The sequence below is a fragment of the Microtus oregoni genome, unplaced genomic scaffold (assembly GCF_018167655.1).
Source record: "Microtus oregoni isolate MIOR12 unplaced genomic scaffold, Mior012 000176F_ref0000478, whole genome shotgun sequence".
Classification (NCBI taxonomy): domain Eukaryota; kingdom Metazoa; phylum Chordata; class Mammalia; order Rodentia; family Cricetidae; genus Microtus; species Microtus oregoni.
This window is the reverse complement of record NW_024544833.1, coordinates 1,515-145,693: the sequence shown is the minus strand read 5'-3', so window position 1 is coordinate 145,693 and position 144,179 is coordinate 1,515. Positions and strand designations below refer to the sequence as shown.

At 46.2% G+C, this 144,179-nt stretch overlaps 1 protein-coding gene across 6 annotated transcripts; it reads right to left on the bottom strand.

The window, feature by feature from the left end:
• Positions 1-53,387: 53,387 nt before the first annotated feature.
• On the bottom strand, positions 53,388-138,473 carry LOC121445340 (fibroblast growth factor 1). Of its 6 annotated transcripts, XM_041647426.1 has the most exons (5): positions 138,345-138,473; positions 137,826-137,979; positions 71,136-71,338; positions 59,953-60,056; positions 53,388-55,664 (listed from the first exon to the last, which is right to left on the bottom strand). In XM_041647426.1, the coding sequence occupies exons 3-5, from the start codon at positions 71,302-71,304 to the stop codon at positions 55,470-55,472; spliced, it is 468 nt and encodes a 155-aa protein (XP_041503360.1). In that variant the 5' UTR covers positions 71,305-71,338; positions 137,826-137,979; positions 138,345-138,473; the 3' UTR covers positions 53,388-55,469. The 6 variants fall into 6 exon arrangements, with proteins under 6 accessions (XP_041503360.1, XP_041503359.1, XP_041503362.1 ...); XM_041647425.1 differs by lacking the exon at positions 138,345-138,473 and having other exon boundaries at positions 137,826-138,202; XM_041647428.1 differs by lacking the exons at positions 137,826-137,979; positions 138,345-138,473 and adding an exon at positions 105,309-105,409.
• Positions 138,474-144,179: the final 5,706 nt, after the last annotated feature.

The following is a 144,179-nucleotide window of genomic DNA, read 5'->3' as shown; positions in this document are numbered from 1 at the left end:
CCAGGTGTCTGTCTCCTTCCACCTTCTTTCCTCCTCTATCTCTGCTTGGAATTCCCACCTTGCTCTATTCTGCCCTGTCATAGGCTGAAGTAGCTTCTTTATTAGCCAATTGTAATAAAACATAGTCACAGCTTACAGAGGGGAATCTCACATTACCCTGTAGTCTGCCAATCACTACAAAAGTGAATTTATTCACAAAGAGACCAAATACAAGGAAATGGAAAACCCAGTTCTCAAATCTACCTTCCCAAGATTAGGACTGTGGGTTATTTATGGGTAACCTACAGTGTGAGGAAAGGTGACAGGAGGTAAGAAAAAGTGGAGTCACTGATGGACCACACATATGCCATCAAATTTTATGACTCTTCTAGGACCCATGTTCAGAAATCAGTGGCATTGGCGCATTCTGAGGGTAGACTTTGGTCCTTTGACATAAGAAGGCCACCCCACTGGACACTTTCAGAGTTGCTTTGAGTTAACGAATTCCTGAAAAACAGTTCAGGAAAACATTACCATCATGACCATCTGCAGGGATGTTGTGGGCAGCAGAGTAATGGAGTCCATTGCTTTCAGCTTCGTGATCTCTACACTTGCTGATAAACGTAAGTGATGCTAGAGGGCTTCGTTAGCATCTCCCTTCATCCCTCGTGTCTTCCTAGTGGGAGATGTTGCTAACTAACCCATGGCGGAGCTTAGGGTCACTGATTAGATGCCACATGTGTACTGATGTGGTACACTAGGATGTAAAAGCAGACAAGTCTACGAGGACACTCTCCGAAGCCACCAGCCTATAATTTTCCACAATTGCAGCGCTGAAGAGAAAAACAGATAGGAAAAGGTTACAGGGTCTGCATTCATGTTCTAGAATTAATGATGTAGAATGTAGATGAAAAGAAACTAGGTGTCATGACAGCTAAATGTAGCGTGTGGCCCTTCATTAGATCCTGATTCAAACAAACAAACACAAACACAGGCTATAGAGCAATCCAAATGTCTATCAAGCAATAAACTGATAAAATGGGACATATCCATGACTATTTAGTGAGAAGTAGGAATGAAGGATTCCTACTGGGCTGGGGATCTAGGTTAGTTGATGAACAGCTTGCTTAGGATGTACAAAACCATGAATTCCATCCCTGTACTATATAAAACCAGGCAGGGAGGTGCATGCTCGTCAAGCCAGCACTTGGGAGGTAGAGGCAGAAGAATCACCCAGCACTAGGAGGGTAGAAACAGAAGGATCCTGGGGGCTCACTGTCTAGCAAGCCTAGGAAATAGCAAGCACCAGGTTCAGGGAGAGACTTTGTCTCAAAAAATAAGGTAGAAGCTGGAAACATGGCTTAGGCAGCCAGGTGCCTTCCTTGAAATCATGAGGACCTGAGTTCCCCGACACATAAAACCACCCACAACTCTGGTGGAGTGGGAAGGGAAACAGGCGAGTCCCCAGACTGACGGTTAGCCCTTCTAGCCAACCAGCGAATGCTGTTTAGCGAGAGACCTTGTTTTAAAAAGATAAGGTGGAGAGTTATTGAGTAGTTGACAGGTGTCAAGCTCTGGCCTTCACATGCACACATACTCACTCCCACCTTATGCACATGCGCACACATATGCACAAATCAAAATTAACATTTAAAAGGGGGGAACGATCAAGGAAGACACTTGAAGTTGACTTCTGGCCTCCACTTGGGCACTCATGGGTGAAGCACACCTGCACACACGTGCATAAATGTGTCTACCACACACATGCAAATATACAAATCCCTAGGAACGATGTTCATTGAGATGACCGTTGAAGAAATTTGAGTGAATTGTGTATTAATTTCTTTCCATCCATATTAAATTTTGTACTGATACTTCATTTGCATTTTAATAAATAAAGCTTGCGAGATCAGAGAGTAAAACAGCCGCCCTGGTCAACCTTACAGACCAGGCAGTGGTGGCACACACCTTTAATCCCAGTAGCCACACTAGTTTGTCATAGAAACTGGGCAGTAGTGGTGCACGCCTTTAATCCTAGCTCTAGAGAGGAATATAAAATGGGAGGAAACAGCTCTCAGGCTCAGGCTCAGGCTCATTCTGGGGATTCCTGGAGGCTGGATCGCCATTTTGAACTAAGTAGAGTTAAGAGCCAATGAATGGCTGTTTTGCTTTTCTGACCTTCAGATTGAATCCCAGTTTCTGTCTCTGGGTTTTTATTAATTGTGCTAAATTTACCTTGGATTTGATAATGGTACTGTGGAACTATTTAGAGATTATTTAAGGAAGTATTTAGGGAGAAAGTGATATCATATTTATATTAATTTCAAGTGGATTGGAACAAATATATTAGGGGCAGGCAAATTTGAAAATATTTTGATAACTGACTCATTGTGTTATTCTTTTAATTCTTTTTATACCTTGATTTACCTTAAAACAGGAATACTGGGGTGTGAGACCACTTATTGAGTACCTATTACAAAGCTTATGGGAGACACTAAATTCCTGTGTATTGTCACAGAGAAGCCAGGAACATTGAAGCCCCAACCATCTCCCTTCTGAGGGACTCAAAATGGAGAGTCGATGGTCCGTTTTCCATCTGTAATTCGCTTGGTCCCACCAGCAACAGAGAGGGAAAGAGTCAGGCTGTCCATGAAGTTCTGCTGTGTCTTATGCTGCAAAGTAAAATGGTTGCTCCAGGCTCATGGGTGACTTCATAGCATCGACTGGGTGACACAATTTCCCAGTAGTGGAATGCTTGCCTAGCATGCATGAGACCTTAGGTTCAATCTGCAGCACCCCAACCAACCAGCGAAACCTCACAGAGTGCTAATACTGACTTCATTCGTGAACTCAAGGCTGATGAGTTGGTTGGGGTGATGGCATAGGAAGAGACAGATGGGCATGAGTGTCTTACAGGCATGGAGGAACCCAAATGGTCAAGGCTTGAAACTCAAGGCTTAGCAGATGAACACATACACAAGAATGAGGGAAGCCAATGCCCAAGCCCCACTTTAGTAAACTGGAACCATGGGACATCTTTATCCAGGTGCTTTTGGCTAGTGGGTAGAAAAAAAGGTGACATATTCTGTCTTCCAGCTCCTCACATTAGCACTGCATACACTTCAGGGACCTGTCACTTGCCTGGCTCCCCGCCCCCCCCCCTTGTCCCTCCCTCCCTCCCTTCTTTCTTGGAATGAATTTCACCCATATGCTAGGAGAAAGCATTCTAGGATTCAACCAACTGGTGTTTACCTTTTAGAGGGGGATTCCAGGGTCTGGGCTTGGAGCAGTGGTAGTGGCTGTTGAAGGTTGTAAAGCAGCAAGAACATAATGGGGTTTTGAGAAGCTAAGTAGGGAAAGCAGAGAAGATTGGATTTCTGGTTCACCCCTGACCACGGGCGCCTTCTGTTTTTAAAATAGATGAGCTTCATCCTTCCCAGAGCAGGGGCCAAAGATGGGAACTCAGAATGAGACGTCCCAACTGGGGAAATGAAGCTGCAAGAGCTCAATGCTGAAAAATACCAACTGTTTCTTTTTTTAAGTTAATATTCCAAATTTCTTATGAAAGTCAACTTAAGACATCCAGGACACAGGAAACAAGGCAAGAGGCCACAGCCAGCTGCCTCAGAGGACTCGGGACACTTTCTTAATAACATCCAGATGGTTCCACAGAAATTGTTAACATCTTGGGGGGGAAAAATCAGCTGCAGAAGAAATGAGATTCAAGTGGTTTAGGAAGGCCAGCCTGGGGGAGAGTCCCCAAGGATGGAGAGCACTTCTGAAATATAACCCACAGTGGTGGGATCACTGCTCCCTATAGCAGGGAGGTGAGGAGGGTGCAGGCACAGCCGACTAGTCCTAGAGCCTTCTGGCTGGGAAGGGTGGCCCAATGGTCTGGCCTTCTGCTCAAGTTCCATTCACTAGTTGGTGTTTGCGGTGACTCTAGGCTCCATTACAGTTAGTGGTCTTGCTTTAGAGAGAACTACTTATTCCCAGTCTGCTGTCTCTGCGAGGTGCCATGGGCTCAGAGCTCAGAGTCAATTAGTTTTAAGCATGTATGGCCATATTTCATCTTAGAAAAAAACCATTACAAATATGGGGTATTTATAAATATAATGTATTTGGGAAATGATATATTTTCCACTGTATGAAAATAAACTAGCAGCTTTTAAATTAGTCAATGTCTCGATGCCAACAATGGCTAGCATTGTTTTTACTCAAATAGTTCCTAAGTTTATTGTTCATTAAAGCTTTATTGCATTTGAAAACAATCTGCACCTTAAATTTTCTCATTTCCCAAGGATTGCTTAGACATCCGTTCCGTGGAGCCAAATAAATTTGGAGGGGAGAATTTAAAAATTCTTCTGGGCTGGGATGTAGTTCAGTGGTGGAGAGCTTCCTAGAATTTGTGAAAACCCAGGGTCTATCTTTAGCACCTCACGCTATAGTTACAAATACAATCCTTCCATTATTTTGTTGGAGAAAACAGAGGATCTCTACAAGGAATGTATGAGTTTTGTAAATGTTTGCATTAAGTGGAGAAGAGCTGGGAGCCCCGGGAGGGAAGGAGGATATGGCGGCGGTCTCACCACAGTCCTGAATTTCTGTGGTGTGTCTCTTCTCCTCCTCCTGCCTTCCCACAGGAAGAGGAAATGACTTGCTTGTGGAATGTAACTGTGTGCACGCAATTCCCTTTGTTCCAACCAAAAATGGAGGCGAGGGAAGTTGGATCCACGGACTCAGAGCTTTGTCAGCCTTCAGCAACCCTAGGATTGTGTCATTCCCTGATGACATGTGAGAGCCCCGGTCTCCTACCCTGTTGTTCCCGCCTTCACAGACTCATACCCTCTGTCTGACTGTGACAGCAGATTAGGGTCTCTGAGGGTGAGCCGGTGTCCTGCCTTGCCGTTTCCAGGAAGCATGCAGAGGCGGAGGAGGAGCAGAAAGGATGTGCACATCTTGGAAGTTTTAGGCTGCAGGACCTGGACTTCGAAAAAAATTGATGTGTAAGGGGTCAGGGAGGACACCTAATGCAGGAACCAGAATTCTGTCCAGTGAGCAGGAGTGTCTGCCCTGGCGGATTCTTAGCCAGGTAAAGTCACCAGGAGCCATTCCTTTCTTTTGGGAGAATATGGACATTTAAGCTTTGGATTTTTGAGATTCTGCTGAGCGATGCTGGTGGAATGCAGTGACTTTTTCCTTCCTTCCCAAACTGAAATCTGGGGAATTACTATTCCAAATGGACACAGAGTCCTGCCAAGTGTATAGGAAACTGGAATGACAGTGTGGGTTCCCACCACGAGGAACAGCAGAAGCTGAGTCCCCTGCGATTTCCAAGCACATCTATTTTTATTCTAAGGGGCTCTGTGTTTTCATTCAGCTTTGTGAGCCAAGGAATCCACATGGAATAGTCAGCGATTCCAACATAACGAAAGCATGCTACTTGTCAGTGGTTCCCCGAGAGCCACAGGCACAGGCACAGGTCAGAAGGAGTCACAGACATTTGATTGTGAAGACCCTGTGAGAATTCATCTGCTCATGTCTAATGGCTGCCTCCTGGACACATAACAGAGGAAACTGCCAATCATTAAGTCTTTGTGCAGCAGACAGTCCCTTCCCACCCTGGTATCGCTGCACCCTGGTCCTGGGAAGTAAATCTAAGGCTGCATGCGTGCCGCGCAAGGGCTCTACAGTTGAGCTTCGCTCTCTGTCCCGGATATTATTTTTGATGTATAGCTCATCATTTAGGGCTGGAAATGGCTCATTTGGTAAAGTGCTTGCCACACAGAAGGTCTATAGTCAGTCCCCAGAACCAGTGTAAAAGCCTGGGTATGACTATGCACATTTATAATTCCAGTGCTGGAGAGGTAGAGGCGGAAGGCCCAGGGGGTTGCCGGCCAGCCAATCTAGCAGGATCTGTGAACTCCAGGTTTAGTCGGAGACTGTCTCAGAGAATAAGGTGGAGACCGATAGAGGAAGACACGGGACACCCACTTCTGGCATACACATGCACACACAAAAAGTGGAGCCTGTCATTTACTATGACATAAGTTAGCTGTTCTCTGATACATAGCTTGCATTACTATATAAAAGTCCAAATATATGTTTTTGATATTGAGTTCAGGTGGGATGGGAAGGGCCAGAGACTCAAAAGCCTCTATGAACAAAGCAGGTGGGTGTTCATTAGGCTTTCTTGAAAATACATGTTCTTAGTAACTCTTTGAAATTATCCTGTTTGTTTGTTTATTTATCTATTTATTCATTGTAGGACTTCTGCTTCCTCCTTTAATGCCCCCCCCCCCCTTGGTGACCATTTGTCTTGATTCTGTATCTCCAGAACTGGAACGGTGCCTGAGATGCAGTAGATACTTAATGCATCTACTAATGTTTCTAATTAAGTAGATGCTTAATTAATAACTTTCTTTCTATGTTCATCCAACAAACAAGGGGTTTGCTCCCTTTCCTTCTTTCTCTTTCTTGCCATCTTCTCTTAACCCTCAGTGCTGGGAATCAAACCTAGGGCTATATGCGTGTCAAGCAAGCATGCTCCGCCACTGAACTATATCCCCGGACCTTAGGTTTCTGAGACACAGTCTCCGGGTGGAGAGATGGCTCAGAGGTTAAGAACACTGACTGCTCTTCCAGGGGTTCTGAGTTCAATCCCCAGCAACCACATGATGGCTCACAACCATCTGAAATGCGATCTGGTGCCCTCTCTGGGTGCACAAGCCTATATGCAGGCAGAACACTGAGACACCGTCTCCACGTGTAGCTCAGGCTAGTATGTAACAACTGTGTAGGCCAGACAGGGCTCAAACTCCCGATCCCCCCTGTGCACATCCGAATCCCTTTCACCCACAGTTCTTTTTCATCCCTTAACATATTTTTTTAGAGTTATATTTATTTACTTGGGGTATGGCATTCCTGCCGTGGTGCACCTGTGAGAGTCTGTTCTCTCCTATCCTGTGGATCCCAGGGATCAAACTCAGGTCATCAGGTTTGGTGGAAAGCACTTTTACGCCCTCAGCCATCTTGCCAGCCCCACAACTGTTTTTCAGAAGGCCAGTTATGAAAAAAGACATCACACATATTCTCATAGGTGACTTGGTTTTCTGTCATTGTTGCTGTTTGTTTTGCCTTAAGCTGCATATTAGCTGGGCCACACACGACATTATTCATTTTTAAAAATATTTGCTCACTCTGTACCAGGCGCGGTTCTCAAGTGAAAAAAAATGGTGTATCCATGGATCTTACATTCCAGCGGCGAGGGCCAGACTGGAGAAAGGAAATGTACTCTCTACCAAGTGGGGTAGAGTCCTAGGAAGGAAAGCAGGGTGAAGGGCACAGGAGTCTGCTGAAGGGAATCTGGGAAGAACATCAGTGTGTGTGGGGGGGGGGGGGGGCTGTCCTTACAAGGCTGCAGACAGGGGCATAACTCAGTACACAGCCTCGGACACACTGCCTAGTAGTTGGCCCTGGAAAGAAGGTAGAGGTGAAGCCAGGAAGCAGGAGGGTTGTAGGAGGCTGATCAGAGAGCTGGGTCAAGTAAGGCATGATGCTTTGACTTTTACTCTTTGTGAAATGAGGTCCTTGAGGTCCGTAGAGCCAGGGCCCCTGGTGAGGACCATTTTAATAATTTTTATTTTGTGTGCATTGGTATTTTTGCCTGCATGTGTGTCTGTATGAGGGTGTCGAATCCCCCTAGAACTGGAGTTACAGACAGTCGTGAGCTTCCATGGAGTGCTAGAAACTGAATCCAGGTCCTCTGGAAGAGCAGCCAGTGCTCTGAACTAATGAGCCATCCCACCAGTCCCTGAGGATCATTTTAAAAGCTTGCGTAGTAATTCAGGGCTAGTGGCAGAGTCTAGAAGCGACTTTGTAGTCAGGGCCAGTAGGAAGTGTGGGAGGACTGAAGTGGGATGTGAGGTCAGAGGGCCCTTAGACACCCTAGCCATTTAGTGAGACGGAGAGAATGGTGGGAAGAGAAGCCTTGTGGAAAAGGTATAAGAAGAATGGATGTTGGGGTGTGTTGAAACTTTGTCGATGCTCTGGGAAGAGGCCACCTAGGCCAATACATAGATGAGGATGAAGGACCAACTTGTGACCTTCTCTGGCAAGGATAACCACAGCACTCGCCAAGGTCCAAGAGGCTAGGGCCAGGTGGGGTCAATGTCAAGTGATGTAGACGCTGGAGCTGAGTGACCATGGAGCCTCCAGCCGAAAGCAATGAGTGCTGTGTGGTTCCCAGAGAGATCTGCCAGCAAGCTCGGAGAGCCCACCTCTGAGTCATCTGCAAGGGCCTTGTTTTGTCTATTGACTTCCTGTTAATGTTTTTTATTTTCGTTATTTCTTGCCCTCTGTTATGTATTGATCGAAGAACCATAAAGTCACTTTTTTTTTTCTTTTAAACAAGACAAGAGATGACAGCATGAAGGTTTAACTTCAGAGTTTAAGCATTTAGCTTTTTGCTACTGACTGGGGGCCTATAGGCAGGGAAGCATAAAATAACCCCCTCCTCCATATGCCTATGGGAGAGCCCTCAATGTCTCTGAAGGCTGTCAGAAAATGCTAGCCTCGGCCTGGGCAGACAGGCCCAAGTCCCCTCTGCTGAGACACTGTAAGCATCGATCTGGTGATGCTGAAGGCTGGTTGCAGCTGGACTTGGGCAGCGAGTCACTGTCTGCGGGGAGTAGAGTGTCAGTGCTTCCTAACCGTGGGGAATTCTGCAGCCCCAGTTCCTTCATGACTGTTAACTCTTCCGTGCCAGTCCCTAGGGACCCAGTATAATCAGTTGGCAAATTCCTCTTGCAAGGAACCTAAATCTGAAGCCCCACGGGCTTTTCCCATAGCATAAATAGCATGCTATTCCCGTGCATATTGTCTCATTCGCAGGAAATAGTGTGTGAATGACATCACAGACCAGTTTTACTGTATCCCATTGACGTTTATTATGGAACCATTGTGGGAATGGCATGGTTCCTGTCCCACATAGTTAGTATATCCTACCTATTATGTTCAGGATTCTAGAGCCAATGTCAGCGTGGGAAGAGCACAGGGAAAAATTCCAGGATGTTGCACTGTCTTCAATGTCAGTGTTTTAGCAAAACTTGTCTCTAAATAATTCCTGGGCTCATTGACATCTATGACAAAGCAGGATGCTCTTCCGACCTGTGCCGTCTGCAGAGGTGGTGGGGTGACAAGCTAATCTTTAGAGAGCTGGTTGGTGGGGAAGAGAACAGGATCTGTAAGATCCGTGTTATAGAGAACCGGTGTCCTCTACCTTTGGCGGAGCAATACCAGGACTTCCATGCTAATCCGGTCCTGCAGCCACCTGGCTTTAAGTCGCACTTCTCAGCTTCTCCAGCAGCTAGGTAGGCTGAAGCTGGTTTCTGACCCATGAGAGTAGATGAATTTGCCTAGTAGCAGCCCCTTCTGAAGAGACCTTGGGTGTGTGCTTTACTCTTCCTCTGTCCTGATGTCTGAAACACAGACACTTTTTCAGTTGAACTTAGGAATGATGGAGTACCCAGAGATTGGGCGAAGTCGTCATCCCAACTGTTACCAAGGCTTTCCTGCGAGGGGGAAAAGGAACATTTATTTATTCATTTTGCTTCATTTGAGGGTTGCAGATCTTCACAGATGACCCTAATCTTAGCTAACTCAGCGGGCTAACTTCCCCTTGAGGGCATACAGTGCTGTGTTCCATGGTGTCGTTCTCAGCTACTGGGAGCATTGTACCCACCCCTACCCACAAGCCCTAGAACTTCTAGTTGCCCCAAGATCCTGCAGCTTCTTCCAGGAAGTCTGTTCTAGTCTCTGTCAGGTGAAGGGTGTTTGAATGGTTAGTGTGACCTGAGCCCACAAGTTCCCTCTACGATGCCAGGAACTTGTCCCTGTACACACCACTGTCCTCTGTGTTTCTGTCTCTTGGAAGCTAGACAAAACCAGACAAGGATGAACAAATGCAACAGAGTCTCTTCTTGGCAGCTGAGGGAGGTGCCTTCCACTCCTTGAGGCTGCTTCGTGTTATTACAGAAGTAGAACGGGTAGAAGATTCCAGCAGTGCAGATTCCAGCTTTCAGGGTGTCTGCTGGAAAAATCTTCATGTGTGTAAAGCCCCTTTTTCAAAACACACTCTGTTTATATAACATTCATCATCTATGGAAAATCTCAATTATATCATATAAATGAGAGTATGCTGCATATTATAATGTCTTTTGTTGGGTGTGTACGGCTCAATGATAGAGCCCTTGCCTAGCATGTATGTACAAGACTGTGTGTTTGATCTCTAGCACCACAAATACATATTTTACATTTTGCTTTGAGACAAGGGCTTGCTTCGACCTTGGAACTCACTATATAGACCAGGCAGGCCCCGAACTTTCAATGGCCTTCCTTCGACCTCTAGTTTTGGGATTACGGGTGTATACCACCACACTCCATTGCTTTTTAATTTTAATTATAATTGTAGCGATCTTCTAAAATAATATAAATGTGCCGACTACACTACTATGTGAATCTACAGTATTCCACTGTGTAGTAGGTGCATCAACATTTATTTAGCCACTTTCCCATGAGCAGACATTTGCTGGCAGTTTTGTTGCTAGAAGCATTGCTGCAGCAGATCCGTCTTACACTCAAGGCGGCTGCCAGGGCACGTGTAGGAGGCGCACCCAGAGCTGCATTTGGTGTATATGAACATCGAACCATGTAAGTAGTCCCTTCTGCATTTACTCCTCGGGCAGCACAGCCCACTCTACTTTTAGCTCAGATTCCCAAGTGGACCACAGCTAGGCATTCTCTTTGCTTCTTGCTCACACCTCTTAGGTTATTTCAGTTTCTGTTCAGAAAGAGCAGGACACGTGACCTTTCGAAAGACAAATGAGAAGGAGGTGGATACTCAGCTTGGGGGTGGGGGTGTTCTACGTTGTGTGTGCACTATGGGCAGAACTTCCCTCTTATTGTTACAAAGACAGTCATGATTATTGCCAACTAAGGTATGGACAGAAAGTAAATACTCTTGAGGAGTGAGGGGAGTCGCTGAGGCTCTTTGGGGAAGAAGCATCAGGAATGTCACAAAGAGAGGACAGACCACTGTTCTAGACATACCACTGAGTCTAGGGAGGGTGTCAGGCTTGGAGAAAGTAAGAAGTTAGGATTTAGGTGAGACCTGTGCTCTCTACCCCTAGCTCTGAATTTTTGGAAAACAACAACAACAGAACAGCCGCAGGGCATGCCACGGGAGAGGTATAGGTGAAAGAGGGTTTCCCACACCATCGCCAAAGTCCAGCAATGCTGTGTCAACAAGGAAGGGAGCAAGAATCCTCATCTGAAGTCTGCTTTTGTGTCCTCTCCGCATCTGTTCTGCCATTCTCATGCTCCTTAGACTCCTGCCTGCTGCCCATCTAGATGAGAAGCGGAGCCCTTTGTACCAGAGGAGGTTTATGCAAGAGGCCTGTTGTCAGCAGTGCTGCAAGGGCTGTCCGGGAGCCCTGGCTCCAGCCTCCTTCAGGTGACAGACCCTGCCAGGCTTTCCTGGAGCATCTGTCTTGGAAGGAGGTAGCACCCTCTCCTGGGCTCAATCCAAATGTTTTTCTGCGTGTCCTGAAGCCATCTAGGATAACTGCCAGCATTTGTCTTTCTCCAGCAAGCCCTGCCCCATCACTGCCCCCTTCTGGCCCCTTGTGTATTTTATTGAATGCCTCACTGGATTGTTGGTGAATTCAGTCAACATGGGAGACTAATGAAGATCTCTATGGAATCAAGAACTTATTTGAATCCTGTGTTGAAGACACAGGGTAGGGCTGTGATTATTAAAAAACAAGAAAACCTTATGATCAAGGTAGTAGGAAACATGAAGAATGAATGCTCTATTGTATATGAAATATTGTTTTGAAGAACTGTTGTCAATGTGGGGACTGATTGAGATCTCCGTATTTGGCAAAGATGCCAGGTGGCACAGAGGTGTACACATTACCTAGAAGTCTTTTCATGTAGCCACAGACATTGGAAAGGAGTTGCCTAAGGAATAAGTGTGTCCTCACTCCCGAGAAGTCTCTGGAAAGAAACGTATTAGAATTTTTTTTTTTTTTTTTATGGAACCAGTTAACGGAAACTCCACAGGTTTGGTCTTTCGGATTTCTTCCCATCTTCAGCCATCTCCTGTGCTCTTCACCCGCCAGGCATTTGTTTCTCAATGACATTTATGAAAAGGAGGACTCTTGATGGCTCCTCATCAGTTCTACTCACTACTCCAGTTTCTGTTTCATCAAAATGTTTCCTGTCAAGGCACACAGACACCCGCTATATTTAACCCTATCTGTTTCTAACGACTCTGTGCATGCTTGTTCGTTTGTAAGTGAATAATTGTGTTCAAGATGGTTGCTCACATTTTAGTATAATAACAATAAAAAAAATCAATAACAGCTGTCACTCAATCTTTACCCCAAACTAAACACATAGTAACTATATATTATTCTGATAGATAGATGAATAGTCTGAATATCTATCTTTGTTGTTCTGAGTTTTCTAGATGTGGAAATAAGGTCCGATGGTGTCAAGGAACACCCCAACTACAAAGATAGAATCTGAGCTTGGAATTCTAGCTCTGGAGGTCTCGTGTACATTGCTTGTCTTAGTCAAGAGTCTATAGTAAATGTGCAGTAACTCAGTGGCTAAGGAGATCACCTACGCTTATAAAAATCTAACAGAAAGCATTATGTTAGCAGATGGAGCTCCTTGAATGAGAGTCAAGTGAGCTGGAGGCATGGTAGTCGGGGTAGGTGGAAGCCCTGTGCTCTCTTCCTCTTGGGAGAACTCCATTAAGGGAAAAGGACTTGAAATCAGGTGTGCTGATTTCTGCCAGCAAAGCAGGGCTACCTGGATGGATGCTCCTGCCATGTAGGCAGGGCACTAAAGTCTGGGCCACACTGTCATTTGCTCCTCGTGACAGCCCCTCCTTACAGAGTTGCCTCAGAATGGTGAAGTGACTTGTCAAAGTCTCACAGGTAGTGCTCACCAGAGGCCGGACACTGGAGCACCTCTGCGGCCTTCAGATTCTCTTATGGGCCTCTGAACACTCCTGCCATACAGAGGATCTCCCTGGCTAGGGTGGGAGGCAAGAGGAAGGGCAGGATCTCATTAGGACTGGGTCAAATGTGTAGCTGGGAATACTCCTGGTCCTGAAGATTTGAGAGAATGTGTCTGCCTGAAGCAAACCCAAAAGAAGTCATGCCAAGGTCCAGGAGAGACTTGCAGGTGGATCTGAACATAAACCTGCATCTCACATTCCCCAGTGAGCTTCAGGAGCAGGGGTGGATCTTGTAGGGCTCACAGACAAGGTGAAGAAGCTCCTGGTGTGGGATAACAGGCTGCTTAGCCTTTCCCTTCAGATCCAGACAAAAGGACCCCGGGAAGGTGAAGCTTTGGAAACAACGTCTTGGTTCTAATTCTTGCGCTGCCATCTTTGGCCACTCACCTGTCTGGGCCTGGGCATACTGAAGAGTTTTGCAGGTGAGCACCTGGCTGGGTCAGCAAGGGTGGGGGTGGGGTGCTATGGTATGGTATGCTGGACCAGGGCTGTGAGGAGTGGGGAGTTTTTATAAAGGCTCTGGGGAATCACTTCCTGCAGCACGTGAGCATAAAATCCACAGTCCCAAACTGAACCCAAAAGTGGAGGGACAAACACCTGGCACCAAATAGAATTTCCTCTCGCAGATCATTGCTGCCCGAGGCAGCCACTAATTTCCAGAGCCCTTCTCCTCCACTGACACGTAATTGTCAGATTGTTTTATGAGCACAGCTTCCTGCCCCCTTCCGGCCTGCGTCCAAATGTGTTCCTCCCTTCTCCTCACCCTTAATCACGGCTTTCCTGCCCGCAGCCCCAGGCTGACGATTTCCTAAATCACTCGCAATAGGCTTCCAGCGCCCCGGGTGGGCTCCGGCTGCCAACATCCTGACCCCCAGGTCCCTGCATCTGTTTGATGCCCCCTTCCCCCATCCCTGCTCCTGTTGCACCTAAGGTCAGGGAGAGAGTGGGACAAGAGTTCGAGGTTCCAGTACACCTTCCATGCCCAAACCCGGCCGGTTCCAATATAGTCCTTCATAAAAGCCAGCTCTCAAATTTTCCTCCCAGAGACTCGTAATTTTGTTGGCTATCTCTCCTCTCTCCCTCTCTCTCCTTCAAAAGTGCATTCTCAGGAGGAAGTGCTAAATTCTAACATTTTGAGTTTAATTTTCCCCATTTGAGGAATTTCCGAGGAAGCAGCCTGTGGCTTTTTATACTTTAACTATACTTTTTTATTACTGAAGAAATTCACAATCACAGTAAAAATTTCAAACAAGATCGTTTCCAGATGGAAACCACAGTAACAACATTTTGTGTATTTTTCCAGGAAGACCCTGTGAGCAGGCCGGCATACCGCTGTAGCTTTTTTTCTTTCTTTTGACTGGATCTCCATATGTAGACAAGGCTGATCTCCCACTCACAGAGATCCACCTGCCTCCACCTCCCAAGTGCCTTTTAAAGGCCTGTTCCACCAAGCCCCTCCCCCTTTTTCTTATACAAACAGAAGCATCTTTCTATGCACCTTTTTCTATAGCTTGCTGTTTTTCGCTTGGCACATTGGAGAAGTTGCCCTTCCAACGCATTTAGGTTTATGTGAAAGTCAGTCTTTACTATTTTATTGTGACTATGCTAATATATTTAATCAACCCGCTATTAATAAAATTTGAACGTTTACTTTGCTTTATTGCAAACAGTACTCATAGTATCCGACGTTTATGTGTAAATCCTGTGTTTTTATGATAGCTTGCCTTCTGAGATTAAGGCAACTGGACAGTCACAGTTTTGAGAGACAACAAATAGTGCCGGGGAAAGACTATTCCACCTCAGACTTCAGCAGGGCCGCTGGCCCCATCACAAACACAGGCCCCAACAAACCTCGGATCCTACCAGCTTCGTGGCAACTTTAATATTTAAATTAATATTTCCCTAAGGTGGGCTTCCAATCTTGTCTCTCTTCCCTCCTTTTTGGGGGGTGGGGGCAGTAATAGAGTACCACCTGCCTCAGGTTCCAACCTTCCTAAACAATAATGACTTTTTTTTCTCTAAGCATTCCCTGTAAGTAAGTTTGGTCATTTTTAAAGCTATTATTTTTGTCTACATTTTACTGATTTGAAAATTTCTCTGTCTGTAGAAAGAAAAAGAAGCACTATCATCGCTTCTGAACTAGAGCCATTGTTTTTTGTAAATTGTTTTTTCAATAACAATTGGAACATTGAGCCTAGGGAAGCAGGTTAGCTGTGGAGCACTGTCACGCGTGTGTCTAAGGCTCTGGGTTTGCTCCCCAGTACCACTAAAACAAGCAAACATCAATTTTCTATTGAAGTAACTTAATTCCTTTTTCTGATGCTAGGAAGAGCAAATTCAAGACCTCATGAATGCCAGTCAAACACTGTACCCCTGCAGTGCCCCCACTGCAGCCACGGCCCCCACTATACCCACTGCCCCAGTACCCCTACTGTCCCCAGTGCTCCCACTGCTCCCTGCCCCCATTGTGCCCACTGCTCCCAGTGCCCACTGCCCCCACTGCCCCAGTGTCCCCTCTACCCCCACTGCGCCCACTTTCTACTTTCAAGTATGCTTACATTCCCTTCTATGAGCTAAGTTTTTCTTTTAATCATTCATTATTTTTTTTAACATTTAATTCCTGAATTTGTCTGGGCATGGGGGGATACATCTATAATCCCAGCACTTGAGAGGGACATACAGGAAGATTACGAGTTTGAGACCAGTCCATCCTCCATGGTGAGCTCCAGGCCTGGCTGGTCTACATAGTGAGACCCTGCCTCAAAAGTTCTAAATAAGTCATAATCATTATTGCTGTTACTATTTGGTGAGCCTGAGTCTTAGTGTAGTTCTGATTGACCTGGAGCTTGCTATGTAGTCCACTGTGTTCTTGTGCTGGCATTGAAGGTATTTACCACCAAACCTGAAAATAAACACATTTTTAAAGGAAAAATAAATCACACGGTGGAAGTAAAACTTTATGTCCTGTGTTTTTAATCAGTTGCTCATGTAGTATTCATTAACTATCATGCATTCTAAGTACTTCTAGAAATAAAATGTCTTAATATAAGAAAAACACTTCTTATATTCATAAGTAAAGCTTTCCTAATGTATAAGGCTCTTTAGAGAAGAAAAATTCACCCCTTAGCTGACTTAAAGATGCCAGAGTCATCATTCAGAAAGAACTAGTAAATTGCTAGCTTTTGACTATTTGTAAAATGAAGGGCTCATAAGATAGGCTCCTAGAGATCATGCTTTTCATTCATTCATTCATTCATTCATTCATCAAGCTCATGATCCTACATGTCAGAGCCTCTGGGGTCATGTACCTATAATTTTGCCCTCTGAAAGAATACAATATCATAGCGAACTGTCAGCTCATTCATTGTGTGTGCGTATGTGCAGCCATTAAAATCCTGGGGGTTGCTAGGGCTTTGGAAATCTATGGAAAGAAGAATCTAATTGAGTCTTTCAAAGAAAGTTGTTTGTTAGCCTGGGCATTGTGGTGCCCACCTTTAATTCCAGCTATTAGAAGGCAGAGGCAGCCTGATTTCTGTGAGTTCATGGTTAGTCTGGCCTATTTAGTCAGTGCCTAGCCAGCTAGGGTACGCAGTAGAGCCGTCTCAAAAGAAAAGAAAAAGAGAAACTTGTTGATGGATAGTTGATAGTTGGAATGCAGCATAAAAACCAATATGGGTGGAATCTCAGGACATGAGGAATGTATGCTTTGTGTTCCTTTGTCCAAGACTCAAAGTTCTTCCTGAGAAGTCCCCAGCCGCATGGCACGTAGATTCCCAGATCTTCAATAAAATGAGTGTGGTAACTCACTCCCTTGGCTGGCAGATCTGGGATATATAAGAAAGCAGGCTGAGCAAGCCAGCGTGAGCAAGCCAGTAAGCAGCATCCCTCCATGGCTTCCTGCCTTAGCTTTCCTGCATGATGGACTGTAACCTAGAAGATGAAATAACCCCTTCCTTACCCAAATTTGTTTTGGTCAGTGTTTTATCATAGCATAGAGAGAAGCGAACTAGAAGAGGGCCTATCCTCACAACCTGGTTTGAACCTCTTTAAAGGTCCTGAGACCAAATACAGTCACAGTCTCCACTCTTAGAGGGAGAGCCTTGCCTAGAGCAGAGACCCAGCCTAGTTTCGTCACTGAGTCCTGAGCTCATGTTTTTCAGATCAGCAGGGCCTTGGGAAGAAGCGTTTGTGTTCGTGGCTGCCTTTCAGCCACCAGGAATGATGATGCTCAGATTGCCCTGGTTATCTTATGATCTGAAGCAAGTCTCTAACAGTAGAAGAAGCCTATTTATGCCAAGCACAATTCCCCCCATAGCCTTCAATAAGGGGATGAGCTGTTTCATGAATCCTGAAACCCTCCAACTTCAGACTTCTTGTAAAGAATACTGTCTTGGGGTTGGAGAAATTGCTCAGCAGTTAAGAGCACTGACTGCTTCTCTAGAGGACCTGGATTCAATTCCCAGCATCCATATTGCTCACAACTGTCTGTAACTCCAGTTCCTGGGGATTCAATGCCTTTTTCTGGTCTCCTGGGACACCAAGCACACATGTGGTATAAAGACACACATGCAGGCAAACACTCATACATGTAAAATAAAAATAAGTTAATAAAAATAGACAAATATCTTGGGCTGATGATCTAGCTTCGCATCTGGCTTAGTAATAAAGGCAACCCGAGTTCAATCCCTGGGACCTACACGGTAGAAGGAAAATCCACAGGTTACCTTCTGACTTCTACATAGGCTCAATGGTACACATGTGTGCATGTGCACACCCAAAATAAATATTTTAAAGAATTTTAAAGGAATAAATGTTTTGGGTTGGGACTCTAGCTCAATAGTGAAATACTTGCCTTCCATGTGTGAGACTTTGAGTTGGATATCCAGACACACACACACACACACACACACACACACGACACAGACACAGGGTCAGGGGGACACTTGTTAAAAATAATCCTTAAAAAGAGCCTCTCTATCAGCACAAAGAACTTCAGTCAAACCAGATTAGACCCAATCAAAAATGTCCATGTTTAATAAATGCCACACTTCTGGGTGGACAGGGACAGCAAGGTGGGGAGAGGAGCCCATGCAAACCCCAGAGACCAAGTGTTCCTTTTCCCAGCATGAGCCTAAATACCCTGTGGGAGTGGTCCTGACCCTCCCTGGAGAGGGGTCAGTGCTTAGCAGGCTGGGAATTGGAGTACAAGCACTTGGCAGACTGGGAGTTGGAGTCCAGACCAATGCAACCCCAGACCAGGGGCTGGGGTAATGCTCCCAACTTAATATTACACTTGTCTTTATAAATATAATGCTATTTTCGTAGTTGTTATGACAGTGTTTGTAGCAGTTTGCGGTTGTTACTTGCAGCTGAGAACATTTCTAGCCACTATGGAACCTCATTATTCTCTGAGCGAAACTGACTCTCAGAGAACCTGGCTAGTCTGTCTCATGTTAATTCTTTAGAGACATGGATTATACGTGACGTCTTGAGTACTGAAACTTCAGGTATAAACTACCATGCCCAGTTTATATGATCCAGGGCCAGGTGCATGTTAGGACCATACTCTCCTAACTCAGCCCAACTCTTGTGAACTCTAAGACATTGGGGATGAGGATGGCTCGGCATTTAAGAGCCTAGACCGTTCTTGTAGAGGACTTGAGTTCTGATTCTCAGCACCCACCTAGGGTGGCTCACAAATGTCTGGAGCTCCAGCTCCAGGGTGATCCCTGACCCCTCACCCTGTTGCTACCTCCACACTTAATAAAGATACCAGGATGCCACCAAAACCTTTCTGACCTCCATAGCCTGCTAGGGATCCTGAGCCTAGACCCCATCTTCCACCCTCCTGAATCCTTTTAACCTTTGCTGGGGAAGCTTCAGGGCTTCTCTGCCTGCTATGTGGAGCTCGATTTTCAGGTTTCATGTCTTTTTTTTTTTTCTTCCTGTAATTACTCTAAAAAGTCCCAGAAACAGCCACAGTTTCTACAATGGAAGATTGGATGAGAGAAACAGTATTTTTTTTTCCTCCGAGTGAACTAGAGACTGGGTATACCAAAAGGGTTTGATTTTCTCTATTGTTTCTTTGTGATCAAGGATTGCTTTTATCATTTAAAACCATGAGAAAGGATGTAGGAGCAACACTCATCTCTCAGCCTCCTAAATGAGAGACCTCACAGCTTCACTCCTTCCTCAGATGTTGTTGCATCCACTTGGGCTACCTTCCAAGGAAACCTTTTCCACCTTGCAAATGGGAGAAATGGTTTTCAAAAGGAGACTGGAGAGGGGGCAGCTGCTACTGCAACCAGATAAGGAACGCTGTTTGGAGTTATTCTTTTCAAGTCTGGATCCTTCTGACCCTACCAGCTGTGTGACCTCGGGCCAGTTGTCTCGCCCCTTTCTGCTTCCTTTCCTCTTCCAAGAGAAGCTGGCTGAACCTGGTCATGCTCTACACTTGTCATGAGACTTCAGCACTCCCGGTGGGCCAGTGCTCAGAGTCACGTGTTGCACGTCAGAACAGCCAGGGTGCTCAGTATCTCCTGCTGCTGTAATTGGGTTTCACGCTGCTCTGTGCCATGCTGGATTCCAGTTCTTTCGGAGCCACAGTTCTAACGCTTCTTCTTTTGCCATAGTTTTAGGATTAAAGAAAAACTGCAAAAAAAAAAAAAATGTTGCAGGGGGATTTTGCCGTTGGTTGATATTTGAAGCAGGATTTCAAGTATCCCGGGATGGCCTTGAACTCTTTATGAAGCTGAGGGTAACCTAGAACTTCTGATCCTTTTGCTTCTGCCTCTTGAGTGCTGGAATAGCAGGCATGTACCTCCACACCTTGTTTATGTGTTGCTAAGGATCAAATCCAGGGTTCATGTATGCTAAGCAGGGGCTGCACCAACTGGGCCACATCTCCCTCTTTTTCAGAACGACTTAGCATCCCATTCATCCAAACTCTACTGTTAACATCTTTACATTACGAAGGCACATTCATTAAGCTAAGAAGCAGGCTCCAGAATCTGGCCCAGGGAACCAACTTACCTTTCAGGTTTCCCAGACTGCTCTGCTCTGGGAACAGGTCAGTCTTCTCTTGTTTTCCATGACCTTAGCATCGTAAGCTCTGGGATCCCTAAAGAAAGTAGAGAATCCAGGCTGGTTCCATAGTTCAGAGCTTTTCTGTTCCAGAGACTTCTGAGCCTGAAAACTAACAGAGCAAGCAGCAAAGTATGTTGAGCGTCTTCTGTAGCTCTGTGTCGTGTGTACCAGCTGCCTGCTGTGTCCTAACAGTAATGTAAAGCTGAGAGGGAGCAGGTGTCCTCTCTTCTGAGGGAGGAGGAGCCTCTCAGATGAATCTATTTGCAGACAAAACTTGTCAATGGGGGATAGAATAGGAATATGAGTAGAGAATGGACGGTCCTAGGGGGAATCTTGTTTGGACTACTCCTGGACATGGGGGGTTTTGCTTCTTGTCTAGAGGACATCGCAAGCTCTCCCCCATCAACTTCCATCTCGATGGTTTTCTTGGTCCCTATTGGGTAGCCCCTCAAGTGCCAGGGCAGGGAATACATCTCTGAATGAAGAAGAAAGTCTCTCATAAGACAGATGCACAGCTGTACATGTGAATACCTTCCAGGGCTTTAGACTTTTCCATTCATGGTCAAGTTCAGACCGCCTCAAAGGGAAGGACATCTGAGGCTCGTTAAACCCAGATTTACATTCTTCCTTAACAAATCACAGTCCTTTAGAAAGTTTGTTTATTTAACATAAAGTGCAATTTATAAAATACAGCTTAGCCTCTAGATTGCAGGAGTTTATGTGACTTTGTGTCCCGCTTTCTGGAGTAGGATAAACAAACAAGGAAATGGTGAAGCCTATGGAGAGGTTTCCCGCCTTCTCATGGATGCCTTGCCGTTGTTTGCAATGTTGTTGGGTGAAACTCACATGTAGGAAGGGGGAAAAAAAGATAGTTTCCTTTAACATAATTGTTTATGTTTCTGGAAGTTGATTAGTTTTGGAAAAATAGAAATTCCACCTTAACGTTCTGTAGTAACTTTATTTTTTTCCACCCTAAGTCGAGAAACTGATTTTATGACCCACGGTAAACAGCCTGCGGAAGAACTGTGGATTGGTGGTGCTTCAGATGCTAAAGCTGTCTCTTGTGCATAGGGGACATGGTGGCATGGTGGCACATGGGGATGTGGAGAAGTGTCCCCAAAAGGCTCATACATTTGAGCACTTGGTTTCCAGCTGGTGGCGCTCTCTCTGGCGGTTGCTGGAAGAAGTGGTCGCTAAGGACAGGCTTTAGCCTGCCCGCCCCCCTCGCACTGGTATGTAAGCTGCGCCCACTGCCGTGCACGACCATCCAAGGTTTGAACTCATGTGTCCAGTGGTTTGGGAATAGTGGAAACTACCCAGCTCCTATTTCTGAGGTGAAGGTTGGAGAAGGAGAACTGTCTTGTAAAGCCATGCAGCCGAGTGTTCCGGGAGCTACACTGGGATGGTTCTCGGAGTGAGCCGACTTGGCAGACAGGTATGCAGAGCTAATGCCAGGGGCCTAGTGCAAACATGATCAGCCTGGGGGTAGGGCCTGGCATTGACTGGTACCCCTCAACCCTCAGCCCAAGGTGCCAAAGAGACGCCTAACAGCGGGCCCCACCTTTCAACTTCCTTCCCAGGAGACTGGCAGTCTTCCTCTCGGGCCTGCTCTCGCTAGTGTCTTTCATCGCGATTCAACCATCCATCACGTCAGCGTACTATCTGTGAGGGCCGTCGGAAAGGCACCACTTTCGGAGTCTATGCCAAAGGAGAGCCGCTGGCTCGACTTCCTTCCCTGCTTGCCGTCGTTCCTTCCCCTAAATGAGCCTGTTTAATGAGTCAAGGATATTCCATTAACCAAGTGAGTGCGACTGCCAACAGAAATATTCCAAAGCAAACACACGAAAACATATCTACTTCTCACTGCTTGGACGGGCAGCTTCCCTTTTAAAATCGTGGTTCCCAGTCGCTCTCCCCTCGGGTTGCAGAGCATTAGAACAAACTTCCCTGGAGCCCACGCTCAGTCACAGCTCCATCTTTTTTTTTTTTTTTTTTTTTTTTTTGCCAGCTCTTTATATCCATCTCCCCCACCCCCATGTCTGTTCACAGCCTAAGGCACTGCATGGGAAGAAGCTGAACAGTTAAACACACTAACACTTTGGAGCCATTGGCTTGCAAACATAAACTCAGCATTCAAGTCTAACAGCAAAGCGATTTATTTTAAACTGTGACCTAGCGTTTCTCCCATCCCTTCATGTGTTCATGTGACAAATCTCTGTCAAGTGAGGTTGCACAGTCAATAAAATGCCAACATCTCCACATGACTGATATCAACCTCTTTTTCTCCTTTGGCAAGTGGTGAGCCCTCTTGGTTGAAGGCAGACGGACAGCTGGCCTGATCTGCCTCACAGACCCACCTCAGGTGCCTGGTGGACCAAACTCCTCTTTTTGGAGCCTCAGGAGAAGGAACCTCTCCCAGCCTCATCCAGGTTGCTGGCAGAATACAAGCCCAAGTGGTTATAGGACTCAAGTCCCTATTCCTTGCTGCCTGTCATCTGAGAACTCCACTTAGCTTCTAGAAGCTTCCAAGAGTTAGCCTTGCCAAGAAAAAAGAAAAGAAAATGTTACTCAGACTTGAAAAAGGTCTCTTAAGCAAAAAATACAAAATTGGAAAAAGAAAGCATATTTAACAAATGGTGCTGGCATAACTGGATATCAACATGTAGAAGAATGAAAGCAGATCCATATCTATCACCATGGACAAAACTCAAGTCCAAAGGGATCAAAAACCTCAACATAAAACCAACCACACTGAACCTCATAGAAGAGAAAATGGGAAGTACGCTGGAATGCATTGGCACAGGAGAACACTTCCTAAACATAACCCCAGTAGCACAGACACTGAGAGAAAAATTAATAAACGGGACCTCCTGAAACTGAAAAGCTTCTGTAAAGCAAAGGACACGGTCAGCAAGACAAAATGGCAACCTACAGAATGGGAAAAGTCTTCACTAACCCCAATCAGACAGAGGTCTGGTCTCCAGAATATACAAAGAACTCAAGAAACTGGTCATCAAAAGAACAAATAATCCAATAAAAATGGGGTACAGACTTAAACAGAGAACTCTCAACAGATGAATCTAAAATATTAAGGAAAATATTCAACATCCTTAGTCATCAGAGAAATGCAAATCAAAACAACTCTGAGATTCCATCTTACACCTGTCAGGATGGCCAAGATCAAAAACACTGATGACAACTTATGTTGGAGAGGATGTGAGCTAAAGGGAACAGTCCTCCATTGCTGGTGAGAGTGGAAACTGGTACAGCCGCTTTGGAAATCAGTATGGTGAATTCTAAGAAAATTAGGAAATAACCTACCTTGGGATCCAGCAATACCACTTTTGGTATTACAAGGATATATACTCAACTATGTTTGTAGCAGCATTGTTTGTCATAGCCAGAACCTGGAAATGACCTAGATGCCCCTCGACCAAAAAATGGATAAAGAAGATGTACATTTACTCAACAGAGTACTACACAGCAGAAAAGAAATAGCATCTTGAAATTTGTGGGCAAGTAGATGGATTTAGAAAATATCATATTGAGTGAGGTAACCCAGATCCAGAGAGACAAATATAATATGTACTCACTCATAAGTGGCTTTTAGACATAAAGCAAAGAAAAACCAACCTACAATTTACAATCCCAGAGAACCCAGACAACAATGAGGACTCTAAGAGAGACATACATGGATCTAATCTACATGGGAAGTAGAAAAAGACAAGCTCTCCTGAGTAAATTGGGAGTGTGGGGATTGTGAGAGAGGGTAGAAGGGGAGGGGAGAGGAAGGGAGGGGAGCAGTGAAAAAGAATAGCTCAATAAAAACAATAAAAAAAAGAAAAAAATAGAAAAGGTCTCTTTACTTTGTAAAGTCTAAGTTCTTAGGGGCCATCAAGAGACATTATGCTTGTGGAGTGTGTTTGTTTACACTTTTATATGTGGGTGTACTTGTGTGTACAGACGTGTGTGTGTATCTATCTGTCTGTCTGTCTGCCTACCTATCTATCTATCTATCTATCTATCGACCAGATGTTGCTATCAAGTCTTCTTGACCTCCAGTAAGAAGAGATATGTCACCGAAGCTGGAGCTCCCCAGTCTTCGGCTAGGCTGGTTGTCCTGAAAACTCAAAAAATCCTTGTGTTCCCTCCCCAACTCCTGACCCCAGCTCGACTTAACAGGTGCACACCCCTGTACCTGGTTGTTTTATGTAGGTCCTAAGGCTCTGAACTCAGGTCCTCGTGCTGTGGGACAGGCCCCTTTACCCTTCACCCATTAAGTCGTCTTCTCAGTTTCATGCCTGTGGATTTTTGATGTAATGCCCCTTCCGGGTAGTTATTGGGTATATAAAAGTTCTCATGGTTTAGTTGATTATTTTATGCTGTTCATACCTTTCTTATGTGGCCACGTCAGAGAATCCTGGTGTTGGGAAGTTTTTGCTTTAGTGGTCAGATCTCTTCAAGATAATTGCATTGAATATTATAGTATTTTTAAATGCCAGGCCCCCATAACACAAGCTTGGCTTCTAAGGGTTTTTGTTGTTGTTTTGGTTTGGTTTTTGATGGTGCTGAAGAGCAAGCCTACAGCCTCATACATTTTAGGCAGGCGCGCCACCACTGTGTTAGGAACCCAGCCCTTAATTCAAGAGTTTTAATATAAATTTTTAGGCAGTTTACATGTAATCAACAGCATCTATGCTTAGTTCCATTTTGATGGCTTTGAAAAGGGTAAGCCTCTGTGGAATCACTGTGGTCAGTGACACTTCCCACTCACGGTCCCGGTCACTCTCGCCCCTTGTTCCTCTTCCCACCTCAGGCACTGTTGGTTTTGCTAACTGTCACTTGATTCGTCATCTCCGGGGCTGCGTGGACACAGAGCCACACATTTCTATTTTTCCACATATATTTTAAAATCCAATTTCTTTGGCTTAGTGTAGTATTAATATTTTTGTGTTTTGTGAATGCTGTTATGGATATTGGTATTTTGTTCTTTGTTATTGCTGGATAGTTTTCTATTAGGTGAATATACCATGATGATCTTTTTTTATATATTGTTAGAATAAAGTTGCTAATATTTAATCAAGTTTTTTTTTGCATCTACATTCATGAACAATATCAGTCCATAGTTTTTCTCTCTTTTAGCTTTCTTTTTTTCTAAATTTGCTCTTTATTTTTATTTTGTGTGCTTCTGTGTGTCTGTGAACGGGTACCCTCAAATGGCAGAAGAAAGCCTCAGGATTTCTGGAACTGGAGTTAACAGATGGTTGTGGGCTGCCTGGTATGGGTGATGTACTTGAGCTCAGATCCTCCTCAAGAGTAACAAGTTCCTTTTAACTACTGAGCCATCTCTTCAGCCCCCAGGTTCCATTTCTTTGTTGTTTGTTTGTTTTTAGAAACAGGGTTTCTCTGTTTAACTTTGGAGCCTGTCCTGGAACTAGCTCTGTAGACCAGGCTGGTCTCGAACTCACAGAGATCCGCCTGCCTCTACCTCCTGAGTGCTGGGATTAAAGGCGTGCACTACCCGGCCTCCAGGTTTCATTTCTTACAATGCTTTGTTTCCATGGGATACCAGAGTGCTACAGGCCACATGAGTGGCGTGGAGAAGTGTTGGGGGTATTTATTGCTATTTGTGGGTGGTTTTTCTTGGCTGCCTGTTGGGCATTTCTGCCCCAGAGGACCAGTGATGTCTTTCCCGGAGCTTTTCTACAGGCCCAGGGACTGTGTAGAAGCCCCTGGCGTTACTCTGAAAGTTTTGTGGCTTCACAGTTATTCTCCATTCCTGCTCAGCACATGGTGTGCCAACAGGGCACAGATGTTCAGACACTATACACGGAAACTCCTAAGCCTTGACCTTGTAAAGAATTCCAGCCACCCTATTGAATCTGGCTGCTTCTGCTTCTTCCCAAAGCAGTGGCCTCAGCCACCAAAAATGCAGGTTCTTTCTAAGAGCAGAAATGGGGAGAGGGAGTAAGTGGCGAGAGAAGGAGGCTGCTCAGCCCTCCAGAAAACAAATTAGGCTTTGCCTGAGTGGAATGGGGTGAGGGGCACACCTTAATTTCCCGGGGGGAAGTCCCTGAAAGAAAAAAAATGAAAGAAAAATGTGAATTCCTCCTTAAAGTTGACTGGTAAAACAAACCAAAGAAAATTTAGTTGTACACACAAATTTCTAGAAAAGGAATCTTGCACATCATATAATGCTCCCCTCAACCATTTATCGTGCACAAAAATAAATGCTGTCTCTCTTTCCCATCCCATAGAGTTAGCCAAGATATTTGAAAACCACTGTTTCATGAGGTCTGGGGGCCTCCAAGGAAATCAAATTCCTGTGGATCAAGGCTGATTCTCTGTTCTTCTGACTTGGCGTGCAGATCAGGATCTTGGAGGTCTGAGCTAGCAAAGTCAGGACAAAGAGCACATTATGCTGACTTCCAGGCCAGAACTGGAGCTGCATGGTGATAGAGACACAGCTTGTTGGTGTTTGGGCTAAACATTGGGAGAAAAATCGTCAACACCTGGAGTGGCATTTCAAATGTATTTTAATAAATAAAGACTGCCTGAAAATCTGAGAGTAAACCAATCCCACTGGTCAGCCTGATAGACCAGATTATGGTAACACACACCTTTATTCCCAGTAGCCACAATAACACACACCTTTAATCCCAGTGGTGCATACCTTTAATCCCAGTTCTAGAGAGGAATATAAAATGGGGCTAGACAGCTCTCACGCTTTCTCCTGAGATTCCAGGAGGCAGGATCGCCATTTCAGACCGAGGTGGAGGTTAAGAGCCGGTGGCTGGCTGTTTTGCTTTTCGGATCTTCCGATTGAACCCCAATTTCTGACCCTGAGTTTTCATTTAATCGTGCTTCAATTGCCATCAGTAAATGTGCTCTAATTCTTACTGTGTTAAGTGAGTGTGTATGTGTGTTCACATACAATTATAATGGCTGCTTGATGAAGGCATTAGCAGATCGACAGTGCAAAACACATTTTTGAGATCCTCACAGTGACCTCCAAAGGGGCTGGAACAAGTTGACAAAGGAGTGGCCATTTGTGGAAGCCTAAGAACGTCAGCCCTACACATCTGCAACTTTATTGTAAACCAGTCATGCAGCTTAGACCGGGAAGCCAAAGCAGGTAGGAGGGTTCTGACACAGAGGTTTCATTTGTTAGCAGAGTTGGAATTTGACTCGAACACATAAGACTTGAATAAAGCAGCTGCCGATGGTGCCAGAACCAAGATGGTCTGGGGACACCCAGCAGTACAGACCCAAGGAGGAACATCCTTTCAGACAGGAGCAATCATTTTGTGATGATGGTCCTTCCCCTATACTTTTTGGATGTTTTTTTTCTGAAAACTGTAAACAAAGGACTGGAGGTGTGGCTTATTGGTGAGGAGCTTGCCTAGCATGCTCGGGGCTCTGGGTTTGATGTCTTTCCCAGTGTGGAAGGAGGAGGGGAAAAAAGGAAACTATAAATGTGTTTCCTCATTCATAAGAGAAACGTTAAGGAGGCTGATGATTGCATTATGTCTAGATTTCAGGGCCTAAATAAGAGCGTGAGGAAATGGCTGTTCCTTATTTTGTTTGCTTGTTTTATAATCCTCTATAAAATTTCCAGGAGGTCTGAGCCATTATCACTGGCTTCAGCTGGAGGTGGTGGAAGACTCAGATGGCTGAATATCCGTTTCTCCAAGAAGACTGTTGTCTAAAAACGTCTTGAGTATTTTTTGTTTAAGACAGGATCTCACTATGTAGCTCTGGCTATCCTAGAATTCACTATGTAGACCAGGTTGGCCTCAAACTTACAGGGACCTGCCTGCCTGTGCCTCCCAAGTACTGGGATTAAAGGCATACACCACCACACCCAGCAATGGAATATTTTTTAATGTAGTGATTTATTAATTTGAGAATTTCATACAATACATTTTGATTATATTCATCCTCAACCCTTGCCCCAATTCTTCCCAGATCTACTCCCACTTCCTATCTCCTTCCAACTTTGTATCTGTTTTTCTTTTTTCTCTGTCTGTCTGTCGAACCCATGGAGTCCAGTTTGCACTGCCTACATCCTGATAGTGTGTGGAGCCACCCGTCGATTGGGTCATGGTCCATCTGCCAGAGGTGAGCCATTAAAGAGAACTGATGGCCTGGAGAGATGGCTTAGCAGTTAAGGACACAGACTGCTCTTCCAGAGAACCTGGGTTCAATTCCCAGCACCCACATGGCAGCTCACAACTGTCTATAACTCTAGGATCCAATACCCTCACACAGGCAAAACACCAATAAAATAAAAATAAATAAATTTAAAGAAAATTGAGTCTTCTTCCTCCAGAATCCATTGGCTGTCAGTAGCTTCGAGCTTCTCCCCTCTTAGTGCTGGATTTTTGACTGACTTGATCCTGTGCAGGTCTTCGGCAGGCAGCCACAGCTGCTGTCAGCTCCCCAGTCTCCTCTCCTCGTTTACTTTTAATGGTTGAGAAAGGGACTCTCCAAGTTACCCAGGATGGCTTTGAACTCACTCTGAGTAGCAGGTAAGCCTTGCAACTTTTGACCCTACTGCATCAGCCTCATAAAGAGCTGGGATTATAAACCCCTGCCAAGAAGCCCAGCTGATACCATGAATTCCGTTTTTTTCCCTCACTGAAAATCAATCCATGGATTTCCATTTTAGTTTTTTAATGTTTTTAAGAATTTATTTATTTGAATCCCGACAGCAGTTTCCCCTTCTTCCTCTCCCCCTATTCCCTCCCTGCTCCTCTCTGCCATGCCCCCATCCACTTCCGTTTCTGTTCAGAAAGGGGTAAGTCTCCTATGGCTATCAACAAAGCATGACATAATAAGTTTCCATAAGACTAAGCACTGTTCCATTCAGTAAGTCTAGAAAGGCAATCCTGTGTGAGGAATAGGTTCCCAAGAGCCAGCCAGGGCATTAGGGCCAGCCCCTGCTCCCGTTGTTAGGAGTCCCACAAATAGGCCAAGCTATACAATTGTCACACATATGTAGAGGGTTTGGGTCGGTTCCATGCAGGCTCCCTGGTTGTTGGTTCAGACTCTGTGAGTTCCTATGAGCCAAGTTAGTTGAATCTGTGGGTTTTCTTGTGATGTCCTTGACCTCTCTGACTCCTATAATCCTTCCTCCCTCTCTTCAGTAGAATTTCCCCAAGCTCAGCCTCATGTTTGACTGTGGATCTCTGCATCTGTTTTCATCAGTTACTGGATGAAGGCTCTCTGATGACAGTTGGTACAGTCATAGTGTGATCATAGGAGATTGTATACACTTTTTCATTGGGACTACCAGCCCTCAAATAATGACATGGAGACTTATTTTAATTATGAAAGCTTGGCTTTTAGCTTAGGTTTTTCTCAACTAGCTCTTATAACTTAAATTAACCCATTTATATTAATCTATGTTCTGCCACCTGGCTTTTTACCTCTCTCCTATTCTGTGTGTTTGATTTGTTCTGGATCTTGGTGTCTCCTGTTTTTTCTCTATTACCTCCCCTTCCTCTCTCTGCCCAGAATTCCTGCTTATCTCTCCTACCTAGCTATTGGCTGCTGTTCAGCTTTTTATTACACCAATCACAACAATATATCTTCACACAGTGTACAAACATCCCATAACAGGAGATGGCCAGTTCAGGCTATAAGATACCATGAATTCTTAAACAAAGTTTGTGTATGTTTTGTAACAATATCTTGTAAACACAAAGCAGGTCTTACAAACAATTACAGAAAGTGTAAGTACTAAAAGCCCCTGGGAATCCTCGGAGGATCCTTGATCAGTCTCTCTAACCTTAGACAGCCCCTTCTTGTCTTCATCCCCACCACCAAGGAGTGCCCTTCCCCATGCCTGTTCCCCCAACCCAGGGTTGAGTGGGCATGTCTATATGATATGCTGATTCTCTGGCCTCCCAAGACTGAGAAAACAGCACAGGAACCATTTTGTACTTTGGGGTTCAGAATCTTCCTGGTCAGTATGGGAAGGGAAACAGATAGGGACCAAAGGAAAGCAAGTGGTTTATTATCCACCGGTCAGTGCTCAGTGGGAAGTTGAACCAACTGGCCCACAACTCTCTACAAGAGCTCAGATGCAGGTTGGGAATCAGTCTTGAAGTTTCCTTGAAGGCATGAAAACAACTACAGACACCCACGATGGCTAGAAGAGGCTCTTATAGACCCTGAGGAAGAAGACCAACCTAAAGAGATTGTGGAAGATGGGGAGGACATGGGCCTGTATCGTTCCATAGTTCTCCAGTGGAGCAACCTATGGTTTGTGCACATGCTCTGGGCCTGTTCTGCAGATCTCTGCTTTTCATCATCTCCAATGTCAATATTTCCATCATGCATTAGTATTCTTGCTTGTCTAGCATTATGCCCAAGTGCACCATGAGTTTTCGAGAAAATGAAATAAAATGTCTGAGTATTTCTGCCATGTTTGGCATCTGTTAACTGAGGTTTCTGTCCTACCAGGTCCCACAGCCATTTAGTTCCAAATAAACACACAGAGGTCTACATTAATTATAAACTGATTGGCCTAGTATCTCAGGCTTCTTATTAACTCTTTTTTTTTTAAATATTTATTTATTTATTATGTATACAATATTCTTTCAGCGTGTATGCCTGAAGGCCAGAAGAGGGCACCAGACCTCATTACAGATGGTTGTGAGCCACCATGTGGTTGCTGGGAATTGAACTCAGGACCTTTGGAAGAGCAGGCAATGCTCTTAACTGCTGAGCCATCTCTCCAGCCCCCTCTTATTAACTCTTATAATTTATATTAGCCCATAATACTTGTCTGTGTTAGTCTGTGTTAGCCTTGTGGTTTGCTGTCTTTTTTGGTGAGGCAGTCACATCTTGCTTGCTCTGTGTCTGGCTTCCTGTGTCTGGGTGACGACTGCAGACTGAAACTTCCCTCTTTCCAGAAATCTCATTGTCCTGCCTCTACTTCCTGTGTGGTCACCCTGCCTATACTTCCTGCCTGGCTACTAGCCAATCAGCATTTATTTAAAATACAAGTGACAGGGTACAGACCATTGTACCACAGCAGTCATCCTCTCCATTCTACTAGACCACAAAGGTGCCTATTAGAACCTTCTGGAGAGATCCAGAAACAGAAATTACAGAACTCTGCTAACTTCGCTTTAGACTAAATGAAGCAAGTATGGTTGAGAAGCCATCTTTTAACTTCTTAGTGGTTCATTTGATTTTAAAAATAAGCTTCAAATCTTTCTGTAAAAATATTTCTATTGCAGTTTATTTACTTATTTAGTGAGTGTGTGTATGCCTGTGCCTGTATGCACAGAGATCAGAGATCACTTGCAGGAGATAGTTCTTTTTTCCACCATGTGGATCCTGGGGTCTATTTTTTCTTTTAAATGTAGGGTAGAAGAAATCACAGCAATTGATATTACTGCTTAACAACACCCCATAAGCTTCCTCCCTTACACCCCTCTCTCAAGACCCTCTCCATTTCCCATGGATTTCTCTATATCTTAAAACTGGCCAAAGATCACTATCTGGGAAACGTGTCTTGTGAATTTACAGTAGAAGGTCCATATTTCTACTCTTGTCCTGAATCTTCTCTATTTACAGATCTTGGCTCTTGGATTAGCAGCAAGTGACTTTACCCACTGAGCTATCTTGCCAGCCCACTCTGTACCTTTCTTTTAATAGGTGATCAACAAAGGAAGGGACCTTGGTCCCTGTGGGCAAGCAGGAGTGTCATGGAGTCAGATAAAATCTAGTTTTGAATGTTATCCAGGGCTTTGCAAGACCTTTTGGGCCCATTTCCTTCTATTCTCACCAGGAGCTTGTTTCAGTAAAGTCTCATTGCTTCCTCCATTTCTAGAATACTGGAGTCAGACTTGGGGCGGGAGAAGAAAAGTTTGGTTGAGTGAATAGTTTCATGTTTGGGTTCACCAGTCATGGGATAATGGACACGGCTTCAATGTGATCTATATCCTCAAGGTTTATTTATGTATTTAAAATGCAGGCTTTTTACACACACATGCACGCACTCACGCACGCACACACACAGAGTTTTCAGTTGAGTAAAAGAAAAGGAATACTTGGTCTCATTTCCAAATCCACAAAATGTGTAGCTTTTGTGGGCATCTCACGCAGGGAGCATCAGGACGTCATCCTTACTAAAAGGCCTGTGGAAAACGGGCCTCTTCTCTTGCTTTCTCTCCTTCCCTTTGGGTAAAGGTGGATGTTCCTACATTTAGGAAAGCCTAGCACTTCTTCCTCTTCTTGTCTTGGCCTTCCTGTTTGGTTCATGACCTGGCACAACGCTTGTGGTCAGAAGGGGGGCGGTTGTGGGTCATTTCTTAAAGCAAAGTGCTTCTGTTTCTTTTTCTGTTTGAGTGTAAGGAATGATCCCTCGAAGTTGCTCCTGAGCCTCCCGCCCTCCACAAGACCAGTGATGAGGTTGATGAGGTGTTGGAAGATAGCAAGACAGTCTCCAGCGGCCCACCTTCCAACTTCCTAATTAGGAGCTCTGATGAATGGCTTGCTTGTAAAATACTCACTCACTGGGTGACACCCCAGCACAGCAAGGGGAGGCGAGGAAGTACACAGGGAGATAAAGCAGGGTGCTTGGCTTGCTTCCTCCCCAGTTCTTCCAGTTCATAGCCTGCAGCTGCCATAAATAATGTCCCACAGGGCTTCCTGAGGCCAGAGAAGCCAGTGCAGCATAAATTATCACAGATACATAAAATAGCTGGGAGCTTTCACTTGGTGTTCTTCTCTTGAGACCAGAGGTCTGGATCTAGAATTCCCAACAGCCTTTTATGTCGGTTTGATAGGATCTATTTGCAATCTTGAGAAACAGGCTGTTTCCAGGTCGCCAGAGTCACACATGAAACTTTCAGGATTTCTGTCTTGTCTTTAAACACCTAGGGTCATTGAGCTGTGAGAACACACGTCTTCCAAGTTTTCCCTCTGGAGAAGGAAGGAGCACCTGCTCGTGCTGTGTTGGATATGTAGCCTGATGTTTCCCAGGACTCTGGGACGTTATCTCTGGGACATAGCCACATTTCTTGTTCCCAAGTGAAAAAGTTTTGTACAGGAAAGACATGAAAGATGAAAAGACAAGCTGATTGCAGATGGACGAGATGCAGGGAAACGGGCCCCTTCTAAGAATAGAAATACGGACCCTTTGTTACAGTTTTACAAGGCATGTTTCCCAGATATGATCTTTGGTCAATTTTAAGAGATGGAGAAGTCCATGGGAAACAGAGTGGCTTGGGAGAGGAAGCACTTACGGGCAGATATGGGAACAACAGAAGCAATAGTTGTCAGTTTTTCTACCACACCTTTCTGGAGCTTGGCTTTAGAAATTTTGATGGCTGGTCCCTATGCATTTTTATAACTGTATGAATTCATGGTATTTATTTCCACTGCAGTCAGGCCCCATCACACCAAAGCATTTTCTTTTGCCATCCTCCACGATGTGCTGGAAGCCACCGGTGTGGTCTCGGTCCCATTTTGAGAATGTGACTCACTTAACCTAATGCCCTTGTGTTTAATGCATCTTTTTTCTTTTTCTTTTTTTAAATTGATTTGTATTGATCTCTACATTTTTCTCTGCTCCCTTTCCTGCCTCTCCCCTCCCCCATTCAACCCTACCCCAAGGTCCCCATGCTCTCAATTTACTCAGGAGATCTTGTCTTTTTCTACTTTCTACTTCCCATGTAGATTATGTCTATGTAAGTCTCTCTTAGTGTCCTTATTGTTGTCTAAGTTCATTGGGATTGTGGTTTGTAGGTTGATTTTCTTTGTGTTATGTTTAAAAAATACCTATGAGTGAGTTCATGTGATAATTGTCTTTCTGTGTCTGGGTTACCTCACTCAAAATGATGTTTTCTAGCTCCATCCATTTGCCTGCAAATTTCAAGATGTCGTTATTTTTTTCTGCTGTGTAGTACTCCATTGTGTAAATGTACCACATTTTCCTTGTCCATTCTTTGGTCGAGGGGCATTTAGGTTGTTTTCAGGTTCTGGTTATGACAAACAAAGCTGTTATGAACATAGTTGAGCACATGTCCTTGTGGCACAATTGAGCATCCTTTGGATATATACCCAAAAGTGGTATTACTGGGTCTTGAGGAAGGTTGTTTCCTAATTTTCTGAGAAATTGCCACACTGACATCCAAAGGGGTTGTACCAGCTTGCATTTCCACCAGCAATGCAGAAGTGTCCCCTTTCCCCCACAACCTCTCCAGCATAAGTTGTCATCAGTGTTTTTGATCTTGGCCATCCTGACAGGTGTAAGATGAAATCTCAGAGTTGTTTTGATTTGCATTTCTCTGATGACTAAGAATATTGAACAGTTCCTTAGGTGTCTTTCAGTCATTTTTAGATTCCTCTGTTGAGAGTTCTCTGTTTAGCTCTGTATTCCATTTTTTTTTTATTGGATTATGTGTTCTTTTGGTGACCAGTTTCTTGAGTTCTTTGTATATTTTGGAGATCAGACCTCTGTCTGATGTGGGGTTAGTGAAGATCTTTTCCCATTCTGTAGGCTGTTATTTTGTCTTGTTGACCATGTCCTTTGCTTTACAGAAGCTTTTCAGTTTCAGGAGGTCCCATTTATTAATTGTTTCTTTCAGTGTCTGTGCTGCTGGGGTTATATTTAGGAAGTGGTATCCAGTGCCAATGCATTCAAGTTTATTTCCCACTTTCTCTTCTATAAGGTTCAGTGTGGCTGGCTTTATGTTGAGGTCTTTGATCCATTTGGACTTGAGTTTTGTGCGTGGTGATAGATATAGGTCTATTTTCATTCTTCTACATGTAGATATCCAGTTATAATGCATCTTTTTCTTATGTGGCAATAATTTGTTCCATTTTATTCCAAAATATAGATGTGCCAGTTTTTTGCATTATTTTACTTATTGAAGGATGTTTCGATTGCTTCTAGTTATTTGGGTCTCTGCTTTTTTTAAAAAAATGTGTGGCATATCTATCTACATAAACTACCTTACTATGCATTGCACACATACCTACAATGTTATAGATACAACATTAACTGGTTCATTTAACTGTTTTTAGGTGTGTAGTGTGGTGGCATTGATTGCATCTAGTGTTGTGCAACCATTGCTCTTTGATTTCCGAAACTTTTTCTGCACCTAAATAGAAACCGCTAAAACATTAAGGAATAACTTCCCATTCCCTCCAGCTCCTGGCAATCTGTAGTTTTTTTTTTTTCTCTATGAATTTGCTCATTTCTAGATATCCATAAATGGACTTGTACAATATTTGGTTTTGTGGGTCTGGTTTATTGCTGTTAGCTTAATGATTTCAAATTTCACCTTATGTTGTAGCCTGTGTTAGCATTTTTTTTTAAAAAAAATTTTCCTTCTGATAGAGTCTTACATCATCCTGTTGTCCTGGAATTCCATCTATAATTGAGGATTCCCTTAAACTCCTGATCCTCTTGCCACTATCTCCAAAGTGCTGGAGTACAGACATGCTCCAAGAAGCCAGATTTATTTCACTCATCTTAAAGACATATATCATGTATACATGTGTGTGTGTATTTCTTTTCTTTCTACATTTCTCTGCCACTTGGGTTGTTTTCTATTTTTGGCTATTATGAGTATATTGCTATGTACATTAATGGACTAATTATATTAATTTATTCATCAGAATTGCCGATTCCAATTTCTTCTCCACCTCTACTTTTAAATATAAACTCTTAGAAGGAGGGAGATTCCAGTTTCTAAAAATCTGGTATTTTGTCTGAGTCTAGTCATTGTTCTTTGTACTTATATTGAGGAATGAATTCCATTAGTTTTTTGTTCACTAGCTGCCTGGGTCTCCCCAGGAGAAGAAGGGGCCGTCAGGTTGGTTGTGAGTTCAGTAGACACTGAGGGAAGGGCTGAAGGCCTGCATGATGCTGGTCTCTGTCTTTGCTTCCTCAGCCTGTGGAATGCTGTTTGTTGCTTGGGTCTAGAGGTGATCTTTGCTAAGGAGTTTGCATGTAGTACCAGCCTGTGTGAGCTAGAGTTTGCCAAGTTGGGAAGAGCTAAGTAGGGGCAGGAAGTACCAAACAGGGAGTACCTTGTCCACGCTGCAGCACCTGATTCCGTGGAAACTCTGTCCGAACCCACCTGCACCCCACTAGCTCAGGTAATCCCTCACCCTCTAGAGTAAATCCACGTTGAGACAGTTTGAACCAGGGGAGGGCTGGAGATAGAGTTCGGTTGGTAGAGAACTTGTCTACCATGCACACAGCCCAGAGTTCAAGCCCTAGCAGCACATACACTCAGTACAGTGACACAGGCTTGTAGTCCCAACACTTGGGAAGTAGAAGTAGGAGGATCAGAAACTCAAGGTCATCCTTGGACACAGAATAAATCTGAGGCTATCTTGGACTACGTGAGACCCTGTCACAAATAGGGAATAGATTACAATCATCACTACACTCCAGCCCAACTAGTTATGTCTTTAAACAATAGGAGGGTTTTCTTCCCCTGTTGCTCCTTTCCCTAGTGAATTCCCCTTCATTGATAAACCAAGCAGTAATGGCAGGAGCTCCGTCCAGCCTTTCCTAGCATAAATGTCAGTCCCACAGAAACTAAAGTTATAAAGTTCTTCCGTACAGTTGGGTTTGTCCTCTTTGTAGACTAAATAACCCTCCTTTCCTGTGTTTAAAACTGTTCTTTTGTTTCTAAATGTAACAAATCTTTCATCACATCCTACCCTAGTTTTCCAGGAAGTTGAAGATTCTCAGCCCAAGTGATTCAGTTGGCTTAAATGCTTCCATTTCCAGTATGCTGGTGGTGTGTGTGTGTGTGTGTGCGTGCATGCCTCTGTGTGTGTGTGTGTGTGTGTGTGTGTGTGTGTGTGTGTGTGGTGTTAGTGTTTCAGGAAGAAACTTTTAGAAGCACTGTTAATATACTCTGAATCCCCACTGCTGCACTCTGGTCACATTCCTGTAGGTCCCAGCGGTGTGCTCCCACAAGGACCAAAGGTCTTCCCATGGCAAAGTGGAAGAGACTTCTGTAGAATAAAATGGCTGCTCAGAGCCTGGTGCTTGGGCATTGGCATTTCACTGTTTTGAGTACTTCTGTGCATCCTAGCTTCGTTGAGTTTTTCCTCAAATGGATTTTTTTGGGGGTGGGGTGTGGATATTCCTTAAAGTTGACTAGTTTTTCAAAATGGAATAGGGCTGGGGAGTGTAGTTCAGTGGTAGAGGGCTTGCCTAGGATTTGATTCCTAATACGAAAAATGAAACAAATAAGCAAGCAAGCAAACAAAAAGTCCCAAAAAGTTGGTACAGGAGGAGAGGTAAACTCACCCAGAAGCCCAGATTTCCGCTCTGAGAGCGATGTCACGCAAAGCCCTTTCGTACGTGCTGGGTGAGGGCTGAGAGCTTTCCTCATGTTCTTCCCTGAACCCCCATGGCAGCCCTGCGTGTTCCCCATTTCACCACACAACAGGCAGACATTCAGGACCATAAGTCATCCGCCCATATCACACGTGGATTTCAACCCCTGACTCTAACCCTGGTTCCTTCAGAGCCACTCCACTATTGGAGTGAGCTGTACAGAAAATGCACGGCTGCGCTGTCCCCCCAGCGCCCAAGACTCTGGAAGCAGCCCGCCTGACCATCCACAGGTAGGAATAGAGAACGTTCTGCCATCTGTGTGTTCATACTGTATCTTTTTATTGGCTTTGTAATTGTTTAAAAAATTATAAACAAGTCTTTTATGTGTCAAATAAGTGTTTGGTTTTAATAGTTGTATAAAATATACACATAAGAAATGTTCACCTTGCTTTACGTATTTGTGCATAGTTTAGTAATATTATAATAAAAATGACTTGAATCAACACTGTCCATTCACAGTAGTCCGCCATGCCATTAACACCTCGCTCATGTTAACCACTGTTTACTTTAAATAAAACCCTTCACAGTTCAAGACTGCATATATTTTGAAGGGCTGGGAACAAAGAGGTAATGAGAAAGCCGGAAGCAGAAGTGCAGAAGTGACCTACTGTGGTAACGGGGTCCCCATGGCAGGGAGGTTAATGGTTATGCTCGCTCAGCTCTTTGAAGACAGGCCTTTTCTTTCTTTGCTCCTACGATTGCGATTGCATTGAAAAGTCAGCTGCTGCTGTAACCGCCACGTGATACGTGACCACTCTTCCCTCCAGACGCAAGTAGGGTGGTCCCTCTGTTGCACTGCCTTAAGGATGTTGGCACTGTGCGGGGCGTCTTGAGCCTCTGGGATCTTTGGCTTCTTGCTTCTCATCAAACTGGTATCCTCACTGTGTGGGCTTTTCACCCCCCACCTCTCCATGGTCTGTTGGTTCCTCGTCCTGCACCTTTGTGCCCCCTTCTCATCTTCATGCCTATGTACCTGTCATTATCTGACCATCCTATGTTCGGATACTCTCTCCAGAGCTACTTTTATGTTCATTCATATTCTCTTCAGATATTACATACTTGGGGTTTTTAAATGGCAGGCAGTGTTCTATTTCATTTCCCTTCTAAAAGATTACTTTCTCTACTTTAGTTTTGTGTGTGCCCGTGTGTAGATATGTGCTTGTGGTACAGGCACCCACGGAGGCCAGGCACGCGGGATCTCTTGGGAGCTGGAGTTACAGGAGGGTGTGAGCTGCCAATGGACCTACTGGGAATCAGCTTCTATAAGAATAGGGCGTGCTCTTGACGGTGGTCTCCCATTTCTCCTTCCACTTCCCTTTTAAAATAAGGTATATGACACATTTTATACAGACATTTATACTCTGCAGTTGGAGAGATTTAATGACTGTGTAAACCACCACTACACTCAGAGTGGACACTTTCACCCCCGCCCCCATTTTCCTGAGTCTCTTTGGAAAGTTTTCAGGAAATAGTTCTTTAAATTTTCTGTTTGTTTATTTAAGAAAAAGCACTGGCTGGCCTGGAACTCTTCTGTGTAGATCAGGCTGACCTGGAACTCTTCTGTGTAGACCAGGATGGCCTGGACCTCTTCTGTGTAGACCAGGCTGGCCTGGACCTCTTCTGTGTAGACCAGGCTGGCCTGGACCTCTTCTGTGTAGACCTGGCTGGCCTGGAACTCTTCTGTGTAAACCAGGCTGGCCTCAACCTCACAGAGATTCACCTGTCTCTGCTTCCTGAGTGTTGGGATTAAAGGTATGTGCTACCATACCTGGCCTCTTTAAATTTTCTTAATAAATTAGTTTTCTATTATTATGAGTTTATTCCTGGCATATGTTTGTGTGTGTGCATGTGTGTAGGTCGGAGCACAACTTGGAGGAGTCGGTTCTCTTTTTCCATGTCTATATGGACTTGAAGGATAGAACTCAGGTTGCTCCCATGGTGTAGTTAGGGCCTCTACCCACTGAGCCATCTCATGAGGTCCGCCCCCTTTCGGAATGGGAGTGATCTGTGTCCTGAGCATGTAGGTATTGTCCCCCAGGTCTCCTAGGCTTTCTTCATTCAGCTTTGTTCCTTGTCTTGTTCTCTTTTTGAGACAGGGTCACATGATGTAGCCCTGATTGGCCTTGGACTCCTGGCAATCCTTCTGCCTCACCTTCTGAGGGCTGGGACTCCAGGTGTTCTGCTGTTTGGGTTTGGCATCTCTGTTGGTGTCTTTATGTTCACTGAGTGTCTGTCCCCAGCTTTTTGGCTGAGTGCGTATAGTGGACTCACAAAATTTCAGTTTAGTTCGTTTTCATTCTAGCTTTCTCTATTATTATTATATTTATTTTGTCCTTTAGTTTCCATTTCTGTGTTTAGAGTTCCTCACCGTTCATTCAGTACATCATATTTTCCTCCAATTTTTCCGAGTTTGGTTTTACTAACTGCTTTAAAGATTTTGCCTCCTAACCCACCATCTGGAACTACTCAGAACCCGTTTCTGTGGGCGGCTCTTCCCCTGAGTACAGCACAGTTCAGTATGTCACGGTGCATGTGGTAACTCTGGTGGAAAATCAGGACTTGTAGAAAATACACGATGGCAACTCTAGATTGTGTTATGTTCTTCTGAGGATCATTACATTTTGGGTTGAGCAGGAGATCACCCTTGTGCTGTACGACAGCCCAGATCCATTGTTCTATGGCTTCGTATCCTGGCATTTCCCCCGGCTCCTTGGGGGTTCACCTGTTTCTATGTCATTTGGTGGCTAGCTGAGTATTCAGCAGTGAGAGAAGTCAGTCTCAGATTTTCTTGTTTCTAAGTTGTGCCCCGCCCCCTGCTTTTTGATAGTTTTGACCTCTATCTTTGATATTTTAAGCCTAGAAGATTTAATTTTTTAGAGTCGGGAGACAGCTCAGTTGATAAAGTATCCGCCATGCATACGCGACTCTCAGTCTCCAGAACCCTCATACAAGCTGGGTGAGGGCATAAACCTCTGTAACCCTAATAAAGAGAGTGATGAATGGTGGTGGGGTAGAGACATGAGACTCTCCAGAGTTCATTGGCTAGCCAGTCTATCCAATCAATGAGTGCCAGGTTCAATGAGAGCCTTTGTTTCCAAAGATAATGTGAAGATGGTTCAGTGTGTAAAGGTGCCTGCTGCCAAGCCTGACATCTTGAGTTTGATCCCGGGACTCCCACAAGTTATTTCCTGACCTCTACACATGTGCTGTGGTCACCTGGTCAAACGCACACACACACACACACACACACACTCACACACATATAAATAAATAAATGTATATTTCTTTTTGTGGTTTTTTGAGACAGTGTTTCTCTGTGTAGTCCTGGCTGTCCTGGAATTTGCTCTGTAGACCAGGTTGGCCTGAAATTTGCAGAGATTCACCAGTGTGTGCCTCCCAAGTGCTGGGATTAAAGGCATGCGCCACCAAAGCCCGGCTTAAATGTACTTTTCTTAAAGGTGGAGAGCGATAGAGAAAGATATCCAGTGTCACCCTCTGCGCGCTCTCTCTCTCTCTCTCTCTCTCTCTCTCTCTCTCTCTCTCACACACACACACACACACACACACACACACAAATTAACAATAATACAAGTAAATGCACGGTGATTTGTGTCCCCCCTCCCCCCAGATAGGGTTTCTCTGTAGCTTTGGGACCTGTCCCAGAATTTACTCTGTAGACCAGGCTGGCCTTGAACTCACAGAGATCTGCCTGCCTCTGCCTCCCGAGTGCTCGGATTAAAGGCATGTGCCACCACCATCTAGTAATAGATATGTTTTTTTAAAGATTCCATTGTTTTGCCACAAGACTTGCTCACAGATGGAATCTATACTTGGCTTAGATGAAGACTGGTCCACTATCCAGGATCAGATTTCTTCTTGGCCTCTGTCCATTTTCCCACTAAGTCCTTTAGGGTCTCCACCCCATCTGCATGGCTTAGCTTCTGATGAGGGATCTGAGTAGTTTATGCTCACATTTGTAATTCTTCCATGGTTTTGCTGCTGCCCGTGTTTTCCCTGCAGGTTCCGTCTGCATTTTCAGCCTTGACCTCTGCTCCCTGGCTCTGTCAGTGGCTGAGACAATGACTTCCCTCCTCTGTCCACACCGTGTCTGTGAGCATTGGGCATTGCTCGCAGGCCAGGAAGATAACAACTCAAAAGTCTTACTACTTACTCTGGTGGCTTTGAGATTAATTTTTTTGCCCTTGCTTCTGATTGGTTTTAGATTCTCTCCAAGTTCTTCATAGTCTTTATTGTTGTTATTATGTTTTTATTTTTTAGTTATCCTGTATTTTATAGTTATATCTTTCATGATCATTTGAGTTGCCCGTCATTTCTGAAAATTCTGCCCATTAGACTCAGAAGTCCATTGTTTCTGTTTTTTCCATTGAAGCCCGAGTTAGTTCCTTTCTGAGTTAAATCTGTTTTGTTTTGTGATGACCTCTGTGTTCTTCAAAATTAAGTCTTTTTATGAAAAATGTGTTTGATCACTGTAAAGATATTGAGCATGGTGCAGTAGCTCACACCTGTAATCCTTTCACTTGGGTGGCTGAGGAAGAACAATCAGGAGTTCAAGGGCAGCCTGAGCTATGGTCAGTTTGTAATAGAACATGAGATGATACTTCAAAGATAAAAAGGAAGGAAGGAAGGAAGGAAGGAAGGAAGGGAGGGATGGGGTAGAAAGAGACAAGGAGACAGAACAACGGATAGGATTTATGTGTATCTGGGTAGTTCAGCTCCTGAAGTTCTTGTGTGTTAGTGGTGCCATTTTCCCACGATCATCTCTTTCTTTTCTAAGTAGTTTTGGGTTGTGAGCTACCGATTAGATGTGCAGTAAACATGGAGCCCTGATTTGAGCCTGCAGAGTTTTCCGTCTGCCTTTGCTCAGTGTTCTTCAAAGGTCACAGGCCAATTTTTGTGTTTGTCTCTCAGGCTGAGAGTCCTGCATCAGGCAGATCATATACACATGTGTCCCCAGTCTTCTTGAGGACAAGATAGTGATCATAGCCCCAAGGAGAGCTTTTTCCTCCTGATGCCTGCAGAGATGCCTTAAGTCTAGGCTGATAGTGTATTTCTCTAGCCCTTCCCATCACCGACTATAGTATAGCTCTTTAAGATTTTGTCACAGTGTTCTAAATGGCAGGAAAAAAGGCAGGTCTTCGGAGTCTTTGTCATAGAGGCACAAATCTTATCGATGAGGACAATGCCCTCATAGCCCAGTCACCCTTCAACACTGTAGCATTGGTGAGGAGGCTTCAGCATAGTGCTTTGGACGGCACATAGCAGATAAGTGACTGCAGCTGTTCATCTCTTCAGACACAGTTCCAAGTTAATCCTCTGGGAAGCTTTCTCTCGCTCCCCTGGACAGAACTCTTCCTCCTACCTGTGTTCCTGTAGCATCCTGCACACATTTCTGTCAGCATCTTCACGCTACATTCTAATGACACGTGTGTATATCACACTCTCCAGCAGTGTGAACCCCTCAATAGTGTTTTCTGTTTGATTCTTCAGGGTCTGTTAATATCCTTCTTCCATAGCAGGGACTGTTGTATTGTTTGATTGTCAAGCAGGCTGGTCTCCATCCTGTTACTGAATGGATCAAGATCAATTCTTAGTGGTCATGATAAAGAATCTGCCATATTTTTACAGGAATCAGAAATACTCTCCACTCAATCCTTAGCAGATTGTTTTGCTGTCCCTGGGGCTCACCATGTGACCTAGAGACTTTCAGGGGATACTTTCTTCAGTGTATTCCAAGCTGTTGTGTTTTTCTCCTCCAGTCTGTGAGAAAGGCTTGCGGTTCTCTGTTTTCTTACCCAGATAAAGATGTCTCCGTCCATTCAGTTCCTTGCCCAACTCTGGAGCTAGTGCCATCTCTGAAGAGATTCCCAGCTGCCTCTTCTCTTCTTTCTTGCAAAGAATGTGGGTTTCGATGTGTGACTATTTTCAAACTGCTTTGTTTCTTTTTGGATTGGTTAATAATAAAGCTCCCCAAACTTGAACAGAAGCACCCAGTGCAGACTATCTGGAGTAAGAAGCCAATTCCGCCATGTTTTCACTTCCACTTCTTCCTGTTCCAGCTGTCACTCATGGCCGTGGGGAAAACTTTGTCTCCGTTTTGTGTGAAAGGGGATTTGTTATGAACCAAAAGCATTTTCCTGTACTCCACCTGCTGGATATAATGAACAAAAGCCTCAGTAGAAGATCTAAATATTTAGCAAATGTAACCTCAGCCTCTAAACTTTCAAGCCTGGAATACATTTCACAGACTCTTGGATTTGAACCCAGGCCAGATACATGCATACGGATACTGATTATTTGTGTTCTTTGGCAGCCAGTCTAGAGATGTGTTACAGTTCAGCTGTACGCACAGTTCTTTACAGATGTTGCTAGTGGAGCTCCCTCTGCCTCAACTTTCTTCTCTCTATCTTTCCCTGGACAGTCTCGTTCATGCCATGCTCCCCACCCCTGCCTGGTTTTGACACTTGAGTCTCACTGTTAGTGTGTTCTCTCTGCCACAGGGACTTGTCCTGGCTGCTGCCTCTGTCTGGAATGTGCTTTACAGGCCTTGCTCATACTTCTTCATCTGGGTCAGTTTCTGCTCTGCCTTCGATGTCAGCCTACTTCCTCAAGACATCTCTTGAGTAAGTTAAGACCCACTGTTTTATGGCCCGAGAATGTTGGATATATTTCTCTGTGTGAGCTTTTGTACAGAGTTCATCCTGAAGCAGACTGTCTCTATGGGACACATGATACACAGATGTTCATTTTATTGTTAGCTATATATTTATTTTAATGTGTACTTTTATTTCATATTTTAAAATATGAACTCATCACTTTTCCCCTCCCTTTCTGTTTTCCTGCTCCTCCCAGGTATCCTTTCTTCAACCCCTCCCATCCTTCTCAAATTGATAGCCTCTCTTTCTTTGATTGCTGCATACATATGTATATATAACCACAAATATATATATATATGTATATGCACAAATATATATGTATACACACATATATGTGTATGTTCTGAATTACTTTTTGTTGGTGGTGTATATATGATTTCAAGGCTGACCACACTGCATTGGACAACCAACAAGGGGACTCTTTCCTGGGAGTGGCTTCTCTCAGCAGTCTGTAGACCCCTGCTGTTCTTTGTCTAAAAGGGTAGGACCCTGTGAAAATTTCCCCTTCCTCGTTAGCATGTCTGTTGATATTGCCACTTTTGCAGTCTTGTTTATGCATCGTTTCTAAGAGCGGCTGTTTCACCGCAGACTTCCTGCTCTTCTGGCTCTTACACTCTTTCTGCCTCCTCTGCCTTGATGTTCCTGGAACCTCCAATGCAGAGCTGTGATGTAGATGTATCTCTTGGGGATGGATTCCCCATGATCTTGGCATTGTGTCCAGCTATGGTTTTCAGGTTGCTGGAAGGAGAGGCCTCTTTGATGAGGCTTGGTAGCTACAGTCACCTAGGAAAGGTGACTCACAAAGAGAGCTTAAGGGCTATGGGTCTTTTAATGGATGCTTTTAAAAATGTGCACAGTCTACTGGCAATTAATAACCCTTTGTGAACATTGTAGGCTATCTGACAATGGCCCTGCAGTAGATACAACTGAATCTATCTTAAATAATAAATTTATAATAAATAGATAAATTGCCTGAGTTAGAGGTCCCACCCTCAGATAAAGGGCTAATGTGGCAAACAAGCCTTTGAGAAGCAGTATGAAAATGGCCAAGATTTGGAGAATGATGTACTTACAATAAGCTCTAGCAAAGAACTTTCTGGTGCACCACTGTCATCTCCAGGCTTGATATATAATTAAGAGTTATTAAGAAGTATGGTATTGACTCCAGGCAGTGGTAGCACACGCCTTAAATCCCAGCATTGGGAGGCAGAGGCAGGTGGATCTCTGTGAGTTTGAGGCCAGCCTGGTCTACAGAGTGAGTTCCAGGACAACCAAGGCTACACAGAGAAACCCTGTCTAGAAAAACAAACAACAAACCAACCAACAGAATATAAAAAACTAAAAAAAAAAAAATGAAGTATATTGTATGTCTATAATCCCAGCACTTGAGAGGTAGAGAAGAAGGGAGTGTCAAGTCTAGTTCGGACCACACAACAAGACCCTGTCTTGAAATAAATGTTGAAAGGCTGCACAAGTGATTAAGTGACCAACTTAACCAGTGTGCCCCTCCTGGGATGATGTCAAGCCAGTGACAGGCCAGGGAGTGGGAAGGCTGAGGTTTTTTTTGTGGCTCCCCTCTATGGACTACACATATCAGAGACAGGATGGAACCTTGTAAGCAGAGCTTGTACCTTCAGATGCCAACTGTGTCAGAGTCACAGGGCTATGGGTACTTACTCATAAGTGGCTCTTAGACATAAACCAGAAAAGAAAAAACAGCCTACAATCACAACTCCAGAGAACCTAGACAACAAAGAGGACCCTAAGAGAGGCATACATGGATCTAATCTACATGGGAAGTAGAGAAAGAGAAGATCTCTTGAGTAAATTGAGAACATGTGGATCATGGGAGAGGGTAGAAAGGAAGAAGGGAAGAAGGGAGGGAAACGGAAAAAAATATATAATTTAATAAAAACAATAAAAAATCCATTCAAAATATATGAGGAGTCATATGGTCAGAACAAAAATGAAAACAAACAAACAAACAAAACAGCACCCTTGGATTCAGTGTACCATGGATTAAGTACAGTGACTTTCCCAAAGTTACAAAGTCAGTTAAGAGAAGAACCAGATTTCATGTCTGGTAGTCAGTTTCCAAAAAAGTCTTCTTCAATCTATTTTGATCTAGGCTGATTTAAAATTTTTAGATTGGTTTATATTTTGTTGCTGTGTAACGAGTGTTTCTCCTGCATGCGTCTTAGTCCTTTTTTGTTCATTGTCTAAGACACTGACTGTGACCACAGCAACTCACAGAGGGAAGGTTTATCTGGGGCTTATGGTTCCGGGGGGACAGGAGTCTGTGACCAGTGTCTTAGTCAGGGTTTCTATGTCTGTGAAGAGACACCACGACCACAGCAACTCTTACAAAGGAAAGCATTTCATTGAGGTGGCTTGCTTACAGTTCAGACACTCAGTTCATTATTGCCATGGCAGGGAGCATGGTGGTGTGCAGGCAGACTTGGTGCAGGCTACATCTTGGTCAGAAAGTAACAGGAGGGGCTGGAGAGATGGCTCAGTGGTTAAGAGCATTGCCTGTTCTTCCAAAGGTCCTGAGTTCAATTCCCAACAACCACATGGTGGCTCACAACCATCTGTAAAGAGGTCTGGTGCCCTCTTCTGGCCTTCAGGCATAAAGACAGAATATTGTATACATAATAAATAAATAATTTTTTTTTAAAAAAAGAAAGAAAGTAACAGGAAATGGACTGTCTATAACACTGAGTGAAGCCTGAGCAAAAGAGATCTCAAAGCCTGCCCAAACGGGGACCACTTCCTTTAACAAGGTCACACCCGCTTTAACAAGGCCGCACCTCCTAATAGTGCCACTCCCTTTGGGATTATGGGGGCCAATTACATTGAAACGACCATAATAGTCAAACATATAAACTTATGGTGCCGTTCTCAAACCACCGTAGTATATCATTGGATTTGCGGGAACTGGAGTTACAGACAGTTGTTAGCTACCATGTGGGCGCTGAGAATCAAACCTGGATCTTCTGCAAAAGTAACAAGTGCTCTTAACAGCTGAACCATCTTTGCAGCCCCAAGGTTATTTAAATTAGGTGATAACTAACCCCATGAAGAAGTTCTTCTGAGATGATTAGAGAATTAGTAGCTTTTGTTATTTTGATTATTTTTGAAACATGGTCTTACTATGTAATCTTGAGCTCATAATTTTCCTGCCTCAGCACCCACCAAGTGCTGGGACTATGGGTGTGTACCATTGTGCCCACCTGCCAGTAACATTCTTTAATTTGAAGGAATCTAAAAATATCAACACTTTGATAAAGATTTTCTCCAGCACCATGTTTTCTCGGAGGAAGGGTCATACTTTTTTTTAATCTTCAAACTCTGTAGGTCTGGCACAGTGTAGGAGCTATGATTATCCATGATTATGCCTTGTCTGTTTATGACCTGTCTGCTCCCAATCCCCACTCTGTCTTTGCTTTGGGACACTGGAGCAGGACTGCAAACGTTTCTCCTCCACCAGTGTTGTGAGGGTTGCCAGTAGAGGGCGCTGGAGGGACGCTGTTGGAGAAGGGCTTTTGTTGTGGCTCCTGGGGCTTCCCCTATTGCTGGGGCACTATCTATGGAGACCTGGTGGCGCACAGTCTCTGTTACTACTGTCTAGAAAGTTGCATCTGCAGAGCTTCACCAGCATTCCGATCGGAAGCTTCCTAAAGCGTCATCCAGTGGGCTACAGACGCATGCTCCCAGTACAGCCCGCATCTCTTCATTGAGGGGGCACCAGTTTCAAGTTTATTGCTTCCTCTCTTCAGCCCTGGGAATAGCAGCTGCTCCTTGCACCTGTCTTTGCAGTGATCCTTAGATCTCTAAGGATCTCTTTCCCTCCCTTAGCCATTAAGACCTCCCTGTTCGCATTATTGATGTGAATCCTGTCTCCTGCTTTAATGCTGACTCATAGACAGTAAATGATTAATAAATGGATGTGTTAGTGCACCATTAGGGGTAGATGCTTCTACTTCCTGTTCCTGCTTTTGAGGATGGCACCCCCAGAGGTCCAAGTGTCATGCACGTTGTCGAGCAATCTTAAACTCCGTCTCTCTTTGACTCAGTTAAATGTGGGGGACAGTCTGGTAGCGCCCATTTTCCTCTCGCTTGCCCTCCCTTCAGAGCCTTCCTGGAGCACCTGTGGTGTCAGAGAAAGCCTGGCCCATTCTAAAGCTGGCGCCATTGTCCAGCTCTCAATGCAGGTGTCCTGTTTTGAGAGTGACATAGAGTTTCCTGTTCATCTCCACGGGGTTTGCCAGATGCTTAGCTGGTGTCCCCAGACCCTCAGAGTCCTGACTTTCCACCTCACACAGAAGCTGGTCTGCATTTCCCTATGGCAGGAAAATGTAAAACGTGAAAACCAAAACGAAGTCCACTCCTGCGCACATTGCCTTTCTACACCCACATCCTCAAACACTTGGACCAAGTGAATGAGCTTCTTAAACTGAATGGAGTTCCCAGCAGGGAGGCCCCTACCCTTCGCTGAGGCTAGGGGAGGGTGAGGTTTTGCTTGTTTATGTCATAAAGCGGACACCGGCGTTTAGCTGCTGCTTCTGTAAATTTAGCCCGTGTGGTGCAATGGGGTAGGAGGAGGAAGTGATTTGGAAAATACCTCCTCCCCACATCACAGACATTCAAGCCCCATCAGAAGACCCCCAAATTAGGTCCTGTAATATGTGCTTGGGTGAAGCAAACCCCTGTCTGGCTTCGGGCAGTGTGTGACCTCATTTCCTGTTTTATTAACCAGGGTGTAAAGCTAACAGTTGAATATGTCATGGTCACGATGTCAGCTGCAAAGTGGAACCGATGTTTGGCGAGCTTCCAGCAGTCCTAGCATAGGGCCTCCAAAGTTTGAGGGGATGTTAGTAGAGTCGGTGAGACGGCCTGATGTCACATCCCTGCGCCTCCAGCTCCGGCTGAAAGTTAGAGTGAGTTTTATGTGCAATGGCAAAAGGAAATTCTTTCTGGGGAGCAAAGGACAGGTTTGGGAGGGGGATTATGTCATTTTACTGGTTGTGAAAGAAATTACCTCTAGTGCTTTTGAGATGGAGAATACGTAGTTTCACGGTTCATTTGGGCTTCAGTCGCCCTATAGTGTCATGATGGCCCCTAACAACTTTTGTGGGCTGGGGACATAACTCAGCAGTTCAAGCGTTCATAGTGCCAGTGTGAATGGAGTTTGAATCCCCAGAACATACACAGATGAAACATGAGTATGATGGTCTGCATGCAATAATTCCAGCTTCGGAAGGTAAAGACAGGGTATCCCCAGAATAAGCTAGCTAGTAGGACTAGCTGCATCGGTGAGTTCTGAGTCGATTGAGAGACCTTGTCTGAATAACTAAGGTACATTGTTGTTGGGGGATGATTTCCAACAACAGCCTTGTGCCTTTATGTGTATGTCACACACTGTGAATGCAATACCCTCCCCTCACATCCACAACATCCATACTCATGTGCCCACCACACATATACATACGAGCATGGAAAAAGAAAAAAAACTTAATTTGTGAAAAGTAGAAAGACACCATTTTGCTGTTGTTGAATGGAGGGACCACTGTTACTATGGTAGCCAATATGACAAGAATGTCCCTGTGCCGTGGGCCTGAGTCCTCTCCCTAGCCCTTCGGCAAACAGGAATTCCATCATATAAGCATTGAAAGTGATGACATCATTTTTGTTTTGCTCTTTGTGGTCAAGGGCACCCCTAAGGGGCAATCTCAGCTCTCCTAACCCCTCAAGCATTTAAAAGGCAGAGAGTCACCTTCTAAAAGTTGGCTCATCAAAAATGCAATTTCAAACTTCGTGTACAGGCTGTACTGGGGCAGCAGTGGTGTTTGCCTCAGTACTGAGTCATGGTGGTAAGGTTTTTTTTGTGTGTGTGTCTTAGGTAGATAAGAGGTGAGAAGATCATTTCCAGAAGCTGCTACTCAAAGGCCCTAGGTATAACCACCCCCCTCAGCGTTTCATAGAAGTAATAATGAACTAGGACTCTGTGGCCAACAAAGATCAGAGAGATAAAGACTGTGAGAGTCAGGGAGGGAGTGACCCTAATAGCCAAAGGGTGAGAATTCTCCAGGGAGAGGAAGCAGACCTGAGTCTCCAGGATTCCCAGCAGGACCTGCCCCAGAGGCCGCAGCGGATGCTCGGGGCATCTCATCATTTTGTTCATTTTGCATTGCTCATGGCTCAGAGAACTCAGCAAGCTTCGGAACAGATGGTGCCTGTATCACAGGATGTCCCCTTGTCCTATTTATTCCAGAATGAACTATGTCTTTGTAAACACTACAGTCGTGGCGCAGAATCATAATTGGGCCTCTTCATCTCTGGAAAGGAGAACGGTTGCTTTAAGCTAGCATTTTTCAAACTGTGGCTGTGACCCATTAAAGCTGTGGTCTGGAATCGAGCTAGGTTTGACCTTTTAGTTCACAGAAAGAACACAACGTACCCCATACTTTTTGTGAAATTGTGTTTCAGCCGGGTGTATATGTAAGGGTTTCTATGTTCTGGGTTATAATGGTGAGTGGTGGGGGTACTCCAAAACTCTGAAGTACCACTTAAGATAACTTACAATATTATTATTATTGTTACTATTTATTGTTATTTGGGTGTAGTAAATAGGGGCGGCGGGGCTGTGTCCCCAGCACCCCGGCTGCCTGGCTAGCTTATGCCCGAAATAACAGCACACAAACTGTATTCATTTAATCACTGCTTGGCCCTTTAGCTCTAGCCCTTACTGGCTAATTCTGATATCCCGATCAACTCATCTCTAATAAACTGTGTGCACCGGTCTTACCGGGAAGATTCTAGCCTATGTCCATCCTGGGTCGGAGCTTCATTGCGTGCATCTGCCTGGGAGCTGGGAGCATGGCGTCTCTCTGAGGCATCTGCTCCCGAGAGGAGAGCTGTGGAGTCTGAGCTCACTTCCTCTTCCTCCCAGTGTTCTGTTCTGTTTACTCCTCCCACCTATCTTCTAACCAATGAGGGCCAAGCAGTTTCTTTTTATTTAACCAATGACCTTCCTCCATCATTTGGGGGCACGCATGGTGTACTTGTGGAGGTCAAAGGATAGCCCTGTGGAGTGGATTCTCTCCTTCCACCTTTTCGTGAATCAAACTGGGGTCTCCAGGCTTGCTCAGCAGCACCTTAGCTGCTGAGTCACCTCCCAGGACTTCAAGCAACATTAGAAGGAGAAGGAGGGTTGATTGTCACTGTAGCGTGAGTGCGGGCTGCCCATCTGTTTAGTTTCTGCCTTTTGTGGGGCTGGAGATTGAACCCAGGGCCTCGAGCTTGCCGGGGAAGCTCTCTCTCTCCTCACCTCTCTCTCTCCTCAGCTCTACTCCAGTCCTGCCTGGTTATTTTTCTAGGTGGTCCATGTGCATGACTGAGTGAGTGAGTGAGAGAGAGAGAGAGAGAGAGAGAGAGAGAGAATTTAAAAGAGACAGCCATTGAGGGAGAACGTTAATTCTGCCATATGCTAGGCAACAGAGTGCCTGTTCTTAATTCTCACATCACATCACATCCTAAGACAAAGCCCTTTGACACTGACTGAAAATTTTGAGTAAATCCTTAATTTTACTTAAATTTTTTCCAGTTCATAATATCTTAGCTTAAGTAGAAGCCTGTCAACTTGACAATAGCTGTATGATCTCGCACACTGTGTACAAGGAAGAAAAAGTCCTTGAGTTGTTAAGCGTGCTTGTAAGTTTCTAGATGATTCCTCTTCCAAAGATATAGTAAATCCCTCATATTGCCTTGCTTCCAAACAAGGTGGAACTGTTTCTACTTTAGCTTTTCTCATTCACCTTCAGCATCTCCTACTTAATAGTAGGATGACTGTAGAAAAAGACGCAGCTGACTCCCTGGAATGCCTGATGTCACCTCCGAGATGCCCAGTGTCCTTCCATAGAGATACGCTTAGAAACCCGAGACGTGTTACCCATTAACACAACATTTATTAGTATCTATAAGGTGCAGAGTGTGATACGGGGGGAGGGATGGGGTAAACAACATCAGGCGTCTTCATCAGAGCCTGCTCCGCAGCCAGGGACCGTGGTGACTTTAGGCAGTGTTCTGGGCAGAGCTGGGGATTTGGGTGCCACTGCCTTCAATGCAAAGCAGGGGCCTCATCTTCCATGGCAGCTGATGGACCAGTTAGCTTTTCGTCTGGACACACTGGCGGCCACTGGGGGAAACGGCCGGCTCCATTTCTAGGATGTTACTGTCAAACGCCCATATGCTCCTCATGCTTTGTAGGGAGCGTTGAACACCTTGTTGCCGTCAGCTTGGAACTGAGTGCATGTGAGAGGCACGTGACAAGCAGATGGCTTTGAGACTGAGTTATGGAAGAGAGTTGCACAACCGAACGCTCCCACGTTCAATGTTCCAAACAGCACAGGGACCCGCTTACTGCTCCCTTTCTGCAAGAACCGACAGCTCTTTTCCTGACTGGAAGCTAGTCCACTCCCGTGAGGCAGACACAGGGCTAACACCGAAAGTCCTGAGTTTACTTTGCCAAGCTTGTCCCCTATCACTTTGTTGGGGGTTATCTACCGTTCGGGATTTCTAGGGCATACTATTGACTTTGATTCAGTAGGAATCTATGCAGCCTGGGTTTTTACTTGACTGGAGAAATTAATCCAGAGCATCTCTCTCCTCATGAATAGATGCCCAGGGAGAGGATGCCAGACTGGCATGGTCCCCAGGGGCCACCATCCAATGCCTGACACACCCCGGGCCTCAGTGTCTATTGAGCAAACACATGGATGGTGGCTTGGTTGGTTGTTAGGGCCACAGGGCACAGCAGTGCTTTGAGCCTCTGAAGTCACAGACTCCGTTCATCAGTGTGCGGTGGTTTTCAGTTTGTCTTGGCCAATGTTATCCTTGGGTTTGGTTCATATAAGAAAAACTAACGACTATTCTAAGTATCGTAGATTGCTTCTCTGTAGACTTTTCCTGGCCACATCTTCAAATCATTATACAAAGGCATAGTAACCCATGTTTTATCATTCCCTGTGTGTCTGAGATTTACTAAAACAAAACAGAATTGTATTAGCCAAGTTATAGACTAAAAAAAAAAAAAAGGTCATGAATCATTTTATTATAAAAAAGCAAAACATTGTTATAATTATTATGAATCTTTTTTAAAGGCAGGGACTCTCTATATACCTACCCCTGGCTGTCCTGGGACTTGCTGTGTAGACCAGGCTGAACTGAGTCTTACAGAGGTCCACCTGCCTCTGCCTCCTAAATTCTGGGATTCAAGGTGTGCACCACCACATTCGACAGAACGTTATTATTTACCATGTTGTCAGATAACTCAGGTCAGCTCCTCCATCAGCACTGGGAACTCTCAGAGCTTCATCATCTCTCTCCCATCCTAAATATGACCGTGTTGTTATAAGAACTTTTTTTTTTTTTTTTTGGAATGATTCCTGTAGATCCTTGTCAAACAAGTGAAAACTCTCATTGGTTTTAACCCACAGCCACCATATTGTTGCTTTAGATTAAAAAAAAAATGTGTGCATATCTGGGTGTGGGTTTGTACTTGTGCATGCAGTAGCCCTAGAGGTCAGAAGAGGACATCAGGCTCCTGGAGTTGGAGTTAGAACCAGGTGTGAGCATGGGATGTGCATGCTGGGAACTGAACTATTCTTTGTGGGAGCCTTACGCTCTTAACTGCTAAGCCGCCTCTCCAGCCCCTAGATACCCGTCTTTAAACACAGTAGAAGACAAAGGAGAAAAGCCTCAGGCATAAACGTAGTGTGTTAGATAATTAAGTAGCTTACCCCTCCCACACAGTTGTTATTAGTCTCTGGCTGAATGAGAATCCGTTTAATTCCTTCAAGCTATATAAAATGTGACGAAAATATACAGTCTCACAGTACGTTGAAACGGCGTGTGAAAGGCCTTCCCACGGTATCTGTGTCATATGTCAGAGATGAATAGTGTTTCTGATTTGATGGCCACTTGGGCCAAGTTTACTTTAAGAGGAGGCCTGCTCGGAGACATAACGGTAACAGAAATGGTCTCTTGGGAAAGCCTATTGGTGAGGTTTAACTTTTTTGTCTTTTTTTTTTTTTGAGGTATGCTTTCTTTATGTCTTCTAAGTGGGCATTTTATAGGCCCTGGGCCAAAGTGCCTTATAACCATGCTTAACTACCATGCACACTGCCTGAATGTCCAGGGACCCAGGTGGTGGAGGCAGAGGAGGGTGGGGTTTGAGGAACCTTCATCTGAATAGCAGTTTCTGCCCTTGAAAGCGTGGTGGGGAAGCCAACAACATCTACAGGACCTGGGAGCCCTTTCCGAACACAGCGCTCCCCGACCTGCCCTGTCAAATCAGCTTTCATATCCAAACCAAATCCTCAGGTGATCTATATGCATGTACGATTCTGGGGGCATCATCCTGGGACCCCAATGTTTCTTGGTGACCAAGCACACCATGCCATGGCTTTGCTTTCCCTTTCTCTCTCCTTGTGTTTAGAATCTCCCCGTTTTAGAGGCTAGCATCCACAGCTGAAGGCACCCTTCTCACTGCTCCTACACCTACTCTCTTAACCCTAGATCACTGTGCTTACTGTTATCAAGAAACCATTTCCAGGGCTCATCCCCTGAGTGTAGAGGTTTCCTTGGTAACACCTACTGCTGGGATGAGCCTTCTTAAGCTATGCTGAGATCCCATGCTTCTAGGCCGTCCGCGGAAATGCCACTCCCTTTTGGTTTTAAGTGCCATCTGTGCATGGGGGAGGGGGTGTGGGAGGAGGATTTCTGTCTCTATCATAGAATTCCTCCAGTTTCACTATCGGTTTCTTTGCTAATATTTGTGGGGTGCTGGTGGGGGAAGGGTAGACTTGTTAGGTGCCTGGGGTAGTCAAACCAGGGCTTTCTCAGTAGGGGGAAAGAGCATGGAACTGCTAAGGACCAACTTCTCAGATCCCTCTGGAGGCTTCACACGGCCTCATCTTTGTGTCCTGAGGTGCAGCTTGCGGCAGGTGCCCGGAGGCAACCGGAAATCCAAACCAAGACCTAGACTGACCAGCCAGTTGGCCCCATAGAAGCAACTTGGTCCTTCTGTTCCAAACTGTGCTGGCAGGGGAAGGGCTCAGCAGAAAAGTGAGCTGGCAATTTAGAAGCACTGCTTACGAATTCAGGCTCTGTGGGCTGGGGGTTAGCGCAGCCAATGGTCAAGGGAACATTTTAGGGTCAACCAAAATAGGGAGCACCCAGGCAGATCCCCCTAGTCAGAAGACACCGGCAGGGGGAGAAACAAGATTGCTTTCTGGCCGTAGTGAGTCCGAGGACCGCGCTTGCAGCTCCCGTTCTTCTTGAGGCCCACAAACCAGTTCTTCTCCGCATGCTTCTTGGATGTGTAGGTGTTATAATGGTTCTCTTCCAGCCTTTCTAGGAACAGGCATTCCTCATCTGGTGTCTGCTAAAGGATAAAAACCAAGGGGAGGAGGACAGAACAGTTAGTGAGTGGTTTGAAACAGGGTTCCCTTCCTCTCTTGTTCACCAGCTGTGTGAGGATCTCAGATTCCTCCCCACACTGGTGATTGTCACTAAAAGGCTGGGATTTTTGCCTCAGTGTTGTTATGAACACAAATACTTATGTGAAATGTGCTTTGCACATCCAAACACACAGAGGAGCTTCAGTGTGTTTCTGTTGCTCTCAGACAGGCCTTGAGCTCCTGGTTCTCTTCTACCTGCCTTCCATGAGCATGTGCCACCATGACAAGACACTTAGAGAAAGAAAAAAATAATCTAACTTATTTCTATTGTTTCTGAAAAGAACTATACTTCTTAATTTTAATAGAAATGGATTAAATCAAGATGTGAGAGTTAGCCAATAGGAGGCTAGAGCTAATGGCCAGGCAGTGTTTAAATGAATATAGTTTCTGTGTGATTATTTTGGGTGTAAGCTAGCAGGATGGAGGGAACAAAGGGCCACGCTCCTCGTGCAACAGTTTGATATATTGCCAGGGAGTAAATGCAGGACCTTGTATATTCTAGTTAAATGTTCTACCACAGAGCGATGTTCCCAACTCTAGACAACTGTTCACATTTCACAAAACTCCCCTATCTCTTCGTGCACATGTAGAATGTATAAGGCTCTACAGATATAGATTCATAACCTGTTAAGGTCATAGTCTTTTTTTTTTTTTTTATTTTTTTGAGACAGGATTTCTCTGTTTTACAGTCCTGTCTGTTCTGGAATTTGCTTTGTAGACCAGGCTGGCCTCAAACTCACAGAAATCTCTCTGCCTCTTGAGTGCAGGGATTAAAGACATGCACCACCACCTTATCTGCTGTTTTAATATTGAGCAATAAACTGATGAAAGTATATTCAATATCCCTACCAAGGAAAAGTGAAGTTAAAATATTATTAGTCATTATTAGTTAGGATATCTTTCTGAGTATGACTTGGAGATAGGTATCAAAATCTGAAACATCCTCTCTCCATGTTTCCCTTTCTCTTCTTTGTTCCACTTCTGGGACTTGAACTTAAAGTTCTCCCTCATGCTAGGCAAGCCCCTCCTGCCCTAAAGCATGTGTTATTACCTTTGGTGCAGCAATTTCCCTTCTAGGACTTTGCCATTAGGAAGCAGTTGAATGAATATAAAGTCCCAATTTGAGGGTGGATTTTGAAGTATTGGCTATTGTGGCAGTACAATGGAAGATGCCTATGACAAGGTGATAAAGTTCCTCCCTCACAGTAGAATCCAGTGCGGCTTTGGCTTATTGAAATAGCCCAAGCATGTCAATAATATGGTTATTTGGGAAAAGTCTATCAGCTGATATTTTACCTGCAATTATTCTATTAAGAGGGAAAGAAGTCAATGTTTCAAACTTCTATAGGAGCAGATTCTGGAATGCTCGTACTTAATTTGAATTTAAGGCAGCCATGTGGAAATTCTTACGCTATACACTGTCCTTTTGATGACCTGCCGTATCGGACTGTGCCTTTACCAAGTCATGATCCTTATGGACTCTCTTCAAGCACAGCTGAGTTCTGATTCCCTTGCCATGGTTTTGGTGTTCTATCAGATCATTCATTGTTCTTTATATGTGGACGTGTTTGTTTTATTAGGGTACGAGACCTACCAAATGGAGAGGTGAATCTTGCTAGCCTCTCTGGTCTTGTATTTCCCTTTAGACCCGGCTTTGCGGATGCTGGCTGCTCATTACCTCTCGAGTGGGTAAGTGGAATTCTTTTCTCTTCCTGCTTGGGTGGGAGCCAGATTTCTGCTAAGCAGAGTTTACCGCTGAGCGACATCCCAGCCCCAGCGCTTTTATTAGCAAGGAACTATGCAACAGGAAGTGTCCGGCTTCTTATTCATTTATAGTCTGGGGAAGTGACACCTGGGTGAGACATTGTGGACCCTTCTGGAACAAAACAGGCTATAAATATAGTATTTAATTGAATGACTCTGCCTCTGGAGGAACTTGGTCCAGACACTAGTACTAGGGCACATTGTTGAGACAGAAGGAAGGAGGTGGTTTTAGACTGTGTGGGTCGTCATGACCCTGGAGTATGATTACCCCATCATGGCCCTCAGTGGGTGTCGGGTGATGAAGGTGGGGTTGGTCCTAGACCCTACCTGTTGTTCTTTGTCACACTGGTGCAGCCGATGTGCAGAGTGGCTGAGTCATGACTGAGGAGGCCAGCCCTCTCAGAGCTACTGCACCACGCAGCCAGGCTTTGTGTGTACTTACTATACATTTGGCACAGTGCTGGGTACATGGTCCTCAGGCCCTGATTCATGCCTATTGTTGTGGCTGTTTCTATTTTTATATTTAGCATGCTTCCCTGTCCCAGTTACTTGAGTGACATACACACATTGTAGAAAATCTGGAAAATACAGGAAGCCGTTAGTGTTTTATAAACCCACCCACTTACCACCACTGTAGATAACTATATTAATACTTCGTTATACAGTGTTTCAAACTTAATTTTTCGAAACAAAAATATCTGTTCTACACAGACCACAAATAGGAATCGGAATGGATGAATACCTAAAATTTGCTCTGAGTATGAGAGAGTTTTCAGCTCTGTTAGACTGTTTCTTTGTCAATATGGTATATGCAAAGATTCGTAGGTAGGACATGCTAAGGTCTTATTTGGGTGAATTCAGTGATGGCTATGGTTGATGTGGGACAGGGATTTCTTTTTCTAGAGCCTTGAGAACACTGGCTTCAGGCAGTTCTCCCTCAACATTTATATTTAAGTGTAAAATATTAGAATAAGTGTCAAAATTAATTTCAGATAGAAAAAGTCTAAAACCTCAGCACAATCTCTAAGACATAGTGAGTGTGTGGGGCTCACAAGCTGATCGTTTGTCTTAGGGGTGTCATCAGTATAGGGCCTCCCAGGTGCCAGAAGCTCGTGAGCAAGTTCCCCATGCTGTCCCCTTGGACCATCTTGAGCCTGTGTAGGTACTGTCCGTTGGGATAGACAGGGCTCACAGTGGACAAACAGCTAGTTAGGATAGGAAATGTATGAGCTTCATCTGAGGGTCTAAGATGGAATGGTTGACTGATTTGGATTTGATGGGTGATTAGAAGAATTGCCTTAAAGTCCTTTTCTTGGGCAGCAGTCACACCCAGCTCCAATCACCTGCACTGTCTTTTCCCATGACAGCGTTCCATCTTCTGCCCTCTAGTGGGCAGTGGGGTAGCTGCGCTGTGTCCACACCTAGCAGGCTTCTACGCCTGTACTGCTTTGGCAGTTTGATACCACTGAAAGTCAGCCCACACTAAACCTGCTTTCCAGACTGCCTTTTTTGTAGGCCCCATCTTCCAGAAAGGGAGGGATTTGGGCCACAAATTACAGGCAAGATTCTGATAAGTGCTCGGATACAGAGAAAGAATCACTGAATCCAAAGCATTGCAAGTTGACTTAACATTGTAGGTGACCTTGAAAAAAATCTTCAAATTTTTATACAATTTAATGTTTTAAGTGCTAAACTACTGCAATTTTTATTTTTTAAAAAAGCATTAAGAGACGAGAGAAGTAACAATAACCAGTATACCTGACTTCAGTTTCCAGTACCTACACTAAAAAAACGTCAAGCTTGGTGCATGCATGTCCCAGCAGTGGGTATTGGAAGACAGGCAGACCCTGGCCTTTCTTTTCTTTTCTTTTCTTCTCTTCTCTTCTCTTCTCTTCTCTTCTCTTCTCTTCTCTTTGCCCCTCCCCCCTCTCCTCCCCCCTCTCTCTTTCTTTCTTTCACCCTGGCATTTTCTAGCAAGCCAGCTTAGTCTACATGGCAAGTTCCAGGCTAGTGAGGGACCCTGTTGAGGACTGACCCCCAAGGTTGTTCTCTGGCCCTCAGTGCTTATGTGCACACATGTTACCCTCCCCCCCCGCCCCCAAACAGGCAGGACATTAAGAGACACATAGCTCTCACTCAACTCAGGGACACTTTTGGACCGAATGAATAGAGTAGGATTAGGCATTCTGGAAGGAGTGCCCAACAAGTTAGCAAATTACCAACCATCATTTCTTCTCTGTGCGATAATTGGAGTATTTTGAGAGAATACCACAAGAAACTCTTTTATGTTCAATGCCTAAAATAAAGCAAGGTGGAGGGTGGGAATCGTACTGGAAAAAATAACAAACAAAGACTAATTGAGGGTCTTTCATTTGTATCTCCCACGTAACAAGACTTCTGGAAACCTCAAGCCTTGGCTGAGTCTGGAGGCGTCAGCCTCATACTTACTGAGCCGTATAAAAGCCCATCCGTGTCCATGGCCAAGTACTGGCCAGTCTCCGTACCCTTTATATACACTTCGCCCGCGCTTTCCGCACTCAGCTGCAGCTGAACTGGAATGAAAATAACACAAGCAAAAGTCAACAAACACTTTTGCCAGTCGTCCCGCAGCCAGAACAGTCGGCCATGGAAAATTCTGCTCATTCGTTCTGTAGCAGAGGACGAGCCCTTCGGTGAATCCAAACAGTAGTTCCCTTTCCTTTCTGTTCACGAGAAGTGGCATTCCTGAGACTAGGAGGGACAATGGCTGGCTTGCCAGTCCATATGCTGTGCACGCCTGCCCAGCTCCTCTGTCCTCCCCCTCTGTCACCTGAGGAGAAACAATTACAGAGAGAGGTGATGCTGGCTTCCCTGGTTCCGCTCGGCTAGTACTAGTTCTTGGAGTACTGTAGAGCAGGCAGTGGCAACAGTTTTAGCTGTCACCCTACTGGATAGGGACGCACTTTCAAGGCAGAGAGTGACATGTTGGCGGATCATTAATATTTTAAACCCAGAAACCGTTCTTTTCCTAGAGAGGAGAGAGTTCAAGGGAGTCAGAACTCACCCACAGTGAAATTTAGTAAACCCCTCCACTCCCAAGGCATCCCAGATGGGTCCCTGGCAGAGAGGAAGGAGTTACCCATTTGCCCATAAATGCAGGGACGGGACAAAAGCAATGTTTTCAACTGGGGGTCATTTTCTTCCACAAGGGATGCCTGGAAAAGCCTGGGGGATTGTCTGTGTCATTACAGCTGGAGGGGATGGTAAGGGACACTGGCATTAGTGGGCAGCGGCCAAGCATGTACAAAACATCCTCTGATGCAGAGAGCATGCTAAAGGGCCTGGGACCCATGCTAAGACACCTTACGACTAAAGGCAAGGATCCCAAGTCGCTTAAGACACCTATCACCATGTGTTCTGGTTGGTCCTCCTAAGGGGCTTTGGGTAGTGATGGACGTATCTCAGAGGCTAATACCCAATGGATAATTGTTATTTTGCTTGTTGACCTCTGAAGGGAAGTCGTTAATGGTTATCCTTGGGAGACAGAATTAATGTTGGACTCCTGTGGATAATTTCTTTAGCCTCTAGACAGTCACAACTGTCATTCTGACTTGAAGTGAGAGGGCCAAAAGTAAGTATGTCTAGAAAGTAGATTAGCGGTGGCCATGGCCTAGGCAGGAGTCAGGATTATGACAGGAAAATATAATTAAGAGGTATGTGGCGTTTTATTGCGCTTCTACTCATAATGAAATCAGGACCAGGATGGCAGCCCAATAAACAGGGCTGGGTTGGAGGGCAATGGACTTGACAGATTTCTCTATGGGTCCACTTAGACCCCGTCCCATCCTTCAGTATAGCGATGGATACGCAGCTTCAGTGGCTGAGCTCCTGGCCCTCCCTTCTGTACATAAGCTTCATCCTGGGAGATGGAAGCACACAGAAGGCCAATCCTAGAGATGGCACATGTGTGCTTTTCTCGAGAGAGCTGTGCGTGACTGCCAAACACATAGATTCCCCCTGCGACAGCGTTAGTGTTCTCTTCACACAGTTCTCCATCCTTGTTTTTTCTTAACAGCTGTCAGAGATGAAAGAGGTTGCTTTTGCAGGGTGTGTGTGAAAATTTAAGTGTATGAGTGTTTACACTGAACTTGTGTGTGTGCACCATTTGTGTGCAGTTCTCACGGAGGCCGGAAGATAGATTCAGAGCCTCTGGGACTGAATTTACAGACAGTTGTGAGCTGCTCTGTGGGTGCTGGGAATTGAACCCAGGTCCAGTGGGAGAGCAGCCAGTGGTGTTAATTGCTGAACTGTCTCTCTACCCTCTTGCGTGTTCTTTTTTGCTAGTTGACTTGTGCTCCATTTTGTAGCTATCTGTTCTCTGACCGTTGACCACATCCTGACAGATGTGCTGCTCTTTCCCTCTTCCCCTCTGCTTTCCTCATCCTACAATTCACGCAGGAGTGACACAGAGTTCCATCACCTCTAGAAGATGTACCTCTCCATCCTCGGAAGTCTGCCTACTTCCTGTGGTGAGCAGAGACAGTTGAAATTACAGGAAGGGAGCTGGGAGCTGGGAGCTACCAACTTCCATTCCTACTGGGCTTCCTAACTCTGGTCATCTCTGAAAGTCTGGTCATGAGACAGTAGGGCTAAGAACATCTAGGAGCTGCTCTCTCCAGCCTCTCAGAGCAATCACTTGCTCACTATGCTATACCTGTGTAACTTTCAGTTCGTGTGTGTGTGTGTTCGCACGCTCACACGTGTGCGAAAGTCATTAGGCTAATATTAGCAGAAATGGTTCTGCCAAGCCACCCTCAACAAGCTGTGGTCTTTGAGTTGTGTTCCCAACACATTCTCTGGAATTAATGGGGCCAAGATAAGAGATATGAGACTTGAGGCTGGACTCTGCATCCAGCTAGTGGGGTGACCCTGGCGAGGCTACTTAATCTGTCTTGGGCAGAATGGTGGGTGTTAGGTTCCATGTCTATCCAGGTCTTTCCAGATCTAACTGTCTGTGAAGCGGGTGGCTACGTATGATCGTGATGCTCTGGACACAGAATGGCATGGCATGTCCAGGTAAAAGAGCACAGCTGTGGTGCATGCTGTGACATAGGGAAGTCAGTGATTGCAGTTGCACGAAAAACCCAGAATAAGCAAATACGTAAATACAGTGAGGAAATTAGTGGGGCCCAAGGCCTGAACAGGAGCTGGGGTAGATATGCAAGGATCATGGTTAGGAGCCTGGGAGATTCTTTCTTGAAAATCAAAAATCATAGAGATGTTCGTACAACCCCATGAAGAAAAGTTTTAAGGGCCATGAGATGGCTCAGTGGTTAAAAGCCTCTGCCTTGCAGACTACCGACCTGAGTTTAAGCCCAGGATCCCAGGCTAAATTAGTTTTTTTTTTTGTTTTGTTTTTTTTTGAGATAGGGCTCCATGTAGCCCAGGCTGGCCTCAAACTTGCTATATAGCCAAGGATGACCTCAAACTCTCAATCTTCTTGCCTCTGTTGCCCAACTACTAGAATTACAGGCTTGCTCCACCAAACTCCCCAGGGAAGGTTTGTTTGTTTGTTTGTTTTTAAAGCATTTAACACCTTAGCTCTGTCTCTTGCTGCAGGGCTGGGTGAGGGCAAGTTCTTCCTTTTGTGGAATCCCATCCAGGCCTTGGAAAGATCTCACAGAGGTAAACAAGAGCTGGGGCCTGCCTAGAACGTGACCTCAGACCTCCGCCAGGGCTGGTTGGTGTGCCGGTAGAGTCGGCTCAGGAGTTTCCTCTCTAAATATTATTTCTCCAGGATGTCCAAGTTTCGTAGCTCATTTTCGCTGGGTTTCTTTCTGGCTGCGTTTCCTACACATATATTTCTGTGAGCATGGCTGGCAGGAAGGCACAACGCCCAACCCTCTTGGCGGGGGTGTGGGGGTGTGGGGGGTTGGTGGTGGAACGGGACTCCATTCTAGTTTTGCAGACCTACACCCTCTTAGCTGCTGGCTGTGGGGAACACTCAAGGGAAGAGGAAGTGTGACCTCAGAATCTTTGCACCCAGCTTCCAGCCTGTTGCAGCAGAGCAGGGAAAAAGGGTTGAAAGACATTCAGTGTCCCCACCCCCCACCCACCCAGGTGTGCTGAAATCTGTGCTCATTGCCAGAGGGGGTTCATGCATCCAGGACTTACACAGCACTAGGGTGACAGACACACAAACCTATGACTCAACAGCTCTCTAACAAAGGCCCCTTGTTTGAAGGCAAAAGTAGATACAGGCGGATCTCTGGGAGTTCGAGGCCAGCCTGGTCTACAAGAGCTAGTTCCAGGACAGGCACCAAAGCTACAGGGAAACCCTGTCTCGAAAAACCAAAAAAAAAAAAAAAAGAAAAGAAAAGAAAAAAAAAGTAGATACAAGAGTAAAAGTACAATTAAATATCACACCTGCTCCGCTCCTGTCCCTGTTGCTCTGTTCCTCTCTGTGTCATCTCCTCACCTCTGTTCTTGTAGAGAAAAGCAGGAGATGGTATCCAGCCGCAAAGGGACTGCAGGGCAGTAAGTAAATCCTTACTGGAAACTTTGTAAGAAGCGTGAGCTCGTGTGTATAGCGCATGAACAAATGTGTGTAAAGTGTAAAACTTCCTGGATACTGGTCAGGGGTGTCCAGCAGCTGCCCTGGGGAGCCTTAGAAGGTGGTAGAGGACCGGGAACCCACAGAGAGACGGTCTGATTCATTCTCATGCTCTGTTTCTATAAAATCAGTTCCGCAACCATCTCTGGGTCCTGGGTTGATGGTGTTTGCTGGTCTTCGGTCTAGAGTGTGTGCTTTTGTGTTTTACTACACACTTGTGAGCTATCACTTTCATCGGAGTCATCATCTCCCACAATTCCTCCTGCCTCCCAGGGCTGGAAATGTTTTAAAGTTCTCTTCCTTGTTAATGGGCAGACCCTCAGAGCTCCCCAAACCCTCATCCCTTCCCTTTTTTCCTCCCTCCCTCCCTCCCTCCCTCCCTCCCTCCCTCCTTCCTTCCTTCCTTCTTCTCTCCCTTCTTCCTTCCTTATTGTGTGTATAGGAAGTGTCTGTGGAAGGTTGTATGTGAGCTATGATGTATGTGTGGAGCTTTTGGACAGAGTTCTCTCCTTCCAAAACCTTTACATGGCCTCTCTGAAAAACAAACAGTCTCAGGTTTTAGACTTGCAAGCGGGTGCTTTACCCGCCAAGCCGTCTTGCTGGCTCCAAGACTCGATTCTTGCTCCTGGTGACCTCTGAGGTGGGTCAGTGACTCAGCTCAGGCTTGAACACAAGGATCCATAAGAGGGGAGCATCCTTCAGACCCAGAACTACTAGAGGTAGGGGTGCAGGATGGGATGGAAGGTCCCAAAAGCCCCGACTTCTCCATGTCCAGCACCCTCTACCAGGTGAGCACCCTGAGCGGAGAATGATGCCCTCACTGGGAGGGAGACCCTGATGGCTATGAACAGGAAGAGCAGCAGCCCTGGGCATTCCAAGTTGTTTGTTAATGAAAAACAAAGTCAGTAGCTAGTTGAAGACTCCCTTTAGCCCAGGTCTGAAATGGAGACAGCAAATTTTGATTTAGCAGAACAGGAAACAATTTTCTAAAGATATTCTAGTGGGTCGATAGGAAATTCAGAGCCTTATAAAAATTGCCTTGAAGCGTCTTGGGAAAGTCTTGTGTGGTAAGATTTTTTTTTTTTCCTAAATGACAATCTATCACTCTGTAGTCCAGGCTGATCTGGTATTTGCAGTGATTCTCCTGCCTCAGGCTCCCAAGTACTGGACCAGAAAGCATGAGACGCCATCTCTACCTAGTTGGTGGATCTGTTACCATAAATGTCCTGCTAGAATCCAGGGTTGTGTTTTCATATGTTTTGTTTTGTTTCTGGTTTTGGTTTTGGTGCCGGGCATTGAACCCAGGACCTCGTTTGTGTTGAGCCTAGATGCTGGAGGGTGCTGGTTTGAGGATACAAATCACAAATATCAGCCTGAAATGTACAAAATCACCTTAGTAGCTCACGTTCCCATGTTCCGTGCTCACTGTTCATCACCCTGTGGTCTCTGTATGCTCATGCCCCTTCCTGATGAGGAACCCAGCACTTTTCAGGGGCTCCACCAGCCTATACCTGGGTACTTGTGCCTTGTGCCTAAGGAGTTAGCTGGCATCCGCTTTCTTTTCTGTGACCAGAAGCTTCTATGAGGTCATAACAGTAGCTTGTTCACAGAGAGGCATTTCGATTCCTTACTTTCTAGAGCAGAAAGGAAGGAAAAGAATACAAAATGGCTAGTGCCAAGAGCAGTGATCTCTGGGGCCCACACCCCATGTCCACCCCTGTCCTGCACTAGGGATTTTTTTATAGCAAAGATGACAGCTGGTATCTTGGACTGGGAAGCCAAAGGGGAGGGCCTTGCTTGTGTGTGGCATGGCCTGCCTTTTATGCCTGCTGCCCAGAGAGAGGCCACAGAGATTACGTGCCCAGTTTATTCTGGGTTGGAGACTTCCCGTCCTTGGTTGTGTTTACTCAAAGTGAGGTCAGCCTCATTCAGAACTCAGCCAGGTTGTTTATGTCGGTGGGTTTATAATTAAAGTGTAACCACAAACCAGTCTTCGCAAAACATTAAAGACAGAAGAGGGGAAAAACGGACTAGAGGGGGAAAATTCCAGCGGTTTTAAATGTGTGTGTGTGTGTGTGTGTGTGTGTGTGCGCGCGCATACATATGGAAAAGACTTTTGCAAACATTCGTAAAGGTGTCTTATCTTTTTTAACATCTGGGAAAAAAGGCCAGAAAACGTTTTATTTAGTTCGGAGATAGACTGACACACACACACATACACACACACACACAGACACACACACACAGACACACATGTGTGTGTGTTGGTATGTATATTGTAGTTTTTCTAGAAAAATCTCCATAATCAAGCGAAGGGTCTTGAGTTAGACTTGGGGAACTAAGAGGCTGATATGGCACATATGGCGGGCAGGCGCATCCTGTTGGGAGAGCCCTGCTCCTCTCTCTGGCTATGGCAGCAGGACCCAGACCTCCCCAACGCGGTTGTTTGGGAAGCTGTCCTGACTTGCAGTCCAAGCTGGTGGGGGAGAGAAAGCCTTTACCATTAAATGTGGAGTCCCATCAGACCAGACAGCGGAAGTCTGGACTGCCCCCAAACAGTGCACTGCAGTGTGGTCTGCCTGGATCCAGGGCAGTGCAGTAAGATCCTTTGGACCAGCCAGCTCCCCTGGTGCCTTTAGGATGTGGCTAGATTTATAAATATTTGATTGGCACACACTCTGCTGAAGAACATTTCCATCTGTGTGGTGAGTGGTGCCGAGGATCCTCCCCCGACACAGCCTCCTTCCTACGTGCTTGGGAGGCTAGGGGCCGTAGGCTCCACAAGGAGGCTGAAAATTCGGGATGCTTAGGAGGGAGTGTGCCATTCCTCTCTAGCTGCCGTTCCAGCTGTTGACTTGATGGAAGTGTAAGCCCCTACATGCCTTCTCCAGAGAGGAAACTCCAGCAGAAGGAGCAGACAGGCATAGGACTCTTTGCCTTTGCTCCAGTGTCTCTGTCTCGGGGAAGTTAGATGGGAAGGGTGTGCTGGGCTAGGGCCTGGGAAGCTGTGACTCTATGCCAGGTCTCAGGAGCTCAGGCTAGACAGTCTCGGGGAAGATGGGATGGAGTCACCAGCAGTTCTGTGAACGAGCTTAACATTTAATGGCCAGCTATCAGCTAGGTTGGATGGGGAGGCACAGCTAGCCTGCGGAGGGGACGATGGTGACCTTGGAGAATGACACTGTTTTGAACATTCAGGGGCCTGGCAGTGTGCTGGACATGTGTAGAAACATCACCTTTCACAGCCTGACTTTCCTAAGAGGCAGAGAACTGTTGGGATTCTTGTTTTTTAAACAAAGAAACCTAGGCGCATAGAGGAAAAGTAACTACCACAAAATGTCACAGATTCAGTAAACACAGTCAGGGGACGTCAACCTCCTTTTTCCTATCTGAGCCACGTGATAGGCTGAACATGCCAATGTATTTAGTTTGTGGGTAGAAATGCTGTTGTCAGGATGTTAGCATCAGGGTGGTGGTGGGATCCTCAGATAATTCTATTAGAACAGAAGAACTTAGGCTCCACAAGCTGCCCCTGTGAGGGGCCTGGTCAGCGCAATGGTGACTAGTGACCTCAGAGGATTGCAGGTGGAGATGACCATCTGTGCAGGGCCTGGCATGTGCCAGTGCTTGACAGGTACTTCTTGAGATAGTGTTGGGTTTAAATTTATCTGCCAACAATACAAGTCAGCCGCTCATCAAATTAATGCTTACTGGGCACTGAGCCAAGTGCTGGGCAAAGTCACAGTGTCGGCCACCAAGACACAAAGTCCTTGTCCTCAGGGGCCTGTGGGGGGGAGAAGTCCAGTCCATGACCACATGAGTGAACACAGAAGTGTAGTCCCAAGGAGAGGGGCACAGATCTGTGACACCTTTTACCTACTCCGTGTCCAACATGAACGGGCCACCTCCCCTGCTCCGCGGCTCTCCCTAGACTCTCTCAGTCTCTCAGGGCTGGCACCCAGTTATCAAAAGCTTTCTTTTCACAAGCTGCATCCCCAGGGGCTCCAGAATCAGTAGCCCTCCCTCACTGTCTGTCTGTCTGTTTCTATTGTGGTTACTATGACATTGTAACTAGTGTTTGCATCATGTACGGACCATTGCCCAGAGCTGTGACCCAAGCTTTGGTGAAGGCACAAGCCCCTGAACCCCTGTCTCTACAGGAATCTGGTAGAGACATTTTACTTCAGTCTATTTTGGGATCGCCAGTGCACAGTGTCCCCCAGAGGCTGCTACCACGGGTAAGATACCTGGAAACTGTTTCTCCCGAGGAAGGGTAAGACAGACAAATCAGAATAATTTCCCCACTCTGGGACAGCTTGTCAATCATTGAGGACAAAGAGACACTATGAAAGGAATGAACTTCTGTCTTGTGAGGTCTGAGGCAAGTTCTGTCTTGTGGGGTTTATGAATTACCTAAGTATCTCACTGACTTTTAAGGGCCCTCTTTCTTCAGGAGACTTTGGGGTGCGGCGGTGGCTGTCATGCTCAGACCAATGGTTAAAGAATAGTACTTCTAAGCTGGGCTGTGATGGCACAGGCCTTTATTTAACCCCAGCACTCGAGAGGCAGAAGGAGGTGGATCTCTGAGTTCGAGACCAGCCTGGTCTATAGAGCGAGTTCCAGGACAGTCAGGGCTACACAGAGAAAACCTGTCTCAAAAAGAAAACAAACAAACAAAAACCGTGTGGCAGATTGTGTGTGGATCATAACGGCTATCCAGGGCTTCTACTCTAAACTGCCCAAAGCTGCCTCTGCCTCTGAGGCCCGAGGTTCAAAACAGCAGTGCCACCGCTGGGCAGAAGAGGGCGACTGATCCACACTCAGGGAGATCGCCCATGCCCAGGAGGAGTGAGGCCAGCACTCCCATTCCAGGAGGAGGAAGAAGCTGAGTCTCAGTGAGATTAAAAGCCTGCCCAAAATTGGACCTCAGCGGATATCGGGGATTAGAAGAATCATTGGCATCGTTAGCATCTTTAGCAGAGTATTTCATGCAAAACAGAGAGACTATTTATTGTGTGCTTAGAAAGTGGCAGAGTAGGTCATGAACACCAACATTCCAGGGCCCTGACTGCAGAGGACAGGTGGATTGTCCATTGTGGTTTCAACTGGTACAGGGCAGATTGCTGCTTGTTTATCTTAGCACTGCCCCCTTGGCCCTTGTTCTTAGCTCCAGAGTAAGCAAACAGTAAGCTCATAGAACTGCTTTGAATGTTGGCAGAGAAGGCCGAATCTAGACTCTAGCCCTTCGTGGGTCTGAAGAAGCGCCTTAGTCTCCCATTGCACGTCCATACACTGCAGCAAGTCTAGAGATGCAGGATGCTAACAGTAACATTGGCTGCTGGCATGTACTGGGCCATTACCCTGGGCCAGGCAGGCGCTGTGTCCAGAATGTTTGCTATGTTATTCATTTAACTCTCTCATGAAGCCTGTAATCGGTATTCTCGTTTCTTTTTAAGCAGAAAAATAAAGCATAAGTGTGCTCAAGTTCACACAGCAGATATCCCAGCACCCCTTGGGTGCCCACTTCCTTACAGCTCTCCTACTGAGCTATGCTGAGTTCCCAGGGCTTCTGACAGCTTAAGCCGGTAGGTCGGTGCCACCACAAGCTGTCCCAATGTTATGCACCCAGAGACATCCTATGTGGCTAATGACAAATGAGCAGCGGGAAGGCACATGACATTTGTCCAACAATCCAGTAACTGTAGCCTCTTGTTCCCCTGAAGCTTAAGATTTCCAAGAACCAGGCAAGCCTCAAGAAACATGTCACCAGTGATCATCACCTTTGGTTTGGATCTTGGGGACTAGAATATCCCCCATTAGTGCAGGAAACTGATAGGGTTTACAAACATTTAAAACTCAGAGAAGTTAAGGCTTGTTCCCCTGGGTTGTGTGGGTGAACACATGAATTGTATAACATGCCTGATACAATGAGATAAAGTCTAAGTTCATTTGTGAGATGGGGTCTCTATTCTACGCCCGGCTCCAACTGTGTAGCTGGAGGATGACTTTGCTTCTGCTTATTCTCCCCTCTACCTCCCAAGTGCTGAGCTTAGAGATGTATAACGGCATATCCAGCTTGTATTTGGTGAGGCCTCCTATGCTAGGCAAGCACTCTATCAACCAGACTACAGACTCAGCCCAAACTTGCTTACTCTCCTGTGTGTCTTGACTCTTGAGATTGCCAGTCCTCTATGCAGGGAGCAGATCAGACTTCCCTGCACCATCTACTACCCTAGTGGTACTCAGGGACTCCCTGACTCTTGTAGAAAGCAGACACTTAATATCATATGCACACACACACACACACACACACACACACCAGCGCTAGACAGTACTGGTCGGGAAGATTATTTTCCCTAAGCCACACCTCCATTTATCAACATTGTCGGAAAGCCAGGCTGCTGGGAAAGCCCGGAATTGTCAGCCTCTCACTCTGTGGCTCCCACCTCTGGCTCCATTAGTGTCTGGAGAATGACTTGACCCCTCCCCTTCTGCATACCACAGCCACATCTGCACAAGGCGCTGCGGGGAAAACTGCATAATTTATGATGTGTTAGGCTGTGCTTAGAGACGGGGGATGCTCAAATCAAGCCCGGTGGAGACATCACCTGGAGAGTCTGTTAACGTGAAATGGAGCCCCTATCTTTGTACAGGATTTCCCGTCCCTAACCGTTGGGTTCTTCCCGTTGTGGACAAGCAGGCCCTTGTCTGTCTTACGGGGCCGGATCTTTTGTTAGTTTATAGAAACCTGGGGAGGGGTGTGCAATGACTGAACCAAAGCCAATGTTATGTCAGGTCAACAGAGAGTCCTTCAAAAGCTTGCAATAAGATATAATTAGCTAAGTGTTAGCCCGTAGGTCCCTGGCTTCCAAAAGCCAGCCCCTTTGTACATGTACATGTATGTTATCTCACTTCTGAATGCATTCTGCCTACACACAGAGCCTCGGAAAGTGGGTACCAGTACCCAGTCTCATCGTCTTCCCATGCTGGACTAGGGGAGACACAGGAAAGTGCTGGTGCAATTTGGATAGTTGCTTACTGTGCTGGTCACTTCTGTCCCTTGTCCCATCCACTGTCCCATCTGGAAGGATCCTCAAGAAGTGGCCCCCGTTGCTGCAGTAGAGAAGTTTGGGTTTCTTGTAGTTTCCTGCAGGCAGATCAAACCTCTCGGTCAGGGCTGTGAAGGTGGTGATTTCTCCTTCAGCCATGGCTCAGCAGCAACCGGTGGCGGAACTCTCAGGACTGAAAGAAATGAAACACACCTGTAGAATGTTCTTTCGGTGAAGGTATGGTGGACATATTCAGGAAGGGAAGGACCACGCAGGGCCACAGACTGCTCAGGTGGTACCCAAGGTGGATGGGCCCGTGAGGAGGCTGGCGGTAGAAGAGGGGTGGTCCCTTGCCTGGGAGACATTTTTTCAGACAATTCTCTCTTCCAAATTGGATACAACTTTGCAACAAGCTGGATCGATCTATCTATCTTTCTTTCTTTCTTTCTTTTTTTTAGAACTTCAAATTTAATCATTTGGCCAATAGGAAAAACATTGTCCTGGTCCCTCCTTCTGATCCACACACATCCTCAAATTAAATACTGTAAGTTGTACTAAAATAACACCTGGGGTCTGGCTGAAACCCACACAAGCAAAGAGGGCGGGGCTGAGGTTCTGCCTTCCACCCTCACACTGTTTTGACTAGGTACTACCAAGCCAGAGGAGGGCAAGGTGCAGAGATGGCCTGGGCAAAAGGGCACCTGTGAGCCAAGGGTACAGCAGAGGTAACAAGGGGTTAATATATGGCGACCTTCTAAATTTGCTGGAGGAAGGGATGAGGGCAGAGAGAGGGGCCTGGGCATTTTTAAAGAGCAAGTACTGCAGCCAGGACACCTTCTGAGACAGCATCTTGAAGGCTGTCTGACCCCTGGTTTCATAGTCTTCCACAAGACCCTCTTATCACACATTTCATCAGGTCTGTCCCTGTACCCAGACCATCTTCATCTTAATTATTTCCTAATATGAGATGCACTTACAACACAGAGCCTATAATAATATTTTATAGACCTCTGACATTATATATATATATGTATATATATATATATCCACTCTATGGAAATTCCTACTAGTGTAAAATGTATCAAGCATTGACACTCGGGATTTGAGAATAAAATCAATGAAAGTCTTAATTTTGAGCCATACATTTGCCCAACCGTTTAGAAAAAGAAAGTTCTAATAACTACAAAAACAGTGAAAGTTGTTTGCTTTTGCTTTTTTGAGACAGGGTTTTTTGTGTAGCCTTGACTGTTCTGGAACTAGCTCTGTAGACCAGACTGGCCTTGAACTCATAGAGATCCACCTGCTTCTGCCTCCCAAGTCCTGAGATTAAAGGCATATGATACTACTGCCCAGATTTTAATCATATATGTGTGTGCATGTATGTGTATACATGTATGTATTATAAAATGAAATTGTTTTATAGCAACAATGATCATCATCACCAACAACATATTCTGTGCTGAAAGATAATATTTGTTAACTGATCCTTTAATGTGGATGCTGAAACTCCTATTAAAAATTAAATCAGAGCTTAGAGGCGGTAAATTGTCTGCGCAAGGTCAACAACAAGAAGCTAAGGCTCAGAATGAGTCAGTGAACACAAAGCCCCATTTTGCCCTTAATTACTATGAGAAGGTTACACAAGTTCAATGATATGGAAGTGCTGTGACCAGAAGTGGGGGTTTTACCCATTGTACCAAATTACACCTGCCTTTATAAACTTGTTTTTCAGCCTTCCATCATGGTCAGAATGCTAGTGATCTCCAATAACCTCCCCTGCACCTGTTCCCTGTGGTTACCTCTATAGCAGAATTCCACATAGCTGCTGAGGCCCAAAGAAACTCATGCTGGTAGCACCCTGAACTCCCAAGACTGGCCAGAGCCCCATGTTCCATGCCCTGGTCAGTCCTACATAAGCCCTCGTGGGAATCTGTTCAGTCGTAACCCAAAGCACCAATCTGGGGAACTTGTCTTTGTAACCAACAGGAATTAGGGCTCAAATTGGAAACATCCACCTTTTTTTCTCTATTGGTAGTTAGTATGTCTGGTATGTGCAGTCCCGCAGGTCAGATAGTGACTTCAGTTTCAGCTACTGTTTGGGAGGCCCCTGCAAGGACACCTCTCAAATTTCATATGTGTGTGTGTGTGTGTGTGTGTGTGTGTGTGTGTGTGTATGTGTGTATGCGTGTGTGTTATTACATTCAAAGTCAGACTATCACAAACAGCCCCTCAACACATGGTTCCACATTGTTCTTGCCATATAAGACAGTGAGAGACGGATAATGTTATTTATATTAGCTGCAGAGTGATAATTTACCTTGTATAGCACATTGTGCTTTTCGTCCAAATTCTCAATATTTTCCAAGAATCACCCTTTCACCTCAAGCCTCTGGTCTTTCTGCTAACTTCCATCTCCTCTCTCTTTAGCTGCCCACCCTTGCCCGTTCCTTACTCAACTTCTTTCTGAATCACTTGATTTTTTTTTTCCCTGAGAAGTGCTGGAAATAGAGTTTCCTGCGTTCTAATTTGTTGTTGTTTTTCAAGACAGGCTTTCTGTGTAACCTTGGCTGTCCTGGAACTTACTTTGTAGACCAGGCTGGCCGCAAACTTATAGAGATTCACTTAATTCTGCTTCCTGGGTGCTGGAATTAAAGGCATTCCCTACCACTGCTCAGCTCCGTACCACTGACTGCACCCTGACTCTCTGGATCCCCTCTGATGAAAAGCAATGTAGCTGTTTCAAGTGAGACTAACTTCATGTGTCGCTCCATTAGCTCACAGATTCCCCTTCTTAACAGCGCAACTAAGAGATCGTATATTTTTTCATTTATTTTTATCCCCAGTACTTCCTAAGCTGCACATTTAATTTGCTATGCAGGAAACAATAGCTGCAGTCTAATGGCTACCACTGGAATTGGCAACCTTAGGAGAGCAGAACTTTCTTGTTGTCTCAGGGTCTCCTCCCGCGGTGGTTTCTGATTGCATTTCCCATACTTCCTAAGTTGTGTATTTAATTTGCTATACAGGAAACAATAACCGCACTCTAATGGCTACCGTTAGTATTGCCAGTCTTAGGAGAGCAGAACTTCCTTGTCTCAGGGTCTCCCCCAGTGGCAGTTTTTATGTTTGCATTTCCTCTGATGTGGGCCAGCTGCTTGTCAAGGATGGGCTTCCCTTTTCAGTCCCAGCCAGGTTGTTTGCTAAGTGCTGGGCATGGATTTGGCGCTACCTGCCTGTATTCTCGCCTCCTCCAACTGGGATAAAACTGAATAGATACAGCAGAAAGCTGGATGGGGTTGGAGGTACCAGCACTGGCTAAGGGTGATACCAATGTTCTCATTTACATGTGGGTATAAGCCAGGCAGTCTGGATGTCATCCTCTCAGAACCTTCATCACCAACTCGTGACCTTGGCCAGTCCCAGCAGGCTCTCAGGGGTTCTTCTTTCTGAAGCAGAGTGAGAGCTGAGGTGTGTAAGACCACACCTCTATTCTCTGCCTGCTCATCTCGTGAGTGGGATCGTCGTGGGATGGCTGCACTATTCGGATGCTTCCCTCTACGAAGCCTTCAGTTCACATTTCCTCCTGAATCCCGAAAGCCTCATGTCAACACCTTCAAATCAGCCTGGCATCGCAATGGAGCTGACAGCCATGGCAGCTGGATTTGTGAATCAGCTGAAGCCTGGTGGGAGGGGCACGAAAACCTCTTATTTTTGTTTGTTTGGTTTTCGTTTTTCAAGACAGGGTTTCTCTGTACGTAGCTCTGGCTGTCCTGGAACTTGTTCAAAGACAAGGAACTGGCCTCAGACTCACAGAGATCCGCCTGCCTCTATCTCCTGAGTGTTAGAGTTAAAGGCATGCACTACCACCACCACCAGGAAAATTCCTTATTTTTAATTTTCTTTACTATTTACTTATGATTTGAGAAGTAGACAGTTCAGAATTCTTGGACCAATCCCTAGTTTGCTAAGGGATATGAATAAAGGAAGTATATGGTGTGGCAAAACCTTAAGGCAGCAACCTTAACAAGTGTCCCTGGGGATTTATACGGATTGCTCTCATAAATGAATCAATTAACTAAGTGTAATCAGGCATTAAACATAATGTGGATTTTCTAGCCCTGCTTTTTGTTACCAATTGTCTGTCTTAGTGGCCATCTGGAGAGGGGATTTTCCGTGTGGGAGACAGAGAAGAGCAAGTCCAATGGACTCCCTCTCATCGGTCCGCACCAAGTCAGCTCCTGGATTTAGGATGCTGGTGCAATTTTTGAAAGTCAGATGATTTTCTTGGTTTCTCAGTGGCACAGAAGTGAGAGGAATACTCAGCCTATTGGAACGTCCACGTTAAAAGCTGACGAACTCGCTTAGCTGTGGCCACTGGACCAGACACATGGAACAGTGGGAGACTTATACCCTAGCCTGGGAGCTCAAGTCATTTCCCATGTGGGGAAACAAGCATCTACTGCACAGCCCTGGGCATACCCAGATGGGAACATGGATGTGCCACCCACTCTGGACGTGCTTCCTCTAGTGATCCCTACTCCACCTACCACACAGAATCCTTTGAAGGGTTAAACAAACGCAAAATTCAAAAAGCACAAGGGAAGTATAAAAATATAGCCCAACTTCTTAGAGATAAGAGCACATGATTATATTAGACTAGTTGAAGCCAGGTATGGTGTGGGTCAGCTTAATTTAAGTGAGTTATTTTTATTCTCTTCCCCGTGTGGCATAAGAAGCTCAGCTTCTTTTATTAAATCGCAAAGATGAGAACAGAGTAGTTGAAGGAGGCAAAGATCAAGCTATTGCTGCAGACTCAGGTATGGACAGATGTGTGGACAGGTGTGGAATTGACTCAGGAATCCTGATGCTCCCAGATGTGCGGACAGGTGTGGAAGTGACTCGGGAATCCTAATGTTCCCAGGAGGCGTTGATGTGTGGCTCAGGTGACTGCTGAGGAGAAAGACTCGTGGTTCTGAGAACCAAGGGCAGACAAACATTGGCACCTATAGGTTGGTTTTAATGCCTATTGCTGTTTATGCAACAGAGAACTATTCATGTAGAAAGGCAAACTGCATACAGACATTGAAGATAGTGGGTTTAGACCCAGCATGTGTAAAACAGGGCTTAGCTCCAGTTCTAAACAATGTCCACATCTCTATGAATGAATCCCTTCCTACTACCTCCAGAAATGTTAATTCACTTTAGATTTTATTAAGTCAGGTGTGTTGTTAAATGTTCAAAACAAATAAAATGTATTTCAGCCAAAGCTGGAAGGGGTGAGAGGGGAGGAGTGAAGTAGGTAAAATTGCATTGTATGAATTATCCAAAAAAATAGAAATGGACTAAATTATTTAGCTATAGGAGCTCTTAAAAATCCATATATCTGTATATATACATACATACATACATATATATACACACATATATGCATTCTGGCTATAAGAGATACATTTAAAACATAGGGATTCAGAGTGGTTAAAATAAAAGGGTACAAATTAAACTTGGGTCAGTGGCTTGCACACTATGGACAAGCACAGCAAGACAGTCTAAAAATAAAAAAACCCAAACTCTAATGGAGTGAAGAGGCAGCTTATATATGGGAGGAAAATCTTCGCAAACTGACAAATATCTGTCAATTGACAGGAGATTGATATCTCAAATATATAAAGAACCCAAAAAACTTAAACAAGAGTAAGGCAACCTACTCCAAAAATGGGTTAAGTAAAGAACCGAACAGAAGTTCTGAGAAGTAGAACTACAGACGACCAAACTATTTTAAGAACTGATCAACATTCATAGCCATTACGGAAATGAAAATTAAAACTACTTGGAGATCCATCTTATCCTAGTCAGAATGGCTACCAATAAAACAAATGGTAACAAACACCGGTGAGGATGTGGGTAGGGACAACTTTTGGTTACTATTGGTGAGAGTGCAAACCAATGTGGGAGTATGGATATCTGTGTGGAGGTTTCTCAAAAAAGTAAAGTACCATGTGACCCAACTTCACCACTCCTGGGCACATAACCAAAGGACTTCGTACCCTACCGCAGAGGCGCTCACACATCAGTTCCTTGCTGCCATATTCACAAAATGAAATCAAGCTAGATGTCAGCCGATGGAAGAATGGATATTAAAAAATGTATATATACCAACGGGGGTTTTGTGCACCCATAAAGAAAGATAAAATTATGAAGTTTACAATAAAAAATGGATGGAGCTTGAAAATACTCCAGTAAGTGAGGTAACCAGGGTTCAAAAAGACTTTGTATTCTCTCTCATATGGAGATCCTGCTTTCTAGTTTTTATATATGTGTATTTATATGTGAGCAACTAGAAAGAGGTCCTTGGGAGGTGACAAAAGGCTAGAGAAGAGGAAAGCTATAGCATAGGAGATGCAAATGTGGGGGGGGATGCTGGGGGTGGAAGGGGGGATGCTGGGGGTGGAAGGGGTGCTGGGAGTGGAAGGGGGATGCTGGAGGTGGAAAGGGGGATGCTGGGATGAAAGGGGGGATGCTGGGGTGGAAGGGGGATGCTGGGGTGGAAGGGGGGATGCCAGGGTGGAAGGTTTAAGCAGGGATGATGGGGCAGGGGTATAGGTGAGAGGGGGAGGTACAGGCAAGGCAAACCTAAACTAAGTGTGGAAGAAAGAACCATGAGTGGGGGTGGGGGTGAGGGAGAGGACTCTGTCAGTAAAATGCCTATTGCTCAAGGATGAGGATGTACACTCGGATCCCCATGTGATGTAATCAATGACCCTAGGGTCCTTGAAGCTCAGTGGCCAGCCAGCCTAGCTGAATCAAGATGCTCCAGGCTCAGTGAGAGAGCCTGTCTCAGAAAACAAGGTACAGAATGATTGAGGAAGATACCCAATGCTGACTTACAGCCTATGCACACCCATGCACACGTACACACAAACATGTACCCACCCCCTCACCACTCTCTCTAAGTACACATTTTAAATGTGTAAACACGATAGACAAATAATAACAAAAAGTTACAAACTTGGCCTGGCTACATTGATATGTGATAAAATAATTCCAAAGTGAAAAGAATGATTACAGGCGACAGGAATCATCGCACGACGAAAAATGGGAAAATCCCATAGACAGATTTGGTGGCACAACCTTGCTGTCTACAAGGCTAACATTGAGAAGAGGAGAACAGGAAGTTGATAACTCCATAATGACAGTGAGAACTTTTGATACCCCAGTCTCAGCCCATAGAACAATAGATACAAACTATAAACAAAGGATGAGGAGGCTGGAAGGGCATGGCCATCTCTTTAACTGAGAGGATCTTCCCTTAATGACAAGTGAATACATTGCTCCTAAGGACTCGTGGGGCAAGACTCAACCCAAATGGAAACCTTTGTTTTATCAGACTGTTGTATGAATAGAAATCGCTTCCACCCAGTGGGTGGTGACAAGGCCCTCTCACCTTTTAAAGTCCCCAGACAACTTCCTCTTTCCTGTTGCTCTCACCAGGACGGCCTTGGCGTGGGCAGTGCTTTCTTCTCTAGCTCTGCTTACTCTGGGCTCTGTTGCTCGTGACCTCCCCACCTCAGCGACCTGAGGATTGCTCTCTCCAGATGTTTGGTTCAGTAGAGTTCTGCCGCCTTTAGGGTGAAGTGCAGATTCCTGCCATGGCCCGCAAGGCTTTTGTGATCTGGTCTCTGCCTAGCTCTGTTGCCTTGTCTAACTGGGCTCTTTATATGTGCCCACCACCCCGCCCTTTGCGTTCCTCTCCCAGGCCTGAGCCCAAAGCTGACAGCATCAGGTTCTCTCTCTCTCTCCCCTTCCACTCTAGCCTGGCTAATCATACTCACCCTTCAAAAATTCAGCTCTCACATTTCCTCCTCCAGAAACTTCTGTGTGGACACACGCCCCAACCTTGACCTCCTAACGCCTGTCCGCACCACACACACCAGGTCAGATATTGGTTCTCTGGACTCCCTTCAGCAGCACTGAGGGTTGTCACTGTCACCTGCCTTCCTCTGTCAACACCCGCCCATTGATTCTTGTTGCTGGGTAAACACCAAAACCTTGCTACAGCCTGCATGGCCGCTGCGGGTCCAGGTGGTTCCCCCTACCTCGTCTTCCACCCAGCTTCCTCTGCAGACCTAGAGAGCACAGCCCTCCCTCCTGACCTGGGCTGCTTGTCCAGGCTCTTCCGACTGGCTGGGATACTGTCCTTTCCCTATTTGTCACGGGATCTTAGTGCCCTTATCAGTTCCTTCAGAAGCCTTTTCTGCTTCCGAGAACTGAGCCAGGCTCCTCCTGTCCTCACAGACCCCTTGTCCCCCATCCCTTCATAAGTTTTTAATTACATCTTCATGCTCGTGATTATTTGATTAATATCTCCCTTCGTCACTAGACTGCCAGGTCTGTGGAGGCAGAAACTTGTCTGTCTCTCTTGCCATGGTATAACCAGAAGCTGGCAAGATGCCTGGTACCTAACGGGCCCTTGACAAATATTTGTAGGGTGAGTGAATGAATGCATTTGAACTATGCTCTTGACTGCCTGCTTCATTCCTCTCTGCAGCTCCGAGACAGAAGCCACTGACTCTCCCTGCCTCTAGTACTTGGCAGATACCTAGGCACGTCTGTCCTGATGGAAAAGTGTTCTCAGAAGGCCTAGTTAGCAGGTGGTGTCCTGCAGATGCTGACAGAGAAGCTGAGCCCAAACCCTTACAGGGTGTCTTCGACGCAGTCGCGTTACATAGGAAAACCCTCTGAAGCGGTCCCTGTTCCCGCTTGTAACAATCATTTCCTCGCTTCTTCAGAAGAAATGCTTTTAAAATTACTGAGTCCAGAAGGGCAAGGGTCAAGTTTGGCCTCCATATCTGACCAAAAAAATGATTGATAGGGCGGTAGAAGGATTCCAGGTCTCCTTATTTGTGCTGCAGAGCGTCCCAAGGCAGGCACACCCTCAGTGAAGGAAAGTTTGACTGCGGGGAGGGAGACAGAGTGTTCCCAGCCCTCCTTATTTCTCCTGCTATGTCCTTGGTACTCTGTATGGATCAGAGTGTGATGGGGCTGGCTGGCCTGGGCTGGTCCCAAGCCAGCTCTCTTCCATGAGCTGAAGTTCTTTTTCCATTATTGACAGTAAACTGTTGACTCAGCTGTGGGGTGAACTTCCACTGGAGTGTGCAGGAGTTGAACCCTTCACGTTCTTGAGAGATCATTACGGCCCAAGCAGAAACCATATTGCCATGGTTAGTAGCTTGAAATAAGCTCCGGTGAGAATGCTTTTATCACAGAAATGGCCTCACAACCAAGACTGGATCAATGGCAATATCAGCAAATATGGTAACATGGAAGAAAAAGTTTCACAGGGCCCCACTCTAGACAAAGAGTTACAGGACGCTAATGACAGCTCAGAGGAGAAAGGCTGTTTTCCAGGGATGAGCCCCCTTACTGACTGCCCATCTCAGAGTGGTCAGCCTTGAAACTGTATGTACAAACAACAGAAACAGACTCAACAGATTATATTTATATACTTTTGTGTGTGTGTGCGTGTGTGTGTGCGCGTGCGCATATCTGTGCGTAACAATAATAATCAAAGAAAAAGGATCTCATCTTGGGGGGGCCTGGTGGGGAGGGCACCTAGAAGGGGTCAAATGGAAAAAAAGGAGGTGGGAAAGTGATAAATTCTATTCAATTAAAATCTTTTTTAAAATGCTGTTCTTTCTTCTCTTTCTAACCATCCCCCACATGGCTGATTTTCAGCCTAGCATTTGACTTGAGTTTAAATCTTGCTGGATATTCATTAGTGAACTATTCTTTCTCATAGAGCTGCAGTCTCCCCATAAATGGCCACTGCACTGAGTCATGGTGAGTCTTTTGTTGTTGTTGTTGTTTTTGTTTTGAGACAGAGTTTCTCTGTGTAGCCCTGACTGTCCTGGAACTCACCTGTGGACCACCAAGCTGGCCTCAGATTTTCAGAGGTCCACCTTCCTTTGCCTCCCCAGAGCTGGGGTTAAAGGGATTGAGGGTGTGCACCGCCGCCGCCCAGTGACTTTCAATTTTTAACTAACTCATCTAAAGTTCTGAACCTGGCCCCAGAAAATGTGTGAGCGTTTGATTGATGCTAACTTGATTATCACCATGCGCAGACTCAGCCATCCACGATGCTGATTTATAACAAGCTTAAGTCTTAACATAACAGTGCTTGAAAAGTATCTCCCTGCTAGGATGGAATGTTCCATCATGACTTACAGGCAGCAATGTTGTCTTTTCATGGGTTTAGATGGGTGGTTCTCAGCCTTCCTAGTGCTGCGACCCCTTTTACACAGTTCCTCATGTCGTGACTCCCAACCATATATTTATCTTCTTTGCTACTTCATAACTATAATTTTGCTACTGTTATAAATTGTAATGTAAATGTCTTGTGTACAGGTTATCTGATATGAGACCCCTCTGAAGGGTCATTTGACCCCAAAGAGATCACAACCCACAGTTTGAAAAAACACTGGTTAAATGGATGTGCTGCACAATGATGGGCTCTCTCTGAGTTTCGTAGGGTTGAGGCTTGTGTTGTCCATGATGAGAGAGGGGCTAAGGTCTTAAAAGTCTTTTTCTCCAGTCTTTTCTTTTAAGCACTGGGAATTGAACCCAGTGTCTCCTACATGCTAGGCAAGTTTGCTACCATTGAGCTACCTCCTTACTCTCCTCTCCAGTTCTTCAGGAGCTTTCTGATCCCAAGAAGCCCCCAAGTTACTGGGCATATACTGTTCCTGGGCAGCCAATGTCAAATGCTTGAGGGAGATCAAGATGGCATACTTTAGGTGTCAATTACTTCTGTTCCTTGTGTCTGCCATAAAGAGGATGCTACAGATGTCCTGGGAATTTAGACAAAGAAAGGAAAAGAAAGCCCCCAAGTCCCTAGTTCCCAATCAAAATCTTAAAAAACTAGAAATACTTTCATAACTGACATCGTGGTAAAGCCTTTCTATTTCCAGTCCTTGTTTACCTATGGAATGTTAACCTCTGTCTAGTCGACTGTATAGTTGCTTTATGTTAGGGAATTGTCCAAGACCTCACTGGGGTTGTTCCACGATGTACGATAGATGAGCCATCCTAACTTCTTAAAAACAAAAACAAAAAAAAACTTTCAAGATTTTTTTTTTTTAATGTAACTGTGGCTGACCTGGAACTCACTATGTATGCCAGATCAGCCTCAAACTTGCAAAAGTCTATTTGCCACTGCCTCACGAATGTTGGGATTAAAAAAAGGTGTGCCAATGTGCTTTCTGCCCTTAAGATGTCTATATTCTGCCTTGCCAGACTCGGCCAGGTTCCAGAGAAGGCCGTTGTTGCCTGGACTAAGTGCAACTGTCATCCAGTCCAGGTGCTTCACTCAGCCGCCCAGTCTTAGCCTTTGCCTTGACATCCCTCCACAGAGACCAAGAGAAGCAGATGCACCTCTCAGGAGGGCCATCTCCAACATCTTTTCTTTCTCCTCCATCTGAGATCTTTTATTTTCTGCACTCTGACTTATTCACCCCCCATCAAACACCTCCCCACCATAACACCATCATCCAACTGGAGGTCAGGCGTTCTTTTAAGTGCCTGCAGAGAACAGAATCCACTTGGAAAGGAGAAGCAGAGGCCGCCTGGCGCAGTGGTGCGCTCTCCTGGCTCCGGTTCTGTCTGAATTTTAATGGGAGACTCTGGTTCAGTGTGTCCCGAAAACCTGTGCACATCTTAAACCGGAATATCCTTCCTGCAGACAGATGCATTAAAGCTGGGGCTTAGAGCCAAATGTTAAGTGATTCTGCAGGGGCTCTTGCAGCCCTCACTCTCCTTCCTTCAACCTCGGCTTACTGATGTGTCTCCAAAAATCTTCTTAATCTGTTGTGCAACTTTACAGTCTCCAGGAAGGGCCCAGCAAGGACATTCCTTACTCCAAGTCAGCTGACTTCCCTGCTCTTTAGAAGACCGTGTTTGCAGAGTCTTTTCTCCCCCCCTCCAGCCCCCGCCCACTCTTGACCTAGAAATCTTAGCTTCTTCAAAGGCAGACTTTTGAAGTGTGTGCTTGTTATCTGTTTGGACTGCAAAAGGCTTGCCTTACCATGCATTACCCAATAATCTGCCCTGGCTACAACCAGAAGCAGTAAAAGTTCTTAAGTATGTATAGTATATCAAACATGGTCCTAAATATGCTGTATACATTAATGGATTCTCAAAGAAATTTTGCTAGAGAAGCATTGTCCCCCATTCTGCTTAACAAGGTGGTAAATAAATAAGAGCAATAGTTTCAACCCAAAAATGTATCCTGGCCTATTACAGTGTTAAAAGTTTAAGATCTGAACCTAGGGTTTTCATATGCCAAAGTCTATGATTTTAATCATGGATTTAGTGTGATCAAGAGAACAAATGTTCTTTGAACTGGGTGACCCTTCGCCTTCTTTGTTCTTTGTAACCTACCTACCACTGTAATTTATGCAGCCCTGTGGACAACTTCAAAGAAGGGGCATTTGCTTTCATGCAAGTACAGTCTTTGCCCTGCCAGCTGTCCCTTCCCATGGTGCTGCAGTGACAACCACCAGGCTATTCTTCTGATGCCTCAAGGTGACCCAGGGTCACATGAGATCATCTTGGCCCTCACCAGGTGAGCAGTGGCCACGCTGATAAGGACTGGGGCGGGGGAAGGACCTATTTGGAAAGGGGCTGACTTTAGAAGATTGGAGATGCCCCTGCAAAGGGAGACCTCTCACGGTTTGAGACTTGGATTTTGGTTTCTGTGGTTTCATTAACACCTTTTATGACTGGCAAGTCACTTGACCTTTCTGCTCCTCTGTTGCTTTGCCTGGGACTGGGAATGGAGCTCAATGAGGATGGTCATGTTTAGCATGTAGGCCCTAGGTTCCACCTCCAGCAATACTGTAGCCAAGGAAACCAAGAGTGCCAGTCTTGTGATGGTGCTGTAAAGAAGCAGAGCAAGGCCTGGGCAGGAGGTGACACACAGCGAGCATCACACCCCGTGTCTCGGGAGGTTTGGTTCATTAAACTCTTAAGGCATTTGGAGTTTCACGGAGCAGCTTGAACAAATGAGATTCTCTCAGGGACTCATCGAGGACTGCTTTCTACTCTTCCTGCAAGCTACATAACCACCCCATTTTTCTCAACCCTAGACAGCTGTGATGCATAGGGACTGCACAGTTCGGCCAAGGAAACCTGCGGCTCAGCCAAGAATAAAGCCCTCACCCCTGAGGCATTTGCTTATGACGTCACCTCACTATTGGACAGCCTCACCTCCGATAGCCCCGGCTCACTCGGAATGCGATGAAGACAAAGGACAAAACTCACGTTTTGGCCAGACAGATGTTATCCAGGTGTCTCTGGAAGAGGAGGTGGCAGGACCAGCGTGGGGCTGCTGTTTAAGGTACTTGGGTACTGAGGGAGGAGTGAAACCCCGTAGAGCTTGCTCACGCACCCGTCTGTTGTGGACCTTAAAGGAGAGCTACAGAGGCCCTAGCTGGAGCCCGAGAACTCCAGGCCGGGAGCCAATGGCAGAGCCAAGGCCCTTGCTTTGCCAAGGGACCCTGTGGGTGTCACAGCCAAAAGGGCAGGAACAAAAGGGCTCGGATCGCTAGTGCAAGCATTCCAGGACTTTCTTCAGGGACTGCATTAGGACAGTGGCACAATTGTTCCCTTTGGCATTCTTCTCTTTAAGGAGTTGGGTTATTCTTAGCAATCCCTTGTCTTTACCAACTCTCTTGGTATGAACCATGTGAACAGTCTCCAAAGGGCTATGCTTCCGTTTGTGCAGCATTTCAGTGCTGCCTGTGGCTCCCAGGACCCTATAACATAGCTTTCCACATACAGGTCCCCATACAGCTTAGCCCCTGGATGGGTATGACGGGATGGAAGTGGAGCAGAACAACATCCTCACCAGAGGTTCTGGAAGAACAGCCAGTCTTGGATAAGGATGAAATCACTTGGAAGTGAGCTGAAATCTTAGGCCCAAGAACTAACGTAAGAGATAAGTCTGCACTGGTATCTCCTGTCTCCAGGAAGGTACACGTTAGGGCCAAGACGCCATTTCTCAGAAAATGCTGAGGGTAGGTAGGTACCAATAGCTGCAACTGCCCACCCCTCTGTCAGAGGCCTCTCAGTGAAGGTGACTCAAGCTTGTGGTAGTTCAAAGCTCTCAGTTGTCCAGGTCTCATGATCTCCCCCCTCATTTGTTCTATCTGACCTTCCAAAGCCATTTATCTTCTCAGCATCCACTACCCCTCTCATGTTTTAGGAACCAAATAACCGCTGTGTTGGGTGGGGTGGCTTGAAAAGAAAAATAGAGACACTTAAGTTGCTGACCTTTGAAAACAGATTAGGCAACAAGGAGAACAGAGAGGCTTCAAAGGGTCTCCTGTTTTCTTTCTGCTTCCATAGTTCCCCTGGACAGCCAAGGATCTACATTCCCGGATCCTCCCTGGTCTTGGCAAGTTCCAGGGACTCTTCTAGAGTTCTATAAATCTGAGTCTTTGGATGGGTCCATGGAGTGGGGCAGAAGGAATGCAGAACTCTTCCCAGTAATTTCATCCTACGTGCTGAGTCCCCAGTGGTGCGATGTTCCCATAGGCCTGATCTTCTGGGAAGTAAATATATATATGAGTATTGCTTTTCGACACTGTTCTCCATAGGGCTAGTCCTTACACTGTAAGATTTTACAGTGCAGAGAGTTTGATTGACGGAAAACCCTTATTAACACCCAGAATTTTGAGGCGGGGCTTCTGTCTCTTCAGCATCAAATTCTGTTGTGCCACCTTCATCCAAGGAAGCTCTCCTCACTGCCCTGCTTCATCTCAGACCTAAATATGCCATGGTATGGTAGTTTATGATGATTACGACTGTCTATTTCACTACTACATACACACACATACACACACATCCCTGTCCATACATATATGTTCACACACACAAACATGCGCACAACTCATTAGGTTTCATATCAGGTTTGTTTTGTTCACATTATATTTTCATCATTTTTACTCAACCTGTCTTTTTTCATCCTTGTTCTTATCATTATTAATGTTATATTTTTAATATAAATATTTACTCCATTACATTGATTTTGTTTGTTTGTTTGGCTGGTTGGTTTTTTAGACAGGGTTTCTCTGTGTAACAGTCCTGGAACTCCCTTTGAAGACCAGGCTGGCCTTGAACTCACAGAGATCCGCCTGCCTCTGCCTCACCAAGTGCTGGAATTAAACGTGTGCGCCACCACCGTCCAGATGAGTTTTCACAAAATGCTGCATGGTTGCTAAGTAAGCCTACAGTAACAGCTACCCTCACATTACCCCAGTCCCAGCCTTATTAGCTGTCTGGCATTTCTGAGGTATAGCAATCAAACTCTGACTCCCACGAAAGCTTAACAAATGTATACCTCATTACAACTACCTTGTTAATATTTGCACTGACCTATACACCATCAGTTTTATTTTCTCAAAGAGTCTGCTTTTCTTATACGATTCTCCATGCCACTTAAAGTGCAGTATCAGAGAGAGTGCAGTAAAAAAACCCTGCTAAAAACTTAATTCAGATGCATCATTTCCTGGTTTATTTTTTTTTTATAACTTTGTATTTCTGTAAAGCAAAATCTAAATCCTGGCATGACCTATATGATGCTATGTGGCCCAGCACATCTTCCCACTAATTTGTCCCCACATTCCAGCCTCTCCATCATCTATTCTTGGATCCTGACTTCATTGTGGTCCTTACCACATAGACCTCCAACAAACTGCTCCCTTTCCAGGAATGGCCTTCCCCAACAGTGGCTGTTGGCTGGCCTCTGCTCACCCTTTAGATGACATCTGAAGTGCCACCTCCCCAGAGACTTTCCATGACCTCCCCCCCAAGTTTAGTGTTCTTCTTCTATACATTCTCTCTTTCTCTTTCTCAAATGATATTAATTTTTGAAAGACTTATGTGTATGAATATTTTGCCTGAATGTATGTATGTGTACCATGTTCATGCCTGAAGTCAAAAGAGGGTATGGGATCTCCTGGAACTTGAGTTATGGATGGTTGTGAGCACCACATAGGTGGTGGGAATCAAACCTGAGACCCTGCAAGAGCAATAAGTGCTCTAAATTACTGAGCCATCTCTCCAGACCCTATGTAGCTCCCTGTTCTTTTCTTCCTCAGTGCTCACCACCACTTATAGTCAGCTGTCTGTTCCTCTCTCTGAGTTCTTTTTGGATGTGTCTCTTTTCTGAGACAGTGAGCTCCTGGGGTGGAGGCGATTTCTCTTCACCTCCTTCTCAGTCCTCGACGGTTGGTTCAGATACTTGTTAGGTGATGAGCAAGACGGGGGAGAGGGGATGAGCAGATAAATGAAAATTTCAGATTGCGAATTCTTGACCCGAGAATCTGCCACACTGAAGGGCTTTCATGCCCTACTCTACTCTGTTGTGATGAACTTTGCACTTCTGAAACAGGTGGCTTTCCCCTAGATGATTTTTTTATAGAAAAAGAGGCAAATATAGAGGTAATTGTTGGTTCTCACTCATCAAGTCTCTGTTACCTATCACCAACATCCTCTTGAGAGTCTGCTACCCAATTTCTGGGAACCACAGGAAACAAATCGACTGACCCTGCAAAAATAGCCCGGATTTGACCTTCTTCCTGTGGAAGGGTGCCTTTCCTCAAGGCAAACATTACAACGAAATTTTATCTGCTTTTCGGAGCTTCTCTCTTCAGTCATTCTCTCAGCGGAATTTATCCGGCCAGACTCCGATTTCCGCTCTGCAATCGCCCCCATGTGGGCTAGGTCATTGCTTTAGTCAATTGCTCGTTTATTATTTTGATGCTATTGTTTATGCATCAAAATGGAAAGATGGGAAGAAATCAAGCTGCTGAGTCGTTCTTCCAGGAAAGGAGGGGCTTTCCTCCCTGAGCTCCCGTCCCTCTCTCTCCCTCCCACAGGTTCATGATGTTTCCTCGTTCTCTGTTCTCTTACACAATCCCCTACTTGGACTGACCAAGCTGCAGGGAGCAGTTGAACTTAGCTTTCATTGTCTAAAAGGAACTAACTCTGTAGGGCAATTACCAACACTTCCCATAAGTCAAAGTCAGCCATAAGTTCCTCGAAAGAAGACTGTCACTGACTCATTATGCCACTGGCTACATCCTGCCTGCTGGGTGCTTTAGGTTACAAATAGAATCGCAGTTCTCCTGGGCAGCTGGATCTCAAACAAGAACTTTCTCCTTTGAACAACAAAGACATGGGACCCTGGAAGGGGCTTTCTTTTACTACCGCAACTGGAAGTGGTCTTCTGTACCGCAGGGGCATGGTGCCCCATGCCTGGGAAAGTGGGATGATTTTTTGATCTTTTGTATTAATTCAACAAATAAGCAGGAGGTAGACAATTTACCTAGGTTGCTTTAAATATAAGGCAAAGACTGGAAAACTGGAATATATATGTAAATAATAATGAAAATGTTTTTAGGGTATATGATTACTTCTGCCAGAATTAACTCCCATTAAATCCTCTTTGTTTTCTTTTTTTTTTTTTTTGAGGGTCTCATGTAGTCTAAGCTGGCCTTGAACTCTCTGTGTTATTAGAGTCTTACCTTGGTCTCCTGATCTTTTTTCCCCTCTATCTCCTGAGTGCTGGATTTATAAGTTGTGTGCCTTGGTGCTGGGCTTTTGTGTTAATTTTTGTGTTACAAGTGTAAACATTTTTGCAAAGTGAAGTTATATAAATATAACTATAAGGGTATCATCATGGTTAATACCGGCTGTCAACTTGTTAGGATCTAGCGTGTCTGAAGAGATGAGCCTCTCTGTGTGTTGTAATGGGATTTCTTCATTTGGTTATATCAGCTGGGAAGACTCACCCTAACTGTGTGTGATAGTATCATATGGGGTGGAATTCGGTACTGCATAAAAAAAAAAAAAGCTATTCGAGAACTAGCATTCAGCATTGTCTACTTCCTGAACGAGGGCACAGTGAGAACAGCAGCTCATGCTCTTACCACCATCCCCTCTCTGCCGCTGGACTTCCTCCTGAAACTTTAAACCAAAATGAAACCTTCCTTACTCAGACTGTTTTTGTCAGCATCTTTTATTGCAGCAACATGAAGATTAACAAATGCAAAAAATTGGTACAGGGAGTGGGGGGTTTTGCTGACATAAAGCTGACCGTGTGGTTTGTAAGCCTTTTGAATTGGTTTGTCGGAGAAATGTGGATGAGTTCAGAACTCTGGGCGAGGAATGCTAGCTGCTATAAGCAGAGCTTAGTGGGTCGTTTTGGTAGGCATTTGGAAGATCAGAAGGCTTTTCTTATAAGGCCTTTTCCATGTGATTGTAAGCACCAGGAGAGCAGGGAGATGCACAATAATGGTTTACATCAGCAACTCTAAATAGGCCTGGCTTCCTATCTAGTTGGCACCAACTCACTGGTAACTCTGGGCAAGTTCCCCAGAGCCCCTGAATCTCAACATTCTCTCTCATAGACTGAAGATGGTAATAATCCTGTGTAACATAACCAGGGAAAGTAAATGGTATAATGCATTGCAACATACTCAACATACACGAAGGCCTCAGGGAACACGATGAGCTGCTGTCAACTTCCCATTCTTCCTGCCACAGGTCCCTGTTGCCAGGGTTAGTTCAGGCAGTGCTAACTTAAGCAGATAAATAGAATCCGCCCCTCCCCACTTGTACTAGATGACGGATAAGCAGCTTTCATGGTTCTGCATGCCCAAGTCTGATGTGTGGCATTTTTCTCTGCTCAGCGTCTTTGGAATTCCTGGGAGATTTGAGCTTCCCCTCCCAGCTGCCTCTCCTTTTATCAGCACAGGACCTACCACGGGGCTCACACCCTGAGCTTTCTGCTCTGTGTGGCCCATCTTCCTGGGAATTATGACAAAGTCCCTTTTCCTAGTTCTAATGTACCAGGACAAGTAAGCTTGGTAAGCCATGTCTAGCAAGTTACCTCACTGTGTGACCCATGGGCCTCGGGAATTCTCTTTTGGTATTAAGATAAAGAAAAGTGGTTCTGCCTAAGGGGAACAAATTTGATTATTTTTCTTCCTTTAGCAAAGTCACTGCAAGTCCAAATCTACTGTGTGTGTGTGTGTGTGTGTGTGTGTGTGTGTGTGTATGTGTATTATGAAGCAGTAGCCCAGGGACACTGTGTGTGTGTGTGAGTGTGTGTGTGTGAGATCTGAAGCAGTAGCCCAGGGACACTGTGTGTGTGTGAGTGTATGTGTGTGTGTGTGAGAGATCTGAAGCAGTAGCCCAGGGACAGTGTGTGTGTGTGTGTGTGTGTGTGTGTGTGTGTGTGTGAGATCTGAAGCAGTAGCCCAGGGACACTGTGTGTGTGTGTGTGTGTGTGTGTGTACTATGAAGCAGTAGCTCAGGGACACTGTTCATTTCAATGTTTATTTTTCTTTCTATTATTTCCTTTACTGAATAATTGTTGTTGCTACGAGGGGATGAGAAAGCAAAACAGAGCCTGGAGTTCCTTGCTCTGTTGCATGGCAAGAGGCTAGGCCGCGCATGAGCACCTGGACATGACCTATGTTTGTGGGTTTCCTCCGAGGCTTTGCATTGATGGGACCTAATACAAAGGCCCAGACTTGCAGCAAGTCTTCATCTGTCCCGCCTTCCGGCTCCCAAATAACCATATGGAGACTTTTTATTAATTACAAAAGCTCAGCTGATAGCTTAGACTTGTTTCTAACTAGATCATCTAACTTAAGTTAACCGATTTCTATGAATTTACTTCTGCCTTGTGTCTTTGTTGCCTTTACTCTGTATTGCCCATGCTGCTTCCCTGCTTCATTGTGTCTGGCTGGTAACAGTGACTCTCTCTCTTCCTCCCAGGCTTCTCTCTGCCCCGAAAATCCTGCCTAGCTATTGGCTGTTCAGCTTCTTATTAAACCAATCTGAGTGACACATCTTCACAGTGTACAACAAGGTTAATTCACAACACAGACCATTGTGAACTAAGCCAGAAAGAGGTCCTGAAGAGTCAGCTAAGGCTTACCACAGCACACAAGCAAGCAAGTCTGTCATAGATGAAGTGACACCCGGCACTGAAACAGGACAGGATTGTTTTGTTTTAGCTTCTTCCTAACCTCATTTTTTTCTTTTAAAAACGTTGCTTCCAAGAGTTGAAGAATCTGATATGTATTCCATCACCTAGCATGCTTTTAATGAGCACCTGGCAGTACCAGGCATGGGGAAAGGAGTAGAGATTAAGACACACATAATGAGGCACTCTTGAGGTTTACATTCGAGTAGGAAAGACACAAGGGATTCTGGATGAACTGGGCATTAGAACAGTGAAGTGAGGGGTTTCAGGGAGCTACATGTCAAGTGATCTACGGGCCTGAGGGATGGCAAGGTGTCCTAGAGGAAGGGTCGTTACTGGGAGGCAGTAGAGAAAGGCGTGGCAAAGGTACTGAGTTCAGAAAAAGCATATTTCCATCGAGGAACTAAAGAGCAGGAGGGCATGCTGTGGCTGGGGAGTTGACAGATTACTTGGAGCTTTGTGGCCATTTATTGGCAGGACTGTGGGAAACCACCAGACAAGGCAGAGTGGGGAGTGACACCATCAGATTTGCAATTTTCAAAGGTCACTCTGCCTGCCGAGTGGAGCGTCGGGCAGGTAGAGCAGGGATGTTCATGAAGAAGCCCACACAGTGGGTAAGGGAGCCTCCCATGCATGGGTGTGGGCCAGGTGCAAAGCCACTCTTCACAGCTGCCTGACCAGAATATTTTGGGGACATCAGTCCAGGCACCTTCTCTAAGAAGGTGGCAGTATGTTGTGGGAACATGGGACTCAGATGTTAAGCAGCTGACTGAAATGAGGCTCATGATGGCTCACGGGATGACACCTGGCATAGGAGCCAGCTCGCTCTCTCGTGCCAGGCTGGACACTGGGACCGTTGGCCACTCCTCTTCTGCCTATCTTCTACTCACAGGAGCCTGGACAGACAGACAGTCCTTCAGCAGAGGAGTGTGACCTCAAGGATGCCTTTCCAGCCACACTGCTCTGACTTCTCTGACTACTCCTGACATTCCTATGAGGGGTATGGCTAGGGAAGAGAGCCAGGGCTCCAGATGCCTCCCCACTTCCGGTTCCTCCGGCACTCGGTAATGCCAGAGAAAATAGCTGAGACCCTGCCTGGCTTCTGATCCCCCCATCCCACTCCATCCTCTGATGGTGAGCACACCTGCAGAGTTTATAGTCTAGCTGCTTCCTGCGGACCCACTTGGTTTCCAAGCTGTCCTAGTCTTTGTATTGAGAGAAAACAGATGGCCCAGGAGTTCCCTGGCATCACATCTGCCAGTGGCTTCCAGTTCCAAAATATGCCAGTGTTGTGCTCACCTTGGATCTTGCTTCCCTGTTGGCCTGGACCTCTCTGTAGCAGCCCTGTCAATCACCCCCACCTGCCTTGGAAAGACAGGTCATGTCTGCTTCTCCTCAGACTCAGTGTGAGTCTCATGCTTGCTGTCTGACTGTTTCTATTGGGTAGAGCCTCTGTCTGTCTTGCTCAACTTTTTATTCCCAGGTATGGCATATAAGATACGTTTAATAAATATGTTGGCTCATGTACAAAATATACAAACCGAAAATTGAAATGTAAGAGAAATACAATTTGCGGTTTCATTGAAATGTGCATAACTACTTAGCAATAAATTTTAAAATGTATATGTAAGGCCTGGGCATCAAAAAGTACAAAAGAGAAAGTAAATAAATGAAGAGTTATGAAACATTCAGGGTTCCAGAAGCCATTTTAAAATGTAAACTATGCCTGAACTTCTTTGTGAGTTCAAGGAAGTATCAATAAAAATGAGTGGAAAAAAATACAAAGAGCAACTCAAAATGGATTGACATCTTATGTGTAAAACCAGAAACTATAAAATGATTAGAAGAAAATCCATGGGAAAAAAAACTTCTTAACAATGGTCGAAGGTGGGAGTAGGGTTGGAAAGATGTCTCTGTGGTTAAAAGCATTGGCTACTCTTGCAGAGGACCAGGGTTCGGTTCCCAGCACCATTCATAACTCTAGTTCCAGGGAATCCAGTGCCCTCTTCTGGCCTCCACGGGCACCAGGCACGTGTGTATGGCATACATATATACATACACACGTGCAGGCAAACACTTGACGCATAAAATAAGTAAATCCTTGGGCCTGAAGAGACGGCAAACAATCCCACTATTGAATATATTGAAATCATTGTATTAAGTCAACTTCTCTATTCCTACATCTATTGCAACTGAGATATCTTAATCCTTGTGTCTGTTGCCAATAAGGTGAGGAACAAGCCCAGCCTTAAACTAAAGAAGAAAATGCTGTCATTTGCATCAAGGTGGAGGAAGCTTGAGAAATTATCTAAGCAGATAAGCCAGGTACAGAAAGACAGAGGCCACAGATCTTGCTTATATGTTGAATCTAAAAACAAGTCAATTCAGAGAAACAGAGAGTGGTGTTTGCTTGCAGATAGGGAATGGAGACAAGACGGTGTTGAACACAAAGTTCTGCTTAGGGTGAGTAAGTGTGGAAGCCTGTTTGCAGCACGGTGACAGTAGTCATAATAATGGGTCCTTGGGGCTGAGAATGTAGCTCATTTGGTAGAGTACTGTGCCTGCATGAAGTCCTGGACCCAATCCCAGTATCATATAAAACCAGAATAGGGATGCACACCCATGATCCTAGCCTTTGGGAGTGGAGGCAGGAGGAATATGAGGTCAAAGTCATCTTCAGCTACATGAGACCCTGTCTTAGAAAGAAAGAAAACAAACAAACAAAAAACAAACTTTAAATTCAAGCCAGTTACCTCACTGTTTGATTCCAGCACCAAGGAGGCTGAGACAGGAGGACAGTAAACTCAGAGCCAGCTTGAGTTACATAGCAAAACCCTATTTCAAAGGACAAAAAGACCCCAAAGTTTTCCCAAGAAAGAAGTGGGAAAAAAAAATCAGGCAATAGTAGTGTATCCTTAACTGCTCAGCAGAGGACTGAAAGTTACGGGAGGCTGTAGGGACGCTGATGAGACTGATGGCAGAACTCACTTCACATTTCCACATGTATCAGCATACCTCACTGCATGTGCTAAACAAACACCTTTTAAAAACAACCCCGTCTCAAAAACATGGAGTTAAAATCCATCTGTTGGAAGGAAAGAGGGTGGTGGGAATGGCGGTGGTGTGGTCATCCTATGTAACATTTTGGTGAGAAAGTTTGCGTTACCTCAGGTTTTCTCATGAAGCAGTGCTTGATAAGCTTTACCAAGTCCCCAGTTATGAACCCAAGAGTGAGACTTTTGATTAACAAAGTCAACCTGAAATTCTATTCATTTTCTAAAACCATTGACCCCTTCCTCATGAAACATTCCAGCTTACCGGAGTGAAGAGATGGAGGAAGAGGTAGGGTTGAGTTAGACTAGTCCTCACTCATTCTTTCAACAAGCATTTAATGGCTGTGACTTAGCAGGCATTGTGTGTGAGGGTAAATAAGCAGTCAACCCTCAGCCCCCATTGCATGCATTCATTCGTACAGGTAGAGCTGAGGAGCAAATTCGGGGCCTCACACACACTCGGTAAGAGCTCTGCCAACTGAGCTACAAACTTAGTCCAGTGTATTCCCTTTTTGTTTTCAGAAGCGAGCACCTTGGAGCTGGAGAGATGGCTTGGAGGGCAAGAGCTCAGGCTGTTCTTGCAAAGGGCTGGAGCTTGGTTTCCAGTACCCACGTTAGACAGCTCCCAACAGCCTGTACCTCCAGCTCCAGGGCATCTGATGCCCTTTTCTGAACTCCGGCGGCACCGTCACTCACATGTGCACTCCCCAACATACACATAATTAAAATAAAAAAAATGTGAACTTTTGACTAAGACAATCGAAAATGGTACCTGTTCTCCTTGCCCCCATTGAGTCGTGGGCAGCAGAAGGGGCAGTGTGTAAGTAGGTAGGGGGTGGGCAGGGGGTTCCCTGCAGAACTGGCATTAGAAGACTTGGGATGTGTAGGAAACCACCTGTGTCTAAGTGTCCTATTGGAGGAGGCTTTGGGCACCCCATCAAAAAGAAGCTGTCATGTTTCCACAAGTGTGATGTTGACCCCCTTTCTTGCACTTATCCACAGTGGGCAGGGGACTCAAAATAGCCCACCGGTTGCAGGGGCTGCAAGGATCAACACCACCTTTTTATAGGACGGAGGCTTCTGGGGCTTACACTACTTCCATCCTGAACCTGTTCCATCTCCTTCCAGGCCCCCAAGTCACTGTTTCCTCCTCTGGCATTCTGTTGTGTGTTGACTGCCGTGGTTTGTGGCAATCTCTGGGCTCTACAATTACAATCTTTAGCATCTGGGCTTGCATTCCCCCTCCCTGATCCCTTTCCCTGAATCTTCAGTCCTAAGGGGCTTTGGTTCTCGGGCCCTCCTTTCACCTGTAGACGCAGATGTTCCATGAATAGTCACAGACATCTTTACATTAGATGGCTAGGATTCCTGTGTAATACTTTGGAGACATTCCTGCTCCAAAAGGAGATTTGATGTGAGAGAATTGAAAGGGCATGGCGTTGGGGAAAGAGGCTCCCGTAACATCGGTTACTTCAAGCTATTCCAGTGGAGGTTGGCATAGTTAGGAAATGGAGATTGTGGGGGCACAGAAAGAGGGGCCAGTGGGGACCAGCTGCATCTCCTCCTGTCTTGGTCACGGTAATGTGAAGCAGCCATTAGGAATGTGTCTCAGCCTTCCTGCAAATCCGGGCCACAGATGTCTGGGTTTGCACCGAGATGTCTGATGGCCGTTGGCGAGTTGTTTAGCTGGCTGATTCGGGAGTGTTTGCTGCTATGTTTCCTGTGTTAGGATGTTTATTGAGGGGATTTATTTCCTATATAAGGTGGATATGTTGTCCTGAATAAGTTAGAAATAATCTAGGTAGGCTCAGTTTTTGTTTTTGTTTTTGTTTTGGTTTCTAATTTCCTTCTTAAACTAGGATGAACCCCCCTGGGTCTAGTGCTTTCTAAGAAGGTGCTCTATTGTAACTCAATCCCCAACCACTAGACATACGTCTAGGAGAAGAAACACACACACACACACACACACACACACACACACACACACACACAGAGAGAGAGAGAGAGAGAGAGAGAGAGAGAGAGAGAGAGAGAGAGGCTAATTATGCAGTCAAGAAAGGATGAATTTATATTTCTGATCTTTCTGCCTCCACTTAACGCTGGGATTACAGGCATCTTTCCACCATGTCAAGTTTATAGTTCTGGGAATTGAACCCAAGGACTTATGTACACTAGGCAAGTTCTCTACCAACTGAGCTACAGCCCCCACCACACATACACACTTTTTGAGGCGGGGTATCATATTGTTTGCATTTTCAAGTCGTTAGAGTTTAGACTGAAATTCATTGTAAATGGAAAATTGATGTCACCACTGAAAATATAAAAATAGCATCACTCACCATTCATGGGCATTCCAGAAACAAGCGCAATTTATATCAAACATATACATAGCTAATTAAGAGTATATCATGTACCCTATGCATGTTATCTCATGATTAATGTATCATACAGTACCACACTTACAAAGTGAAACTCCTGGTTTTATGGATGGAAACTCGGGCTCTTGAGAAACCAAGTAACCCCAGGGGAAGGGATATTTCAGAAAACCAAACTGCCTGTGAGTTTGTTTGCAAACAGGGCATATAAAGAGAAGTTCACAGCACTAAAAAGCAGAACAGAGAGTTTGGTTGGAAATGATGAACTTTGAAAGGAGATCTATGTGTTTTCCAACTGTTTACTTTGGAAATGAAATAAAAAAGTAGATGAAATAAGGAAAAACAAAACTCCAGACTCCGAATATTTAGGCGTCATTCCTGCACTTGGGGGATGAAATGGGAAGATTGTGAACTTAAGACCAGCCTGAGCTATCTCGAAAAAACTAAAACAAAGCAAAATAAGACCAAAGCAGAGAACAGCCCCTGTACAACAGAAGCCCTCTTCTGGGAGCAAAGAGATGCATCTGCCCTTGAAGGAGGAGTCAGCGGACCCGCGGCTTTCCATTCACCTCACCCAAAGCTACTAAATACTACCTCACCCAAAGATACTCAAAGCTACTGTATCCCAACGCAAAACAGATGTCTGAGCGCTAATACAAAGAGGAAACACACAGGCCCCCTGAATAGGCGGGGATTTCTCTTGATGACTTGAAAGAAGGACCAAAGGTAGGTGGCATACAGTGTGCCAAGAATGGACAGGGATAGTAGCAGCTGAATGGGCCTGGCTTTGAACCTGCTGGAGCCACCTCAGTTCTACGGAAGCCTGTAAAGCCATTCTGAGTTCCTGTCTGGAAGAACCCATGCATGTGTGCTGCACTCTGGAATGTGAGCTGCCTTTGGCAAAGACGTAGGGTCCCCTAGGCCAGTGCCCGTGAAATGAGGTCAGAATGAAGATTCTATTCAGAGAGCAGCTCCAGAAACTGCCCTTCTGTTTTGTGTCTCTGTAATATAACTGTCCTGTACATTGTGTCTTATACAACGTCCTGTACCTCTTCATCTCTCCTCTCGGACACTGACGACCAGCTAGGAATATTAGTGAGTAATGAAAATGTTAGTGCCTCCTAAAAACACTCCCTTCTCATGAACGGTGTCCAGTTTCTGTCCCTGCCGGGCTCTGCTAACCTCTGCTCACTTAGTGGACTTCCGAACTTGTCCATCCATGCACAAGTCTTCCTTGAGGATGGAGATTAAATTAGGCAGTGACAATTTCTGATATTAAGAACTGTGATTAGCCGGGCGGCGGTGGCGCACGCCTTTAATCCCAGCACTCGGGAGGCAGAGGCAGGCGAATCTCTGTGAGTTTGAGGCCAGCCTGGTCTACAAGAGCTAGTTCTAGGACAGGAACCAAAAGCTATGAAGAAACCCTGTCTCGAAAATTAAAAAAAAAAAAAACACAAAAAACTGTGATTTTAAAAGATAATAGTAATATATATGACTGAAAGGAAAGAATACAAATTACATACATATATATATTTACATACACGTGCATACTAGAGAATACACACACTCCTCAAAATATAGCCATAGTCAGCATGGGGCGGTAAGATTATAGATAAGATACCTTTAACCATCTGTTTTATTTAATACCTATCATTTTATTTTTTGTGTTCTAATATTTTCTGTATAGTTTATAAGGAACCTTTCTGATATAAGCAGAGAAATTTTAATAATTAATTTAAAAATACTGAATCTGCCCCTTGCTAGTCCAGAAGTTAGCACCTTGAGTTTGTGCTGAAAGTTCCTCGGTCAAGGGTCCCTTCAGGAAACCAGGGATGCCCCCTCCCCCCACCAAATAAAACCTGAAATTTCTCAGTAGCTGATTTTGAGGTTCAAGCAGGAGGCGATTGCTCAAGGACCCTTGTCATGCATTTAGTATAGAAAAGGGTCTTCTTCTCAGCTGATCACTTGTCCTCATCTTACCCTCATTTCCTCATGTCCCTGTCAGCATACAGCTGTGGTCAGCCAGATGTGCACTTGTCCCCTGGTTCCACGGTGTTCCCGCCACGGACTCTTTGCCAAGTCATTAGCCTTTGCATACTAGTCCTTCATGTGTAAACTGACAGGCATAGTAAGAGGGGAGTTGAGACGGTGCCCCTTGGCTTGTGTTGGCACAGCCATGCCAGGTTGGCTGCTCTCATGCCTGCTGGCTTCTCCTCATCTTTTCCACCTACCACATGGGGAACTTTGTTCCCAGTTTGTTGGCTCTAAAAGCCCAAACCATACAGCGGGAATGGTGCCCTCCAGAGTGGCCCCAGGAGCACTCAAACACAAAGAAGGCTTAGAACATAGTTTCTGCTTACCTGCTGGGACATGGCTGCCTTTCTGAAGAGATGGCAGAGCCTTCAGAGGTTAGAAGATGTCTCTGGCCAGGAATCCCTTAGGAGCCTGGCTGTGCCTGGTGCCTGCTTCTCTCTGTAAGCCAGTGCTCTCTTTAAGCTGGGCCTCTGGCTTCTCTGACTCAGAATGTCTTAGGTCATCCCTGAGCCAGCCTTCCCCTCCCCACCTTCCCTACTTCTACCTGTTTCTCTGGGTTTGTCATCCTTGACTGCCCAGCATCGTCAGCCCCGCCCATCTCCATCCGTCTCTCCTCTACACACACAGCACACAGGTCTTGTCTGAGTGAAAGATTACACACACACACACACACACACACACACACACACACACACACACACCCCGCATAGGTCTTGTCTGAGGAAAGATTTCCTGCATTGCAACTTGGGGCCAGAATGCCTTTCCAATGACTCTTGGAACAAAACCAGGCTTTCCAAACTTGAGTTTTGGTTGTTTACAATTCAGAAAGCCAGCCCACTCTTCTTTGTCTTTTCTGTCTTCTATGGCATTCAGTTCTCTGGCTGCTGGTCCCCAAACCTCCCTGGTCTTCCAGATGACATGTTTTCCCTGATGGTTGTTACATTTTATGATAAAGGCCTGCTCATCTTCCCTAGACCGGTAGCTGTGTAGCTGCTGGTGGGATCTCTAGCGGAGAACCAGAGTGATTGGCACACAGTAGGGCCTTAACAATTGCCACGCGAATGAACGAGCAACACAATCATAGTATACACAGGGGACTTAGAGCAAGCCAGCATTCAGGCGGACAGCCAGGCCAAGCCACCAGCCTTCACACACCCTGGCATCACGCCTAGTCTGACTCTGGAGCATTCAGATTGCCTTCAAGCTCCAACAGGCAAGCAGGTCTTCCTGCAGTGTCCCAAGTAGGAGGGTGTGTGCCAGCCACATCTTGAAGGGAGTGAGTAACTACCCTGGCAGCGCTTAGCTTTAAATCATGGCTGACACTGTGGTCATCTCCTGAAGCTCCCTGCTTAAAATGGAAAGTGACATTACTCATGACGAAGGGCAGACAATAAAATGCTCATCTAGGTGGGGCCGGACACAACGGTGTGAGTATCCCTGATGATGGGTGAGTGCATCTGCCCTAACAGTTCAGTCACAGAAGGGCTTTGAGTTACACTTCCAAATTAGCTCATCACTCAGCGCCTTGCTCTCTGGGGTGTCAGGCGACATCTCGTTCCTCAGCTATGGCAGGCTTGACAGGAGGAATGTTCCTGAACCAGGATCAGAAGGTGCGAGAGTAATGCTGGCGCTCAGTCTCAGCTCTTGAAGTTTCTAGCTCAGTGACCCGGGGTAAGTTAGCAGCTCCAGCCCCGCCCCTGCCCCACCCCCTCAGGCTCCTCATCTGTGAAATGATGAAAATGACTGTACCTATTCCAGGGTCATTGGGACAAGCTAATATGAAAATCTCTGGAGCACTCCGACTCCAGTGTCTGGTATATGAGTGACATACCACTGCTGGTGGCTGCCATTGTTAGCTGTTCTCTTGCTGTCCATCCTCTTCCAGCAGCCACCACTGCTTCTCCATCTACATGTTTTTATGCTTTCCTTCCTCCGTTCATGCTGCTTGCCCTGCGGAAGTCAGTTTCTACCTCTAAGATCCTCTGGAGCTCAGGCCATACCCCAGCCTCCCTCTATGGTCACCAGGCTTCATTCTGTAGAAGCCTGTCAGCTTGTATATCAAGACCCCAATCTGATACCTGACCTGTCACCATTTCTTTCCATTTTCAGAATCCATGACCCCATATAGCATGAAATAAAATTCATGAGAATGAATCAGTCTGGTTTTCACAAGTTCTCACAGACAGAGTGGACACGAGGGCCTCAGGTTATCAGGGTTCAACGCTGGATTCCAGGGCTGTAGCAGAATGCTAATACGTGCAGGTAGACAGCGGAGTGGACCAGTGTCTACTTCTACAAGGGCTAGGCATTGGGTCGCCTGGTAATAGTAAAAAAAATAAATAAAATAAAAAACACTACAAATGTAATATTTCTATTAGGAAAGAATATATGGCCATCTTTCTAATAATACTTTTGTCAGTGAGTTCCTTATAGATTCATGTTTTTTCTCAAGATGAATGCTGTTTGCCTACTGCAGGTTATGCACAGGCAAAGGCATAGATGTGTTGAGACTCTTAACTTTGCACAGTATAGCTCTAGACACTGAACCAGGAGCATAGCTATCCTCAAGTCTCCTAAGGGCTGGGAGAGCGCCCGCTTTTGGCCACCTGGGACTATATTAATCTGACAGCCATCTCAGGGCAAAGCCTGCTCACTCACGACTCTCTTTCTCAGCACATTGAATGTGGAGCCTTCTCTGTCCTGAGCACATTGCTGTGTAGCATGGAAGATATTGTCAAAATAAACGAAGGACGTGGGTTCTAAGCCCTGCATCTTAGGACTTTAACCACTGTGGAAGATTAATAATATGCACAAATAATTCTCAGAGGGGAAATGTGGCAGATGTCACAAACAATGCATCTAGGTATTTAACTTTGTTTCTTGAGACGGGGTCTCCCCGCGTCACCTACGCTGGTCTGGAACTCTCAGCCTTTCCCGCTTAGCTTCCCAAATGCTGGTATTAGAAGCATCTGCCACCACACTCCTCCCGGCATCTAGCTTTCATTTTGTTGATTGTTTGCTGAGGGTCTCATATAATCCAGGCTGGCCTCAAACCTGCCGTGTAATTGAGGCTGGCCTTGAACTCTGATCCTCCTGCCTTTACCTCCCGAGGGCCAAGATTAAAGACATGTTCCACCCAACCTGGTTTGATGAGGTGCGGGGGTTTGAACCCAGAGATTCATGCACGCTAGGCAAGCACTTTATGGACTGAGCTACATCCTTGGTCTCTAGTTTTAACAGGAGTCCTCACAGGTACCTGTCAGGGTGGCTATTTGAGGAGTAAGGTAGTTTGAGCTGGTGTGTAAACATGATTAGGGTCTCAAGCCCCTAAGAGTGACAGATGCATCAGGCAAAGGTCATAATGCAGTAAGAAAAAGCACCTGGGAAACACGAGAAACAGGAAACTGTCAACTTTGAGGCGTTCATGAGTCCACGGTGGGAGGGTATGATTAGGGTCAAAAGATCAAGACATCCCACTGTCTGTCAGTACCTCAGCTTGGAAATGCCCTAATTATCTCTATGTGGCAGAATTGTTGCCTTCCCAAGCTCTCCTTGCCCAATATTTCAAATCTTAGTAAATGTCCCCAGTGCCTCAGCCTGAAACAGAGAATCTCATCTCTTCTCATTCAACTTGTCAGCAAGTTCTACCTCCAAAATGTGTGATCATCTGACTCGTCTGCCTTCTCCACGACTGCTACCTTGTCCCGGGCCACTTGGCTCCAATCCTTGTGCTCCTCAGTCAGTCAGTTTTCTTGAGACAGTTTATGTCCTCTCACTTTTTGGAGATGCTCCTGTTGAAGCTGGAGGTGTAGCTCTACGATGGGACGGGTGCTTAGTGGACCTGGGTGGCTCCTGGACTCTCCTACCCTGCTGTTCTCCTCTCCCACATTGCCCACAGCACTCCACCCCTCCTGCAGTTTTCCTTGCCTTCTGTGAATGCATCTAGACAGTTGCTGTTACCTTTGCCCCAAACACTATTCCCTGAACCCTAGATATTCTGGTCCCTTAGATCTTTGCTTGTCAACCTCCTGTCACTCAAATGTCAGTTTTGATGCCACAATTTCAGAAGGGTTTTCCTTGATTCTGAGGGATGCCTCAGGGGACTCATAGGTGATTCAGAGGCATATCCAACTTCAGAAGCTCTGGTCCAGCAGAATGCATAATTCCTGAAGGATAAGTGTTATGAGGTTGGCAGGCTTCATAGGACAGAGAAGTGTCTTTCAGATAGAGCGATGGGGTTCTGAGGCCACAGAACAGTCAAGGGCAATGAGCACCTTCACAATGACAGCCTTGCTGAAACAGCTGTCAAGCTTGCAAGACCATTTGTGCGCCCACCCTTTTCTGGATTGTTGGTAACTTGGACACGCTTGCCCCCTTGTGCCATAAGACCTGGCTCACTCACACTGGCTTCAGGAATTACCACTGGCTCTCCTGAGTCTTCTTGGAACATCAGCCCATTTAGGAGGTTCCTTATACAGTAACCACGAGCCCGGCAGACTTCAGGAACCACACTCTTCTTTATTCTATTTTGCTGTTTGAATAACTTTACAACTTTCAATATTTCTGTTTTCCCCTGAGCACAAACTTTAGCCAGAGGGACTTCCTGTTTTCCCACCTCCTCTGTGTTTTTGCTTCATGTCAGGAGGAAGGATTTTGGCTCTGAGCTTCTCTGTCCAGCAGACAGGCAGAAACCTGCTGAGTCTTCCCCGTTGTTTTGTGAATTCCTCTTTATGCCTCATCATGACCTTGGCCTTTGTTTTTTCAGTCTGGAGCTGTCCACGGCAGAGCTCTGTCTTCAGACCGCCACTGGCCCACTGGCTGCCACTAGTGTTTGTCTTCTTTGAGTGCTCACACACCTCTCCGTTCTCTTGCTCTCTCTCTTATTTAGTCTAGGACTCCTACATGGCCAATAAATGACGATGGTGGCGAGAACAAAGAGCTGCTCGTTTGTGACAGCCCAGGCTGGCTTTGAACTCACAGCCTTTTGCTGCCACCTCCCAAGTGCTGAGATTATAGATCTGCGTCAACATACCTGGTATCCTATAACTGTTCTTACCTAAACTCTTGATAGTCAAGATGTGAATATTTTGACACAGGCTTTCTTTCCTTTTATAGTTAGTAGACTTGATTATTTTTTTTAAAAAAGAGTAGTTTCAGGGTCACATCAAAACCAAGCAGAAAGTACAGTCAGTACCTTCCAGCCCCGCACAAAGCCTCTGCCATAGTCACCACCTTCAGCTAGAGCGGCACATTTGTTAAAATCCATGAACCTATGCTGATAGCACGTTGCCGCCCAGGCCAGAGTTTGCTGTGTGTTGGCTCTTGGTGGTGTTCCTTCCGAAGATCATAACAAGCATAACGGTACTATCTACGCTTACAGGGTCACGCAGCTGGTTTCCCTACCTGAGATTTTTTCCTTTGTCCACAGATCCACCATTCCCTCTTTCCTAGCTATGGGTGGCCATGGACATCTTTCTGTCTCCATGATTCTGTCTTTCCCAGATAACCATATGGTAGAGATCAGACAACCCATGGCCTTTGGTTGGCTTCTCTCAGTTATGTGTCTTTAAGATGTTTCCATATTTTCTTGTAACTTGATAGCTCATGACGTTTTAATGCTAAGTAATATTCTACCATGTGGACCTTTCATGGCTTTTTTTAACTCTGCTTCCTGAACTGGCTAGCAGGGTAATCAGAAGCGCAAGCAGAAAGAATCCACAGTATAGTCATTACGGATATTTAGTGAGTACTTAGTACCAGGTACCTTTCAAATGCCCTTCAGCGCGTCCTCCTTTTTAAGCCCATGGCATAGGTGCTATCCACAGTCTTACTTTACAGATGAGGACTGAGACCCAGGGGTTAAGTTGTTGTTCGAGGCCATGTGTCCAGGAAGGGGTCTCCCTGGGACTTCAACCCAGAGATTCTGACCTTGGATCTTAAGACAGACATATATTTCACAAAAGGGACATGGTCAGAGAAGCGTGTCACAGGGATGCTGTCACGTAAGCAACATTGACGCTACTTGTACCAGCTGAGACTGTTACAACATCCTGGGCTTTGTCATCCTCTGAGACTGCCCTTGCACAGCGGCCACGTTCATCCCATGGAGCTCAGGACTGCATTTGACCTGCACCCTCCCTAGAAGGAACACATCATTCTCACACCATCCCCAGAGGTTGCCTCTTACGAATGTCAATATTTGCAGGTAGGGCTATTGAAATAGTAGCAGTGCCTTCCTTTTCTAATGAGAAATTCAGAGCACCACGACACTCAGAAATTACCAGTGCTTCTCCAGTGGGCTGTGGAACTGGAGCTGTGAGCCTTGAGTCTAGAGGGTCAACCTTAGTCCAGAGAGAGCAGTGACCAGTGGATCATCCCATCCGTGGGCACAATGACCCTCTGAGGAAGCAAGCAGATGTGCCCTAGAGCCTCACAGTGCTCCCCAACCTTCCTCCCCGTATCGCATGCTGGGCATCCTGCCAGCAATGGGCCAGCAGCTACAACCCCAGGCGCCTAGATCTGTCTGTATCTGGATGGCAGCTGTATGGGTACTGCCTTTACCATGGCCCTGTCAAAGTGCATTCACAAGCGTACACACTCATGTACACACACAGAGACACAGACACATAGACACACACATGAGTTTACCCCAGCTCCAGCGATGGGTGGTTTAGCCTGGGCAGATCTGCTCACTCCCTGTCCCCTCCACTTCCTTCTGCCCTGGATTTCCAGACAGAGAGTCAAAAATGGGTTCCCATCGAGTAAGGTTTGTTTTCCTGTAGTGTCATTTTCCATTTATAGCTGGTCTTCTCTTGAAAGGCTCTGTCCTTCCTCCTTTTTTTTTTCTCTTTCCTTTGGGGGATTCAGGATAAAAGCTTGGATTTTTTTTTTTTTTTTTTGTAACTCTTGTGGTCAGCTGGCTAACCAGTCATTCATTCAGAATGTCTCCAGAAAACCAGTGGTTACCTTTACAGACACTTAACCCTAATTTCCATGGCTTCTGAGACCTCCTGGCCTGGTGCCCACAGATTCATGTGAACTGCTGAGCAGACGCGGTCCACTAGCCTGGTAGGTCCTTCCCTGTAGGCTCAGCCTGGGAAATGGGGATAAGAACGGTGCTAACAGCAGATACTGAGGAGGCAATGAGTCTCATCCATTCCCACACCGTGGGGCTCTAGAGGAAGAAGTGAGCTCAGGGGTGTGAAGACCACGATCAACCACAACCATTTGGGGTTTGGTCGCTGACTTTGCTGGCCTTGTGTTTCAGCTTCATCAGCCTTCCCCTGGTGCCGTAGATCCTGCTGTAGTTTGACCGTGAGATGCCTCCCTTAGTCTCTTGTGTCTAAACATTTGACCGCTTATAAAATCTTTAGGCGAAGCCTTGCAAGAGGAAGTGGGTCCTTTGGGCTGGCCTTGAGGTTTACTGGCTGTTGCACGCCCCATCACCTCTTAGCCTCCTGACCACCTCACACTCCTGCCGCCATGCTGGACTGGAACCCTTTTTAACCCCGAGTCCAAAGTGAGCCCTTCCTCCCTTCAGTTGCTCTTATCAGGTGTTTGGTCACAATGACAAGTGACGAATACAGCTGTACTCCATGGCCTCCTGCCACCTTTCCATCCCTCTGATGCCCTGAACACTCTTACAGCTAATTCACCTGCTCTCCTGCCTCTGCCCCAGTCAGATGTGGCATTACAGCTGCACAGTCCCATCTGCCTCTCCTCCACAGCGCTAGTCAGATCAGAGGTTAAATTTCTACTTTTATTTGAGTGATTTTCCAGTTAATGTCTAGACAGTCCTGGAATCTAGGGAGGGTCCGGGCACAAGTAACTAATGAACACTAACTGGCCGTTGTATGGAATTTGCTTCCTCGCAGCCCTTGGTCTCGCCTGGGTCATTTTTCATGTTTTTCTTGCATGACATTATCTAGTTCATCTGCCAGTAATGTCATCTCTGTCTTCTACTCTGTGCATACTGAGGCCTGGCTAGAACAGCTGGGGTCCATCTCTCTGTCTGGCAGATGCGCCCCTGCATGAGAAAAAAAAATGGTAAAGAGGCTCTGTTTCTGCCTGGAAGAAGAGCAGGAAGAGCAGGGCAAGGTGTCTAGGCAGGAGCTGAGGGTTACAGGCCTGTGGCTCACCCGGAAGCGTTTATGGACTTAGTGCCAGGGAACCACAGACTCCCACATCCAAAGGGTCCCAGCCTCAGCTCTGCTTTTGGAGCTCCAGGGAAAACAGTTGGTTTTCTTTTTTCCATGCTGGCTCCTCCCTCCTATTAGACCTTGAACATGATCCTGCGGGCCTGATTAGCCCCCTTTAGCTAGAAGGAAGCCACTTCGGAACTGTGAAGAGTAAATTTAACAGTCACAAGGCGGCACAGATTAATGCCCAGACTGCAGTAAGCAGTTAGGGTGCTGAGAGATGCCCAAGTACTTCACAATACAAACTCCTGCCCAATTAGCCTGCAGAAGTGATGTTATCACAGCTTGACCTCCTCAAAGACACTCTAGCACATTCCTGTCACACAGTAGGTCCTCAGGAGCTACTTCTGCAGAATTAAGTGGGTAGAAAACCTCAACCCCAGGCACACTGTGCTCACACGCGATGTGTACTATGTAGCATGGTTCTCTTCTGCTTTGATTTCTGGACCCACTTCCTGTATATCCAAAGTTACAGATTTTCTTCCTGGCCATTAACAAGTAAAAGTCACTAAGAACTCAATCCTAGAGAGGAGCTGGAGCCCTGCCCGACCTGAAAACACAGCACGAACTTCGAGAGAGAACACCTTGGGTTCTCGGTGGCTTCGGCCTCAGAAAAGCAAAGGTTTGTTGATGTTAGTGTTGGTGGGGAGAGCTAGCTGCCTTTGAAAAGCTAAAAATCAGGCTCCTCCTTTGACTGGGTTGGAATTGGGGTGGGTGTGATGGAGCCTAGGGCCAGAAGAGGGCGCCATGAGACAAGTGTGCCGCTGCCTCCACAGTGAGACTCAGGGGTTCTTGGCACTTGGTCTCCTGTTTTTTTGTTTTGTTTTGTTTTCTCTGAATGCTTTTGTGTTCTCTGCAGGGAGCAGAGAGGGTTTCTCCAGTCTATGCCAAAGATAATTCTGTGAAAAAATAATTAAGCAGACCTCACAGGTTAAACACCAAATCCCAGGGATATTGTGTCCACAAAACACTTCAGTGGACTTGAATCCTGATGGCCCTGAACTCTGTGAACAAATGACAAGCCACACTCTAAACATACTTGTGAGGAATCAGAGTCTCATTCACGAATTGACTGGGGTAGATGACAGTCCAGTCAGACTGAGAAGGTAGACTGTTACTTTATGACCTTGAGAAGCGGTTCCATCTTTAATCTTCCCCATTATCAGGTTAATCAGAGTTACTTTTGCATAAATACATCCTCTACAGCCTACATCTTAATTAAAAAGAAAACAGCGCAGTCATGAAGTTGGAATACTTAAAAACCCTTGTCTGCGTTTTCCAAACTTGCTTGGGGTCTGTTTTCTTCCCCACACTGTTTATTCTCAGTCCTTCATGGAAGCGTGGACGCATCCAAGGAACCCTTTTGGGAAACAGCCTGCTTATGTGCAGAACCATTGTGGGCAAGCCGGTGTTAAGACTTTCTCCCGCAGTACAACACTTGCCAATTCCCTAAGATGCGTTGTGAAAATCACTGCAGTACTGCGTGCAAGAGAAAAATCCTGAAGCCATGGTGCATCAATAATGGAGGGATAAAGTAAGTTATTAGCCAAGCCAATGGTAGACACATACGAGCATTTCAGAACAGAGAAATGGATTCTTTAGAGCAGCGTGTGTGGAATTACCTGACTGCTTTAGAAATCACCTGTGTGTTGTGTTAAGGACATGGAAAGAAATCCAAAGACATGAATTGCTCAAGTGGGATGGATGGATGAGGAGAGCTCAACTTTAATTTGTTACTCTCCCCATCTCTAGCTCTGAGAAGTTCGCTGCCATTTCTGGATGTCCCAACTCTCCCTACAGCCCTGTTACATTGCCTTTGCCCCTATGCAAGTCCCTGCTACCTGACGAATTCTCCCAGGGTCCTCGAGCCTGTGTCCCTCTCAGTTTCTCATCTGAGCTTCCCAAAGGAAGTCAACATCGTGGCCAGAACTTTGAATCCTATCCCCAGATAATTCTCCCTTCTCTTGCCTCTCTGGTAACTCTGGCTTGTGACTCTCTTAATACTCTACCCTGGTTTCTATTTCTTCAGCCACTCTTTGAGGTATGGTAGCCCCAGGCACCCATCCCAGGGTCTTTATTAATATATATGTTCTCTCTGAGTGCCCTTGTTCACCCCAGAGACAACCATGTCTCCCAGATTCCGTCCTGCCCCTCACCCTAATCCCCAGAGTCACAGTTCCCACCCACTCCAAGAAGCTTCCCTGGGAAGGTCTAAGGAGGGTGTTAAGAGAATACCGTGAAGAATACCATGGTCATCATGGACTCACTCCTAAAAATACCCCACTGCCTTCCCCTTCTTGCCTTACTCTCTTGATTGATGGCTGTTCAGTGCTTGTAAAGTCACCCACGGCGCAGATGTGGCCACATTTCCTGTCTCCAGCTACTCATGGGCATCTGGTGAGGGTGCTAGCCATCACCCCTCCCTGCCTGCCATTACTGTCATAGCTCAGGTCAATGAATTCCTGATGTACTAGCGAAGTTGCTTCTACATTGTCTCTTCTTCTCCTTCCTCTACAGCACTGCCAGCCTTTCCTTGTAAACCACCGATCTGATCATGCATTACTGTTGATCAAATCTCCACTGTTGTTTATCGTTGCCTAGAGACCCAGCCCAAACTTCACAACTTGACTTGAATGAATACAGAAACCTTTATTTATTTAAGCAACATACCAGATGCTAGAGGTGAGTGAGGCCTAGAGATACCTTTGTGATTAGCTCTGGTCCTTGTGTTGAAGGGACCACACTGTAGCAGGGACACACACACACACACACACACACACACACACGTGTTCCACACACATGCTTCATCATCAAAGGACAAAAAAGATTGAGTTTAGAGGCCATTCTCTTCACTACCAAGGGACCAAACAGGAATAAAGTGTAAGACTGACAGGCAAGATTCCTTGAAGAGTGACACGCAAGCCAAGGCCAGAAGGAAAAGAAGGGGTAGGGTGCAGAGAGCCACATTCATGGCATCTATATGTACTGTTGCCTGAAGGGTGGGGACTTTTGTGACTGCACTACTCACAGTGGGGACCCTCCTGGACATTTGGGTGCTAATGCCTGGCACACAGTAAGTTGAAAAACTTATAAGACACGCTAGAGAGATGTCTCAGCAGTTAAGAGCACTGACTGCTCTCCTAGAGGTCCTGAGTTCAATTTCCAGCAACCACATGGTGGCTCACAACCATCTGTAATGGGGTCTGCTGCCCTCTTCCAGCACGTATGCATGAAGGCATGTGTGCAGACAAAGTACTAATACCTAAAAAACAATACATAAATAAGCTTTTCCAAAAAACACCTCAGAAGATGAAAACCCATACGATGAAAAACTGGATGGAAACATGGATGGATGGACACGTGTGCATGGGTAGAAAAAGATGTGAACTAAGTATGGTGTCTTTTAGGAACAGTTACAAAACCAACAATGCTAAAACCTTGCGGCAGACAGCGTTGGGGGTGTGTGTGTGGAAGATGGCTGAAATAAGTGCTCAGGCTCACTACTACTTTGGTTAACCACCTTGTGTGTGTGCGTGTGTGGATGTGTGCGTGTGTGTGTGTGTGTGAAATGAGTATGTGTGTGCATGCACATGTGTGTATGTGTATGTGTGTATGTATGTGTGTATATGTGTGTGTGAAATGAGTATGTGTGTGTGTGTACGTGCGTGTGTGTGTATGTATGTGTGTGTGAAATGAGTATGTACTTTACAAATGGAAGCATTTTTGTATTTTTATATTTGTCTTCAAGGAATTTATTTATTTATTTATTTAGCAAAAGAGAGGGAAACAGTGTACATAGCAACTAAGTGCCCAGCCTCCTGCAGTGAAATCAAATACAGGCCTAATCTTTTACCCAGATCCTGGGAAACCTCACCAGGACCCAAGTTTCTTTGTCTATGAAGTATGCACAGCTATATCTGCTTGCAGGGGTTGCTGTGAGGACTCAGGACACATGGAGAGAGCTGGCCTAACATTTGGGACAAAGTAAAGTCTCAAAAGACCAGACAGGCTGTGATGAGGGACTGATGTTTCTCTAAGCTTGGCCCATCCAAATGCCTCTGACTGGCTTTCTGAAGGAATGGTCATGAGAGGCAACAGGGCATATATGTAAAGCTGGCTTTGCTGGTCAAAGAGGAGAGCTTTTTTGGCTTTAGAGTCTCCTTTGACTCCTGCTGTCCCTGAAAATGGCTGAGAACATGAACACAAATTGGACATGTCATCTCATCAGCAAGGTGCAGGGGACTTGCTGATGAGCTCTGGTGAAATCCAGAGCCTGGACTCCCTGTAGAACATGGCTTCTGGTTCTTGTACTCGGACTATTAGGTGGTTAAAAACACCTTGGCTATCATCCATCTTCTTAGGCCATCTTCAAAGTGAGGGACACGCTGTCCCTCTGACTTCTCCAGCTTTGCCCTCCCTGGCCTCTCAGAGGTGATGGGAAAGAGGAACCAGGGCCCCTCTGCCTCTCTAGGAGAGAAGAACTTGTTCCTCTAGAAGGTCCTCCAGGGCCCTTGCTCCGGATTTGTCTGGTCTTTGCTTGCCTTGGTCTGCCTATTCCTCTGTCTTTATGACTCAGACGGGGCTTTTGGTCTCTCTTGGCTGTGTTGGGGCCCAGGGCGGCTCCTTGGCTGACCAACGCTTTCTGGCTGTGGGCCTTTGCCTCCCTACCCAGGAGGTCTGCCCCTGACCCCACTGTAGGGTCACACCACAGTGGCCTCTGGCTCACATCATGTGGGAACAGTATCAGAGTCCACCCACTCACCAGCTGATGTACTTGCTCAAACTCAGCACCCGTCCCCACCATGGCCGACAATTCAGGATGACTTTGTCTTTAGTGTACCTCCAACTCACCAGGATGTTTGTATAGCGAAAGACAACCCCATCATACTTCTTATACAATCTCATCTTTGGTTCTAAGCTTGGGAGACAGAGACATTGCCTCTCCCAGCTCCCAGACCCAACAGTGGCACAAGCACCATCTTGTGTCTGCCAGGTTTCATCCTCACCCTTGCCATGCGATAAGAGAGTGCAAGCCATTTTGCAGATCAGCTGAGTGCAATGGCCACAGGTCTGGGCAGTTGAATCAACTGTCTTCTTTGTTCTGTGTCTCTCTTTCTTCTCTGTCTTGCCGTCTCAGCCTCTGAGAGGGTTGGGACAGTTTCTAAGCCATAGGACAGGGAGGAACAATGAAAGTACAGCTTCAAAAAAAAAAAAAAGAAAAGAAAAGAAAGTACAGCTTCATCTTTGCAAAACATTCCTCTTTCGGGGCTATCGTCAATGCAGGGCCTGACACTCGGCGGGTATCGTGTTGTGAACCCCAGTCAGGACCTGCCCCACAAACATAGGACAGACATTTTCATCTCCACATGCAAAGATGCTCTTAGATACCAAGGAAATGCTAAGTCCAAAGTTCTGTACCACGTCATAACTCCTAAGAGAACTTCAAGGGACAAGGTGGACAGCAGCCAGTGTTGACCAGGATGTGGAGAAAATGGGGCTCTCATATGGTGCTTCTGAGAATGCAAGATAGTGTGGCCAGCCTGGGAAAGGGTGGCAGTTCTCATCCAGTGTAGCACAGGGTTGGCACATAACCTAACAATCCCACACCTAAGTATATGCCCAAGAGAAAGGAAAGCATATGTTCACATAAAACGAGTCTGCCAATGTTGGTAGAATTACTCATCGGAGCCAAGAAGTGCCTTCATGTGATGGATTAGTCAGCTGCTGAGAGGAACAAAGTTCTGCTACATGCTACAGCATGATGAACCATGGTGTGAAAGACGCCAGTCACATAGCCTAGAATTCCACCTGTATGAAATTTCCAGACTAGACGTATCCATGGAAACAGAAAGTAAATTGCTTATTGCCAGGGAGTGAAGGCATGGGAAAAATAGGAAATAATAGGTATATCTCTTTCAAAATTTCTCCAAAGTAGATAGTGACAATAATTGCATGATTCTATGAATGTCCTAAAAGCCACTATATTGCATACTTTTTCATCGTTAATTGTAATATGTGAATTATATTTCTAGAAATCTGTTTTGAAATACCCTAGTCTCTCTCTCTCTCTCTCTCTCTCTCTCTCTCTCTCTCTCCCTCTTTCTCCAAATGCATAGTTTTCTGTTATTTTAGTACTGTGGAGCTGGGAATGTAGCTGGGCTGGCACAGTGCGTGCCTAGCATGCATAGGGCTCCGGGTTCAGTCCCCAGCATCATATGAACTAGCAGAGCATCTAAAATCCCAGCCCTCAGAAGGTGCAAGGTCACCCTTTGCTACAGATGAGTCTGAGATCCACCTGGGATACATGAGACACTGTCCCAAAATTTTTTAAGTTGTTGCTAATACACTTACAACAGTCCAATATTAGGTAGGTAACAATATAATCACTTTACAATGGCGTTTTCTGCTAGAAGACAAGCTTCAAGAATCTGGAGATACTTTTATTGTCGTTATATTTACCATGCTTAACGCAAGACTCAATTCACAGTAGGGTCTCCATAAATGCTCATTGAAGCAAAAGAACCTCCGTGGAGCTCCAGTCTTAAATGGACACATTCTCAGTGGTGATTTAGAAATTCCTTTTACTTCTTCTCTTTTTAAATTGGTGCTGAGGTTTCTGGGGGTCCATCCCAGAGCCTTTTACATGTTAGGCAAATGCTGTACCACTAAGCTGCACCCCAACTGTTAGTACCTGAGTCCTCGACACATGGGTGTATGGAGAGTGTGAAATGCAGCAGGTGTCTCCGTACCCCCACCGGGAGCTTACAACCAAGGAGCCCCATATTGTCTGCCTTTCAGTGCTACAGATAGAGTACGGATAAGGCCTGAAAGCATACTGAAATGGCAATTGTTTCCAAGTTCCTCTGGGCGGGGTCATGTAAGGGAGTTTGCAAGTTGAGAGTGTGCTAAGAATGGGTGCTGAAGGGAGAGGCTGAGGGAGGAGAAGGTCAGAGAAGGAGGGGGCAGCCTTTGCCAATAGAAAGACCTTGTCAGTTAGGAAGTGTTTCCAAACCATGATTTTATTGTCTTTCTGAAGCATGGAGTAACATCGGGACAGGGCGAGGGCCAACTCCTATTCTTCATCTTGGGGAAGGCTTGGAGAGAGGTGTGGCAGGAAAGGATGACTCAGGGGCCGAAGGGAGAGAGCAAGGGTGTCTGAAGAGATGGGGGAGACTTGATATAATTACCTTGTTCACCATGGAAACTGGGGAAGGAGAGCCAAAAGGTTAAGGCAGAGAGTAAAGAGATACAGGGTGACGATAGGAGTTGGAAGCTAAGAGGTGATTGTCTCTGTGTGACCCATAGTCAATGGGGGAGGCCAAGAAGCCAAACGGAGAGCAAGAAGACATATCCAATTCCCTTTTCCCACACACAGACATCTCTTCATTGCACCTCTCTCACCCCACATTTTCATCTTAACAGGCAAGATTTCTAAGAAACCTTTCAAGAGTTGGAGGTATGAATGGGCCAGGAAGTGATTAAGATGTGAATAAGGCTTTGGAAGAAGGCAGAGAGATGCTGAAGGCTTCAGATGATGAGGGAGACACAAGGAAGATGTGGGAAGGATGAGGCTCAAGGTCAAGGATGAGGCTACAGAATCTGGCACGAATCACAAATGGAGGCCTGGGAAGCGAAGAGATGGGTCAGCAGAAAGAAAAGACGCATCCCAAGCAGGCTTGTGAACCAGGATGCAGATGGCCAGAGCTCTGAGATCTTCCTGTAGAAGGGGCCTGACTCCACAACCCAAGGATGGATGTGTAAATCCAGGGAACCTGAGATGGAAATGAGCCTAGGCACGAGTGAGCCTGGATGGGAAAGGATGCGATACAATGAGGTTTCCCTTTTCCTAGTTTGGTGGCTCCTTTGTGGTTTCTGTTTGCCAAGCCCAGAAGGAGGAATGGGTGGCAGTATTGCTTGATGGTTAGGGCGTGGACTTTGAGCACAGAATAGATCTAGTGCTGTGGCTCCCCAGCTGTGGTGCCTGCTGTGTGTACACATGCCACTGTTCTAAGCCTGTGCCTCTCCTGCACTGACGGGATTCTGCTGGGATGGTGTGGAAGTTGAATCTGGGCTCCTGACCCACTGGGGTGCCGAATCTTTCATCACCTCAGATGCACGTATTGTAAGTAGGCTGGCATCTCTAGAGTCAGGCTCTGGGCCATTTTCCCTCAGTGGTGCACAACAAGGTTTACAACTTACATTACTTTAGGTATGGCCAGATGTGGAAACAGGCATCCAGTAAGCAGTAGCCACGGTGCCGGGTAGCCATTTGCTGCATGGGGCCATAGATATCTCCTTATCTGTTCTCTGGCACTGATAAGCCCTTTACCTGGTGAGTAGGAGCCAAGGCCCTGAGGTCTTGAGTCTATTACAACTTTTAGTGAGAACTGGGCTGGATGATGTCACCTCTCCAACCCCCATTTTCCTCTTCTCCTTCAAGCCTCTCCCCTCTGTACTTAGGAAGTCATCATCATCATCATCATCATCATCATCATACCGTATGTCTCCAACAGCAATGACTGTCACAAAGTCTCCCTGTACCTGCAGACACTAGGGTCCTTTCCACCCACAGTCTCTGGGTACAGGGACTCTTGCAGAGACCTCTCCCAGGCTCTGGAGCCTCTCTTCAGGAGTCCTGGGGAGGTTTGCAGGGAGCAAGCATTGTCTGCTCTTGTCTGGCTCACTGCTCTGTCTCTGTTTCATGACACTCAGGATGGAGCTACTGACTTTTAGGCAGACTGGCTGCCCACAGCCCTTTTCTTTGGAGACAAGGCTGCCTCCTACAATTTCTTTTCTAATTGTCCCTGTTTCATAACCCAAGGTCAGGGATCAGCCCTGGGTCCATATCTGTGTAAGTGGCGAGCCACTCTGTATATGTGATGCCAGTCTGGTTTTGTTGAATGAAGCTCAGCTGGAACCTCAACCCCGTGGCCCTAATACAGAGGACTGGCTGTCTAGTGACATCATGGGCCTTGCAGTTGCCCCCAAGAGATCATGGAACCAGAATATCACTGATGGGCTGAGGGGCATGTCAGACAAACGCAGTCTTCCCAATCCTGATCCTTAGAGAGTCCTGTGTTGCCCTGTGTGCCCTATAGCTCTCCTGAGCACCGCAGCAGCATGGCATCTTTGAGTCAGTCTGGAAAGCATGGTGTGCTACGTGAGACAAGTCAACATCAATCATTCTTTCATCAGTTGGCCCTTTTGTTTGTCTGTGCGTCCTCTGGTGTGTCTTCCAAAAACATGGCAGTTAAACTGAGCCATGGTGTACAGAGTAGCATATAGCGATGCCTACATGGCTGATAAGCCAAGCCAAGCTCAAGCCAAGGAAAGAAACTGAACAAATCTACATTCTGTTGCTAAATGGAGCCACCTGCTGCGTAACTTGGAAAGAGTGAAGGTTGATTTTGCTCATGGTTCTGGAGGCCGGGACGCTCAAAGTTAAGAGGTCATGTTTAGCGGGGACTCTCCACTCTCCTCAGGGTTATTGATCACATAAGACATCAGATGGCAAGAGAGACACATTACAGAGTCATGGCTCGTGAGGTGGCTCAGACCCAGGGCCTACATGGTACAAGGAGAGAATTAACTATTGCAAGTTGTCCTCTGATCTCTACACAGGTGACATGGCCTGTATTAACATGTGCATATGGACACGTGCACACATATAAATGTGTAAATAAATGTAAAAACTGCAAAAGAAAAAAGAAAAAAAAGTCCTACCCTGGAGGCAAGGATATAACTCAGTTGGTAAAGTGCTTTCCTGACATATATGAGGTCCTGGGTTCACCTAACCCTAGTGAGGTGGAATATTCCAGTATCTCAGTCAGGAGGAACAGAAATCCAAAGTCATCTTCCTTGGATACATAGTGAATCTGAGAACAGTCTACATTAGTGACTATCTCAAAGAGGGAGGGAGGGAGGGAGGGAGGGAGGGAGGGAGGGAGAAAGAGAGCGAGAGAAGAAAAAACCAAAAAGAAAAGAAAAAAAACCCCAAATTTAAAGAGCTACCTTGTAGATCATTTATAACTCGTTACTCCATGAGGCTGTTGAAGGCCCTCATGACCCAGCCACCCCTCCTAGGGGCTTCCTGGTCCCACCTCTGAATATCTTACAATGCAGGATGGTGTTTCAGCATGAGAGTTGGTAGAGACATTTGGACTGCAACTGCTACCAACTTCTTAGTCCCTCATAGACTGAAGGGGCAAAGAAGGGGGAAGACAGAACAGGTGGCCTTATCTACCAACAGATATGGTGGATGGGAGCCCTGAGGAGCCCAGGCTCTGGATCCCACTCTCCAGCTTTCACTTAACTTGCGCCTCAGAAAGAAATGGAGGCAGCACCGGCTGGCCCGCTGGTGGCTGTCTGCGCACAGCTCTCCCACTCTTTCCCGTTCCTAACTTTTCCAGCCCAACCGCCCGTCTGGCCCTGCTCCCACTGACTCGGGCTGCCACAGAAGGCCACCCACCCACTCGTGCTCACAAAAGCAGGCCTGTCTGCATCCCAGCAGGGTAGCACATGGGGACAGGCCCAGGAACCACACCGTTCTTCTCTGGGGAAGCGCAGTCTAGTCAGGGGGAAAGAAGAGGCGGTACTTTGTTACACACAACCTCTCAGCTTGGGCAGAGGCAGCTGCATGGAAGCCTGGGTCCAAGTAGGGCTGTGATGGGACATGTCACTGCCCAAAACACATTAGATCCAAAGAGTCTGAACTAACTAAACTTCCATCACATCGTTTATGGCAAACCAGTTCAAGACGTTTGCTTTTTCATTAGAAACTGTTACCCTTGTGTCCTAGATCTGTGGTCCCCAACCTGTGAGTCGCGACCTCTCTGGGAATCAGAGGACCTTTTCATAGGTGTCACGTATCAGATATCCTGCATAGCAGATATTTACAATTCATAACAATAACAAAATTACAGTTATGAAGTAATAAAGTAATTTTATGGTCAGAGGTCACCACAACATGAGGGACTGTATTAAAGGGCCGCGGCATCAGGAAGGTTGAGAACCACTGTTCTAGGTAATAAGTGCAAGAGAAGATGTGGGCACTAACAACGGGCATTTGTCAAGTCTCAGTGGCTGTGACTTACATGACCTCAGCGAGGCTGCTCTGGGCATCCCTGTCTGGTCAGTGAGCCACCCTGTGAAGGATATTATGGGCAAGAAACATGACTAGACAGACATATGGCAAGAGAATAAAACTGGAATCATGGTTAGAGACATAGGCTTCAATGTGAGGCTTCCTGGATTTAAAGCCACAAAGTCCGAGCTTAGTCACCTCATCTCTACCCTTGTGTTTGTTACCCGGTCAGAGGGAAGCAGCCATCCCAGAGGCTGGCTCATAAGTAAAACATACTTTTTGAATCTCATCTCACAGCTGTTACTTTTGTTGTTATGGTTAACTCAGGATGGATAAGATAGTCTCTGTGTCTTTGAGAGTGGACGAGAAGCTAAATCACAGATGCTGTATCAGGCTCTGCTAAGTGCCATGAGGGCAGTACCAGGAGCTTAGGATACAGGGTAGGGAGCTTTTGTGGAAAATGGGGTGTCTCTGCCAGAAGGACAAACAGGCATTCCACATGGGGTAACAGAATAAAGGAACCACTTGATCCAAGGCCCATGGGAAAGCAGAGGGCATCTCCCCAGCCTGAGGCCACTGAGCAGAGGGGCTAACAGGGATGTCCAGGGTTAGTGCAAGTTTGACATTAGATCATAGAGGACCTCAAATGATGTCATTCCAGCAAGCTTAGACTCTGCCGCAAGTAAACAAAGGTGAGGCCGGTGTGTGTGTGTGTGTGTGTGTGTGTGTGTGTGTGTATATATATATATATATATATATATATATATATATATATAGAGAGAGAGAGAGAGAGAGAGAGAGAGAGAGAGAGAGAGAAATTTTGAGAAGGAAGTTTGGAAGATGCTTCTGGGAAGACTATAGGACAGTCTGGTGGAGGTTTCAAGCAGAAGCCATGCATCTTCCAGCTCCTGCTTCATGTCTGCCTTTTCTCTGTGTGTATTTAATCTGAAGGTACGTGTGCATGTGTGTATGCAGGTCAGAGGGCAACCTCAGAAGTCACCCACAGGTATGTCGTCCACCTCCTTTGAGACAGAATTTCCTATTGGTCCGGAGCTCAGTGGTTTGGTTAGGCTGGCTGGCTGTCAAGCACCAGGAATCCTCCTGCCTCCACCTTCCCAGTGTAGGAATTCCAAGACTGTATCTCCACATCTAGCATTATATGTGGGGATTGAACCCAAGTCCTTACACATGCGAGACAAGCATTTTGGCAACTGAAGTCAGTCTTCTTTGCTAGATGGCTCGCCAGTGTAGGCCAGGGCTCTGACACTGCCTTCTCACCAATATGTCCCGGCAGGGACAACAGTTATTGAATTAAAATTGTCCCAAAAAATCCGAAACTTAAGCCATGAATGTTGAAGAGCGAGACTGGCTCTGAAGTTACTTGAAGAAGAAAATGAAGAGGATTTGGTCCATGGGTCATCAGACCTATCTCTGATTGTGGGACTGGAGAGCCATTCACTGAGAGGATGCCCAAATCTATCTGCAGAGCAAATGCGGAACCTGCCTGTGGGTGTGGCTCAAGTAAGGTGAGGGACAGTCACCCATCCGCCCGTTGACCATCTGGCAGGCTGAGAAGATGGGCTTGGACAGAGCAGAAAGGGCGGAGTCACGTGGTGGAGAGCAAAGATAGAGGTGCGGAAAGAAGAGCAGCTTGATTCTCCATAATCCCAGAAGAGTGGGTGTTATGGAGGACTTCCACCTTGTCCAGAGAGCCCTGGCCCCCATATCATGCACGCTCTGTCTTGGGGAAGCCTTAAGAAGAGATCAAATCCTGGAGGAATGCCAGCACGGATCCTAGTGATTGAGGGATGGACCCAGATGCTGGAGATGGACCACAAAGAGGAGCCCCAGAGTCCACTTCAAGACTCCCAGAATTGCTACTCTGTCTCTAATGCCCCATGATGTGAGGCCGCTCCTCTGAAAGAGGCCTACAAGCACTGCCAACCCTGGGCTCAGGAACTTTCTCTCACTTTCTCCTTCATGGATTTTAAGGATCCAAATTCTTGGCCAAGCATCTAAATGACCCCAAAACTGGTGTGAAAGGCCTCATTCTCGTGATACTCTTCCCCACCCTAGCAGTGTGGGCTGTTCCCTCTTCCCTGTTGTGTGCCAAGTGCTCTACGCCCTCGCAACTTGGTCCATGCTGATCTCTTGACCTGGAAGATCCTTCTCCATCTCCTGCTCATTAACACCTTTTTTCAGGACAGGGGTGGGGGTGGAGAGGATGGTTCAGTCAGTAAAGTGTTTGGTATCCAGGCATGAGGACCTGAGGTAAATCTACTGTACCCATGTAGGGTGGTGCAGGCTCATAACCCTAGTGCTGGAGAGGCAGCGATCCTGGAACTTGTGAACTAGATAGATAAGCCTAATTTGGAAAGTTCCAGGCTAATTAGAGACTCTGTCTCAATAAACAGGTAAATGGCTTCCGAGGAATGACATCTGAAGTTGACCTCCAGTCTACACACACACACACACACACACACACACACACACACACACACACTCACTCCACTGCGGTGGTTTGAATAGGAATGGCCCCCATAGGCTGATATATTTGAATACTTAGTCACCAGGGAGTGGCACAATTTGAGGATTAAGAGGTGTGACCTTGTTGGAGGAAAAGTGTCACTGGGGGTGGGCTTTGAGGTTTCAAAAGCCCATGTGAGGCCTAGTCTCCCCCAACCTCCACCTATGGATGAGAATGTGGAACTCTTAGTTCCCTCTCCAGCCCCGCTGCTGCCTCCATGCCACCATGCTCTCTGCCATGATAACTGACACCCAAGTCTCTGAAAGTGTAAGCAAGCCCCTAACACAATGCTTTCTCATGGAAGAGTTGCCCTGATCACAATGTCTCTTCATAGCAGGAGATCAGTAACAGACACACACATGAGAACACACACACACACACAAACACACACACACACGCCCTTCTAGGCTCTGCACACATATGCATGTGTACCTGTCTGTACATGCACACACACAAATATGCACAGAAATAAAATAAAAAAGTTTTTGCATTCTCTAAGACCTGTGTCAAGTTTCTCCACACCAAACACACAAATCTCTCTTGGTCCCTCCAATAAGCTCTCTCTCTTCCTCCCTTCACCCTCCTTTCTCCCTCCCTTTCTCCCTCTCACCTGGTTTCATGGTGTATTGCTTTGCCTAGTAATACTTTATTCCTTCTTTGAGTGCTTGTCTTGTGTGATGGTTTGAATCTGAACTGGCCTCTACAAGTCTGTGTTTTGCATACTTGGTCCCTAGCCTGTGCTGCTCTATTCGGAGGTTCTGGAACATTTAGGAAGTAGTGCCTCACTGTAGGAAGATCCCACCTGCCCCTGGCTCTTCCTCCAGCCTTCCTTGTCAGCCGTGGTGTGAACAGCCTCAGTTTTATGGGCAGATTTCTCCTGCTATGGCGTCCTTCCCACTATGAGAGACCGAAATCCCTTTGAAACTGTGAGCCTAATTAAGCCTTCCTTCCCTTAAGCATTCCTGTCAGGCCTTTTGGTCACAGCCATGAAAAGGAGTAATTAACACAGCTTGTCTTTTCCTTCCAAGGTTTGTAATAGTCTAAGGATAGAAACCTATTCTGTTGTGTTTATTTTATGTATATGTTCATGGAAGCAGATGTGTGTGTGTGCATGCATATGCATTTTTGTATATGTGTGAGAGATGTATGAGAGAAGGCCATCTTCCACTCTCTCTCCCCACCTTAGCCCAAAAGATCAGCTAGGGTCTGTCAGTGAATGCTGCACTCACTGACTGGAAGCCACTCATCTCTATCCCCAGTTCCCCCAAATGCTAGTTACAAAAGTGTGCAACCATGCCTGGCTTTTTTTGGGGGGGGGGGATCAAACTCAAGTTCTCATGTTTGTACAGCAGACTTTGTAGACACTGAGCCATCTTGGGACACCTTAGTCCCAAGAAAAGTCCTTTTATCATTAATTGTCCTGCAGTGCGGCAGGCCCCTGGCCAGCACCAGCCCAGCGCATACCCAGTTTGTGTTGCCATCCAGTCGGATGTGCTATCTGTGATCTTGATACTGAGCAGACACCGCTACATGTACTAAGACTTTGGAATGGCTCCCGTAGCTAGACGGAAATGGGAACGCTTGGCCTTGCCGTCAGCTGTACTTTATTACCCATAGTGCCTACAGTGGTGACTTAAATCCCTCCATGGTTCCACCGTGACATGTGCCAAGATCTGTGATTCAGAAGAAGAACGTTCTCTACATCCAGCTGACAAACTCAAAACGCACCTGTTCATTTAATTGTCTGCTCTCCTCTGCCTTCCCTGCAGCATCGGCCAGTGTTTAGATTAAACGCTTGCTCTGTTTCTCTCCTTTGCAGTTTTCCATTGGCAAGAAAAGTGTTTGCCCATCCGTGCCCCCTGCATAGCCCACTGAGTACCTCCTACATGTTTTGTCCACAGCGGTCTGCTCCCAAAGGCACAGGACCTCGGTGAAGTTAGCTCTTTCTGTGGTCTGCACAGCAGAGCTAGTTATTTCTGGATTGTTCTATAAAACCGAGAGCAATTTAGGATGGAACTAGACAGTCCTGCTTTCTTTCTTCCTTTCTTTATTTGTTTAGAGTGGAGGATAGACAGTTATAAAACACAGCTGCCTCCATGAAAAGGAAGACTAAATTCTTTATGCAGCTGCAAACAACAGAATTATTTAATTTTAGCTCTGATCCAGCCAGCCCAGTTCTTGGGAAGGAAGGAAAAAAAGAACCTCTATCTTTAACCGCTTAGATATGGCTACTCCCCTTTCCCTCCAATCCCAAATGAGGAAAAGGAGTGATAAAGAGAGAGAATATTTTGAGTGGTTTTAGGATTCATGTTCCTTGGTTTCCACAGAAAAGAATGAGAGATTACATCTTAGTGTAAGTTCCCCCACCTTCACAGCTTGCTCTACCCAACATCCTTCCTGTTGAGTCCCAGAAACCAAAGCTCCAAGGAGAGGCCCTCCTGTGGGCACAGCAGCTGTCAAGGGGCCAGGCTTCAAAGAAATCAGTTCTCAGTTCAGGACCCACAGTTTAGACCCAATAGGGATTTTCCTAACTTACCCCCACTGTGGCAGAATTTCACCAAGAACATACTCGAAAGGCGAGTAATGAGTAACACTGAGGAAATGGGAGGATTTCGAGGCATCTGGGCTCTGACTGTTCTGAAGGACAGTGGCAAAAAACCACGCCAGCTGGCCCACGACACAAGGCCCTAGGAATAGTCTCCCCTGTGTACTTAAATGGGCCTTTTCAATGATAACATGAACACTACTGTCTGAATGTTGATGTGTCCCCAAATTCACATGGTGAGCTCCCCTCCCCAGTATAATACTAGAAGGTGAGGGCTTTTGGAGTAAGTACACCATAAGGGTGGAGCCCACACCTGTGGGAGATCCATCACCCTTCTGTTGTGTGGGAGAAGAAGCCAGCCTGCTTCAGACATTAGGTCTGACGGCTTCTTTATTTTGAACTTCCCATCACTGAGAACCATAGGAAATAAGTCGCCTTTACTTATGAGCCACCCGCGCTATAAAATTTGGTATAGAACCCAAACACAGAGGCAGCTATGCATAAATGTCTCTTCAGAATCACAGTCAGTGCAGAACTGTTGACCGGTGTCATCACAAGCAGAATATCCAGTAGTAGGAGACTCACTAAAAATCCGAGAGGAATATATATGCTTTCACAACTAAAAATGCTGTTTCAAGAGAATATTAAGTAGGGTGGGGATTAGCTGCAGTTTATTGAGTGAAAAAGAAAGTGAAAAGGCCATATATATATTATATATATATATATGTATATATATATATATATATATTGTGTGTGTGTGTGATACTATATTTGCTACTTATGTGTGAAGTAGTTGGCTGGTAGATAAAGAGACAGACAGACATAAATACAGGGACAAAACCACAAAGGTATAAATTAACATTATTAATATTTTAACAATAATGAGTATTTTTGTTTTTCCTAAAATTTCTTAAGCTTTATTTTACTTTTCCAATCATAAAATTTACTACTCTAATTATCCAAAAATAATTTTGAGTGACATATTCTCATTAGTCCAGGAAAGTAATTAAACAAGAAGATTTTGAGTATTCACTGTGAAGCAGACACTATATTCAAATCAATGAAAAATTAAAAGTGAAAAGACAACAGATTCACTCATGCTGTGCTGCTGGTAAAACACTATTATGCCCTGCAGTGGTGGCACATGCCTTTAGTCCCAGCGCTTGGGAGGCAGAGGCAGGCAGATCTCTGTGAGTTGGAGGCCAGCCTGGTCTACAGAGCAAATTCCAGGACAGGCTCCAAAGCTACAGTGAAACCCTGCATTGAAAAACAAACAAACAAACAAACCACTGTCTCGTGTCTCCTGGGCTTTTTACAAGAATCACGTGATTTTATAGTGTGCATGCGATTGTGGATGGGGCCACCATGTATGGAAGTCAGACGGCTTTCAGGAGTCGGTTCTCTCCTTCCACCCTCTGGGTCTGGGGATAAATTCAGGATGTCATGTTTGGCAGTAGATGATTTTAATCATGGAACCGTCTTGCTGGCCTCCCTGAAGACTTTTCTATGCCATTGTTAAAACATGATAGCGGAGCTGGGATGTGTCTCAGTGGTAGAACACTTGCTAGCATATACAAGGCTCTTGGCTAGTTCAGTCTGCAACACAGCAAGAGAAGTACACACACGCATGCACACATGCACACGCGCACACATACACAAGCACACACATGCATACATGCATACACACGTGCACACATACACAAGCACACACATGCATACATGCATACACACGCGCACACATACACAAGCACACACATGCATACACATGCGTACACACATACACACGCACACATACACAAGCGCACACACACACACATACACAAGCACACATACACAAGCACACACACACACACACACATACACACGCACACATACACAAGTGCATTTGCCCCAGTTGACTTTCCACCCCATTTAAAGATGTAAAGGACAGAGATGGTACCATGGTGTAAAGAGAATAGTATTTATACATCTTCCAGAAGACTCAGAGGGGCCAGTGTTGGACAAAAAGTGTACTGTACTTAGAAAGCCAGTGAAGATAGCAGCTGTAGGCAATAGACTATATAGATTCTACTAAGACCTGTGATGTGGGGGCTGGATGTTCCTTTGCTCTGTCTTGTGATTGTGGATACACTCTGCCAGCCTTTGGAGGGAAGACATTCAGTGACTGGCAAATTAGAGCTGCCAGCCTGTTTCCTCCTAGGGCAGCCCTTCTGACCTCTGTCTCTGATACTTCCCTTCAGTATTCCCACTATCTTGTTGAGTCTGTTCTTCTGACAGGGGACAAATTATGGCTTAAACCACCGTCATCGCCTTTGCCTCCTACTGCCCAGTGGCTCCCCACAACAGTCAGAATAAAACCTCAAGTGGTCTGCATGGCCCTATATTGTCTGCTCATTGCATGCCTCGCCTCGCAGCCATTCCCAGACCACTTCCTCCTCAGTTCCTGGGATTTCTGCTACATTCTAGAACAAACCAAGTTCTACCCACCTCAGCAAAAGACGACTCTCTGCCTACTCGTGGCCTCAGCTGTATCTGCTTCCATCACCTCTCATAGCCTTTGTCTCTCTACCTTGTTGATCACAATCTCCCCAGGCTACGGCTTCCTTGTTCTCTTTCCAACACAGACCTGCCACAGTCTACTAATGTCACTAGATTCTTCTTCAGTGCACTCTGTGTGAGTGTGTGTGTGTGTTCTTTCTTTCACCCTGTCCTTGACTCTGCTACAACATGGAGATGGGGGACCACTGCTTCTTCCTCGTAGCCTGTGCAGGCTCAGGAAGTACATGCTAAATAAATATGAAAAGAGAGGATGCAGGGGGAGAGGGAGAAAGACTCCAGGAAGAGGGCTCTCTTCCCAGACAGCCCCGTTTGCTGGGATGGAGGCAGTGTGTCCTGCTTAGTCCTAGCATTACAGTGCAGGTTAAAAATAGCCCCCCTGGGTGGAGTGAGCCGAGAGAGGATGGGGAGAGATAATGAGCAACACAAGCCCGCCAACGCAGCCTAGCAGGATGTGAGGCTGGCCAGGAAGAAAAGGATCTGGATACAGGAAAACCCTGTCAGGGCTGCCACCAGCTGACAAATGGACAGCTCCAGGTTCTTCACCAAGTCCCTCCCTCCATCTGCAGTGTATGAGATGTTTTCTTAAATGTGTTTATGTGAGTGTGTGCTCTGTGCATGTACACAGGTTTGTGTGTGTGCAGGTAGGTACACATGTGTACGTGTGCATGCATACCTATGAGAGGCCAGACGTAGACACTGGCTTCCTCAACCACTTTCCACCTGTTTTTTGTTTTTTTTCTTTCTAATGACAAAGTCTCTCACCGACCTTGGAGCTCACTGACTGGGCAAGACTAGCTGGCTAGCGAGTGCCAGGAATCCTCCTGTCCCCATGCACATCCTTGTATCCCGTCCCACTACTATGTTGGGATTACAAATGTGCCCTATGGTCCCCAGCTTTTTATGTTGGTGATGGGGATCCCAGTGATGGCACGCACTTTATTGACAGAACCATCTCTGCAACCCATGATGCTTTTTAAAATAAGCAAAACAATGAAACTAAAGTCTCACTGTATAGTCAGGCAACCTCTAAATCCCAGCTACCACCTCAGCCTCCCAAGTAGTAGGATTACATACAAGCACTGCCCTGTCTGATGAAAAGACTTCTCGTCACCACGTCAGGTTAGATAGGCAAGGCAATTTCCATCTTACAGTCAAAATGAGTTAAAAGATTTTCAAGTCACTTCCTAGAACAAGGGCCCCCACAGCTCTCATCTGACTGCTGACCTCTGAGAAGGAGAGCCGTGATGAGGCCCTCCTTGGCCCATCTTTCTCCTGTCCTCCCCGCAGGGCCCATCCAGCGTGGGATCCAAACCTCCCACTCAGCACAGTAGGCTCAGGCCAGCTACCCCAAGGTGAAGCCGCCCTCCAAAGGCTTGGCTCAAGCTGGGGCTGCGTAAAGCAGGGAGGGTCAGGTCAATGGGTCACTAGAAACAACTGGGACATCGCCTTAGAAACGCCCTCCCTGCTTGCTTGCACTGCCTGCCTCTGGTTCCACCCTGATACAGCTGCGTGTTAAACCCTTAGGCCTCAGTGGGAGGTGGGGGAGTATCAGGGAGGGCCAAAGTGGGACTGGAAGGCTTCCAGCTTCCTTTCGGGAGAGTATCAATCTTCGGTAAGCAGCTGTCTAAAGTCCCAGGAGAGCAGTAGGGTTTGAATCTGTATTACTGGCTGAGCCACAGGGATAAAGGATGAGCTGAGTGGGACTGGGTGCAGCCAGCATCGCCTCCTCCAGACCTCGGGCTGGAGCCTTTGCCAGACTCCATCTCTCGAAGCTGCTTCGGCAGCCAAGTGATGCGCTCATGGTCACCTGGTGCGAGACAGGCGAGCCTCAGACCACGGAGACATAGATCACCACTGGCTGTTTCCAGGTCCACGGTTCTGAGATGTCACAAGGGCGGGACAGGGAATTGAAGCATCAAGAGAGACAGTTGCACTCTGCTTCACGGGGCACCTCCGATCTGACTCTAGCCCTCCCCTTGCGAAGGCTTTCTCACGGAGAAGGAAGCAGAAAGAGGAGTTCCTTAGCTGGAGCCATTAGGAGGGAGGGGGGAGCACCAGACAGGCAATGGCTGTGCAGTCTGCCCCCTGCTCAGCCGTCCCTGTAGTCTTTATCACCCCTTTCCAAATGATCTGAACCCAACACTAGCCTCTGGTACACTGAGCAGAATTTTTAGGGAGGCCCTGTCTTAATGAACCGTGGTTCCTCGGATAGGAAATCCAAAGTCTTTGCATGCATAGGACAAAAGGAACAAAAGCCTGCATGTCCCTAGTCATTGTTAGGAGCATCTAGAGCTCAGTGTGCTAAACAGGGAACCTGCATCTACTCCAGGCTTTGGGCTTCAGCCTTTAGAGAGCTCTTGCAGGCTGTTTCCAGGTTCCTGCTATGAAGAAAAGTCCAGAACGACAATCTTCCATTTTAGGGGGCGCAGGGCAGAGCTGCCGGAATAAGCAGGGCCAGGGAAACCTTCATCGTCCAGTACTTTGTAAGTTTAAAAATGTCCGTGTGAAGATTTCCAGAAACCTTAGGCAGACTGCAGAGCCTGTCATAGTGATAATAGTTCACATGTCATTGAGGGAATGTTAGCTGCTGTCTCTGCATTGTGTATTAAGACATGGTGGATGCTATCACTAACGTCTAACCCTCTGAGATGGGGACAACTGACGCGGAGGCAGCTCTGACAGGCACCGTGGGTTTTACCTGTAGTAACTCACATATTCTTGGCAAGAGCCACAAAGGGTGGGTGCTACTGCAATGTTTATTTAACAGAGTCTTAAATATTATTTGGCTTGACTGGGAACACGCAGTTATGGAGTGCCGGATCCAGAGTTTGAACCCAGACCCTCCTACCCTCTAGCTGTGGTCCTCCACCTCTATGCTATGCACTTGAGCACCACAGGCTCCAGAGAGATGGGTAAGAATGGGAGCTATTGGGAGACTTCTTGGCCTTCTACTCGGAGCCCAAAGGCTTTGCTTCCCCCAAACTAGTCTGGTAGAGTGAGGATGAGGTGGATTTACGCAGCCAACTACATGAAAATTTCACTGTTGGGAAGAAACCTTTGAAATGCCTCTACCATTTGGAAATGTCCCACTCCCAGACATAATAGTTAAACCAGAGGAGGAATACTGTGCCATGCAACTTACTCCAAAAAGCCAGGTCACCCAGCCTGTGACTCTGAGAAAGGGACTTGCTCTCTATCCACGGCAAGACTCTGTAGCGTTTGTTCCTAACGCCCACGCTGGCTGTGTCAACTCTGATAGGTATTCTCTGCAAGGTACAAGGAAAGCTGCATCTTTAGAGGCACTTTCTTTCTCCAGAGTCTCCAGAGGGCACTTTGCACACACTGGGTGATCAGCATGAGCCACCCCGTTATTCCCATCACCCCAGGGAAAGCCAGATCCCCGTGTCCTTTCAGAGAGCTCAACGTCAGTCGCTTGCGTTAGCTGCACCTCAGCCATGAGGTTATTCAACTCTACGTGAATAACTCACCTAGGATGAACTTTGGGCTGCCTAAAACAGTGGCTCTCAACCTTCCTAATGTTGTGACCCTTTAATACAGCTCCTCATATTGTGGTGACCCCCCTGCCATAAACTTATTTTCATTGCTGACTTCACAACTGTAATTTTGCTATTGTTATCAATCAGAATGTAAATATCTGATAGTTTTGACGGTCTAAGGCAACTCCTGGGAAGGGTTGTTCAACCTCCAAGGGGTCACGAGCCACGGATTGTGAAACTTTAGCCTAAAGTGACTGCAGAGATGACACCAAGCCAGCCAGACCAGAGCAGCCAAGAACTGGCAGGCTCTGGACTCGAGTTCCACAGCTTTGCTCTCAGATGCAAAGGGGGTGTAAGGATGTCGGAGGGGGTGGGGCAGGGTGTCTCATTGCTGCCCCTGGCCTTGGCTCTCTTACTCCCAAGATGTATCCATTGGCTCATTCACTCACTGGACATTCTGGCTACTGAGCTCCTCCTACTCTGTCCTAGGTACTGGGGAGGGAACAGGAATCAAGACCAACAAGGACTGGTTCCTGCCTGTGAGGCTTCTGTTCTAATAGAATAGGCAACAACGACGTTTTTAAAATTTGGCAAGACAACTACTGCTTGGGGTAAGCACATAGGAGAGACAGGCTAAGACTGGAGTGACGGGAAACCTCTTTGAGGTAAGGCCTGAGGCTGAGAACAAACAAAACAAGACCCTCCCCTATGTGAGGAACTCAGAGAAAAGCATTCCGAGCCGATTGCACAGAGGCAAAGTCTCAGGGGCAGGAAAAGGTCAGCAGAAAAAAGAAGGGAGGTCATGGGGCTCAAGTGGAGCACATCATGGCTTCTCCCCCCCCCACCCCAAGTTACTCTGAATTCATCCTTGTTAACCATCCCCAGTCTCTCTCTTTAAATCCAAAGGAGGCGGGGATTCCTTCTGTGGCAGACAAGGAACGTGGTATAAACTGCATTCAGTTTTTTAGAGCAGACTTTTGTGACCGGTGACTTATTTGTTACTGGTAAGTTTCCCCGGGGAAGGGACTGCTGTGTGAGGTAATCTGGCACCTGATAGGGCGCCAAGCCAAAGCCAGCATCCCACTGGGGGGGGGGCGCCCCGCATTGTTTTTTAAATCTTTCTAAAAAGGCGGTCCCTATTTAGCCCAGGCTGGCCTTGAACTCTGGTCCTTGAGGTTTTACCCACTTCCCGACTCTCTTGGCTTCCTGTCTACAGGTACAGTGTGATGGGATACCCTGCCCTCCTACCAGCCGTGTCTTCCCTGCCTTGATGGGCTCTACTTAGTCTGTCAGCCAGAATAAGTCCTCCAGGCCTTCAGCTGCATCTTTTAAGGCATTTGATACAGCAGGAGGAAAAGCAGTTGATACACTGTGCCCAACTGTCTGCTTTGACACCCTCTGCTGAAGGAGCCTCATGGCTGGAACACGGTTCTCCTCTCTTAGGCTCATGTAGCCTCTTGAAATCAAGGAGCTGGCATCCAGGGCTCCTGGCTGCTGCCCATACCAGCCTCTCTAGCCCTGTTTTGAATTGAGTTTCTTTATACACAGTCATAACCTTTAAGATGGGGTTCTCAACCTGGGGGGGGGGGTGTTGTGATCCCTTGGGGGGTCTGATATCAGATATTCTGCATGTCTGATATTTATATTACGATTCCTAACAGTAGCAAAATTATAGTTATGAAGTAGCAGTGAAGTAATTTTTTGGTTGGGGGTCACCACAACGTGAGGATGTATATTAAAGGATCGCGGCAATAGGAAGGCTGAGACCACTGTTAGGCTTTCTGTGACGTCACAGCTTAAGCCCCTGTGATGGCTGTTTGTGGTTAGCATCTTGACACACTTGGGAAGAGGGACCTCACAGGAAGAACTGTTGCCATCATATTGGCCCTTGGGCACATCTATGGGGGCATTTTCTCAACTGCTAAGTGACAGAGGAGGGCCAGCCCCACTGTGGGCAGTGTCGTCCTGTAACTGGTGGTCCAGGCTTGTATAAGGAAGCTAGCTGAGCAGAAGGGCATGAGCCAGTCAGCATCCTTCCTCTGTGTTCTCTGCTCAGTTTCTGCCCCCGGGTTCCTGCCTTTCTGCTTTGGCCTCCCTTGAAGACAGGCTATAACCTGGAATCCCCAAATTGTTTTTAGTGTTTATCCAGCAGCAGAGAAGCAAATGAGAACAAGACCTAAACCTTTACTAGCCCTTCTCCTGTGCAGCCCCTCTTTCCTGTCTTCCAGCCACACTGACCTGGCTTTGGCTCCTTGGTAACCACATTTCCTCGTACCATGTGACCTTCCAGAATCCTCTGCACTTCTCCACCTCCCTGATAGCCTTTCAGATCCCAGCTCATGCCAGCATCCCCTCCAGCACTTGTGCCGTGTGCTGTACAGCTGACTCAGGAGAGATTGAGATCCACACCTCCATCTACAGCCTCTCGTGCTCAGGGAACTATGAGCCCCAGCTCTGCTGGAGTCCCATGTTTGGCATGCTTCCTGGCCGCAGGAAGTGCCCACAAGTGAGCTGCATGAACTCGACATGGTCATTTCCAGCACTCATAAACCTACCACAGCCTCCACTTCAGTTCTTCCTCCTGCCTCCTTTCCTCTTCTTCTTCCCTCCTCCCTCCTTCTCTTCTGTCCTTCCCTCCTGAGCCTTGGACCTTTTTAGTATTCTCAACCTTTAAGACAACAGAAAGACACAGAGAGTAGAAATCTTAATGTCACTCCAACTTGGCGCGGTGTGTTGAGCCTCACCTAGATCCTCTCAAGGTCAGAGGCAGCACTAGGAACATGGCTTCCTGCAGTGTGACTTGGCCAGGGCTGCTGGGTAGAGTCCACAGAATGGGTGAGGAAACAATGGAAAGGTGTTTTCAGGTTGGTTCCTCTGAGGGCTATGGGAGAGACTCTGCTCCAAGCCTCTCTCTCTTTGAAGCTGTGTCTCCTCATACCCTCCTGCCTCTGTATATGCCTCTCTGTGTAAATTTCTCTTCTTTATAAGGACATCAGTCATTTCAACAACCTCATGGTAACTTGGATATCACTGAGAAGACCCTAGCTCTAAATAGGGTCGCATTCTGAGGTTCCAGGGGTTGGGATGATTTCAGCAGTGAACTTAACCCATGACGCCTGCTTGCACACACCCATTTCCTCGCCCTTCTAACTGATTGAACGCAACAAGGATAGGGGGTGTTGACGGAGGCCAGTCATTCATTCCTGGCTGCTCAGACTCAAAATAACCACACACACAGAAACTATAGTAATTGCAATACTGTTTGTCCAATAGCTTAAGTGTATTTTTGGCTAACTCTCATATCTTAAATGAATCCATTTCTATTAATCTGTGCATCCACCACAAGGTCGTAGCCTACTGGCAAAGTTTCAGTGGGCTCTAGCGCAGCTACATGGCTTCTCCCTGACTCTGCCTGCTGTCCCTATATATCTTTTCCAGCCTGGCTATATTCTGTTAAGCCCTTGGCCGGAAAGCAGCTTCTTTATTAACCAATGGTATTCACAGCATGCAGAGGGGAATCCGACATCAGAGGGGTGTGGGAACATGTCTTCCTCTGGAGAAGTACTTAAGTGAGCCTGGGAAAGGTGGGCAGGACGAGAATGGGAACTAGGGAAGGACGCCCCACCTAAGAGTGAGAAAGGAGGGCTGAGCCTATCTCACAGAACAGCCTCTCAGATATACATTTGGGCTCTGCTAGTCGGCTAGAGACTGAGTTCCAATCCCAGCTCTGTAGTTTCCTGGTGGCAGACCCTTTTTTTGCATTAGGGAGATGCGTGCAGTAATAGCATCTACCTTGTGGCATTGTAGCAAAGGATTCATGAGAGAAGAGCACCATGGGAGCAGGATGGTGTCCCAAACAGTGTTGTTATAATAGGTGGAAAGTCTGTCAGGCAAGTCGGTGTGACAACGAAGAGGCCAACTGTCACTCACGCCACACATACGACTGTGTTCCCCTTACTACTAATAAAGAGGGAAGACCTGCAGTGGGTAGCCAGATCCAAGCTTTTCTCATCGTGGCCGCTGACCACAGGCATAAGATCAATCTGGGTATCACTGAGGAAATACAGAATCCTGAGTCCCTCAAGAAACACTGAATCACTTCTATGCATAGGATTTAGAAATCTGACTCCCCACCCCACTCCCTTTACAAGGCTAAGGATTAAACCTAGGGCCATGTGCAGGCTAGGTGGACCCTCTCAGCTATACCCCCACCCTTCTCTCTATCTTTCATTTTGAGATAGTCTCTTCAAATGCCCAGGCAGGCCTGCACCACTGAGTCCAGCCAGAATGGACCAGAGTACAGTTTCTGGAGGGGTAGGGTTGTCATGTCCTTGAATAACCCTCCATAGCAACCCAGCCTCCTATGAGGTAGGTATGCCTTTTCAACCTGTCGGCACCAGCAGCATTCCTTGAACAAGGTTAGCGAGATGGTCTTGAATGGTGATGTGGACACTCAATCTCTGCCAGTTACATATGGATATATTCTTCAGAAAAGTCAAATCTTTGACTTAACCATAAACTTGCCAGATTAAGACACTTTGTTTTAGATTATCCACTCTTCCTGTCTCTACAACAGAGGCTTGCCCAATGTTACCCTCAGACTTAGCTCAGGCAACTCTAAACTTAGTCCTGGTTCAGCAATCTCTTCATGCCTGAGTCTGTTTTTAGCCCCATTTCCTGTATTCTTGAGTCTCACCCACTTCCTGGCTCAGGAAAACTGGGGGCCACAGTGCCTGTGCAGCCTGTCTGGTTTCCAAAGGACCTGTCACCCAAGGCTGTCAGTGTGCCCAACCCTTGGACGTTGAGACAGGTGCTGTCATCCACAAAGTTCATAGTCAAGAATCATATATTACATTACAAAAAAGAAATCCCCCCCAAAAACCTCCTCATAATGTTTTAAGTGAGTTTATAATTTTATTTTATCTATCTATCTATCTATCTATCTATCTATTTATTTTGTTTTTTCGAGACAGGGTTTCTCTGTAGCTTTGGAGCCTGTCCTGGAACTAGCTCTTGTAGACCAGGCTGGCCTCGAACTCACAGAGATCCGCCTGCCTCTGCCTCCTGAGATTAAAGGCGTGCACCATCACCACCCATCTGAATTTATAATTTTGTGTTGGGATGTATTCATGGTTCTTTTGTGGAGTCCATGTGGTCAATCAGCTGCATATAAATCTTCAACTTTGAGACGCTGCCCATGACGCAAGCTAGGGTCTTGCCATATCTAAACAGTGGTTCCAAATTCTAACCTATTCTCTAGGGTCTTCAGATGTTGCTAAATTCCTGTCACTAAGTTCCACCTGTCTCTTAGAATGCCTCCCCAGTTAGCACAGACCTGTTGGAGAGCTTGGCTGACTCTGCCCCTCCAGCTGTGGGACCACCAGTAAATGTCCCCTCTATTGGACCTCAGTCCTGCATCTGAACCAGCCCATGCTTCACTGGGCTGCTGGAGAACTTAAAGCTGAGCCCAGTGGCTAAATACAAACAGGATGAGAAACATGGTTGACAAGGACAATAGCTGTTCTGTCTCCAGATCATCGCAAATGCAAACAAAGTCCCATGCCAAAGCAAAAGTGCCAGAGGGTGGCACTTGGGGCATCCCACCCTCCTCAGCACTCAGTATCACTGGCTGAAAGCTAAGCAGTGTACTAAGGCTGTTACTCATTTGATCTTGCCCTTAGCAAGGTTAGCATTTTGTCACCCTTTTTATAAACGAGGAGGCTGAGAGGCAAGTCACAGCACTAATCAGTGACAGAGTCAGAGTTTGGACCTCCAGCTGCCTTACTGCAGAACTCATACATTTACCCACCTTGTCACACCTTGTCACACCGTTTTTCTCACGTGTGTGTGTGCTGTGTACATGGTTATGTGTATGTACATGTGTGTGCAGGCACATGAGTATACATGTATTCATGTGTATGGAAGTCAGAGGTTGACTTTAGGTGTCTTCAATTGCTCTCCACCGTGTGTGTGTTTGTGTGTGTGTGTGAGGGGGGGGTTGTGTTCATTCACGTGTGAGTGCAGGATTGCACTTGCTATGGTGTGCTTGTAGAGGTCAGAGGACAACTTTAGATGTTGGCCCTTCCCTTCCAACTTGTTTGAGATCAGGGTCTCTCTTTGCTGTTCTCGGTGCATATGTGGACTCTCTAGCCCTCAGACTTCTGGTGGTTCTCCTGTTTGTGCTTCTCACCTCACACAGGAGCCCTGATATTATAGACGTGTGCTGCCACGCCTTTACATGGGCGCTGGGGGAGGGGACCCAAACTCAGGTCCCTATGCATGTGTGGCGGTGAGTATGTCCACTGAGCCATCTCCCCAGCCCCTACAATGCTTTGTCTCACTGTGATGTAAGAACTGAACCAGCTGCTGTTCCTGCCTCGCCTCTTTGTCTGCTGTTCCTGCAGTCCACTCCCCTAGAGCCAGCTCCTGCCTTCTGCCTTGGGTTAACTTTTCCCCAACCCTGTCACCTGGATACTCAGTGGCTCCCTTCCCTTCTCTGTCTGACTGAGCTGGAACCAGTCACCTCTGTTCTGGGACACCTTGGTCATTGATGAAAAACTGCTTGTTTGTGAATCCTTTCTTAAGGAAAAAAGATTTACCCACTTGTAATCTTTGCACAGTGAATAGAGATTGGCTTTATTTAAAACAGGGTATGTCCATGGCATGAATGACTGTGGTCTCCTGTCTTAGCAACTTAAACCAAGGGGAACTGTGTCAGTTAAGCAATGCCTTGACAACAGGCAGAAGTGGGTATACCCTCTGCCCTCCTGGCAGCTGGTACACAGGGTGGCAGGTCCTTGATTGTTTACTTATTCAGAGTCCACAGAATGCATGTCCTCAGAAAGGCTGGCTTCAGCATCTCTCCCCAGGCTGGCTATCCCTTTGCTAGTGTAGACGAAGTGCCCACCTGCCACACTCCCGAAAAGAGCATCGGCATGGGTGGTGCCACTCATCTGAGACCCAGACCACTTAACCATGTCCTGCTTTCTCAAATCCTTGAAAGAACCAGGCAAGGACATGTAAACATGAAACTTTTTTCTTAACTTTTCATGTATTTCTTTTAGTGTTTCATCAGCAAATCTGTGTGTTTATACTTTAAAAGGCAGTGACAACCAGGAAAAGTGTTCCCGCTTTCTCAGCATAAACTGTTGAACTTGTCTTCCAAGATGCAACTTTTAGAGGGGCCTTTCCTGGGAAGCCTTCAGTGGAGCTTGTGGCTGTGAATCAGAGGCTCCATCAAGCCACACTGTTCATACAGGCAGCAGTCCTTATGAGGGCAGCCCACTCTTCCTGGCTACCACTACCCCCAAAGCAAGGTCATTTGTTCTCAATCGTGTGTGTGTGTGTGTGTGTACACAGGTGTACATGTGCATGCAGAGGCCAGAGGACAACCTCAGGTGTCATCCCTCAAGAGTTGCCACCTTAGGTTTTGCTTGTTTGGTTTTTGGTTCCTGGAGCTCAGTGAGTGGACTAGACCGGCTCGCTGGCTGGCATGCCCCAGGGATCCACCTGTCGCTGCCTCCCTGGCACTGGGCTTTCAAGCATTTACCTTCTGAACCCAACTGAAAAAATAGCAACAACAAAATCCCCCACGCCCAAAAGATAGTGACTTCTGGAGGCCCAAATCAGGCTTTCAAGATTGCGTTTTGCCAGCTGAGCAACCTTTTTAACATTTTGCCACAGTGCCAAGCCATGGCAGTAACCGGGAGTGAGGGAGCAGGGCAGCCTCTCTTGGGATGCCTGTCTTCCTCCCACTGCAGCATGAGGAGCTAAACCTCCATCCATGACATCCCCATAGAAAGGCAAAGCAAAGGTGCTGGTCACCAAAGCAGATAGGAAGAAAGAGAAGAAACAGCGGATGCTAAACAGCCTAAAGAAGGCATGAAGGCTTACATTCAACTGAGATATAGGGAACTCTCGGGACTGAGGTGGGAGGTGAGGTCTTTGTAGAATGGCCCTTGACTAAATACCTGAAATTCCTCCAGGAGCACCCAGAGGTCTGAGAGTCTCAAGGCCTCCTGTCCATGAGCCCTGCACACTTTAGGTATGTAAAAGTCCCTTGCACACTTTGGGTATGTAAAAGTCCCTTGCACACTTTGGGTATATACAGTCCCCTTGGGGGAGCCTGAGGGAGGAGTCCTGAGATGAGCCTGCGACTGTGAAAGAGGATTAGGAGGTGCTGAGTGGCTCAGGTGCCAGGGCAGGGAGCATCAGCACCCACCCTATGAAACCCTCCAGCTGCTCTATGAAACGGCCGATAGAAACCTGAACTTCCCACGGGTTTTCCAAGGCAGCCGAGTTTCTAGGCTGTTGGGTAGAGAGAGCATGACACAGCAAGATAGGGCCAGCCAGACCCACTGTGGCCATAGCTTTCAGCTTCCCACAGCTCCCAAAGGCTGCATCCAGGGCTTCGGTCTATCGTCTCCCCACCCCCTCTGCTCTTCTTAGCCTGGCGCTGGAGGAATGATGATGATAGGGCGGCCGGGTGTAGGATTACTTCTGCAGTCTCTAACCTGTAAGTGCTATTTTTCCATGTCTGTGCTCTCAGCGGGCCCTTCTTCCAGAGCCGGCTGCACCCCAGTTCAAGCCAGCCATAGGGGAGCCCATCCAAGATACTGGCAGGCATGCTGGCTCCCTGCTAACTGTCCAAAACACCTCTCTGTCCCTCGTTTTTTCCCTTTCTACTAACTTTATACACACTCTGGAACAAAACAGCCAGACCCAGCTCTGGATCTAACACATTCCCTAATCCTTACCTGAAGAACCCGCAGGCTGGCAGCTCTCCTCACTCCAGTTGCTCACAAGGGGGTTGGAACTCGCTCGCTCGGTGGCCTTTGCTCTGTGTATCACGGTTCCGGTGCCGAGACTGTCCCTTCAGCCGGCTCTCCGAACCTCAGGATTACTGCAGCTCTGTGTGGGGAGAGGGACGGGCTGTGGCATGCACATCAGGTTGCTGGACCGCCTCCAGACACTATGCCAGTCCCAGAGGGCTGTGTGGGAAGCAGGGAGGTGGGTGGGGGAGCGGAGAGCGCTGGCCTCTAGGTCTGCCTTTGGCCCTTGTTCGTCAGCCGGTCAGCCGGAGGGGCCCCGCCTGCAGCCCACCACCCAGCCGCACCCCACCACGTCAGTCCACGTGAAGCTCTAAGTGCCCCTAGCTCTTGACGGTCTGCAGCAGACCTGGGGACTGCAGAGATGGCAGACAGTGACAACAACTATCTTGGGTGTTATTTTAGCATGGTTTGTATCGGGACAGAAGCCCGAGCCCAGTGTATTACCGTCTGAGCAGAATCCTGTTTATTTTGAAGCCTCTGTCACCAGGGAAACAACTGGTAGTGTTGAAAGACATTCCTCTAAAACCGGGCGGCTAGCGAAAGGGAGCCCTTTTCTGTCCTGTCATCGGTCCCCACGCATGGTGTAAGTGTCTGTCTATATGTCTACACCGTTCCCAGAGCCAAGCCCTATTGAGGGCATTCTGTGGAGCTAGGCAAGGAGTGGCCGCCTGGTTAGGGCTAGGGAGGGGTGTCAGAGAGTGTCCCCAGCATTTGTCATTACAGTTCCCATCTATCCTGGCTAGATTAGGGGGTCCTCAGGTGAGCCTGGATCCTCTTTAGTGAACCATAGATGTCATCTTCATACCATAGAGAAGGAAGGAAGGGAGGTTGCCTCGTAATACAGATGACTCTGGCTTGAAGGTAGAGAATGAAGTGGACTCAGAAGACATGGATCAAAGAAACCGGCTGGAACCATATGATTAATTGTGGCTGATCATTGACGAAGAGAACCTCCCTTGCACAGGCATTTCAACCTGGGAGGCATGAGTGAGCATTCATGCGTGTGTGGGCTCCAGCCTGCTCACCTATTGGTTCAGATAGAGAGAGGCACGTGGACCTGAAGGAACTGGCAATGTACTCCAAGGTCTCTCTCCCTGATCAATGTAGTCGATCCGGGGTAGTGAATCCAGGGAGGGCAGGATGCGGGGGAGGAGAACAAAGTCTGAATTTGAAACTCACACATTTTGAACACTTACTTGGTCTCTAGCTTGTGGCACTAGTTTAAAGGCTGCAGAGTCTGTAAGAAGTGGGCCTGGCCGACAGAATGAGGTTGGTAGGAGCAGGTCTTTGACCATTGTACCTACCCCTGCCTCTGGTCTAGCTCTCTCCACTTCCTGGTCCGTACCAGGTGGCAGCCACCCCTCTGCCTTCCTGTCACCATGCCTTCGCCACCACTGATGGACTGGAGTGTCTCTGAAACCATTAGCCACCGTGAGCCTTTCCTCACGCAAGTCATTTCTGTCGGATATCTTGTTATAGTTAACAGTGGGGGTGGGGGGGTCTCTTGGCTGAAAGAGCAACCGGGGCCATTCCTGGGCCTTCAGAATGAGGAGTCCCAAGGAGCTCGGCTCCTGAGGCAAGAGGCTCAGACATGACATGGCTCTGACCATGGGTCTGTCAGAGGGGACTGGTTCTCAGAGAAGCCCTGCAGAGGAATGCCATCACAAATATCAAACCTCGTCTTCCTGGGAAGAGCAGAAGAAATCTAGGCTGGCTAGGTCCCTAACTAGAGGGGAACCTCCTCCAACCCCTCCCACCTTGTCGCACACAGATTTCTGGCTGTGACTGAGGGTGCCATGTGCAGCTACCCTCACGCGTGCTGCTGTGTGTGAGCATGGGCCCAGCAATGTTCTTATTCAGGAGAATGGGTCACTTGTTGAAATCCAAAGTTTTCAGTGTGGAAATTACACCCTTGAGATTCACTCAGATGAGGGCAGGTGCCAGGCGTTTCTTGTTCAGTCTATCAAGCCGAGAAAGAAGAGTTCATTCTTTCAGGAAATGACAGTGTGCACATTTTGGATTCTGCAGGTTTGATTCAGGAAGCCACAAGCGTTGAACCTAAACGGTGTTTATGGTGGTCTGGATGGGATGTCCCCCATAGTCTCTGGCATTTGGATACTTGGTTGCCCGTTGGTGGTGCTATTTGCTTAGGCTTAGGCAATGTGGCCTTGCTGAATGAAGGATGTTGCTAAGGGTGGACTTTGAGGGTTCAAAAGCCACATATCCCTGGTTGTCTTGCTCTGTGCTTCCTGCTTGAGGTTTCAGAAGTGAGTGCTCAGCCTGTTGCCCCAGCTGCTGCCCTGCCCGCCTGCTGCCCCGGCTGCTGCCCTGCCTGCCTGCTGCCCCAGCTGCTACCCTGCCTGCCTGCTACCATGCTTTCCTGCCATGGTGGTGATGAGCTCTCATCCCTCTGTAAGCCTGAATAATCTCTTCCTTTTATAAATTGCCTTGGTCATGGTGATTTATCACAACAATAGAAAAACAATACGATGTCAATGCAGTAAGTGTGTGTTTGAACAGGGGCAGGTCAGCATGCCGGTGGGTCTGATCTGAGAACTGTGCAGCTATGGAACGGAGCCACCTCGTGGAAAATCTTTGGGATATTGTAATGATGCGCTCAAAGACCCCTTTCTGAACAAAAGACACAGACCCAGCGTTCCGCCCAGAGTCACTGTGTGACTAGCCCTCTCTCTCCCTGGTTTAGTCTAACACTCACTAACCTGAGCACGCTATGTTCTTGGCCACTCCTGGACAGCTCAGCTCTTCCAGGCTCCTTCTTTCCTAAGGACCTCAATAAGATTTCCAACTTTCGGCCTCCCTGCAAACTTCAGAGCACCATGGCAATCAAATGTTAGCATGCTCAACTTGAAGGTACAAGTGGAAGCTGTTATCTAATTTCTCCATTGTATCCACTATCACACACCTCACAATGCAATCCCTAATGACTGGCGTGTACTAATTTCTGTGCTGTAGTAAGTGTTTAGCAATATTATGGTCCAAATCCTGCAAAAAGGACCTTCAGTTCTTTAAGATATATTTATAATATAGTTCTCTTAATGATGACATTTAATTTTTTTGCATTTAGCATTTCTCAATTCAAATGTTTATTTCAACATGTGTAAAGGATCTATACCTATCTTGGAAACAATATGCATGGAGTTTTTAAAATCCTGAGTGATGTCTCTTGGCCCAACTGTTACCTGGAGTGGGAAGAGACTGTGAGATTCCCCAGGAGGAAAGTCTGGCCCTAGAATAGACCTGAGCCCTGCCCCAGGAAATAGTCTGGGGAAAAAAATAGCTGTGAAAGCCACTTATTAAGCACCCGCGATTCTCTAGGTCCTTCTGTGTGTGACAGAAATCATATCTTCTCTCCAACTTCTTCAGCCACTTTAAAACCCTCCTCTGTCACAATAAGACCTTTTGCAGAAACCACATGCTTCTGTGGAGGTGTGGCCTGAGGAAAACAATAGATCTTTGAGGACAGACCAAACTCCTGGTGGGGTTATCCTCAAAGATGCAAGCTTGTCCAGAATTATCTAAGGCTAAAGTGCTGGGGCTGTTAACGGAGGTGCATCCTTCTTCCGAATCTTAAGAGCCAGACTTGGCCAGCACTCAGGCAGTTGCTTCTACAGAAACTGGCTCCAGACTCTTAGGGAGAGCTCTAGAATAGTGGTTCTCAATGGGGCAGAGGCCAGGCACCCCCTTTTGTAAGCCACTAATGCTGCCACCTTTTAATACAGTTAAAAGTCATGTTGTGGTGACCCCCAACTATAAAGTTATTTTTGTTATTACTTCATAACTCTAATATTGTTACTGTTCGGATTCAGACGATAAATATCTGCGTTTTCTGAAAGTCTTAGGCGACTATGTGAAAGGGTTGTTTGATCCCCAAAGGGGTCGCTACCCACAGGTTGAGAAACACTGCTTTAGAAGGTCCATAAAAGTAGAGGACAGCATTTCTTTTCTTCCTCTCTTCTCCCCCGACCCCCAACCAATTTTATGTTCAGTGCTTCTGAACAGCAGACTCGGCACCCTCACTCGGGTGGTGTGAAAGAGACACCCATGCCGCATCGGTTGGCAAGCTTTAGAAGGTTGCCAGGAAGCACACTTTCTTCCTCTCAGGCAGAGCAGCCGCCCTGGCATCTTCTCCTGGACTCTTAAGGCTGACATTTCAGAGTGGCCTCGGCCTTTCTCCCTCCTTCATCCTGTTCAAATCAGAGAAGCCGCTCCGCGAGGCTCTGTCAGACTCATGGCATTTTCTTCCTAATCTCATTTTGACCTTGTTCAGGGCCCAACAAATCCTAATCAGCTGACAGGCGGAATCAGATGCTGAGTGCAGCTCTGCAGCCAGCATTTCCGCCTGATTATACCCAACCGGGGCCACTCAGCAAGGGCATCCTGGCCACCTGGTGAGTCAGCTGCCAAGTGGACAGGGGAAGCACAGCAGACATTCTCAAGAAACTGCATTAGTTACCCGAGGCAACCTCAAGGGCAGACACATCAGCAGAGCTGGAGGGTACACCGGGTACAGTAGCTCACAGAAAGGGGTGCTTGGCCCTGCCTCACTGTTACCCAAGAACATTAGCCAATTTTTTTTCAGCAGCTATAGGCGGGACACTTGAAAAGGGCCCCTCGCACAAGTGAGCTGCTTCAGCTCCGTTAGGACCCCCACCCCCACCCAGTGCTTCTTCTAGTTTCTTTTTTCTTTTTTTGGAGACAAGGTCTCCTGTATCCCAGGCTGGCCTCGGACTCCCGTGTAAGCTAAGAATGATCTTGAACTCCTGACCCACCTGCCTATACCTTCCGATTGCTGGGATTACAAACACATAGGCCATTACATCCAGCTTCTGGGGTGCCGGGGAGCCAACCTAAAGCCTTTAGCATGTTTTGGTACAAAATTCCACTCGATTCCCTGGGCTGGTTTTGAACTCAGTGTAGACAGTCTTTCTGCTTTGACATCCTACTAGCCGAGAACTACGGGTCTGCTGTACTGCCAAATCCAGCCTGTGTGATTACACTCGGTATGCCGAAGCTCTTCTGAGAACATAGAGTACCAAAGCGTGTAAAGTGGCCCTCACCAGATCAGTCCTCCCTGAAGATGGCCAGGGGTGTGGGATTTGGCTCTCTCAGGTAGAAGGTGACTTTGTGCCCATGGGCTATGGTGGCACGTAGCGAACGGCACGCTGTGCGTTTACAGCGCTCTTTGCTTATTTGTTTACGCACAGACCTCCGAGCCCTTTGAGGTAGTACAGGGCCTGAATCCCAGCAGTCCGGAGGTGGGAGCAGAAGACAGGGAGTTCAAGGCTAGCTTGGGCTACAGAATGAGATTTGGGGACTTTGGTCTAGTTCATCCAAGCATCAGTCTCTCCTTCTGGGCTTATTGATTTCAGTAACTTCCCTTTAACTTGTCTTCCCGTCTTTGTCCCTTCGGCCCCATGGGACCGTCCAGAAGACCCTTGCTAAAAGGTAAGTCAGATTGCATCTCTCTTTGTTCCGAATCGTCTGTCTGGTACCCTTCCTTTGCACCGAGAACAAAGCCAAGCTCACGCGTCCCACAGCATCTCTCAACTCAGCCCCTGCTCACCTCTTCACTCCTTGTGTTACTTGTACGTTGCTCATTGCATAGTGCCAAGCCTGCCCAGAGGGACCCAGCGCTTTCTTTGTAATGGTGCTTTGGTTTGCAGTTTTTTCTGTGTTGGATTTAAACCTTCTCAAAGTCTTTGGGACAGAAAGAATCCAAGTATTGTCAGCTAACATGGTTTTTCAGCTCCATTGACCCAATGGCCAGGGATGAGAACCTTTCTGCGTTAGGGGTCCAAGGGGAAGCCCATGAGAGAAACTGCTGTCCTTAGCACACTGGGAACACTGAGAACTGAACCTGGCACAGCTGTCTGTCGCTGGGAGTGATAAGTGTGGCTGGAACACCCTGGCTGTGCTGCTGGCTCAGATGCAGGTCTGGTGCTCAGATCCTGCAGTCTGGTCCGCAGCAGGCTATGAACTCTAGACCATCTCAAGCCCCCTGAAAATCTGATGAAAGTATGAGCCCATCCCCCAGAAAAGCAAGCATGTTTGCTCACACACACATTTTTACGTTTCATTTCGGAAAGAATCAAGATGCCCCAAGCCCAATTTAGTCTCACGGTAAGAATGCCTCGTTTGGTAACCGCCTTACTGTTTGGCAAAACAAACAAACCTATCTGGATCCCTAGTCTGGACCATTTAAATGAACCAGAAGCTTGCATATAAAAGATGATAAACCTTAGGGGACTGTCCTAGGGA

Excerpts from the sequence above, each read along its gene's own strand:
- LOC121445340 (XM_041647426.1), bottom strand. The coding sequence starts at position 71,304 with ATGGCTGAAGGAGAAATCACCACCTTCACAGCCCTGACCGAGAGGTTT. Across the intron at positions 60,057-71,135 it reads GGACAGAAGTGACCAGCACA|TTCAGCTGCAGCTGAGTGCG; the intron begins GTAAGCAACTAT and ends TTTTCATTCCAG. Across the intron at positions 55,665-59,952 it reads ATGGGCTTTTATACGGCTCA|CAGACACCAGATGAGGAATG; the intron begins GTAAGTATGAGG and ends TTTATCCTTTAG.